Below are 131208 nucleotides of genomic sequence, written 5' to 3' on the forward strand. Positions count from 1 at the left end.
TCTTGATTTCGGCTCCGATCACGATCTCACAGTTTGTGAGTTCAAGCCCTGCACTGTCAGTGCAGAGCCTTCGTGGGATTCTCTCTCTCCCTCTCTCTCTCTGCCCCTCCTCTGCCCACATTCTGTCTCTGTCTCTCTCTCTCTCAAACATAAACATTTAAAAAAGTGTTTCATTGTAGATTAATGAAGGAACTATTTACAGAAGTGTGGGCGGGGGTCATGAGAACCACATTGGCACACACTGGGAAGCTGTTACAGGGAAGCTGTTACTTCTCCTAAGCCCTTAAGGGGCAAGAGGCAATAACTGTGTCACTGTAGTAACAAGAGTTGTAGCCAATTCAGCTGCCTATTCCGCACAGCTACTGCCGAAACTGAGCAGAAAAGGGGAGAGTGAACTTGGACTTCTCCTTCCTCCTGACTTCCAATTTCATTGGCTGAACACCACCAGAAGGACAAGAATAGGGAGTACAGATGACGCAGTCCACATTGGTCACCTTCCCGGGGTACAGAGCAGGGCAGAGGTCCTGTTGGCTATGTCTCACCTGCCCCTCCAGATCTCCTCTCCACCCTTCTCTAGTCTCTTGTGTCCCTGGAGACTAGTCTTTTTATGGATTTCATCAACAGGCTCCCTAGCTCTCTGGCTTCTGATGGGTCTCCAACAACAGGACACCCTGTTAGGAAACTGGAGGGGAGAAAAGGGCAAATGATTTATTGCCTCAGTTTCCTCCCTGTGCTTTCGCCAAGGGCCGGTGGGTCCCTTGACCATGGGTCACAACTGTCCAAGTGGCCCTCTCCATGCAACTGTCTTCTTCTGGGTCTGGGGCGCCACTCTTCACTTGGCTGTGCAGGCTTCTAGGGTTACGATTTAACAGCTTTGGGACATTATTCTGTCACTTGTGGTTTCTCTACACCCTGTCCACATTTTGTAGAAAACCGCTGTATTAAATGTCCCTCCAACCTTACCCCTTGTCTCCTCTTGGAGAAGGCCTGGGTCATGGAAAGCTCAGGGCAACTATGTGAATATGACTCTTAAAATAATTTAATGGACGTATTTTTTCAACGTTCTCTTTGGATAAAAAGTCATGCATATGGATTTCTCACTCATCCAAGGATCAAAAATTGTTTTCTCGTCGTTTGAGCAAATTCTTTTCCCTCTAGTGAAAGCCCTTATGAATTGAGAGCTGGGAGTAGGGAAATCCAGGAGGATGCTGGAATACCAGTGGGGGCTTCAGTCTTTTTGGTTCAAAGGCATCATATCTGCGGGACCTATGTATTTTCCAAGAAAAGAACATTGGAGAGAGTCAAAGTGTACAGAGGTGAATCGGTGTGTAGATTTCTAGAATTCTCAAATTTAAAGAAAGGCTTAGATTCTACTTCCCAATTCCCCCCCCCCCCCAGTAAATGTAAGAGTTTCAAATGCTGAAGCCATATAGTTGTAAAAGCTCCCTGTTCTTCAAGATTAAGTTAGATTTATGAAGGATAATGAAGGAAACGTCTCCTTTAGGTTTCCTTTGAATTCGGTTGATGCACCATCCTTGGAGGGCATTATGGGATACAGGTTGTAAAGTCTCTCAAGACACTGGAGCTCCATTTCAATCGGTTTCAAGAAATTGGTTAGCCCTTCTATGCAAAAGAAGGTAAAGGATTTAAAAAAACACTCTAAGAGGCGCCTGGGTGGCTCAGTCGGTTGAGCACCGACTTCGGCTCAGGTCACAATCTCGCGGTCCATGAGTTCGAGCCCCGTGTCGGGCTCTGTGCTGACAGCTCAGAGCCCAGAGCCTGTTTCAGATTCTGTGTCTCCCTCTCTCTGACCCTCCCCCGTTTATGCTCTGTCTCTCTCTGTCTCAAAAATTAATAAACGTTAAAAAAAAAATTAAAAAAAAAACACTCCAAGAAGTGCTTGCTTCGGCAGCACCTATACTAAAAAACCTCTAAGAAGTAAAAGAAAAAAATAGTTAAGAAAATCTCTCCAGGCTGCGACAAAATTAAAATATATACTTTGTAGTCATTGTATACGAAGAGAGCCAAATAGTGAATTACAATCCATAATTTGTACAAATACGCTAAATATTGTTGTCAGACAACGGAGTCTTATAATGATTTTCTAATTAGAAAAAAAAAACTTCCTAAGTGAAAAACTAAATAATAATAAAGCTGTGGTTTGAAAGTAAAGATTACACTTGGAAACTGTAAAACAATATAATGTACAAATATCGCATGGAATAAAAGTTTAAATAGGATTCAGTTTTTTAAAGCATTAACCCTTCTTTGCCTAAAAAGAACCCACTAATTTTTTTTTAATGTTTGTTTATTTTTGAGAGAGGGAGACGGGGCGCGAGTTGGGGAGGGACAGAGAGAGAGAGAGGGAGACCTAGAATCTGAAGCAGGCGCCAGGCCCCGAGCTGTTAGCACAGAGCCTGACGTGGAGCTGGAATTATGAACCAAGAGCTCATGACCTGAGCTGAAGTTGGACGCTTAACCGACTGAGCCACTGGGGCACCCCCCCATTTAAAAAAAAATTTTTTTTAACATTTATTTATTTTTGAGATAGAGACAGAGCATGAATGGGGGAGGGGCAGAGAGAGAGGGAGACACAGAATCGGAAACAGGCTCCAGGCTCTGAGCCGTCAGCCCAGAGCCCGACGCGGGGCTCGAACTCACAGACCGTGAGATCGTGACCTGAGCCGAAGTCGGACGCTTAACCGACTGAGCCACCCAGGCGCCCCCCCCTTTTGTTTTTTAGTGAGAAAAAGAAACAATCTAGTGCATGAAGACCTCATGTTCTCTGCCTAATTGACAACAGGCTGACACTCTGTACTCATAAAAATAATTATATTTAATTATATATAACTATTCTTATACAGGTGACTGTAGCATATTCTTTTTTTTTAGTTATTGAATATGGTTTTATTGCATGAATTCAATCTCAAATATTGAGATATAAAGCTAAGTCAATTTTTCATGTTCTAGAACACAAGGATGGGTTTTCTCTTGCTCTGTTAATTCCCAAAGATGTGCTTAATTTAGAGTGTTTCCCTTCCCGTAGGTCAATTCCTTCTTCGTATATATGTATAAGAAATGTCGACTATTAGATGCTCCATGGTCTCTGGGGAGTCCAGATGTTCCTGTGGCTTCTAATACCTCAATCTATATTGAAGTCTTCATAAGCAAACATTTCTGGAATGATTCACCCACAGCCAGGAAACAGAGTGTTTGTATTAAGGAGAGGGAAATTACGGCATAACCAATACGACAAACAACCCTTCTTTGAAGGTCAGGGACTGCTCACCAGTACCGTGTATTAAGAACACGTATTAAGAGCACTGTATTAGCAAACAGGCTTAGATGAGACCACAGAAGAGGTGCCTGGGTGGCTGAGTCAGTTGGGTATCTGACTTTGGCTCAGGTCATGATCTCGTGGTTCGTGGGTTCAAGCCCCACGTCGGGTTCTGTGCTGACAGCCCAGAGCCTGGAGCCTGCTTGGTATTCTGTGTTCCCCTCTCTCTCTACCTCTCCCCCACTCGTTTCTCTCTCTCTCTCTCAAAAAAAAAAAAAAAAAAAAGACAAGGCCATAGAAAAGCAAGTATGTAGACAAAACTTATAAAAATAATTCCTAAAAAGGTCAAAAGAATAGCATGGGTTTAGAAGTAAAGTCCTTTATCCACCATGTTATCTTATATGAAATTTTGAGTGATGCATTTGGGAGAAAACCTAGAAAGTCTGGCTCTCTTATTTCACACGTGATGTAACTGACACGCAGAGAAAGGCAGTGACTTGCTTACCAGGACACAACCAGTTAGTGGCAAAACCAGGCTTGTCCTATCTTCCAGCCCAGTGTAAGACCTTCACTGTAATATAAGCTACAAAAAAATTATAATAGGGGCGCCTGGGTGGCTCAGTCGGTTAAGCGTCCGACTTCAGCTCAGGTCATGATCTCGCAGTCTGTGAGTTCGAGCCCCGCGTCGGGCTCTGTGCTGACCGCTCAGAGCCTGGAGCCTATTTCAGATGCTGTGTCTCCCTCTCTCTCTGGCCCTCCCCCGTTCATGCTGTCTCTCTCTGTATCAAAAATAAAAAATAAAAGTTAAAAAAAAATTTTTTTTAAATTATAATAAAATATCTATTTCATCGTATAAAATTTCAAGGCTGAATATATTAGAAGACGTAATAGATGCCTGAACATTTTTATAATCATAAGTTTATATTTAAGAGAGGTAAGTAAATCAGAAGCCATCTGTATAAGAAATGCAAAAAAAACAAACAAACCCAAAAACGAAAAAAACAAAAGGAGCAGAGGTGGGAGCGAAATTATTGCAGTAAGCGATAAAGAACAGAATTAAAAAAAAAAAAAAAAAAAAGAACAGAATTCTTAGTAAGATAGCAGAAAGAAGGATAAATGTTAACCCACGTGGGCAGACCGGGCCGAGGCCAATTTCAGAGTGCTGAAGCTAGCATCCGAGTATGACTGAAAAACAACAGGGAAAAACCCAGATGTGCAACTTCGATATGGGATGTTGAGGAGAGAGTTTTTACCATGTGTTATAAAATATTAAAATATGCATGTAGGGTGATGTATTAGGGTTCTCCAGAAAAATAGAACATATGTATATCTTTCTTTATATTTCAGACATCTATATAAAGAGATTTATTATAAGGTATTGGCTCACATGACTGTGGAGGCCCAGAAGTCCTGTCACCTGCCCTCTGCCAGCTGGAGCCCCAGGGAAGCTGGCGGTGTGGTTTGAAAGCCTCAGAGTCAGAGGCAGATGGTGTAGATGCCAGTCTGAAGGCCTGAGAAAGGCGGAAGTATGATGTCCCAGCTCCATCAGTCAGGCAGAGAGCAAATTCAGTCTTCCTCTGCCTTCTCATTTTATGCAAGCCCTCAGTGGATCGGACGGTGCCCACCCACACCGGTCCGCTTACTCAGTACACCAACTCCAATGCCATTCTCTTCTGGAAACACCCAGCCATGATGCTTAACCAGGTAAACATCATTTGGCATCCTGCCGGCCCCTCGACTGACACACAAAATCAACCACCACAGGTGGCAATAATACGCACCATGTTTAGAGCAGCCACCTGGGTAGCTCAGTTGGTTAAGAGTCAGACTTTGGCTCAGGTCATGATCTCACAGTTTTATGAGTTCGAGCCTCGCGTTGAGCTCTCTGCTCTCAGCACAGAGCCTGCTTCAGATATCTGTCCTCCTGCCTCTTTCTGTGCCCTCCCCACTCCTCAAAAATAAGCATTAAAACGATAATAAAAATCAAATGAGCTCCCTGTATTTCTTGGGTTTTTTTTTTTTCCCCCAAACTTGGTAATTCATTTTACCTTAAAGCTGTCTTAGATCTCTTCTGTTACATGTTTGCATGAGACAGTTACAAATGCAGGCTGATACAGTGTGTTGTACAGGTAACTTACATCCCACGGGTAGCATGACCTTTTCTCCTATTATTTTATGTGGTTAATCCCTCTTGGGGAAGTCCCAAGTGAAAAACAAAGTACACGGGCATCTACCTTCCTGGGAACTTGGATATAGGATAATTCCCGAAAGTTATTAAGTTCTGATCTTAGATAATCATAAATAAGTTCATCTTCCTCATGAATGGCTGGTGGGACATTCAAAGGTCCCAAGAGACAATTCATCATCGTCTGGGACTGTCCTGAGCATTGCAGAAAGTTCTAGCATTCCTGGCTCTCTTTCTCTAAAGGCTTCTATTGGCGGGTCTCCTGCTTTGCTCACCGCGACAAACAAGAACGTGCTCATAATTTCCCCAGAAATCCCACGATGGGGTGGTCCTTCCTTTGCCCGAGAGTTGCTGCGGTGTGCTTTTTCAGGATGAGTGGAAGCACGCCCACGTGCAAGAACTGACATCATGACAGGCCGCGGAGTACTTCTGAAAGACGGTCCTAGGTTTGGGCTAGGTTTGAATAGAGAGCGGGGCACACGTTTTATGGGAAGATGCTAAAGGAAGTTTGTAAAACCACAGACTCATGAATGCCTTTGACTGTGCACATCGTCTGAGATCAATGGGGGCGGTAAAGCATGCAAACGGAGTTAAAAAAAATTAACTAGGCAGAATTTGAGCAGCAGGTGAGCTAAACCGCCTAGAGGCTCTGCCCCCCACTCTCTTAAGAACTTGAGATCTGTGGTCAACACACACTTGAACTCTGGCCGCCTGAAATGTTCATGAGCCTGCCCGTGGGACTGCTGATGCCCCTCTGACAGCTGCCACTGGCAGGAATTCATGTGCTAGCAGATGTTGTGTTAGAGATCACAGAGTATTAGTTACGTGTGCCAGTGGATTCCACGTTTTAGGAATACGTGATCATGGGAGAGAACTCACAAAAGGGCTGACGGTCGTGACCCTGCGGGTAGCGTGTCCGCTCTGGGGGCGCTCAGGTTCCTGCAATGGAACTGACGCTGTTTTCTCCTAGTGAGCGCAGGTGAGTGGATGGTCCTTCCAGTCCTGATGATTGAAACATCCTCGTTTAAGCTCTCAAGGCTCAGAGTTGATGATTTTAGGCCTTCCATTTCACATCTGAGTCCAAGTTTTGCCCCCCGCCCCCTAACAAAGAAGGGTGGGCCGGTCTTTTGGCTCCAGTGGCTTGTAGGATGGTTCGTGGGAGGGCTGGGGACCGCTCCCACCCCCACCTGATTCCTTTACTTGCAATGCGGGCACCCAGGAGATACCTGAGCTGTGACTGCTCGTGGAGAGGCGACCGTCTTCCTCGCTCACTATACATGCCTTATTCCCTGTGCATATAACCCCATGTCAGGATACGGTCCTCTTTCTGTAGATTCTGCCTTCATTCTAGGTGGGTACGTGGAGGCTTCCACTGTCTACAATATCAAGTAGACAGTTCTGAGCAGTTTTTTCAGGTGGCGGTGGCCTCTTTTGTAACCTGGCGTCATCTTCCGGCTGACATCAGCAGCAGCATTTTGCAGAGGTGCCTTGCTGCGTGTTCTATCAAATACGTATCCCCCACGCTGTGGGACGTGGGGGTGTGAGGATCACCCCGTCTATAAACCTAACACTCTCTAAGGAGGGGGGATGCAGTGCTCATTACAGTGAAAAGCCACCTGTGGTAGTTTTCTAGGCTATCGTAACAAAGTATCACAAACAGGGTGGTTTAGAACAATAGAAATTTATTGTCTCACTGTTCCGGAGGCCTGACGTCCAAAATCCAAGATCAGGGTGTTGACAGGGTCATGCCCCCTCTGAAACCTTTAGGAAAAGATCCTTCCTTGCTTCTCCCTCGTTTCTGGTGATTTCCCAGCAATCTGGTGTTTCTTGGCTGGTAGATAGATGTATCCCTCCCATCCTCTGTCTTCATGTTTTCTCTGAGTCTTTACATACTCTTTCGTGTGTGTGTGTGTGTGTGTGTGTGTGTGCGCGCGCCTCTGTGTCCACTTTCCCCTTTCCATGAGGACACCGGTCATTAATATGGGGGCCCACCCTAATGGTCTCATCTTTATTGTAATTACCTCTATAAAGACCCTATTCCCAAAAAAGGTCACATTCTGAGGTACTGGGGGACTGGGACCCCCACATATCTTTTTGGGGGGACACAATTTGACCACAACAGCACCCCCCCCCCGCCCCAGCAAGCTCTCCAGTGGTTTTTATGGACTTAGAATGTTGAGCACATCTGCTTTCAGAGGGGGACTCTGGTCACTAATTCTTGGAAAATAACAATTGCACCTAGCCTCCTATATCCTCGTCCTACAGCTATAATGAGAAGAGCTCATAAATGATAATCACTAATCATTTATTGAGGGATTAGAATAAACCAGAAGCTCTTCTAAGTCCTTTAGTGATGTATTATAATTTAATGTCTGCATCTCCTCCGTGGGCTAGGAACTATGATTTCTGTGTTACAGGTGACGCAATGAAAGCACAGTAAAATCAGAAGTCTTGCCATCGCTACCTTGACATTATGCCTGCCTTCAAAGTCAGAGTACTTCCCGATCTCACATGACGGCGTCCCTTCGCTCAGACCGATCTCCTCCAGCCTAAGATAAAGTAGCTTGACTTTCCTAGAGCCCCTGGACCGGCTGTATCTGTCTATGCTCACTCAGATCGTTTTTAAAAAGGGTAGAGTCGACTTGTGATCAGATTGCATCCTTTATTGAAGAAGTAGGGAGAAGGCGCCCTGGGAAGGACTTCAGTAGCCTGTATTTTCCGCGAGGCCTCTTGAGAACAATCGCGGAGTTCTTCCCCAGTTCACGATTAATCTTACTGGTTCTTGGTGGGTTATGTGGAGACACTGCACTGCGACAGCTATGGACCTGGGGGAATGCGTGATAGCAGATTGATCACTGTGACACCAGAAGATACGAGCTTAGTCCCGAGCCACTGAATCAAAACAAGACAAAAAACAACAAAACAAAACAAAAACAAAACAAAACAAACAAAAACCCCAGCAATGACAAACACACACATAGGCAAACCTAAAATGTGACCAGTTGAAACCACACTGAGAAGATAACACCCACTCCATCCGGGGGGAGAGGTAAAAATGCAACAGACCTGTGGCCCGTCAGAAACCAGAGGTTTCATTGAATTGCAACCATCACATTCAACTAAAATGTAAGTCTTCAGAAAATGACTTGAACCTTCGGCTGGCCTGTGGTGGGTGCTAAGAATCCTCTGGGGTGCTCTACTTCATATTCTAGGTCAGAAGGAGAAACAACCAACGGAGGGGGGGGGTGTCTGGCTTAGACTATAGGATTTGGGGGGGGGGGCGGGATCCCCGCAGAAGGCATTCTGATGGGGAGAGCCCACGAGATGGTGATGGGATGAGCGATGTGGGCTGGTGAGGTAGCCTTAGGCTTCTGACCATCTGTCAGGAGGATCGCCCACTTCTGGCAGTGGTGGACTGAGGGCAATTGAACCCCTGGAAAGTGAAACCACCGATAAGGAGGGACTACTGTATATAACCGCAAAGTTTGATCGAGAAACCCTCCCTGCTGCTAGAAAGGCTTCAATAGCATCCTGGTACTTACAGGCTAAATTCCAAATTCTTTTCTAGGGGTGGCTGGATTCTATTAGGATCTGGCCTCAATTTGCCTCTCCAGCTTCATTTTCTATCACTTTCCTCTATTTATTTATTTATTTATTTATTAAAAAAAATTTTTTTTAACCTTTATTTATTTTTGAGACAGAGAGAGACAGAGCATGAACGGGGGAGGGTCAGAGAGAGGGAGACACAGAATCTGAAACAGGCTCCAGGCTCTGAGCCACCAGCACAGAGCCCCACGCGGGGCTTGAAATCACGAACCGCGAGATCATGACCTGAGCCGAAGTCGGACGCTTAACCGACTGAGCCACCCAGGCACCCCTCACTTTCCTCTAAATACTAGCCTACAGGAATCCCTCGAATGTGCCATGCTGGCTCCAGGCAGAGTTTTAGGCTGATTTACCAATATGTAGGTTTTGGTGGGAGGGATTTAATGACCTATCTTGAAAGAATTTAGACAAACTCTGTAGGTAAGGAGATAAGATTATCAGCCATTACAACCTATTTCCTTCGATCACAATTTAGTGATTGTTTCTATCCTTTATTCTATTAATGGCGTGTATTATATTGACTCTTTCCAATTTAAAATAAATTATGTGTTAAAATACACATAATAGTTATTATCATAACCATTTTTAAATGCACAGTTCAGTGACATTAAATACATATATGATGTTGCTGCAAACATCATCACCATCCGTCTTCATAGTTCTTTACTTCCTGTAAAACTGAAACTCTACATCCATTAAACAGTAATTCCTCACTCCCAGCCCTTGGCAACCCTCATTCTCCTGTCTCTACAATTGTGACCACTCTATCCCCTATGGAGTAGAATCACACAGCATCTGCCTTTTTGTGACTGCTTTATTTCACTCTGCATAATGTCCCCAAGGCTTATCCACGATGTAGCACACGTCAGAATTTTCTTCCTTTTGAAGGCTGAATAGTATTGTTATAGTTGTATACCACATTTTGCTTATCCATTCATCTGTTGATGGAAACTTGGGTTGCCACATTGTAGACATTGTGAATAATGCTTCCCTAAACATGGGTGAACACATAAATACCTCTCTGAGACCCTGCTTTCAATTCTTCGGGGTATATATGCAGAAATGGAATTGCTGGATCCTATGATAATCCTATTTTTAAATTTTTAAGGAACAATCATATTGTTTTCCACAGCAGCTGTACCATTTTATGTTCCCACCACAAGTGCACAAGTGTTCTATTTTTTTCACATTCTAGCCAACACTAGTTATTTTCTGTTTTTTCTCTTTTATTTTTTTGATAATAGCCATCTTTATGGGTATACAGTAATACCTCATTGTGGTTTTGATTTGTATTTCCCTAATGGTCAGTGATGTTGAGCATTTTTCCATGTGCTTATTGGCCATTTGTAGACTTTATCTGAAGACATCTCGATTCGAGTCCTTTGCCCATTTTTGAATTGTTTATTTTTGTTGTTGAGTTTGAGGTGTTCTCTATATATTCTTGATATTAACCCCTCATTATATATGTGATTTGCAAATGTTTATCTTATTCATTGTGTTGCTTTTTTACTCTCTTTTTTTTAAATGTTTATTTTTGAGAGAGTGCATGCGAACGATCAAGCAGGAGAGGAACAGAGAGAGAGGGAGACACAGAATCTGAAGCAGGCTCCAGGCTCTGAGCTGTCAGCACAGAGCCTGATGTGGGGCTCAAACTCATGAACTGCGAGATCATGACCTGAGCGGAAGTCGGTGCTTAACCCAGGAGCCACCCAGGCGCCCCTTTTACTCTGTCTTTTGAGGCACAGCATTTTTAATTTTCATGAAGTCCAATTTATCTGTTTTTTCTTTCATTGCCTATGCTTTTGGTGTCACATCCAAAAACATCACTGCCAAATCAAATGTCATGAAGCTTTGGACTCATGTTTTCTTCTAAGAGTTTTCTTTTTGGTCTTACATTTAAGTCTTTGATCCATTTTGTGTTAATTTTTGTACATGGTGTTAGGTAAGTCCAAATTCATTCTTTTGCAGGTGGGTAACCAGTTTCCCCAGTACTGTTTGTTGAAAAGACTGTGCTTAACGCGGTTTTGGTGATTGTATCTCTGTAGGAAGTTTTGAAATCAGGAAGTGTGAGTCTTTCAGCTTTGTTCTTCTTTTTCAAAGTTGTTTTTGCTATTTGGGATCCCTTGAGATTCCATATAAATTTCAGGATGGGTGTTTCTGTTTCCGCATAAATGGCATTTAGATTTTGATGGGGATTGCATTGAATCTGTAGACTGCTTCCAGTAGTATGGACATCTTAACAACATTGATTCTTCCTATCGTGAACTTGGGATGTGTTTCCGTTAACTTACATCTTCTTTAATTTTTTTCAGTAGGGTTTTGTAGTTTTCATTGTGTAAGTCTTTCAGCTACTTGGTTAATTCCTAAGTATTTTATTATTTTTGATGCTATTATAAATGGAATTGTTTTTGTGATTTCCTTTTCAGATTTATTCAGGATTTATTTCTGGACTCTTGGTTCTACTGCACTAATTTTTACGTGCAGTAAAAATTACGATTTATCCTTATGCCAGTAGCACAATGGGTCTTGGTTATTATAGTTTTGTACTTCCTTTTGAAATTGGGAAGCGTGAGCCCTCCAACTTTGTTTTTCTTTCTTTTTTTTTTAAAAGACTTTATGTATTTATTATCATTAAATAAATATTATTATTAAAGTAAATATTATTAAAGATATTTATTTATTAAATATAATTTTTAAAATTTTAAAGATATAATTTATTGTCAAGTTGGCTAACATACAGTGTGCAAAGTGCGCTCTTGGTTTTTGGGATAGATTCCTGTGGTTCATTGTTTACATACAACACCCAGTGTTCATCCCAATAAGTGCCTTCCTCCATGCCCATCACACATTTTCCCCTCTCCCCCACCTCCCTTTGTTTATTTATTTTTTAGAGCAGTTTTACGTTTGCAACAAAATTGAGAAACAGGCACAGAGAGTTCCCATATATCCCTTGTCCCCACACATACATAGCCTCCTCATCATTGACATCACTCCCCAGAATGGTACATTTGTTACCAAGGATTCACCACCACTGACATACCATAATCACCCGAAGTCCATAGCTTACCTCAGAGTTAACTCTTGGTGTTGTATATTCTGCAGGGCTTGGGAAAATGTATAATGACATCCATCATTATATATGTATACACCCATGTATAATATCCATCATTAGATAATATCATACAGAATATTTTCACTGCGCTAAAAATCTTTGTGCTCTGCCTGTTTATGCCCCACCCCCCCTTGGCAACCACTGATTTTTTACTCCATAAAAAGTAAACGTACCCATAGTTTTGCCTTTTCCAGATGTCATATAGTTGGAATCATACAGTGTGTGTACTTTTCAGATTGGCTTCTTTCAGTTAGTAATACGCATTTGAGGTTTCTCCATGTCTTTTTCCTGGCTTGATAGCTGATTTATTTTTAGCACTGAATGATATTTCATTGGATGGATGGACCACAGTTTATTTGTTCATTCACTCACCGATGGGCATCTAGGCTGCTTCCAAGTTTTGGCAACTATGAATAAAGTTGCTATAAAAACCCGTGTGGTGGTTTCTGTGAGAGCATAAGGTTGCAGCTCCTTTGGGTAAACACCAAGGGACTGATGGCTAGATTGTATGGTAGTATGTTTAGTGTTGCAAGAAATCCTCAAAGCCACTGTTTTCCCAAGTGATTGTACCATTTTGCTTTCCCACCAATGCAATGTTGCTCTCTATTCTCACCAGCATTTGGTGAAATCAGTGTTCAGATTTCGGCCTTTGTAATATGTGTGTAATGGTTTGTTTTCTTTTTTAAAGATCGGTTTGGCTATTTTGGGTCCATTCCATTTTCATATGAATAGTAGGATAAGCTTGTATAAAAATCAGTGGAGATTTTGGTAGGGCTTGGGTTGAATTATAGATTAATTTGGGGACTATTACCATCTTAATATTAAATCTTCTGATCCATGGACATGAATTTTTTCCATTTATTTAAATCTTCTTTCATTTTTTTCAATAATGCTTTCTAATTTGTGGTAGACAAGTCTTACACTAATCTTAATTTTTTTCCTGAATATAAATTACATAAACATTTTATTTTTTGATGTTATTGTAATTGTGTTCTCATGTATAGAAATAACAACTGATTTTTTGAAAAATATGTTGATCTTATACCCTTCCAACTTGTTGAACTTACTTGTACTAGATTTTTGTGTGTGGATTTCTTGGGATTTTATAGCCACAAGATCTTATCAGCTACAAAGAGAGTTCGTGTTACTTCTTCCTTGACCAACCAAACTGAATATTTTTATTTCTTTTTATTGTCTAATTTTCCTGGCTAGAACCTCCAGTCCAATGTGGAAAATAAGTGGCAAAAGCAGACATCCTTGTCTTGTTCCAGATCTTAGAGCAAAAGGATTCAGTATCTCTCCATCAAGTATAATGTTAATTGCAGATTTTTTCCCCACACCTAACTGCTGCTTTTCAGGTTGAGGAAATTCCTTTCTATTCCTAGTTTGTTGAATGTTTTTTTTTTTTTTTTTTTTAAATCATGAAAGGGTGTTAGATTTTGTTAAATTGTTTTTTCTATGTATATTGAGATAGTCATGTATTTTTTGTTTTTATGTTATCAGCATGGTTATTACACTGATTGATTTTAATGTTAAACCAGCTCTGAATTCCTACGATAAATCTTAATTGGTCATGATGTCTGATACTTTTGGTATGTTGCTGGATTGTATTTGAAACATTTTTTCCTTTGAGGTTTAAAAATTTATATTCATAATGGATAATGGTCTATAGTTTCCTTTTGTTTGATATATTTGTCTGGTTTTGGTATCAGGGTAATACTAACTTCATAGAATGAGTCAGGAAGTATTTTCTTCTCTTCATTTTTAGAACAATTTGTTAAAGACTGGTGTTAATTCTTTAAATGTTTAGGAGTATTTGCAGTGTAACCACCTGGGCCTGGGGTTTCTTTACAAAAAATTTTTGATTATTATTTCAGTCTCTTAACATGATGGATCTATTTAGATTTTTATTACTCCTTGACACAGTTTCAATAGTTTGTATATTTCTAAGAATTTGTCCATTTTATGTAGGTGTCCATTTATGTTGGCATATCATTATTCATAGTATCCCCTTTTAGTCTCTCTCTCTCTCTCTCTCTCTCTCTCTTTTTATTTTAGTAGGCTTCATACCCACACGGAGTCCAAAGCAAGGCTTAAACCCTGAGGTCAGTACCTGAGTTGAGATTAAGAGTCAGATGCTTAACTGACTGAGCCACCCAGGTGTCCCCTACTCTTTTATGTCTGTTTTTCTATTCTGTATTTCATTTTTTCCACCGTAGTCTTGATTATCTACATTCTTCTTCTGACTTTGGGTTTAGTTTTCTCTTCTAGTTTATGTTCTTAATATTTATTGTTTTTAACTTTAATTCCAGTAGAGTTAACAGAACATACAGTGTTATAGCAGTTTCAGGTGTGCAATATCGTGATTTGACAATTCAGTACGTTACTCAGTGCTCATCATGATAGGTGTGCTCTTAATCCCCTTCACCTGTTTCTCCCAGCCCCCCCATTCCCATTCTAGTTTCTAAAGGTGGAAAGTTAGGTTTCTGATTTGGGACTTTTTTCTCTTTTTAAAAATATAGTATTTATAGCTATGAATTTCCCTCTAAGCACTACTTTAGCTGCATCAAATAAATCATGGTATGTGGTTTGTTTTATTCATCTCAAAATGTGTTCTATTCTTCTTTTTGATTTCTTCTTTGACTTTTTGGTAATTTAGGAATGTATTGTTTCATTTGCACATGTTGGTGATAGTTTAAAATGTCCTTCTTTTACCAGTTTCTTTTTTTTTTTAATGTTTGTTTATTTTTGAGAGAGAGAGAGAGCAAGCGAGCACACAAGCACGCAAGCAGAGAAGAGGAAGAGAGAGAGGGAGACACGGAATCTGAAGCAGATTCCAGGCTCTGAGCTCTGAGCACAGAGCCTGACGTGGGGCTCGAACTCATGAACTGTGAGATCATGACCTGAGCCAAAGTCAGACACTTAACTGACTGAACCACCCAGGCACCCACTTCTTTTACTGATTTCTAATTTACTTCCATTATAATCAGAGAAAATACTTGGTATGAATTCCATCCTTCTAACTTATTGAAACTTGTTTTATAGCCTAAAATATGGTCTGTCCCAGAGAATATTCTACATGCACCTGAAAAGAACGTGTACTTTGAGTTGTTGGATGGAGTGTCGTATAGATGTCTGTTAGGTCTAGGCAGTTGGTTAATAATGCTGTTCAATTCTCCTATTGCCTTTTCTCTTCTGCAGAGTTTTCCTATACATTGTTGAATATGGGGTATTGAAGTTTCCAACTGTTGTTTTTTAAACTTTGTGTTTTTCCTGCCCAATCTGCCAGTTTTTGTTTCATGTGTTTTCGGGACTCTGTTGTTGGTGCATATATGCTTACAATTGCTTTGAGTTCCTGACAGATTTAACTTAAAAAATAATTATAAATATGTCCTTCTTCATGTCTACTAAATATTTTTTGTCTTAATGTCTATTTTGTCTGACATTATTTTTATAGCTGCTCTAGCTCTCTTTTGGTTTCTGTTTATATGGCATATATTTTCCATACTTATATTGTACATATTTGTGTCTTTTTTTTTTCCTTTGTAGAATTCTTGGCATCCTCCCATCTATTCTGACCATAGAGGTTTAGAAACTAGAGTTCAGTGAAATTGAGCGTCTTGCCCAATGCCAGTATCTCTTTAGGTCAAGGTCGGATAAGTCTTTCTCAACCATATTTCCCAATATGTGTCTTTGAATCTAAGGTGTGTCTCTTGTATATATCATTCAATTGGAGTTCATTTTAAAAATCCATTTTGCCAGTCTCTGCCTTGTGATTAGAGTGTTCAATACATTTACATTTAATGTAGTTACAGATAAGATAGGGTTTATGTCTGCTATTTCATGGTCAGTTTTCTATGTTGTATGTCTTTGTTCTTCTGTCTGTCCTTCTATCTGACTGCTCTCTTTTACATTAAATAAATGTTTTCTTCCATACCATTTTATTTTTTCTTCTATGCCACTTTATTACATTTTTATTTTTATTATTTTTGAATTATTTTTAGTTTGTTATCAATATTATTTTAGTATTAATAATGTAATATTTATTATATCTAATTCTTGATTGACAGTGTTTTTCTTTCAGTGTTCTGAAGATGTCATACCACTCACTGTCTTTTGGCTTCCATAGTTTCTGATGAGGAATTTTATTAAAGATCCCCTTTATAGGATGGATTCTTGTCTTCTGCTGATTTCAAGATTTTCTCTTGGTCTTTGTCTATTAGCATCTTGGTTGTGACATGTCCAGGTTTGGATCTTTTGTAATTTCTCCTTTTTGGAGTTTGTTGAGCTCCTTGGATATGTAATGTTTTTCATCAAATTTTTAAGTTTTCATCCAATATATTTTCAAGACTTCTTTGTGTAGCTTTCTCTTTCACTATCTCCTCCCATTATGCCAACTTCCATTATGCACATTTTGGTATGACTGATGGTGTTTCAAAGGTGTCTGAAGCTCTGTTCATTTTTCTTCGTTTGTTATCATTTTGTTCCACAGAGTAGATGATTTTAATTGACCTTTTAAAATTTTTTTTAAATGTTTATATATTTTTGAGATATAGAGACAGAGACAGAGTGTGAGAGAGGGAGGGGGAGAGAGAGAAGGAGACACAGAATCCAAAGCAGGCTCCAGGCTCTGGGCTCTCAGCACAGAGCCTGTTGCGGGGCTCAAACTCAAAAACTGTGAGATCATGACCTGAGCTGAAGTTGGATGCTCAACCAACTGAGCCATCCAGGTGCCCCTTAATTGATCTATCTTTAAGTTGGTGGATTATTTCTTCTGTCAGATCACATATTCTGTTGAGCCCCTTGAATGATGTTTTCATTTTAGTTACATATTTTTCTGCTCTAGAATTTCTACTTGATTCTTTTCAATAGTTTCTGTCTTTATCGATATTCTTTATCATGAAACATTGCTTTCTTACTTTCCTTTAGACTTTTTAGACATGGTTTTTCAGTTCTTAGAGCATACTTATAATAGCTGATTTAAAGGGTTTTTTTTCCCCTAGTAAGTCCAATATCTAGGCTTCCTCTGGTACAACTTCTATTGCTTTTTCCCCAGTGTTTAGGTCATAGTTTTCTGTTTCTTTGCATATCTTATAATTTCTTTTGTTAAAAATTTCATATTTAAGATAATATAATGTAGCAATGTTGGAAAGCAGATTCTCCCAGGGACTGGTTTTTGTTGTTGTTTTTGTTATTCTAGGGGTGGCTTTCCTGAACTAATTGTGTGCAGTATCCATGTCCTGTATGGGCACTGATGCCTCTGTTAGCTTAGTGTCATTACATGATTGGGCATAGATTTCCTTAACTGCTTTGAACCAAGAAATTTCCCAGGCTTTGTTGAGAAGCTGTGTGTGTGTGTGTGTGTGTGTGTGTGTGTGTGTGTGTTGGGGTAAGACTTTAAGGCTTGGAAGACAGGTTGCAACTCTATATTAGCTATCACTTCCTGTTTGCAGACAGCTTCAGATCAGCCAGAGGTGGGAGGTTAGCATATTGACAGGTCTTTCCTGGGCACACACACATCTCTGCATATGCACAAGGTCTTGATTTCCAAGTATTACCACCGTTTCAAGGTCCCCAGCGGACATCTTGTGCCCTAGTTTTTTTCTATTATCTTTTTTTTGGTAAGCCTCTTGTTTTACCCAACTCTTATCCCTGCTCTAGGCAAACACAGTGTTAAAGGCCACTAATTGTTCTGACAAACATCCTAGAAAACTTTTCACCGTGATTGAGCTCAGAGGTGAATAAAGAGACTTGCCAGTGGGGATTTCCAGGGACCTGCCAGACAAATCAGAAACAATGCTCTGGGAATGTTTTGTTTTTGTTTTTGTTTTTGTTTTTTGTTTTGCTTTGTTTTGATTTTTGGGCAACTCCAATCTCAGTTTTCCTCTGCTTGTGGTTGTTAGGCTGGTGTTTTTTTTACAGGTAGTGTGGTCGCAAGGTTATTTCATTTAAAGGTTACTGTGGAGATGGGACAAGGGGGATGGGCACCGGGCAAATGATAACCACAAAACTCGCTGTTCTTACTAAGGTTTAGCCATGGTTTCTTGCATAAGTGTTCCCTGGATTGTCACAAGTCTTTGATTAATTCCCAGAGGTAAGAAATGTTAATTCTGACAACTTTTCCCAGTGTTCTCATTTATTTTATGGAGGAATCGATTTTTAGAGAGCCTCATTCTTCTATTCCAGAAGCAGTCTCTTCAGCGTCCTCTAAAATCCTCTAAATTTTCTGAAGGGACAGGAAGATCTCAAACTTTGGCAACAAAACTTTATAACTAAATTTGAATTTCACAGTCTAGAACATTCAGTGTCCCCATATTGCTTTTCAGTCTATGTAAAATCTTTTCAGTCTATTTATTTCCTCTAGTAATCTTCTAGGTGATGCAAGTCTAAAAGACCTCAGGGTGCACGTATCCCTTCTAATCAGATTTTTGTATCCTTTGGGTAAATACCCAGTAGTCCAATTGCTGGATGATAGGGTAGTTGTATTTTTAGCTTTTTGAAGAACCTCCTTACTGTTTTCCAGAGTGGGAGCACCAGTTTGCATTCCCACCAACAGCGTAAGGGGGCTCCCCTTTCTTCATATCCTCACCAACACCTGTTGTTTCCTGGGCTATTAATTTCGGCCATTCTGACTGGTGTGATGTGATAACTCACTGTAATTTTGATTTTGATTTCCCTGATGATGAGTGATGTTGAGCATCTTTTCATGTGTCTGTTGGCCAGCTGGATGTCTTCTTTGGAAAAAAAAATGTCTACACACGTCTTCTGCCCATTTCTTAAAAACCGGATCGTTTGTTTTTTTGGGTGCTGAGTTCTTTAGATGTTTTGGATACTAACCCTTAATCAAATACGTCCTTTGTAAACATCTCCCATTCTGACGGTTGCCTCTTAGTTTTGTTGATTGTTCCCTTTGCAGTGCAGAAGCTTTTTATCTTGATGAGGTCCCAATAGTCCATTTTTGTTTTTATTTCCCTTGCCTCCCGAGGCACCTCTGGTAAGAAGTTGCTATGGCTGATGGCAAAGAGGTTACAGCCTGTGTTCTCCCCTAGGATTTGGATGGTTTCCCTGCAGATCCTTAACAGAAGCTGTTTTCTCCTGACTGACCAGCCAGAAACAAAATTACTCACTTATCTCACTGCATTCTACAGGACGCATTGCTGCTTCAATCCACTTGACAGTCACGTATGCACAGATCACTTCCACGATCGTGGTGAAGAGTACATATTGTAAAAGCATACTACCAGCTATCTGAATTAGAAAGAAAAGAAACATTCCTCATATTAATTAGCCATTTAAAAATTATACAAGAACAACACTTCACAAGCAGGGAATAAAGATCATTCATCCTATCAGTCTCTCACAACTATGAGGATTTTTGTGTAGTTTTCCTAAGAACAAAATATGTTTTCAATTAATCAAGGACTCTTATACGCACCTTGCATTATGTCAAGTCCTACTTCTAGTAATGACTGTACAAGTTGGATACTTTTATTTCTCTTCTGCATGTGACCAGACTGGAAAGCAGAGAGATTACCTTAGTACCGTGGGCTGGGTGAAATTCTCCAGGGTTTGGCACTGAGTGCCCATCTTTTCTCTCTTCATAATTTCTCTTTTGGTAAGACTCATTGCATGCTTTGTGTTTCGTGCTTTTCCATTTAATGCACATATAATTTGCATGTTCTATTTTCTCTTAACCTATGTACCATAAACATTATTACATGTAGTGGGTGGAACCATTCTCTCTCTCTTTCCACATTTCCACCACGGCCCATAGTAGGACTTTCTGCTCTAGGAGTGGCTTCTAGTGTTTCTTAACGCTCCTCATTTACAATTCCCCATTTGAGAAGCAGAGATTTATCTAACTCATGATTTCACAAGAAGGAGCCCAGCCCCTTCTGGGTTGTTTCCCTTTTTTTTTTTCAGAATCGTTTTGTCTTTATGACCCCAAGTTCTCCTCAACCTCTGATACCTGCCTGGTCCCAGCACAAGGAGACCTGTCGTCTATCTGTATCTAGGTAGATAAGTTTAATTCATGGAGAGAGGTTGCAGCAAGTTCATTTGGTCAAAGATTTAAAACGTGTTCTCCAACTATAATAATCATCATAAAGCTGATAGTTTTTATTTACGTCTGCTTGATTGTCGTATTTTATCTCAGTTGGTTCAGAATGTGAGAGAAGAAAAGTGGATGGCTATTTACTGGCCTGCTATACTAGTGTCCCAGGGGCCCTGTAATAAAGTATCACAGCTGGGTGGCTTAACACAACTGAAATTTATTGTCTCACCGTTCTGGAGGGTCAAAGTCCAAAAAGCATGTATTGGCAACAGAATGCTCATTCCAAAGTCTTTAGGAGAGGATTCTTCCTTACCTCTTTCAGCTTCTGGTAGCCCCAGAAGGGTTCCTTGGCTTGTATCAATATAACTACAACCTCTGCCTTCATGTATACATGGCCATCTTCTTTCCATGTCTGTGTCCAAATTTCTTTCTTCTTATAAAGACACGAGTTCTATTGGATTAATGGCCCACTCTATTTGCGTATGACCTCATCTCAACTAATTACATCCGCAAGACTTTGTTCTCAACGTCACATTCTGAGGTACTGTGGGTTAGGACACATCTTTTTGGGGGACACATTTCAACCCATAATAGTTTGTCTCTGCTCTGCCTGTCCCTCCCATGTACCAAATCTATTTGCCTGATCCCAATATCTCCAAAAGTTTTGACCCATTTTAACATCAACTCCAAGTCCAAAATCTGACCTAAATATCATTAGATCAGAAAGCCTCAAATCCTATCATCTAAATTATCTAAATCATCTAAATCAGTTATGGATGAGACTCCTAGAATGGTCCATATTGGGGTAAAATTCCTCTCCATCTGTGGACCTGTGCAATCAGAAAACCAGTTATCTAAGACATAATGGTGGGACAGGCATAGGATAGATATTGCCATTCCAAAAGGGAGATATAAGAAAGAAAATAGGGCTGGGGCGCCTGGGTGGCTCAGTTGCTTAGGCATCTGACTTTGGCTCAGGTCATGATCTCGCAGTTTGTGAGTTCAAGCCCCGTGTTGGGCTCTGTGCTGACAGCTTGGAGTCTGGAACCTGCTTCGGATTCTGTGTCTCCTCCTCTCTCTGCCCCTCCCATGCTCATGCTCTGTCTCTCTCTGTCTCTCAATAATAAATAAATGTTAAAACATTTTTAAAAAAGGAGGAAAATGGGGTAATGGGCCCCAAGCAAGCCCAAAACCCAATAGGGCAACTCTTTAGATGTCGAGGCTTGAGAATAATCCTGTGTGGCTCCATGCTCGGTCCACAGGGCCTGCTGAGGAGGTGGCCCTGCTTCTTCAGCTCACCGTGGTGGTGGCCCCACCCCTGCAGCCTACTGGTTGGTGGGGAGTCCCACTCCTTGGGTTATTGCTGTCTCAGCCTGTAGCATATCAAAGACGTAAATATTTGTGACGTGAAATGTGTTTCTTTTCCCCCATTCTTGGTCTTCTCACTTGCTTTTGTAACAGATGTACTAATTCCATACTTTATGCCACTTTCCAATGGCTTTTAGGCTTGTTCATTCATTTCTTTCCTTTATTTCTTTTTCATTGCTCATTCATGAAATTTTATTTCTTTTTCATTGCTCATTCATTGAATCTGTGATTTCTTTTTACACACTGCCAAGTAGAGCCCATTACTATTTTCTTGGAAATGGAGAGCTTATTGATTGAATATTATTTTATTAAACTTCACTTTTTCCATATTGACTGGTAAAGTGATCTCCCATAAAATAATGTTTTTGCCTATATTAGGATTGATTTCTCAACTCTCTGTTCTTTGATTAATTTTTCTTTTTGTGTGTAAATACTATACCATTTTTATTATACTGCATCATCTCTTGATGTAACAAGTTGCCTGGCCCTCCCCAATCATTATGTGGCTTCTAGAATTTCTTGGCCCTTTTCACACAATCTTTTCTTCCATCCATACACATTTTGGAGCAGTTTTATTTCATTCTCCCCAAAACATTTTTGGGATTCTAAATGGAATCACCTCACATCTATGTATTAATTTATGGAATCTTGTAATTCTATGACATTGTGAATTTGCATTCAAGAATGTAGTTTCTCGGGGCACCTGGGTGACTCAGTCGGTTACGTGTCTGACTTTGGCTCGGGTCATGATCTCACAGTTTGTGAGTTCCAGCCCCATGTCTGGCTCTGTGCTGACAGCTCAGAGCCTGAAGTCTGCTTTGGATTCTATGTCTCCCTCTCTCTGCCCCTCCTTCACTCATGCTCTGTCTCTCTCTCAAAAGTTAATAAATGTTAAAATAAAAAAGAATGTAGTTTCTCAAAGTATTCAGTTCTTATATTACAGCCATCATGTTTTTAATATTTTTGTTGTTATTTTGATTGGGTTATTCATTTTTTCTACTTCAATATTTAAGTGGTAATTTCTAGTGTAAAGACAATGTATTGTCTACATTTTTCTTTACTAAATCATTTTTTTTTAGTTGAGTCTTTGGGGTTTTCTAGGGATCCTATCATTTTATCTTCACATAATGACAATTTTGATCTCTCTCTCTTAAGTTTCTAGTGTTTCCTTAGTTGGACTGAAATTGATTTGTTAATATTCCCATGGCAAAAATTTGGAGGAGATACAGTTTGTTTTTATATTTCTACGCCAAAGCATCAAATTTGGTTGTCATTTCCATACTTTACCATTGCAACACACATCATTTACTATAGTTTTTCCATTTATATGTACAATTTTAATCCAGTTGTTATTAAACTTGGTACTTACATGTGACCACAGGTATTCATTGGTGTCTGGATAATACGTTAAACTTGCAATACTTAATATCATTATACCAAGTACAGAAAAACAGGCACTTAGGATGTTCATAACCATGCTAGCAATAAGCTGTAACAGACATACAAAGAAAACTGGTCATGTGCAGCATAAACAGGTTTTGATGAAGCAATCAGTCAGTCTGCTGTCCTTCCTAGAACATTCAAGTTGGAAATTTTTTATCTGACTCTCTGGAATCTTACTGTGGTTGATATCAAGACTCTGCCTCAAATTTGTCTGGAACCCAGCAGGATAAAAAAAATTTTTTTTTCAGAGGAAGTATTTATTTAGTCGACAAATTATTAAACAGGGCCTGCAACATGCTGAACACTGTGTTAGGGATAAACACAGTGTTCTACCTGAAAGTCTTACAAACTAATGGGGGAGGCAAAATTACAAACACTATATTTCATTTGACAAAATTTCATAAACATCATGCTATGAATAAGCCTCAGGTCCAGGATTTGCCAGTGTCATTCGTACCCCAGTAAGGTCACCTTACTACTACTTACTGCCTTTCCATAGTTCCCAGCTTCCCTCAAGAAGCTCTCTTTTTTTAAAATTTTTAAAAAAGTTTATTTATTTTTGAGAGAGAGAGAGAGAGAGAGAGCATGAGCAGGGGAGGAGCAGAGAGAGAGACACACACACACACAGAATCCAAAGCAGGTTCCAGGCTCTAAGCTGTCAGCCCAGCGTGCAATGTGGGGCTCAAACTCACGAACCATGAGATCATGTCCTGGGCTGAAGTCACTGCTTAACCGACTGAGCCACCAGGCGCCCCGGTATCTGCTCTCTTTTGAATGGCACTCTGATCCTGCATGACCTGTGAAGAGAAACTCTGCCCCTTTGAGAAGGGACTCCATGGATTTTTTTTTTTTTAATGTGTAAGGGATTGTTACATTTTAAAGAGGATTTTTTTTTTTTAAATAATGGGAAGAAGGAAGTGATTTGATACTGATCAACCAAAGAAAGAACTTAAGTGGGCATATTAAATTTTGATTGTTCAGCAGGCAACCGCCCTTTCATTTTGGGAGCTCTCACTTGTTAAGTCTTTATGAAAGAAGTTTATCAAACTTTGCTATGACTTCAATCTGTAGGAGGCAGAGCCAGGGCATTGCCAATGCAGTCCTCTTCCCAAGGATTGTGAATCTTGAGCAAGTAACTTAAAGATGAACAGAAGACTGGAATTCATACCTAGAATGGGCAGCTCAGATGTTATACGGTGGGGATGGTGGGGCACTTGGGTGCTAGAGAGAAGCTGTGATCTCTAGTGATGGTAACAACCTGGCCAGATTCTCCTTGCTAAAAGATAGCTTGCACTTCTGGGTTTTCTGTTTCTGGCTTCTGGAACTTTCTCAGATCCTATGTTTTCTTTCTTTCTTTCTTTCTTTCTTTCTTTCTTTCTTTCTTTTTCTTTTAGTGTTTATTTTATTTTTGAGAGAGAGAGAACAAGCAGGGGAGGGGCAGAGAGAGGGGGGACAGAGGATCTGAAACACGTTCCAGGCTCTGCACTGACAGTGGAGAGCCTGATGAGGGGCTTGAACCCATGAACCATAAGATCATGACCTGAGCCGAAGTCAGACACTCAACTGAGACACTCAGGTGCCCCTCAGATCCTGTGTATTTTCTAAGTTTGGTTCTTCACTTCCCAGATGCTAGGACCCTGGCTTCTTCCCAGTAGAGCCTGTCTTTCCTTGCTATAGCCAGGTTTCAGTTCACAGTGGTGGACAAATTGAGTGGTGGACAAAATTGAGAAAATGTCTTACGGAAGAGAGAAGGTGTATACAAAATTTCAGACGTGTGGGAAAGAAGGTCTTCAGGAAAATGAATCGTTGGGTGTGGCTGGAATGTGGGGCATGAAGGGAAGTTGGATACAATGTGGGTGAAGTGGGCAGGGCTGGATTATGAGGAATCTGGCAGGCTGTGCTAAGGATTCCAATTCATCTTTTTGAAATGTAGAGCTATACTCAGGGCGTGTCAGCTAGAAAGACCTTTCCTTAGTACAAAGCCAGGTTGTGGTATGCTCCAGAAAATGCACACTTATAATGCTTCTGCACACTTACCCTGTGTCCACGTATGAGGTCAGAAAGGCTTATGAGCCAGGATCACCTATAGAGAGATATTTATGTTCCAGGGGCGCCTGGGTGGCTCCGTCGGTTAAGCGCCCAACTCTTGATTTCAGCTCAGGTCATGATCTCATGGTTCGTGAGTTCGAGCCCCACAGCACAGATGCCTGCTTGGGATTCTCTCTCTTTCTCCCTCTCTCTCTACCCCTCCCCTGCTCGGGCTATCTCTGTCTCTTTGAAAATAAATAAATTTAATTGAAAAATTAAATATTTATGTTCCCCCAGATCCTGATCAAACATTTGATTTAAATATACAACATTATTATTTTTGAAGCATTCCGCTTCCAGCATGAGAGTGTGAGGAACTCCATGGACCAACTCCTCAGCCAAATTTGTGAAAATTACTAAGAACCCCAACAATTAAAATCTCTGGAGTCCTAAGGGCCTACAACAAATGCCGAAACGGTCAGTCAAGAAAATCTACTAGGGGCGCCTGGGTGGCTCTGTTGGTTAAGCATCCGACTCTTGGTTTCAGCTCAGGTCCCGATCTCACGCTTTCACGAGCTCGAGCCCTGCATCAGGCTCTGCGCTGACAGTGCAGAATCTGCTTGGGATTCTCTTTCTCTCCCTCTCTTTCTGCCCCTTCTCCACTCACACGGTCTCTGTCTCTCTCAAATAAATAAATAAACTTGAAAACATTTTTAAAACACCTACTACAAGTCAAAAAACTGTAGGAGTCTGCGGTATCTGAACCAAGAGCCACGCCCACTCACCCCCTTCCGGGTTCCACAAGAACACTCTGGGTTGGTGCAGGTCCCTTCTCCCCCTACCCTTTTCCCAGAGTGCTAGCTAGAGCTCTCTCCCCCCCCCCCCCCCCCCCCACCCCCAGCAGCAGATCATCTGCTTAACATTTCTAATCATGCTCCCAGCTACTTGCTACTGAGGCTAAGTCCGAGTGCAGTCAAGAGAGGTGGACTCTCTCCTTTTGCCCCTACTTGTGGGATGAGGGCCTTCTCTTGGTGGCAGTGCCAGTGGGTACCAGGTCCCGATCACTCTTGCCTTCACTTACGGGGTAGGGGCTCCACATCATGAGAGGCAAGCTGTGCCCCTCCAGCAAGCCCTCAGTTCTTACAGTGGGGGTGTCACTCAGAGAGAAGCCCTCCATTGTCCCTCTGCAACGCCCCCCCCCCCCCCATCCTAGGAGCAGAGCTTTGGCTCAGAGATTTTGCCTGGGGGAGAAGTGGGTCACAGAATAGAGAACAGCATCCTAGGGCAACTGTGGATATACCTAAAGCTGCACTCACCCCTGAGGAGCAATTTAACACAGAGAGGGAGAAACAGACTGCAGGAAATTATTTCAGCCAGCCCTTAAAACAAAACAAAACAAAACAAAACAAAACAAAACAAAACAAAACACATCAAATAACAATCATAAGCCCTTGGGCTGGGAACTCTGAGTTCTGAGTGCCCAGAGTTGCTACAATGTATTTGCCCAGTTTCCGGAGCATCTGTGGCTCAGTCAGTTGTGTCTGGCTCCTGATTTCGGTTCAGGTCATGATTTTAACGGTTTGTGAGATTGAGCCGTGTATGGGGTTCTGTGCTGACAGCATGGAGCCTGCTTGGGATTCTCCTTCTCTCTCTCTCTGTCCCTCCCTGGTGCTGAAAGGGCGGGCCTACGCCGGCCGACTCCATCTTGTTCTGTGTCCTTCACCTAGACCATGCCTCCTCCCCTTGAGTAACCTCCCGCTCACCCATTCAAACTTCCTGATCAAAACACGCCCAGCGACCTGCGTAACAGGACTCCAACCCTTCCCCAGCCAATCGGCTGAGGCCACAGCCGTTACCTCACCAACTGCCCCTAGACCCCAATAAAACCTTTGTGCTTTTGAAACTCGCTCTCTCTCCCTGGTATCTCACCGCTGCGTCGGTGCAGGTAGGGGACTGAGCTCGAGCTAGCTCGAATAAAGGCTCTTTTGCTTTTGCATCGGACTCGGCTCCCTAGTGGTCTTTGGGGATCACGAATTCTGGGCATAACAGTGCATGCTCTCTCTCAAAATAAATAAATAAACATAAAAAAAATAAAATGCGCAGTTTCCAACAACAAGAAATTTATGAGACAGGCAAAGAAACAGAAGTGTCTATACACCTGTGCACTTTGACCTACACATCAGAAAAAAAGAAAAAAAAGCAGGTAACAGAAACTGTCTGTGAGAGTGGCCAGATGTACTTCATTAGCCAAAGACTTCAAAATAGCCATAAAGACGGCCAGAGAACTAAAGTAAATGATTAAGCAAGTAAAGCAAGATTTGCTGATGACATTGACTATGGACGATTATATGGCAACAAATTATACAACCTACATGAAATGGACAAATTCCTTGCAATGTACAAACTATTGAAACGGACTCAAGAAGAAACAGAAAATCCGAACAAAGCTGTAACAAATCTGAAATAATAATAAAAACCTTCCATGAAGAAAAAGCCAGTTCCAGATGACTTCAATGGTGACTTCTACCAAATATTTAAAGAATTAATACCATTGCTTCACAAACTCTTCCATAAATAGAATAGGAGGGGACACTTCCTAACTCGCTCTAGGAGGCCAGTATTACCCTGATACCATAACCAGACCAAGCCATCACAATAACAAAACTATAAACCAATATCTCTTATGAACGTGAATGCAAAAAAAAACCCCTAAGCCAGCAACATATAAAAAGCATTATATACACCATGAGCAAATGGGATTCATTCCATGAATGCAAGGTCAGTTTAATTTCCAAAAATCAATGTAATACATCAGACCAATAAGATGAAAAACAGCCGTATGACTATCTCAATAGATGCAGAAAAAGCATTTGACAAAAAGCCAAGACCCTTTCGTGATTAAAACACTTACGAAACTAGAGTAGTTGGCATGTTCCTTAATGTGGTAAGGGTATTTAGGAAAAACCCATAGCGAACTTACTTACTGGTTTGCTTACTTCCTGCACACTCACTGGATGCTTTCCTCCTAAGATCAGGAAAAGACAAGAATGTCTGCTTTCACAGCTTCTACTCAGCATTGTATTAGAGGTTCTAGCCAGGGCAGTTAGGCAATAAAAAGAAATAAAAGGCATCCAGATTTGTCAAGGATCTATTCACAGATACCTGTTCCTCTATCCAGAATATCCTAAGGAATACACTAAAAATGATTAGAACTAATAAACAACTTTAGCAAAAAGGACAGGACACAAGATTAATGAATAAAAAATCAATGGTATTTCTATACACTGGAAATGAACCATCTGAAAATAAAATTAAAAAAAAATTCCATTTACAATACCATCAAAAAGAACAAAGTATCTAGGAATAACCTTAACAAAAGAAGTGCAAAATTCTGAAAACGAAAAAACATTTTTGAAAGAGTCATGCAAAAATATCCACGTTCACACGGATGTTAAGATCAATACTCCCCAAATTGACTTGCAGATTCAGTGGGATCCCTATCAGAATTCCAGCTGTTTTTCCTTACAGAAATTGGTAGGCTGATCCTAAAACTTGTATGGCATTGAGAGAGCCTCGGAATGATAAATAAAAACCTTGAAAAAAGAAGAGAAAAATGGAAGAACTCACACTTTCTGATTTTAAAATGAACTACAAAGCTACAGTAATCAAGACTTTGTGGTACTTGCATAAGAAAAGACATGTAGATCAATAAAATAGAATGTGAAGTCCAGAAACAAACCCACAAAGGTGCCAAGACAATTTAATGAAGGAAAAATAGTCTTCTCGACAAATGATCCTGGGACAACTGGACATTCACATGCAAAAAATGAAATAGGGCCCTAAGGTTACATCATCAACAAAAATTAACTCAAAACGGATCAAAGACCTAAATATAAGACCTAAAGCTATAAAATGCCTGGAAGAAAACAGGCATAACTCTTTGGGTCTTTGGTTGTGGCAATGGATTCTTAAACATGACACCAAAAACAAGAACATCAAAAGAAAAATTGATAAGTTAGGGCTTCCACAAAATTAAAACTTCCATGCTTCAAAGGATACTATTCAGAAAGTGAAAATATAATCCACGGAATGGACAATATTTGTAAATCATATATCTGATAAGGGGTTGTATCTAGAGTACATAAAAACTCTTATAACTGAATAATAATAAAAGGCTAATAACTAATTTTATTTTATTTTTATTATTATTTTTTTAAATGTTTATTTATTTTTGAGACAGAGACAGAGAATGAGAGGGGAGGGGCAGAGAAAGAGGGAGACACAGAATCCGAAGCAGGCTCCAGGCTCCGGGCTGTCAGCACAGAGCCCAACGTGGGGCTCGAACTCACGGACCATGAGATCATGACCTGAGCTGAAGTCAGATGCTTAACGGACTGAGCCACCCAGGCCCCTCGCTAATAACTAATTTTAAACGGGCACAGGATTTGAACAGACCTTTCTCCAAAGAAGACAAAGAAGCGGCCAATGGCATATGAAAAGATGCATGACATCAGTAGTCAACAGGGATATGCATAGTGATACCACAGTGAAATGCTACTTCAGACCCACTCGGATGGCTAAAGTCTGAGGTCAGGTAATAATAAGTGTTGGTGAGGATATAGAGAAATGCGAATCCTGCTGGTGGAGTAGAGAATGGTGTCATCACTTAGAAACCATAGACTGTCATTTCCTTCAATGGTTAAACAGAGTTACCATACAACCCAGCAGTTCTATTCGTAGGTATATACTAAAAAGAATTAAAAACACGTTCAAATACAATATTGTACACACGTGTTTACAACAGCACTACTCCTGGTGGAATAAACCCAGATGTTCAGCAACTGATGAATGGATAAATGAAATGTAGCATAGCAGCACCATGGAATATTATTTAGCCATAGAAAGGATGAAGTACTAATTCACATATGCTACAACATGGATGAACCTTGAAAGCATTATGCTAAGTGAAAGAAGCCATTCATGAAAAATTACATATTATATGATTGCTTTTTTTATGATTACTTTTAAAAATTTTTGAAATATTTTTATTGTTAATTTTACTTTTTATTTTTTAAAATTGACATCCAAATTAGTTAGCATATAGTGAAACAAAGATTTCAGATGTAGATTCCTTAATGGCCCTTACCCATTTAGCCCATCCCCCCTCCCACAATCCCTCCAGTAACCCTCAGTTCTCCATATTTATGAGTCTCTTCTGCTTTGTCCCCCTCCCTGTTTTTATATTCTTTTTGTTTCCCTTCCCTTATGTTCATCTGTTTTGTCTCTTAAAGTCCTCATATGAGTGAAGTAATATGATTTTTCTCTTTCTCTGACTAATTTCACTTAGCATAATACCCTCCAGTTCCATCTACGTAGTTGCAAATGGCAAGATTTCATTCTTTTTGATTGCCGAGAATACTCCATTGTATCTATACACCACATCTTCTTTATCCATTCATCCATCGATGGGCATTTGGGCTCTTTCCACACTTTGGCTCTTGTTGATAGTGTTGCTATAAATATGGGGGTGCACGTGTCCCTTCGAAACAGCACATCTATATCCCTTGGATAAATGCCTAGTAGTGCAGTTGCTGGGTTGTAGGGTAGTTCTATTTTTAGTTTTTTGAGGCACCTCCATACTGTTTTCCAGGGTGGCTGCACCAGCTTGTATTCCCATATGATTGCTTTTTTTATGATTGCTTTTTTAATGAATGTTTAGTCACAGCTACAAAGACAGAACACAGATTAGTGGTTTCCTAGGGCTAGGGAAAATGGGGGTTGTGGTATGGGGAACAATAAATAGATAAATGATACAAGGTTAGTTTATGGGGCATTGAAAATGTTCTAAAATTGACTGTGGCGGCAGTCACACACATCTGCGAATACACTAAAAAAAAAAAAAAATCATTGAATTGTACACTTAAAAAAAACCCAGAATTGATTAACATGGTATATGTTTACCTAGGCAGCTAAAGATTTTTCCAGGTTAACATGAAAATAAGTTGGTATGCTTTCAGAAAATAACAGTTGTTGAACTCAAATATCTATACCCAACTAAGGGGCAGCCTAATGGGTTTTATTTTTAAAAAATAATTTTAAAAATTTTAGGGCAGAAGACATATGCCCTACATTCATTTTCAGCTTAAATTTGAAGGGATACACATGAATAAAATATAAGTAACATGTACTCTTTAGGAAATGACAGTAAATTAAGAAACTTTTCAACTAAAAATATTATTTTTCTCCTCTTCTTCCTAGTCGTCATCTTGGAGTGCCCTAGGGCTCAGCCTTCTGTTTTCTTCTTTGCTTTTCCCTTCCACTGGAGGTCTTGGCAAGTCTCATTGCTTTCAATATTATTTCATATCTTGAGATTCCCAATTCATTAATCCTTTCAATTAATTGCTCAAGACAAAAACTTTGCTTTAGTTCCTGGTTTCGCTCTGTTTCTCACACCCTATACCCATCAGGAAATCCTGTTGGCATCACCTTCAAATATATCCAGTAGCCAAACACTTATCATTTCCTCCGCTTCATCTATTCTGTTCAAACCACTGCCATCTTTTCCCTGGCTGACAGTAGCCCTGTAACTGGCCTCCCTGCCTCTAACCTGGCACCTCTTGCATGTAATCATCAAGCGAATTTCTGTCAGAATGATCCTTTTAAGGCACACCCTCATCAAGTCTCTCCTCAGAATACTCCAGTCTCTCCCTATTTTCCTCAGGGCAAGAGCTCATCAAAGAGGCCCTGCAGGATCTGGCTCCCATAACCTAAGCTACTTGGCTGCAGCCACACTGGCCTGCTTGCCAGAAGGTGCCAGATATGCTTTCACTCTGTGGCTCTTCCAATGGCTGATCCCTTTGCTGGGGATGCTATCCTGTCTGCTATCAGTGTGGCTAACTTTCTCCCTCAAGCTCTGCCCCATTGCCACCTACTTAATAAGACTAATTTGGAGATGTGGTACACACACACACACACACACACACACACACACACACAGGAATATTACTTGACAATCAAAAAGAATGAAATCTTGCCATTTGCAACAGCACGGATGGAACTACAGTGTGTTATGCTAAGTGAAATAAGTTAGTTAGAGAAAGACAAATATCATATGATTGCCTTCATATGTGGAATTTAAGAAACAAAACAGATGAACATAGGGGAAGGGAAGGAAAAATGAGATAAAAACAGAGAGGGAGACAAACTGTAAGAGATTTTTAAAGACGGGGAACAAACTGAGGGTTGCTGGAGGGGTGGTGGGTGTAGGGGATGGGCTAAAAGGGTGATGGGCATTAAGGGGGGCACTTGTTGAGATGAGGACTGGATGTTTAATGGAAGTGATGAATCACTAAATTCTACTCCTGAAACCAATACTCCACTGTATGGTAACTAACTTGGATTTAAATAAATAAAAAAAAAAAAAGACTTAACTTGGATAATCTTACTTAAACAGCCCCCAGTGACAGCCCCTATCATGTCTCTTTTTTTTCCATGGCAGCTATCACCTTCTAGCACACTGTATTGTTTCCTTACTTGTCATGTTTATTGTCTTTATTCTGCTATTAGGGTCTCAGCTCCATGGAGGCAATCAATCTTTGTTTGCTCATTGATACATGCTACATACACAGAACAGGCCTGAAACTCAGTAACTATTTTTGATTGAATATTGGAATTTGAGCACACTACAGGTGCATGATGGTACCTAAGTATAACAGAATATTGTGCTGCTATTAGGATAACTTTTTCCACAGCATTTGTTCATGACCTGATAAATCATTATTTGATTTCTTCTTATGAAGTTGAGCCACATTAGTCTGGGAAACTCCTGGGCAAGTGTCCCTGAGGTAGAAGAGTGTCTGCACTTCTGTGAGGAGTGATGTTACGTGTTTCCAGAGAAGGAAATAGAGTTACTCTGCGTGAGTCTCGAAGAAGAGTCTATTTTTGCTTCTTGAGGTGGAGTGAGGAGAGGGAAAGGGAGAGCGGAAAACAGCGAGGCTGGAGGTTGGGGGGAGAGTTACAGGGGGAGCTGGATCATGGCTAGACCTTGGGAAACTAGAGTCATGATCTTCCCCCACCATCCCTCAAGGAAAAAACAAAAACAAAACAAAACAAAAAAAACTTTTTGTGAGTTTTTGTGAAAACTGAGCAAGAGGCCAAGTTTAGCCAAGTTCATTCATGCCTGGGTTTGTTTTTTCTGTGGGTTATTTTGTTTTTTGATGTTGTGAAGCAAAATTGGAGTAGTATACAGGGTGCCTGGGTGGCTCAGTCAGTTAAGCCTCTGACTTCAGCTCAGGTCATGATCTCGCGGCTCGTGAGTTCGAGCCCCACGTCGGGCTCTGTGCCGACAGCTCAAAGCCTGGAGCCTGCTTCAGATTCTATGTCTCTCCTTCTCTCTTTGCCCCTCCCCCGTTTGAACTCTGTCTCAAAAATAAACATTAAAAAATTTAAAAAAAAAATTGGGGCTGTATGCTCAGAGAAACCGGAGCATGAGAGTGTCAGTTTCAGGGATCTGCAAAATCTCATCGGGCCTTCCTGGGCTTTGAGGTCCACTGTACTTATATCCCCGGGGGAAAAGCAATGCCAGGTAACACCCGGGTCACATGTACACTCTGGAAATCCACGGCAAAGCTTAGAAAAAGGGCTACGATAGAAAACTATGTTAATAGTGGTAGAAGTTAAAAAAAGATATAAAAGCTTAATGCCCATGTTATAGCCACTAAGTGGCTGCTGAGCCAAAGAGCCTCCTGAGTCTCTTTGGCCCTATCTTTCTGGGGCAAAACCCGCTGAAAGGACAGGCAGACCTTTCCCTGAATGATGAAACAAGAGTTTTCAGTTTCTTCTTTCACCAGTCCCTGAAAGCACCTTGTTTCCTCAGTAGGTTCTGATTTGCAGAGCTAATAAGCATTGGCTGCACGCCAAGGACTGTTGCTCATTTACTCACTTTTAACCCTCAGAACAATCCTCTGAAGCAGGTGGTATTAGTGGCCATATGTTTTTTCAGACGAGGAGTGTGAGCACAGAGTAACTTGCCCACACAGTCAGTGGTAAGGTAGTCAGAACCTGAATTCAGGCAGGCGACCTCCAGAACTGTGATCCTAACCGCCATGGGGGGAAGAAGTTCTCAAGGTGAATGTGACTCCTTTAAGTATATTTTAATGATGCCTGATCTGTACTCCAATGATAGTGTCTGGACCTGGGTTCGCCAAAGGCAATTCTCTTTTCACACGTTGTTCTGTCTTATGTCCTTCCCTAATGAAACACTGATCTCCTGAGCTTGCCCGACCCACCCTGCCTCCCTTCCCAGGTCAGTTTTGTTTGGTTCTATCTACCCCTTTAGAGAGCTCGAAATGATTTATTCCATCCAAATCCTCACACCAGACGCCTTATAAAACCGGTTCCTCACGCTACACCCTCCTTAACACCCATACTCAAAATACACACTGGAGGGCGTCCTTATAAAAATCAAATGACTTTTTTTCCTATCCAAACGTTTGGAAAAGCCCCCCATCCCCCGCAAAAGCAAAACAAAACAAAACAAAAAAACAAAAACCACAAACAACAACAAAAACAAAAAGCAAACAAACAATCAAAACCAAAAAAACACGTGGCTCAGAAGTTATCGCTTCTCTCCAGTTTGTGCCAGGGGACCTTTTTATCTTTGGCATTGTTCCAAGCATTTCAACATACCTTGGATTTTGTAGGATGCTTCTGTGCTTGTATGCTGATGGAGCCCGAGCTGATGAACTGGGGATAGAAACAGGCATTTGTAAACCCCCACTCCTGTTGACGGTCCCCCAAACTTTCCCAATCCCAGTGACATTCTCGAGATCTAACGTATCACTGAATTCTCAGAAGAAAGCGGTTTTCACTCCTGCAGTCCTGGGATGACCACCAGCGGACGCTCTGAAAAATGAACGTCCCATTCCTCTGTCACAGGTGTCACAGAGACGAAAAGATATTTTAACGTCCCTGGCCATTAAGGGAATTTTGGGTTGGCGACAGGACTTAGCCACCTCACAATGATTTTATGAGGTTGATACTTCATTGGTTTGGAGTGTCATTTATTAAGCTCATGACCTGCATCATTAGGAAGTCATCCCTAGCCGCCAGTGGGGCGCCTCTCACTTGCAAGAACTCTCCCCCCATCACGCTGTGGAAGAAAGATGTCATCAACAGAAATAGCTTCAGAAAACATTTGATCTGAAGAGTGACAGGTTGTCTTCCACAAACCTCACGTCCTGAGTGCTAACGTCACCTGCTGGCACCGGTCGAAAGATTTGTTGTGTCTCGTATATCAAGAATTTAATTATCTTCCCCAACGGTATTATAGCTTATACCCGCCTTCAACCTGCCCAGAGCATTAACAAAAGTTTGGCTCAGGGCTGGGGATCTCACAGTCCCGGAAGATGAGATCCTGTCATGGAGGCCCGGGCATCTTGACCTGATGTTTAAAAAGTCTCTGACACTGTACTGCTGGGTCACTCTGTAGAAGTTTATGTACATTTTTTTCTAAGTCTCGGTTTCCTAATTTGTAAAATGGGGATCAAGAGTAGGGATCACGGAGCTGTTGGGGCAATTATATAAAACAGACCTGAAGCGCTTTTGGATGGTGCCTGATACACGCTAGTATGAAATTGAATAATTACTATTTGTGGCTAATTTCTGCTGGTACAGCTTCTCTTCTGTGGCTTGGGCTTCGGATCCTTTCTACGTGATTCATGGTACTCTCTCAGTTTAAAGCATTTCTCTTTATGACATACAATTCTTTCCAGAAATCTCTGAGTGTTGGTAAATGCCCTCAACTTGGGGACTAGCACTGTAAGAAAGCCTCTAAGGAAATGTCTCCCTTCCAGACCACTTACTACCTGACCCTCCCCGTAGGTGAAATTGTTACAGTTGCATGTGTCAGAGGCCTTTTTGCGAAAAGTCATTACATTCAAATCTTCTCTCCCTTGAAGCCCAGTTTTTGGTTGAGGAGTGCAAAAGGGTGGATAAGGAACTAATAAGACCCTTTCTCCTCTAAGGGGAAATGTGGCCTTTGGTTAACTTTTTGGCTCTGCTCAGTGGGGCTCTTGATACAATTGGAATATCGGTTGTGTTATTAGATCACATTGCTTATGAATCCGATCACCCCGATTGGTCATTTGCTTCTGGATTAGATGTAACTATGAACAAAAAATAACTTGTGCGAAGCCATGGCTTTGGGCTTCCCTGAGATTTGGGCATGTCTCTGGTGGGCACTTTAGCAACCATGGCCTATGGAAATATTACAATAGCCTTACTCGAAATACTCACTGTATTTATTTTATTTTATTTATTTTTTAAAGTTTACTTTAAAAAAGTTTTTAGGGGCGCCCGGGTGGCGCAGTCGGTTAAGCGTCCAACTTCAGCCAGGTCACGATCTCGCGGTCCGTGAGTTCGAGCCCCGCGTCGGGCTCTGGGCTGATGGCTCAGAGCCTGGAGCCTGTTTCCGATTCTGTGTCTCCCTCTCTCTCTGCCCCTCCCCCGTTCATGCTCTGTCTCTCTCTGTCCCCAAAATAAATAAATGTTGAAAAAAAAAATTAAAAAAAAAAAGTTTTAAATCTTTATTTATTTTTGAAAGAGAGAGAGAGAGCGAGCAGGGGAGGAAGAGAGAGAGAGGGAGACCCAGAATCCAAAGCAGGCGCCAGACTCTGAGCTATCAGCATGGAGCCCGAGGCGGGGCTCCAACTCACAAACCGTGAGTTCCTCACTTGAGCCAAAGTCGGATGCTCAACCGACTGAGCCACCGAGGCACCCCTGAAAGACCCACTTTAGAAATCTCTGTTTTCCATAAGAGACTCTTAAATATAGAGAACAAACGGGGCGACTGGAGGGGTTGTGGTGGGGGGACGGGCTACATGGGCAAAGGGCATTGAGGCAGACACCTGTTGGGATGAGCACTGGGTGTTATACGGAGGAGATGAATCACCGGAATCTACTCCTGACATCATTATTACGGTAGATGCTAACTAACTTGGATGTCAATTAAAAACTAAAAATAAAAATGCAAAAATAAATAAATATGTACTTATTGAATTCCTGAAAAAAATGAGGAGGATGAGGAAACAGAAATAGAACGATACTGTGTTGGCCCTGTACATAGATTCTCCTACTGGATCCTCAAAGCAATAATCTAGATGGTGACTATTAGCCTCCTTTAACAGATGAGAGAACTAAGCTTCACAAATTAAGTGGCAGAACTGTCTGACTTGGAGGCTTTGCTTTTGAAAAACAAGATCCGGGGGCGCCTGGGTGGCTCAGTCGGTTGAGCCTCCGACTTCAGCTCAGGTCATGATCTCACGGTCTGTGAGTTAGAGCCCCATGTCGGGCTCTGTGCTGACAGCTCAGAGCCTGGAGCCTGCTTCGGATTCTGTGTCTCCCTCTCTCTCTGCTCCTCCCCTGCTCATGCTCTGTCTCTCTCTGTCTCAAAAATAAATAAAAACATTAAAAAAAAATGAAAACAACAACAACAACAAAATCCGCCTTTCTCACTACAAGTTTCACAGATATTAGTAGATGTTAGTCAACAAAGGGATAGTGAGTCAAATCGCAAGTGTTGTAAACGGCCACTTAAATACCTTTAGACAAGTTCCTCTCCTGCAATACCTCTCCAAGTCTTTAATATCAAAGTGGATACTATGAATCTGCAAACATGGGTGTGATAGACTATATGACCTCAGAGCTCCTTCTGCGCAGACTATCTTGTGGTACTCGTGTTCTGTGGCACACATATTGGGGAATCCCATTCTACGGTATACTACCTTTCTAACTGATAAATAAATAAAAGTATGAATGAAAAACAGAAAAAGAAATCTCTGTTTTCATTTCCCCAAATTCTTGACGGCTCTCTCATGACCCTTTTCTTTCCGTACGTAACCTCCCTAAAAATCACTATAGCCCCAAACATTAAGCTCAGACCTTTGGATTTTCACTCTGCCTCTCCTCCCCCATCCCCCAAAAAGCCTTATAGTCACTCTCTCTATTGTTCTTCAAGCATACTCCTTCAAAATCTTTTCTGCCCGCACACCCTCACCCTCGCAAGGAACTTATCAAAATGCGCAACGAACATAAAAAGACTTTTCCTGAGTATCTACTCTCCATTCCTGCCCACCATTTTGTTTCCATAGTAAAATGAGCTCCTTAGAGTCAGACATTGACTGAGTCTTTAGCTCATTGCTTGATCTCTTGAGTAATTCCCTGGATACGTTAGAAAAAAGAAATAAGTTAAAATCAATAACACCACGTTTTACTCACAAATGTTGATGAACAAAATACGTAAGTTAGTGTAACAATGACAGGGATATAACCAGTAGCTTCTCTGTTCTCTTCTTCGACAAATAATGCAAAACAGAGAAAGCCCAACGCGCAGTAAAACAGGCCATTCATGATTTGCACGGCCTGTGAGAAGAGAGAGCCATTGTTATTACTCGAGTCAAATCTACCACAGATGATTACAATACGATGACTGAAAGGTCATGGCAATATCCAGCTTATCCCGGTATTTCTGAAGTTGCAATGAAAGAATTATGTGTCAGAGAAGAAAAGGGCAGCCACGAATGGAGGGGGAGGTCTCCACATTTATTTAAACCGAGAGTATTTGTTTTGGTTTCATAGAAATCTTCAGAGATATTTAATTTTCTAGCTGGTTCCTGTTAAATAAAGAGCAGAAGTCTATTTGTCTGTTTGGTTCAGGAGGACACGTGACCAAAGGGAGGGCTGTTGGCCCTGGGGATCTCTCAGGCTCTGCCTCGACACCCCTCTCCTTCCTACCATTGGATCTGTGAGATCAACTCTAGCTCGCAGATGAGTTCTCATCCTCCACCACGAACCCAAAAAGGTACTTTTTGACCTTGCCCTCATTCTTTCATCCTCGCTTGTTGCGGAATTAAGCTTCAGTTACCTGTTGCTCTGCTCACTTTCATACTCTGTGCTGACTTTTGTAATTACGCCCTGGACCACAGCCCTTGGCTCTGTTCAGAAAAGCATGAAGGAAGCCTCTCCTGTGACCTCTGATTTTCTATAACTCTTAAGTATTCTCAGGGGCCATGTGTGGAGCCAGGCCTTATTCTCCAGATGGAGCAGGGCCACGTACACACACAGCAGTGACAAGGGCGCCTGCAACCCCTGAAGCAGGCAGGGAAGGTCAGCCTCTCATTCTAGCCAGGCCTTCCCCTGATTGGATGAGGCCCACCAACAGTATGGAAGGCAATCTGCCTGACTCAAAGTTCATTGATTTAAATGTTAATCTCCTCTAAAAAAGCCACCTTTGCAGGAGGTGGTGGGGCTGGGCAAAATGGGTAAGAGGGTGGGGGAGACACAGGCTTCCAGTTATGGAATGAATAAGTCACAGGAATAAAAGGGACAGCACAGGGAATATAGTCAATGGTATTATAATGTTGCATGGTGAAAGATGCCGGCTACGTTTGCAGCAAGCAGAGCATTAGGTATAGACTTGTCCAATCACCATGTGGTACACCTGAGACTCATGTGACACTGTGCATCAACTATACTTGAAAATAATAGATAAATAAATAAATAAATAAATAAATAAATAATAAAAACACAGTCACAAAAACACCCAAAATAATGTGACCAAATACCTGGGCACCCTGTGACGCAGGTAAGTTGACACATAAAATTAACTGTCACAGAAAGACAAGAAGTGGCTATTGGGTGATGATCCTCCTCTCCCTTGAAGTTTACTTTGAGACAACACAAAACCACGCATTTACTGGTGACCCTTGCCTGGATCTGGCACATGGGGGGTGGCAGTTTGGGACGGGATCCCATGGACTTGCCCACTATTGCCACACTCTTCTGAATCAACTCCTTTCTGGGCCATGAATCCACTGACTTACTCTTGAGTTCAGTGGGAGGCTCAGGAGGGTTTAGTAGGAGGCACCCAGTAGAAGATCCTAACCCCTTTATCTTCTCTCAGGTGGTGGATCTTACTGGTAGGTCAGTGGATGGCCAGTGACAGGCCTATACCTTCTCCCACATATTGCCATGACTGCCGTCCAGGCCAGATACAGAGACAAGGAGCAAGCAATCCAGCGGTAAAACACCATGGCAAGGGGGGATGAGGTAGAGAGAACACCAGCAGCCCCTCCTTCCTGTCCCCCCATACACGAGGCTCTGCTACATTCAATTGTACCCTGCGTTCTGGCAGTGGGCCAAATCGCTTCCAGCCAGCTGGAGATAATCATAGACTTGTTATGTTGGGAATTTTCCTAGGCCATGCTTTAATTTTGCTGGCTTATCCTGAAATGTTTCGAGCCCCCACAGATATTAGCGCGTGATACAAAAGGGTATAGCATTCTAAGCTTTAGGAGAAGTGAGAGGGAGAACACATACGCAATATGACCTCAGAGCTAAATATAAGGGGAGCATGTTTTGAGCCCAATGTTATCAAATGGCCACTGGCCGCAGAGCTCCAGTGTCTCCAGCCCCTTCTGGTTTGGGGTCCATTGCCTGAGTCCAACCACCTCATTTATGATCTATAAGTTTGTTTTGACCTGTTTACAAACAAAGGCAGAAAATGGACCTTCTCATTGCTTATGAGATTCATAACCCATCTCAGAGCGTATTTGCTAAAATAGGTCGTGGCGTGGTTGACCTATTCAGAAATGGTTTGTGGATCCGTAATTTGTGTCCCATTAGCTATAGCCTCAGAACACTTTAATCAACTTTCCTTCCTTTGGGGAGTTCATGGTGGATGTGGCCAATGTCTCTTCCCTTTTATGTTAGGAAGATGGAACACTCACCATTTATTAACCTAAGTAGCACTTAGTCCTTACCCCCAGTGCTCTGGTCTCCAATTTTAGGGTGTATCCTTCTGACATTTTAATGAAGATACGGTATAGAAATTGTAGAGGGTGAATGGACTCTTTTTCTGTAGAGAAATATAGAGAAAAAACAAACTAATTATTTTTGAGAAAAGGCACTTCATAGTGCAGACTCTACTTTTACACTACGTTCCTTGAAAGAAGATTTGAATCAACCCACTTATATCACTCTTTGTTACGTACCTAGTAACTTCCTGTCAAAGACCAAGAGCTACTTCTCAGGTGTTACGCTTCCTTCCTGGTCTTTAAATGAGACTGAGTTGTTACCTTTTGGTGTCAGTGCCCCACTCCCATTATTTTCACCTTTTCTAGGAATTACCTCCTCCTACAAATCCCTAGGGTCACCCAAGTTAGGGTTTCTGGCTGCCATGTTTGGTCTTCACAAGAATGTCTCTCAATCTAGCCATAGTTGCTTGGATAAGATGTGGGCATCTTGGGGCGCCTGGATGGCTCGGTCAGTTAAGCATCCAACTTTGGCTCAGGTCGTGATCTCGCAGTCTGTGAGTTCGAGCCCTGTGTCGGGCTCTGTGCTGACAGCTCAGAGCCTGGAGCCTGCTTCCGATTCTGTGTCTCCCTCTCTCTCTCACCCTCCCCCATTCATGCTCTGTCTCTCTCTGTCTCAAAAATAAATAAACATTAAAAAAAAAAAAAAGATGTGGGCATCTTATTCTGATTGAGCCAATCAGAGTTCCCTTCCCAGGAAGTTATGTTTAGCACCAAGGTGATATAGTCCCGTTCTGGGCTCGGAAAGAAGAGTAGAGAACACCCAGAGTAAAGACATGGAGTGAGAGGACTCCCTAAAAATCTCTAATGGTTCGCACCTCCCTGATTCTAGTAGCTTTCCTAGACCTATCTACGAAACACACCTGCATCTTTAAGACAAATTCCTCTTTATTTTAGTTAAAACAAGTGTAAGAGGATGAACATCCAGTGAGAATTTTCATAGTGTTCCAGAATAATGGCTAGGTATTAAAGCTTACAACAAAAGGCAGTATTTTGCATCTTAAATCGACAAAATTGCCAGAGGCTCTGTCCCGTAGCCTTCTCCAAGGGCTTTTGGTGGGAAAGGTTGGCAGCTATGGTCAACTGAATTATTGTCTCCAATTGGCGTTTTCCCTTTGTTACAGAGTTATACACCTTCACATGTTGCCGTATGCCTTGCAGTGTCCACGGTCCACTCCATGGAAAGAATATATCTCTCTACCTCGCTGATATTGGATGTGACCTTGGAACGTGTTTTGACCGGTCCAAGGTGAAGGCCAGGACACAAGCCAAGCCTGAGCCCAAACCTACCGAGGTCTTGGAAGTTCCTATCATTTCCCTCTGTTGTGAGGACATCATCTCCCAGGATTGGCTGTACGTGAGTGCGGATTCCAGAAGGAAGTCATACAGAGGCAGGCCCATAACTGACCTGCAGCATTGGACAAAACTCCCACAAGTGAAAAATAAATATTTGTCCTTACAAGCCTGAAATGTTGTGGCTACTGTATCTGATACCCTGGCACCAACCAATACCGCTGGGCGATATAAGAGGAGGGGGAGGGGAGAGAAGACAGAATTTTGGGAAATGACATGGTGGTAAAGCTATGGGAAGATACAGTAATCACACTCGGAGTATGAGTGTGCTTGTGAGACTAGCTTTAACGCACCTCCTGGTGTCTGTTTTCCAGCAGATGTAGTGGCTTGCCCTTGTGTTGGTTAAACAAAGGAAGAGAGAACTGGAGAGAAATTACATGGAGGAAATGGCTGTTTAAAAAGACAAGGCTGGGGGCGCCTGGGTGGCGCAGTCGGTTAAGCGTCCGACTTCAGCCAGGTCACGATCTCGCGGTCTGTGAGTTCGAGCCCCGCGTCGGGCTCTGGGCTGATGGCTCAGAGCCTGGAGCCTGTTTCCGATTCTGTGTCTCCCTCTCTCTCTGCCCCTCCCCCATTCATGCTCTGTCTCTTTCTGTCCCAAAAATAAATAAACGTTGAAAAAAAAAAATAAAAAATAAAAAAAAATAAAAAGACAAGGCTGGGACCGAGCCAACCCTCTATGCTGCAGCTGCAGGCATAAAGTTTTGGGAGAAAGATCTGTCTGGTGGCCCTGGGCTGACCGACGTGACTGGGGCTACAGTTTTGCAGAGAATACTGTTAGTATGAGGGGGAAGGGTGGATGGCAAAGACAGCAAAAGAGGGACTCACTTCCGGGAAATATGGCTGGATTCCACAAATTCAGATGTAATCGATAGAGTAGAGAGTTTTGATAGTCAATAAAGTCTCAAACAAAAAGAATCAGTGTGAACCCAGACCGCTTCCAAAATAAATATCATTTCTAGCGTGGTTCCCAAAATGTGTCCAACAGAAATAGAGCTTTTGGTCACTGTGTACTCTCACGTGTAACCCTAGTGCTCGTGCTTGGTTCTCCAGTTGTCTTTTCTTGCACAAGGAATCAGGAAGGTTGTTGCTGTAGAAAAACATCATGTGTCCGGACATCTTCTTCTTGAAAGAAAGCAAGGATGCTGTTGAGAATGTTAGAAACAGTGCCCAAAAGACAAAGAAACCAGGTTCATGGGCTCTCACGGGCTAAGTTGAGGCCATTTGAATACCGCCCCCCCAAAAAGAATAAAAATCATCATCATTTCAAAGGACCTGTCTACAAAAGGCCACAAATTCATCATGATACACAAAAGAGAAAACTTAAAGTGTTACTAAAGATGATTAGGACACCTACAAGATGTGGACATGTTAGGATGCATTTCAATTTTCACTGATTTGAAGTGGTAGGAAAGTGAAAATGTGCATATATGTATTTCCTTTCTCCTTTTTAGTGGATATCCATTTTTAAAGCACAAATTAGTGTATAGAGACATAGATGACATATAAAGACATACACGAATACATATGAAAGATGTACTCGAATATAACGTGTCAGCTCTACGGTCCACTGGTGGTTATTTTCAGTGTCAGGGGCATCAAACAGTTGTTTGTCACTACAGGTTTCATTCATTTCCCAGGTAAAAAAAAAAGAAGGGCAGAAATTAGCACCGAATGTTATTTCCAAACAATCGCGAGTTCAAGGATAGGTCCACGCTGCATTTCAAGACAATCAATTAGCCAAATGTCCCACAGAAGAGAATTAACGCTCAGACTCAGCCTGCCATCACTTATTCAGTGTAAACCCTAGATGATTGTGCATATTACAATGAAAGTTTAAGAGGGCATTCATACATTTCCAATTATTACAGTCGGCCAGGTCAGTGACCTGTAATGGTGGGATAAAGTAGGGGTAGGAGGTGACGGCTAAGCAAAACTGAAAGCTTTTCTTATTCATGTGAGAGCCACGGAACTAAATGTCCTGTGCTGTAACAGAGACTCACTTTCCGAAGAGACTCAGTTTGATGACGGGTGCTCAAATATAAGTAACTTTGGGCTGCTGAACCAGATCCTATAACTCCACCAGCGATCCAGGATCTGACAACCCATATACTGTAACCTTGCTTGGACTGAGACACTTTATTTTTCTTTTGGGTCTGCTAAGATTATTTGCAACCCCCAGTATGTTTAGAAACTATCGGGGGGCACCAGGCTGGCTCAGTCAGTAGAGCACGTGACTCTCGATCCCGGTTGTAAGCTTGAGCCCCATGTTGGACGATGGGATTGCTTAAAATTAAATCTTAAAAAATAAAAACAGTATCTGTTAAAACTGCTGGTACCCCAGGAAATATAAAGAAAAAAGGAAGTTAAAAATGACTGAGTGCTCACCCTGCCGGGTACTTTTCTAAGTTCTATACATGTATTAACATATAGACTACTCAGTAACCCTGTGCATTAAGCACAGTAGAGGGCACATTTTAGGAGCTCAATGATTGCTGAATAACTGTATCATACAAACAAATGTCCGCGTGTTCTGCAAACATAACTGAACTGACTTTCATTTCACGGTATTTTAGGTGACAATTCTTAGTATATGGTATGTGGGCTTATACCATTCATGAAGTCAATATTAAAGGGAAAGAGGGGCGCCTGGGAGGCTCAGTCCATTAAGCATCCAACTTCGGCTCAGGTCATGATCTCATGGTTGGTGAGTTTGAGTCCCGCGACAGGCTCTGTGCTGACAGTTCAGAACCTGGAGCCTGCTTCAGGTTCTGTGTCTCCCCATCTCTCTCTGCCCCTCCCCTGCTCCTGCTCTGTCTGTCCCTCTCAAAAATAAATAAGCGTTAAAAAAAACTTTTTTTAAAGAGAAGGAAATTAGAAAGGCGTTTGGCACGTAGTAAGTATAGAATATAGCCATGATTGTATTATTATTATTACTGCCCTAAAAAGCAAGCTCAAACTCGACATAGCCTTTCATCACATCTGGACGGCATGTCTGCCGCTGGGTGACTTCCATCTAAGCTATGGGGACATACACAATTCCCTTGGGGGACCCTGCAGACACCCCTCAAGGTGATAAAACACTGACCACACAAAACAGCTGAAGCCGAGACTCAAGAATCTCTCATTATGAAGATGTGGAGCATTAGGATAAAAAGAGAAAGCAAACGGTTTCAAACAGGAACCCGAACTGGGTGGAGCCTGAGAACTGCAGGAGTCACAAGGTCAACTTTCCCTCCGGCCATTACTTACTTCTAGGGACCGAAGATTCTCCCAGGCAGAGCGTGGTAAGTCCCCCAGCCGTCCGAATGGGGGCGTAGGGAGAGCATGGATCTTCTCCGCTCAAGTAGTGTTACCCGTCCAACATTCCCAGCGACGCGAGAACCCAGGACGAGGCAGTCCAGGGCCTGGCGACCTCCGTCCGGTTCAGCGTGACGGAGAGGCAACCCGGCCAAGGCTGCCTACACCGACGGCATGCCTTGAGCACAGGGCCAGAGGTGCGTGATCCTGCAGGTGGAACCCTCAATTCGGGGCCTCCCAGCCCGGGGAGCCGGGTGGGGCGCTGCTTCCTCGGTTGTGCCCCTCATCCCCCACCTCGCGCGGTTCTAACGCTGCGGTTGCGGTCAAGAGCGCGGCGTCGGGACGGGGCGTGCTGCGCGAGGAGCCCCGCGCGAGGAGCCCCGCGCGAGGAGCCCCGCGAGGAGCCCCGCGCGGACCCCTGCTGCGTGGTGAGACCCGGCAGCTCCCCGGGTGACCTTGGGGTAGTGGGCGGACAGCGATGCCACCCTTCACTGACCGTGTTTGTACCATGCTGTGTCCTTGGACCTGTGCACACCCAGGGGAGGAAGCCCAGCTTGACTCTACCCTCCCGCTGATAACTCTGCAGAGACATCCCTCTGGAGAAGGGACGTCATGGAAGTTCCCTGCCGCCGAGAATCTTACACAGTCCTTCCTCCCTCGCCACTGGAATAGCAATCAGCTATTCCCAGGGTGTAGCACTATGTCCGGCACAGAGTAAGAATGAATGAACGAGGAGGGGTGCCTGGGTGACTCGGTCGGTTAAGGACTTCGGCTCAGGTCATGGTCTCACAGTTCAGGAGTTCCAGCCCTGCATGGGGCTCTGGGCTGACAGCTCAGAGCCCGGAGCCTGCTTCAGATCACAGCTGTGTCTCCCCCTTTCTCTCTGCCCCTCCCCTGCTTGCACTCTTTCTCTCTCTCAAAAATAAATAAACATTAAAAAAATTTAAAATATTACCCCATCAACATTATGCTTCCTCCCTGCCTCCATCTTGTTATGACCAAGCCTCCTTTGGAGATCTGGTCCCTATTCCCTTCCTGCCTCCCATCCTTCCCTCCTCCCTCCCTCCCTCCCTCCCTCCCTAGAGCCCATGTTCATATTCAGACAAGCCTCATTGCAATAATTCCTCCGTCTGAGCTGTAAGAACTGTGTTCCCTTACAGCTTATTTCTGGAAAACAATACAGGGCTGCTAGCCCTAAGTTTTCATTCTGATGTGGTGTTTATAGCAACCACTGTGTGTGAGCCATGAGAACACTGATGTTGCCACCTTCTTTCCAGACTGGAGAAAGTCTTCTCAAGAGGATGCGGCTACATCAGGGCTTTTCCGCCCAGTCCATCTGGTCATGGGTGGGTGCTACAACTGGGACCGCCAGTGGGACTGTGAATCCTGAACACTCAGTAAAACAGATTCTGGAGTCTTCATCTGGGCAGCACAGCCCACATGAAGGAAATGTTTCTTTGGCCTCCCAGTTTGGAGAGAACTCATTGTTTCCTGTACTGATTTTCAAAACTATAAGCAAGATAATTACTACTCTTAAGATTCTCTTCCTATTTGGAGGTCAATGTGGCTTTACACTTTTTTCCCAAATGTTTATTTTTGAGAGCACAAGTGGGGGAGGGGCGGGAGGGGGGGGAGAGAGAGAGAGAGAGAGAGAGAGAGAGAGAGAGAGAATCCGAAGCAGGCTCCAGGCTCTGATTTGATAGCACAGAGCCCAACGTGGGGCTCAAACCCACAAACTGTGAGATCATGACCCGAGCCAAAGTCAGATGCTTAACCACCTGAGCTACCCATGCATTCCCAGTAAAAGAAGTTCCAAAGCTTAAAGGTAGGGCCTCCTGGGTGGCTCAGTTGGTTAAGCATTGACTCTTGGTTTCCTTTCAGGTCATGATCTCATGGTTCATGGGTTTGAGCCCCCTGTTGGGCTCTGTGCTCACTGATAGCTCTGCTTGGGATTCTCTCTCTCTTTCTCTCTCTGCCCCTTCCCTGCTCGAGCTCCTCTCTCTCTCTCTCTCTCTCTCTCTCTCAAAATAAATAAATAAACTTAAAAAAAAATACTGTACTGGAGGAATGACTCCAATTAGAAGTTTTTGTTCTTCCAAATGTTTATTTTCCTCCAAATTTATTGTGTTTCCTGTAATGTTGTGAAAAGTCTCCATTTCGTTTTTCCCAAGTGTTGACATTCAAAAAGCCAGCTCTCGACTATAGACCCGTCTTCGTTTCTTCAATGTCTTCTACGTCGATTTAGTTTCCTATGTATTTATATGAGTGTTCCTCAGATATACACTTTTTTTATCCTCATCTTACCACTTGACAATACAGCTGTACGTACGTTTTACGCAGCTGTGCCTTGATCAAGGTTATCTCTTGGAGCAAGTGGATTTCTGAAGAGATCTTGTCTGGAGGGTGAAGGATCCATTGAAGGTTTCTCATCAGTTTTATAACCTGTATTCTGACCCATTAAACCTCAATCTGGGAATGGGAAATCTGTGATGTCACCACCCGCCACAAGGACCACATGAATCTTCATTGGTTGCATTCCCATTTTTCTTAAAAAAAATTTTTTTTAAATGTTTATTTATTTTTGAGAGAGAGAGATAGAGCACAAATAGGGGAGGGGCAGGGAGAGAGAGGGAGACACAGAATCCGAGGCAGGCTCCAGGCTCCGAGCTGTCAGCACAGAGCCCAACGTGGGGCTCGAACCCCCGAACTGTGAGATCATGACCTGAGCTCAAGTCAGATGCTTAACTGACTGAGCCACCCAGGCACCCCATTCCCCGTTTTTCTTTTAAAGAGCTTTTTTAAGGAGCTGAGAAATCCCCCTTTCTGGTCTTATCTGGGGTTTTGATCGCTGGAAGATGTTTGTTTACTTTCTCTTTCTCCCTTTGGACAGAATCTGGTGGTGTCTTCTAAACACATCTCTTCCAAATAGGTCTGCTTCTTGCTTTGGGACTCTTGTTGGGGGAAGGACCCTTGTTGGGGGAAGGACCCTTGTTGGGGGAAGGTACACCTTGGACAGTGGCCCTGGGGTTTTCTTGAGTAAAATAATTCTGTAACTCAAGACCACTGGATCCAAACTGGGAGAACTTCGCACTCAACATCCCCCATACAGAAAATAGAACCAGAATCGTTCATTTTATTTTATTTATTTAATTTATTTTTTTTATTTATATATGAAATTTATTGTCAAATTGGTTTCCATACAACACCCAGTGCTCATCCCAAAAGGTGCCCTCCTCAATACCCATCACCCGCCCTCTCCTCCCTCCCACCCCCCATCAACCCTCAGTTTGGTCTCAGTTCTCAACTTTTTTTTTTTTTTTTTTTTTTTTTTTTTTTTTTTTTTTTTTTTTTTCCTTCCCCTCCCCCATGGGTTCCTGTTAAGTTTCTCAGGATCCACATAAGAGTGAAACCATATGGTATCTGTCTCTCTCTGTATGGCTTATTTCACTTAGCATCACACTCTCCAGTTCCATCCACGTTGCTACAAAAGGCCATATTTCATTTTTTCTCATTACCACGTAGTATTCCATAGTGTATATAAACCACAATTTCTTTATCCATTCATCAGTTGATGGACATTTAGGCTCTTTCCATAATTTGGCTATTGTTGACAGTGCTGCTATGAACATTGGGGTACAAGTGCCCCTATGCATCAGTACTCCTGTGTCCCTTGGATAAATTCCTAGCAGTGCTATTGCTGGGTCATAGGGTAGGTCTATTTTTAATTTTCTGAGGAACCTCCACACTGCTTTCCAGAGCGGCTGCACCAATTTGCATTCCCACCAACAGTGCAAGAGGGTTCCCGTTTCTCCACATCCTCTCCAGCATCTATAGTCTCCTGATTTGTTCATTTTGGCCACTCTGACTGGCGTGAGGTGATATCTGAGTGTGGTTTTGATTTGTATTTCCCTGATGAGGAGCGACGCTGAACATCTTTTCATGTGCCTGTTGGCCATCCGGATGTCTTCTTTAGAGAAGTGTCTATTCATGTTTTCTGCCCATTTCTTCACTGGGTTATTTGCTTTTCGGGTGTGGAGTTTGGTGAGCTCTTTATAGATTTTGGATACTAGCCCTTTGTCCGATATGTCATTTGCAAATATCTTTTCCCATTCCGTTGGTTGCCTTTTAGTTTTGTTGGTTGTTTCCTTTGCTGTGCAGAAGCTTTTTATCTTCATAAGGTCCCAGTCATTCACTTTTGCTTTTAATTCCCTTGCCTTTGGGGATGTGTCGAGTAAGAGATTGCTACGGCTGAGGTCAGAGAGGTCTTTTCCTGCTTTCTCCTCTAGGGTTTTGATGGTTTCCTGTCTCACATTCAGGTCCTTTATCCATTTTGAGTTTATTTTTGTGAATGGTGTGAGAAAGTGGTCTAGTTTCAGCCTTCTGCATGTTGCTGTCCAGTTCTCCCAGCACCATTTGTTAAAGAGACTGTCTTTTTTCCATTGGATGTTCTTTCCTGCTTTGTCAAAGATGAGTTGGCCATACGTTTGTGGGTCTAGTTCTGGGGTTTCTATTCTATTCCATTGGTCTATGTGTCTGTTTTTGTGCCACAGAATCGTTCATTTTAATTTTCATTTACAGAACCGGGAAAAAGACACATTGGGACAAACTTTACTAAAATGTGTTTCTAGAAAGCTGCTTGAACAAAATGGTGATATTCTTCCTTCATTCACCATTAAACTTTTTTATTCTGGCCTGAGGCCATGATGGTTCTTTTGTTCCTTAATGTGTAATAAAAGGACTCTCTTGTATCATGAACCTGAGATAAGTAGAGTGTTAAATTGATAATTAGTGCATTTTGAAAAGTGTCATTGAATTTTTCTACTAAATGACTTTCCAAATTCATCCCAATTAAAGACCTACTCTGATTCGGTAGTTTGATTCAGAGACACAGCATGCAGGGACTCAGAGAAAGGACACAATCAGGTTGAAATAAACATTACTCATTTTGGCATATTCTCTGCTTTTCTCAGGTTATTCTTGAATAAGAATATTAATTCTTGGACTCTGAGAGACACCTCTTCGTGAGTCATCTCTTCTCTGGGCAGACAAGACATATCTGAAAAACTGATCAGAGAGGACCGTCTATGTCAGACCACAGGATTTTGAGTGGACATTTTGGAAGGGATGTTAATGGGAATATTCTCACCATTCAGGACCCTCCCCTCCCTCGCTCCCTCCCCCCAGGAATCAACAACCCATTTGCTCTTGGTGTTTTTCTTTTCCTTTTTTCCCCTTTAGGTTGGAAACTAATGACCACGCTTCATAAACACTAAACGCCTAGAATAAACATACATGAATGTTTAGTTTTCTAGTGAAACTAATAAAATTTAAACTAATCAAATTTGATGCTATGCTTAATGGTTACTACATGATGAAAGAATCCAGAAAACATGTGAAATATAACTTCATTATAGTTAACATCAAGTTGTATTTTATCCAGTGCCATTTGCTTATGTAACTGTAACTGATAACACAAAACATAATTTCACATTCAAAGTTGTCTTGGTGCGTCTCTTCTCCCTTGTTTCCTACATTCCATTCTCGGTTGGTCCTCTCCATCCCCAAGGCCAACCCTCAAGCAGAGGGTCAAGACTTTGGAACCCACGGGCTAAAATTAGCTGGCATTCATTGTTGCTGTGTATATGTTGTTTCTTTGTTCCATTTTTGGCTAGGAGTGTGATTTCTGCCTTTGACTGTTGGAGTGATGATCGTAGAGACCAGATCTTTGTGATGCCAGCCATGAAAAAGAAATGATAATTATGTGATAGGATAGAGGCACTAACCATCACTCCCATGGCAATCATATTCCAGTATATAAATGTATTAAGCCAACATGTTGTACACCTAAATTTACAAAATGTTGTATGTCAAGTATATTTCTATTAAAAACAATAAAAAAGGGCACCATCACCCATCACTTGATTTCTCTGGCCAGGTTGCTGAAAGCTACTTTCAAATCGAAACGACTGGAGAATCCTTTTGATGCGACATCCTAAACATTTTTCAATTCTGTCTTCCTTTGAGACGTTTTCTTTTATTTCAGGTTATTTTCATATGAATCGCTCACACCCCAGAAGCCTGGATGGGGTTCGGTAAATGGTGAGAACCTGGGTTTACGCCTTCTGTTCCAACTGCCCATACACACCTCCGACCTGAGTTTCCCTGAACTTCTCTCATTTCCTCGCCTGATTTTGGTTTTTATTTCTATTCCTTCTCTCCTATCAAAGGTTGACACACTTTCAGTTAGTGGTGAATGAGTTTGCATGTCAAAGCATGCTTGGAGTGGAGAAATAAAGAATTGAAGTATTACTGGTTTCTTCCAGGACTAGTGGTATTTTTTTTTTTAATTTTTTATGTTTGTTTATTTATTTTTATAATTTAACTTTATTTTTTATTTTTTAAAATTTACATCCAAATTAGTTAGTATATAGTGAAGCAATGATTTCAGGAGTAGATCCCTTAATGCCCCCTACCCATTTAGCCCATCCCCCCTCCCACAACCCCTCCAGCAACCCTCAGTTTGTTCTCCATATTTATGAGTCTCTTTGGTTTTGTCCCCCTCTCTGTTTTCATATTATTTTTGTTTCCCTTCCCTTATGTTCATCTGTTTTGTCTCTTAAAGTCCTCATATGAGTGAAGTCATATGATTTTTCTCTTTCTCTGACTGACTAATTTCACTTAGCATAATACCCTCCAGTTCCATCCACATAGTTGCAAATGGCAAGATTTCATTCTTTTTGATTGCCGAGTAATACTCCATTGTATAGATATACCACATCTTTATCCATTCATCCATAGATGGACATTTGGGCTCTTTCCATACTTTGGTTATTGTTGATAGTGCTGCTATAAACATGGGGGTGCTTGTGTCCCTTCAAAACAGCACACCTGTATCCCTTGGATAAATGCCTAGTAGTGCAATTGCTGGGTTATAGGGCAGTTTTATTTTTAGTTTTTTGAGGCACCTCCATACTGCTTTCCAGAGTGGCTGCACCAGTTTGCATTCCCACCAGCAATGCAAAAGAGATCCTCTTTCTCCACATCCTCGCCAACATCTGTTGTTTGAGTTGTTAATGTTAGCCATTCTGACAGGTGTGAGGTGGTATCTCATTGTGGTTTTGATTTGTATTTCCCTGATGATGAGTGATGTTGAGCATTTTTTCATGTGTCAGTTGACCATCTGGATGTCTTCTTTGGAGAAGTGTCTATTCGTGTCTTTTGCCCATTTCTTCACAGGATTATTTGTTTTTTGGGTGTTGAGTTTGATAAGTTCTTTGTAGATTTTGGATACTAACCCTTTATCTGATATGTCATTTGCAAATATCTTCTCCCATTCTGTCGGTTGCCTTTTAGTTTTGCTGATTGTTTCCTGTGCTATGCAGAAGCTTTTTATTTTGATGAAGTCCCAGTAGTTCATTTCTGCTTTGTTTCTCTTGCCTCCGGAGACATGTTGAGTAAGAAATTGCTGCAGGCAAGATCAAAGAGGTTTTTGCCTGCTTTCTCCTCAAGGATTTTGATGGCTTCCTGTCTTACATTGAGGTCTTTCATCCACTTTGAGTTTATTTTTGTGTATGGTTTAATAAAGTGTTCCAGGTTCATTCTTCTGCATGTCGCTGTCCAGTTTTCCCAGCACCACTCGCTGAATAGACTGTCTTCATTCCATTGGATATTCTTTCCTGCTTTGTCAAAGATTAGTTGCCCATACGTTTGTGGGTCCATTTCTGGGTTCTCTATTCTATTCCACTGATCTGAGTGTCTGTTCTTGTGCCAGTACCATACTATCTTGATGATTACAGGTTTGTAGTGTAGCTTGAAGTCTGGGATTGTGATGCCTCCTGCTTTGGTTTTCTTTTTCAAGATTGATTTGGCTATTTGGGGTCTTTTCTGGTTCCATACAAATTTTAGGATTGTTTGTTCTAGCTCTGTGAAGAATGCTGGTGTTACTTTGATAGGGATTGCATTGAATATGTAGATTGCTTTGGGTAGTATTGACATTTTAACAATATTTGTTCTTCCTATCCAGGAGCATGGAATCTTTTTCCATTTTTTTGTGTCTTCTTCAATTTCTTTCATAAGCTTTCTATAGTTTTCAGTGTATAGATTTTTCACCTCTTTGGTTATATTTATTCCCATGTATTTTATGGTTTTTGGTGCAACTGTAGTGGGATTGATTCCTTGATTTCTCTTTCTGTCGCTTCATTGTTGGTGTATAGGAATGCAACCTATTTCTGTGTGTTGATTTTATATACTGCAACTTTGCTGAATTCACAAATCAGTTCTAGCAGTTTTTTGGTGGAATATTTGGTTTTCCATATAGAGTATCATGTCATCTGTAAAGAGTAAAAGTTTGACCTCCTCCTGGCTGATTTGGATGCCTTTTATTTCTTTGTGTTGTCTGATTGCAGAGGTTAAGACTTCCAATACTATGTTGAATAACAGTGGCGAGAGTGGACATCCCTGTCTGATTCCTGACCTTAGGGGGAAAGCTCTCAGTTTTTCCCCATTGAGGATGATATTAGTGTTGGGTCGCTTGTATATGGCTTTTATCATCTCCAGGTATGATCCTTCTATCCCTACTTTCTTGAGGGTTTTTATCAAGAAAGGATGCTGTATTTTGTCAAATGCTTTCTCTGCATCTATTGAGAGGATCATATAGTTCTTGTCCTTTCTTTTACTGATGTGATGAACCATGTTAATTGCTTTGTGGATATTGAACCAGCCCTGCATCCCAGGTATAAATCCCACTTGGTCGTGGTGAATAATTTTTTTAATGTATTGTTGGATCCAGTTGGCTAATATCTTGTTGAGGATTTTTGCATCCATGTTCATCAGGGATATTGGTCTATAGTTCTCCTTTTTAGTGGGGTCTCTGTCTGGTTTTGGAATCAGGGTAATGCTGGCTTCATAGAAAGAGTTTGGAAGTTTTCCTTCCATTTCTATTTTTTGGAACAGTTTCAGGAGAATAGGTGTTAACTCTTCCTTAAATGTTTGGTAGAATTCCCCTGGAAAGCCATCTGGCCCTGGACTCTTGTTTTTGATTGCTAATTCGATTTCCTTACTGGTTGTGGGTCTGTTCAAAATTTCTATTTCTTCCTGTTTCAGTTTCGGTAGTGTATATGTTTCTAGGAATTTGTCCATTTCTTCCAGATTGCCCATTTTATTGGCATATAATTGCTTATAATATTCTCTTATTATTGCTTTTATTTCTGTTGTGTTGGTTGTGATTTCTCCTCTTTCATTCTTGATTTTACTTATTTGGGTCCTTTCCTTTTTCTTCTTGATCAAACTGGCTAGTGGTTTATCAGTTTTGTTAATTCTTTCAAAGAACCAGCTTCTGGTTTCATTGATCTGTTCTGTTTTTTTTGGTTTTGATAGCATTAATTTCTGCTTTAATCTTTATTATTTCCTGTCTTCTGCTGGTTTTGGGTTTTATTTGCTGTTCTTTTTCCAGCTCCTTAAAGTGTAAGGTTAGGTTGTATATCTGAGGTCTTTCTCCCTTCTTTAGGAAGGCCTGGATTGCTATATACTTTCCTCTTATGACCACCTTTGCTGCATCCCAGGGGTTTTGGGTTGTGGTGCTATCATTTTCATTTCATTCCATATACTTTTTAATTTCTTCTTTAGCTGCCTGGTTAGTCCATTCATTCTTTAGTAGGATGTTCTTCAGTCTCCAAGTATTTGTTACCTTTCCAAATTATTTCTTGTGGTTGATTTTGAGTTTCATAGCATTGTGGTCTGAAAATATGCATGGTATGATCTCGATCTTTTTGTACTTACTTAGAGCTGATTTGTGTCCCAGTATGTGGTCTATTGTGGAGAACGTTCCATGTGCACTGGAGAAGAATGTATATTCTGCTGCTTTAGGATGAAATGTTCTGAATATATCTGTTAAGTCCATCTGGTTCAGTGTGTCATTCAAAGTCATTGTTTCCTTGTTCGTTTTTTGATTAGATGATCTGTCCATTGCTGAGTGGGGTGTTGAAGTCTCCTACTATTATGGTATTACTATGGATGAGTTTCTTTATGTTTGTGATTAATCGATTTATATATTTGGGTGCTGCCACATTTGGCGCATAAATGTTTACAATTGTTAGGTCTTCTTGGTCTATAGACCCCTTGATTATGATATAATGCCCTTCTGCATCTCTTGATACAGTCTTTATTTTAAAGTCTAGATTGTCTGATATAAGTATGGCTACTCCGGCTTTCTTTTGTTGACCATTAGCATGATAGATGGTTCTCCATCCCCTTATTTTCAATCTGTAGGTGTCTTTAGGATTAAAGTGGGTCTCTTGTAAACAGCATATTGATGGGTCTTGTTTTCTTATACATTCTGTTACCCTATGTCTTTTGATTGGAGCATTGAGTCCATTGACGTTTAGAGTGAGTACTGAAAGATATGAATTTATTGCCATTATGATGCTTGTAGAGTTGGAGTTTCTGATGGTGTTCTCTGGTCCTTTCTAATCTTTGTTGCTTTTAGTATTTATGTACTTATACGTATATATTTTCATCTTTTCTCCCCTCAGAGAGTCCCCCTTAAAATGTCTTGCAGGGCTGGTTTAGTGGTCACAAACTCCTTTAATTTTTGTTTGTCTGGGAAACTTTTTATCTCTCCTTCTATTTTGAATGACAGCCTTGCTGGATAAAGAATTCTTGGCTGCATATTTTTCTGATTCAGCACACTGAATATATCCTGCCACTCCTTGCTGGCCTGTCAAGTTTCTGTGGATAGGTCTGCTGCAAACCTGATCTGTCTTCCCTTGTAGGTTAGGGACTTGTTTTCCCTTGCTGCTTTCATGATTCTCTCCTTGCTTGAGTATTTTGTGAATTTGACTATGACATGCCTTGTTGATGGACGGTTTTTGTTGAATCTAATGGGAGTCCTCTGTGCTTCCTGGATTTTGAGGTCTGTGTCTTTCCCCAGGTTAGGAAAGTTTTCCACTATGATTTGCTCACATAACCCTTCTACCCCTATTTCTCTTCCTCTTTTGGGACCCTTATGATTCTGATGTTGTTCCTTTTTAATGAGTCGCTGATTTCTCTAATTCTTAAATCGTGCTCTTTTGCCTTCATCTCCCTCCTTATGGCATATCCATAAAACGAAGCTTTATTTGACAGTGAAACAGAAGAAATTACTGATTCATTGTATAACATGGACAAGCCTTGATAACATTACACTAAGTGAAAGAAGTCAGTCACAAAAGACATTCTTATGAAATACCCCAAAGAGGCAAACCCATAGAGACAGAAAGTAGATTAGTATTATTCAGAGGCAGGGTGAGTAGTTCAGGAGATGTCCAAATGACTGCTAATAGGTTTGGGGTTCCTCTTTTGAATGACAAAAATGGTACAATGCTAGGTAGGTGGTAGTATTTGCACAACTTTGTGAATATATTAAAAAACTACTGAAGTTTATACTTTAAATAAGTGAATTTATGATATGTGAGTGATATTTATGATATGTGAGTGGAAAAAAAATGTAAAGCAGGATGTGTGCTTGATTTTGTCTCTTTAGTTACGAAGTTTTGGAATAATGAGTCACTCTCAGGGACTCTTTCTTCTTTTGTGGAGGCCCCCAGGGTGGGCAGGAGTGGCTGTTTAAATTTTTGTATGTTTGATTTGCTGACCAGAGTGTGATCCAAATAGTGCTGCTGTCTTCCTTTCCCTAGTAAGGAAAGAGGATGGGGTCTTGACTCGTGTTTACATCTGTGTTCCCAGAAGCAAGAATTATGTCTGATGCACAGTAGGTAGTCAATAACTAGTGTTGGATAAATGAATGAATGAGTGCCTCCAATAGTTCATCGCTTGGAACTAATTCTCTCTGGTTTCCTAATTCTAATATCTTGCTCTGTGATCACAAACAACCATTCTCTAGTTTCCATATATTATGACTCTGCCTAGAGCTACTCTTCGTGTTATTCTAGACCAGACTGTACAGCAGGGTGCATGTCAATGAGGGCAAAAATTGAGGTTGAAATCCCACCTGGGCTCCAGTTGCAGAGTTGGCTCCCCTTGCGCTGAAGTTGGTCATCCAGGGAAAGGGGGCCTCAATTCCTAATTTTACTGTCCAAAGGGGGACCCATCTTCTAATTCAACCCAGAAGGCCTACTGTTGCACAATCTCTCCTCTTGGACTGGGTGCTTTTTTCTAATTCTCACAAAGGCATCTTACGTGTTGGTAGCCATGTTTTCAAATCATTGGCCCCATGAACCCTATGTTTCTTCCAAAATTATTGGCCTTTTCCTGGCATCATATCCTTTTTCTTTCAGGCTGGATCCCATAGATCCAACTATTTTACCTTCTTATTAGAACTCACAAATGCAAGTTTCCCACATTGTAATTTCACCTTCTCTGTATGGAGTGTTGTAGGGAAACCCTCACAATCACATGGATAAGCAGCACAACAAATACATGGTTTCAAATCTCATTGGCTTTATCTGTGTTTTTCATCTGCCCTTTGACTATGATTTGATCATTTCTGTGTCTGATTCATATAACTCTTAACCCAAACAAGTCCTTTACCAACTACTACCTTTCACTCTTAGATGACTGCCTAGCCATTTATTTCAAAGGAAAAATTAAGGCTGTCATGCCCTTCCCTTATGTTTCCCAATATATGTATTTACATGACAATTATTTCCTATTTGTTTACTTGCTGAGAACCGGGTATCCTTCCTCTGTTCCTAAAGTGTATATCTCCATGTCCCTGTGCTATTAACCTCATTTCCTTTCATGGGCTCATGATCCTTATTCCATCAGTTACCTCTTTGTCTGCAGTATATTCAAATCTTACTCCCTATTCTACATTTCCTCTTAAACTATGTATGTACTCAAATCTCTCTCCCTCTTTTTTTTTTTAAGTTTATTTATTTATCTTTGAGAGAGAAAGAGAGAGAGACAGAGAGCATGAGCTGGAGAGGGGCAGAGAGAGAGAGGGAGACACAGAATCCAAAGCAGGCTTCAGGCTCTGTGCTGACAGCTCAGCTGGGGCTCAAACCCACGAACCATGAGATCATGACCTGAGCCAAAGTCGGGTGCTCAACCAACTGAGCTACCCAGGCGCCCCTCGAGTCTCTCTTATAGTTGTAGTTTCTAGTTGATGGTTGACTGAACAGATGCTACTTCTTTCTCATGTCAACTCCAATGCCAAGAAATTAAAAAAAAAAAAAAAAACAAAACCTTGCTACACTGAAAAACAGGAAGTGACATTATTGTTGAACCAGAATCTGTGAATTCCTAGGGAACAAAAAGTATACAGACTGTACTGAAGAAAGAGTGCATAACCTAAAGACACTGCAACAGAAGACGGTTCTAAATGGTGGAAGTTCCTGCATTTCATGAGCAAACGACATACACATATAGCACACAGGTATTCCACTCCTGAATTCATTTCTTAAAGAAATTATTCAAGGGGCAAAGAACTGTAGGCAACCTAGATGTTTATCTCTAGTAGAGCGAATGTGTAAAATGTTCTGGATGCGTGCCGCAGAGTGTTGGGCAGTATTTAAAAATCAATTTGATAGATGTACTGATAGCAGTGTGGATAGATCTTAAAAACGTACCGCTGAGAGAAAAAAAAGTACGTTGTGTATGTATGTTGTGTGTTTGATCTACACGAATTACAAACACATGCCTACCGTACAATGCCATGCATTGTCTGGAAACACTTAAAAATATGCATATTGTATACAATGGAACAGTTGCTCATGGAGGGAGGGAAGTGTGAGTGGGGTATGGGGGATGGGACATGGTGTTTTTTAAAAATAGAGGAGGCTTACAGACATATAAAATTTCTAACAAGGTAATGTACCTAAAATGTTTATAAAATTCAAAGTGTGATAAAGCGTAAAGTAAACTTGGGGGCAAAGAGATGTAACATTTTGGGAGCTAGACTTTCTAGAAAAATGAAAATCCGAGAGACATTCATTCATTTAGTCTCAATAATATAGGGAGATATTAAATTATAATACACTTGACTCTAGGCAAGCAATGCAAATGTTAGCAACATCTAGGAAGTGGGAAATATTAGAATTTGTATTTCAAGCTAATCTATTAAGAGACACTCACAGGTAATGGGATCTTTTATAATTTATACTGACTTTATTTTCCACAATGAGATGATTTCCTTGAGTCAGAATTTAGCACATCATCATATAATATTAGATCTAAATCCCACTCCAGAAACATTATACCCATTTTTAGAATTTCTATTGTATGGGAAAATCTATGACCAGATTCAACTTGAGATAAATTTATGCTCACCTCCCCACAGAAGAAAAACCATATTTATCAATTAAAATTTTTGTTAATGAAATGCGGGAAAGGAAATACTACGATGGACTTCATTAAAATGCATTTTCCAAGAAGCCTCTTGAACAAAATGAAGTTCTTCATTCACCACTACACTTTCCTCCTTGACTCAGGTCATTACGGTTCTTCAATATGTAGGAAAAGGATCCCCTTCTGCCGTGTACCTGAGGTAAGTTGGATGTTAGTAAACTGAATCATTAATACACTCCCAAATAAATAACTGCAGGATTTGGGGTAGAATTTTGGAAAGAATGCTAATCGGAAAGTTCTCATCCTTGAGATTTAAAAATTAAACCATGGGCTTTTGGTGCTTTTAAAAAATTTTCCTTCCTCCTTCTTCCTCCTTTGCTGCCTTTTCCCCTTTTTTCCTTCTCTTTATTTTCTTTCTCCCATCCTTCCTTTTTGTTTCCTTAGGTTGACAGCCAAAAATGATGTTATAGGAATAGATACATCCCTTAAAAATATTGATCACGTAAGAACATATAGTTTTCTACTCAAACTAAATTGCGTTATTCAGTATAGCGTTGAATACCTATCAGTTTAAATTCTAATTGGGTCGAGAGCTATAAACATTCTCATAGGTTCAATTCATGATTTTTCTCTTTCAATTTATTCATAGGGAATTATGAAGTTGAGGTGTGTGTATGTGTGTTTGGTGCGTGTGATCTAAATATACGTGTCCTCTTTTTCTCCATCTCCCAGTATTAAAATTTATGGCCGCCAACACTGACAGCATGAGAGTTTGATATTATAGCACGACATTCATTTCTGTAATAGTTTAGATCCAACCTACTTTCTTGAATCCCATTTCCCACCACTCACCTCCACAAAGACTATACTCCATGCTCATTAATTTATTTACCATTTCATAAATATGCCTTGTTTGGGTTACCATCTTAATCTGCAGAATTGCTTTGCTTAAATACTCTCTATTTTGAATGAATCTGATAAAACTATTTGGAATAGAGATGGGATTATCAGAAAAATTTTCCCTTTGGATTTTCCACTTTCTCTTGATACTCAGAAGCTACATCTCCATTTCTACTGCAAAAGGCATTTCCTTTTGAAAATACGTGAGATGTCATTCCATAGAAATTACAAGGGTGTTGAAAGCCTGATATCTGGAACACTGATTGCCTTTTAATACATTTTCTATAAAGTTTCCCTCTCCATTGCTAGTTTCTGAGATCCCAAGAAACATATCATTTGAGGACGTTTTCCCATATTCTGGTGTTCCATAATTTCCATAATCATACATTCCACACATGACACTTCTGATAGGAATGAAACCTAATAGTCTTGGGTATAGCTTTCAAAGCTGAGATTTACCCATATCATTCTTACCTCATCTCATAGCTTAGATGAAAGATTTCCTTGGGCTCCTTCATTTTTTTCACATTATTTGGCAATTTGCATTTCCATTCTCCTATCAGAGCAATGGTTGATTTGATCTCAGTGATTTGTACTTTAGTATGCATGTTTCAATGCCTATCCTTACTTAGCAGATGCTTGAGGTGGAAGAAAATATGATCTGGGTATCAATGGCTTCATCCAAGTACATATGAAGGCTTAGAACCAGAAATATTTGAAAACAAGATCTGTAAGTATCTCCCTTCCCCTTTTCTCTCAAATCTTTTTTCCTACTTCTGCTCCAAGACCCCGGGGTTCTAGGCATTCTGATTCTTTTTTTTTTTTTAGTGTTTATTTATTTTTGAGAGAGGCAGAGCATGAGCAGGGGAGGGACAGAGAGAGAGAGAGAGAGAGAGAGAGAGACAGAATATGAAGCAGGCTCCAGGCTCTGAGCTGCCAGCATAGAGCCTGATGTGGGGCTTGAACTCATGAACCGCAAGATCATGACCTGAGCCGAAATCTGTCGCTTAACCGACTGAGCCACCCAGGCGCCCCTAGGCATTCTGATTCTTAATGATCATTTCCTAAATCTCCTTATGTATCTGGTCTAGAATACATAGATAAACCACTCTTTCCTCCACATTAACGTTGCACTCCTTCTGAGTTGTTCTTATGATTCAGTGATCCTTAAACCTGGGCCTCTGATAGGGAAACTGGGGAGGAAAGGGCAGATGTATCTTTTACCAAAGTCCTCTGATTCTGTGATGTTGAGGTCAGTTGGAGATAAAGTTTGTCTTTAGACATGAAGTAGTAGATGTGGAGGAAGTAGGAAAATGGATTTTACCATCTTTTCCAACTTCTCAGTTACTGTAAAATTGTGGTTTCTGAAAATGCCAAAGAGTCTACACTTTGCTATTCAACACATTTTCTCAAACTTTGAAAATTAAAGGTATAAGACTTCAGCATTCCCATATCCCTGGACTTGCTTATAACCTCCAAAAATTTCTTTTTGTTTGTTTCTAGTGAAATATGTATTGACTTAAGCAGACTCAAGCCAGAAAATCATCTATCTTCTATCCTGTTCTCTTACGAGGTGTGAACATAAAAAAATTATGTAATACAAAACATCTTTGTCTAGGGCAAATTATTGTCCCTCAGTTGTGTAGAAACCTGTTCAGTGCACATTAGTACAGTGTGTTTTCAGCTACCTTTAACACATCTTAGAGACGACACTAAAATCTTATTAAAACTTTAGTTCAGTTCTTCAAACAGGTTCATAATGGAAGCCAGTATCTTCTAATTCACCAAGGGACAAAGGGGATACTTACCACATCTTTATTATCTGAGATGTTTAGCTTTGTATATCCAATGGGCCACTGTGCACGCTGTAAACAACTCCAAGATGGTGAATAAAAACAGATATTCTGAAAGGATTTTACCACTTCTCTGTTTCCAAAAATAAAATGTACATTCCTTACAGATATTTATACGTTAACACTTTAAAAATAATCAAAGCATTGTACAATTAATTGCAAGAAGATAAAAAACTAAGAGAATAACTACTCAATATATCCTCAGCCCCCCAAACTGTGGTTATTTATATGTATTTTCTTGATCATGGTGATAACTCATAATTATTGAGGATGAGCATAAGCTGACAGTTTTCTGCCAAATGGATAAAGAGAATCATCGATTACGTTTTCCTGTGTGTGGTTTTGGGTAAGGTCAGCAAATTTTCACTGAAGCCAGTGGACCTCTAGAGAAGATGGACTCGGAACACTCTTGAAGTTCGGTGTTACAGAACTTATTTAATGGAGAGACGTTTAGAATTAGGCCCGTTTTAGGAAAGGGCCCTAAAGAGGAACTTACAGTGGAGGGAAAAAAAAGGTTTGGGTTTATGACTAGACTCAACAGAAGGGCTTTTGTGTCCTATGGGTAGGTGGTTTCCTCCTGGGATTGTGCCTCTGACTATAAACCCCAGTAGACCCATATCCTTGTAGGACACTTGGATAGTTGCAGGCCAGAAGGGCCCAAAGCACTTTGTGACAAGGCCACCATGGGCTATTGAGACCAGTTTTCAATACTGACACCATTTGATAGCAACTGAATCCATGACATGTGAAATTCTGGGCATGTTGGTAGATCACTGAGGTAGTCTACTACTACTCAACTAGAGGTTTGGAGTCCATATTGAATCTTTGGCTGTCAATGTTCTTGAATAATTTGAGATGGTCAACGGGGAAGAAGACCTTGGATTTCTTGCTTATATAAGCATTGGTGGTTCGAGAGATAAGTTGGAAAAATGAAAGAATCAAGATTATAATTGCACTCCAACCCAGTAAAAAGAGACATTCCTATTGTGTAAATATAATCTGAAGCAATACCTGGAGGCTTATGTTTATTCAAGGTTTTACTTTAAGGTATCCTTCAGGGTATGTGTCATAAAATATTAGCATTCCCTGCAGCCAGAAGATGTTTCTCTGATGTGTCATTTAACTGATTTCTGTTAGGGCTCAATTTTGTGTAGTGAAATAACTTGGAATTTAGACCATTTTTTATTAGAATGAATGTTCTGCAAGTAAAGAGCTCTGACCATGAGTAAGTAGATTAACATTTCTTTTCTTTTCTTTTTTTAATGTTTATTTTCAAGAGAGAGAGAGCAAGAGTTGGGTAGAGGCAGAGAGAGAGGGAGACAGAGAATCCCAAGCAGGCTTTGCATTGACACAGGGCTCAAACCTACAAACCATGAGATCATGACCTGAGCCAAAATCAAGAGTCAGTCGCTTAACTGATTGGGCCACCCAGACGCCCCAACATTTCTTAGCTTATTTCTGTAATTGAGTCAGAGACATAAATCATTCCCTGAGGAAGTTTACAATCCCACTTGCTGTAAAATCACTTTCAAAGCTATGTAGAAATAAGAAAAATTCAGCAAAATGCAAACCAATGTATGTGCTTTGGAGCTAGCTAATTAACTAAGAGTTTGAGATTTTGAAGTAAAGAGAGCTTGATGTATTAGGCTAAAAATTTAGAAACAGGCAACATCTGGTAGGCTCAAATCAGAGAAGCTGGTTTCTAGGTCTTGGTCAAAAGCCCATCTCTTTTGACCTCTGTCAAGCTCTGGGCAGATAGGATAGAACAGAAAGACAGGAATCCACAGAGAAGGTTTTAGAACTTATGACTTTAACTCCCACCCAACTTGCTTAGCACTGGTTCCTATCTCCTTGCCATCATAGCTTCTTCTCCCCCCCACATGAACAAACATATATGGTTAAATGCACAAATGTCCACAGTCCCACGTGGATAGAAACACAGCTATACACACATAGTGAGACACAAACATGGACACACTTAAAACAGACTCAGACCTGCTGACAGGAAGATTGACAGACAGGAAGCAGGAAGTTCAGAAAGATCCATATAGTCGTGTGTATACAGAACTGATTACACATAACATTCCAAATCACATCCATTTATAGTGTTCGACTTTATTCTGTCTGAAGATCACATCCCTGGCGAGCATAAATCCCTGGGTCCCTGGGTGTCACAAGTACATAAGGATGTTATTTCCTTCTTTGAAGATCAAATCTTGCTAGAATACACTTGATCATTTAAGGCCTGGGAAAACTGGCTTCCGAGATGAGGTACCTAGGAAGAACTGAGCTGCCCATTATGAAAATACTAGGTGGGCCTATTGTATGCCAGAATTGGTATATAATACCAGTTTTGAATACAATACTAATTCAATACCAGAATTGAATATAATGCCAAACCACTCAAAACACATCTATTAATATTTAGAATACATTCCATTTGCTTACTTGAGGTTTGGGGTGATCCTAGGTTTAGAAAGGTAACCTGTAGTTTGAACCACATTTGTAGCAGAAGGCACACATCAGAGTAACTAATGATAAAGGTCACTGCCATATCCTGCCTAATACTTAACTACTTCGATCGCGCACCAAAGAATTTAAATGTAACTCTAAATCTGAGACTAAATTCTCGTAGAAACCTGGTATTTACCTCGGGCCAAATAGGAGCTTGTGTAGTCAAACTGTATATTATAAACTCAAATGACAGTATAAGCAGACCAATCACGGCAGCGCAGGCACTTACGATGTTCACTGCCATAGTATAGGACATCTGGAACAGAAAGAAGAGAGTCACCAGTCACCGGAAGTTATCCATATACATCACTGCCAGGTACATTCAAGTAGAAGATTTATACAAATCCTGATCTTTCCAGAATAGTAAAGGCCATCAAAAGGACTGTCAGAACTGCAGATTTGTCCCAATAACTGAACAATTCGGGAGAAAATAAAACTTTTGATGTAGCGTGCATATATTCATTCCTTCTCTGACAACTAATTGTTGAATGCCAATTCTGTATCATGCAAACTGTCCTCTATGTTGTTAGATAAAGAGGCAGAAAACAAGTGGCCCTGCTCTCAAGGAAGACTGGTGAGGAAGATGAACAAGTGCCTATCAAATGTGAATAAGATGGAAAAAATGTTAACAATAGAGCCAAATTTTCAGTGCCACACAGGGTCAGATTACCAGAGAGCTAATATTCCAGGAGTTCGCCATGGTTCATTTAACAGTGCTAGAAGGGGAGTCAGGGGGAATTTTGCTGGAGAGACAGGTGTCATCTAGATAGATAGGATTTTATCTTGAAGATAGTGGGGAATTAATTACATCCCTCAAAGTGCCATTGTTTTCAGGCCACATCTTGTTAGGCTATGTACTAAGGACAATGCATATGTAAATGTTGCTGCATAATCACACTTTGTCCATAGATGAGGTCAGAGGAGTGATAAGCCCCATGATACTTTTGGAGGATATCCTTGTCTTATACTTATTTCCTTGTAATCATTTGTATCAGTGGAATTCTATCTTTTTTTTTTTTTTAACGTTTATTTATTCTCGAGACAGAGAGAGACAGAGCATGAACGGGGGAGGGGCAGAGAGAGAGGGAGACACAGAATCTGAAACAGGCTCCAGGCTCTGAGCTGTCAGCACACGCGGGCCTCGAGCTCACGGACTGCGAGATCATGACCTGAGCTGAAGTCGGATGCTTAACCGCCTGAGCCACCCAGGCGCCCCAAATCATATGTTTATCTATATGCTGTTCACTGTTGTACACTGATCTTAATTTATTCTTTTGGAATAAATTCCCCTTAGAGATAATTACATTAAAAAAATGTTCATTAACTCTTAAAATCAAGTATTATTAGTTTTACACTTTCTTTCTTTTTGATTATTTCCACATAAATTTTCAAATCAACTTATCAACACTGAGAAAAATCCTTTTAGGACTTTGATTGGGATTGTATTGGATCTATAAAATCATTTGAAGGAAAACTGACATCTTAAAAGTGTTTGTTTTTCCATCCATGAACATACCCATTTATTTAGATACTGTTCAGTTTCTCTGTGATGTTTTGTAGTGGTCTATGCAAAGGTTTTGGAAATATTTCATTGACACTTAGGGATAAATTCTTGTTTTTTAAGTTTATTTATTTTGGGGGGGGGGATGTGTGTGGGGAAGGGACAGAGAGAGAGGATCCCAAGCAGGCTCCATGTTGTCGGCTCAGAGCCCGATATGGGACTCACACCCATGAACCATGAGATCATGAACCGAAATCAAGAGTTGGATGCTTAACCGTTTGAGCCACTCAGGTGCCCCTAGGGAAAATAATTTCTAAGTGTTTTATTTTTGAGTGCAATTGTAAAGGTGTTTTTACAAATTTCATCTCCAATACACAGAAATACAGTGGACTTCTTAATGTGAATTTGTATTCCTCAATGTTGATAAATTCTAATTAGTTGACTATTTTTTTTGTAGACTTCTTAGGATGTATAGGAATGTCTATGAATAAAGCAGGTATTACCATTAACTTTTTAAACTTGATGTTTTTTATTCCTTCTTCCTGACTTAACTGCACTAGACAAGAACTCCTGTACCATATTATATAAATTTGGTGAAACAGTAATTACTTGCAACATTCAGATCCAAGGGAAAAACAGGTTTTTACCATTAAGTATAATATTAGCTATAGAATGTTTTGTAGGTGCCCGTTAGTGGGTTGAGGACATTCACTTTTACTATTTTGATAAGATCCTTGTAAAAAAAAATTTCAAATGCTTTTTCTTCATTTCTTTAATACCCTAATATATTGAATCACACTGATTGTTTTTCGAACGTTGAACCAAGCTTGCATTCCTGGAATAAATTCTACCGCATTATGATTTTAAAAATATATCACTGAATATGATTTATGATATTTTAAGTATTTTGACATCAGCATTCATTATGGGCAGTGATCTTCTATTTTTCTTTTTCTTTTAAGGTCCTTGCTAATTTTTGGTGTCAGGATTATGTTGGATTCCAAAAATTCCGTTGGAAAATGTTCCTTCTCCTTTGTTTTCTGAAATATTTTGTGTACCATGTGATATCATTTGTTCATTAAATCTTTGATAGATTTATTACTTAACATGTGTGCCTAGAATTTTCTTCATGGAAAGATCTTTAATGATTAATGCAATTCCTTTAACAAATACAGGGATATTTAATTTTCTATTTCTTCTTGTCCTTTTGGTAAGTTGTGTTTTTCACAGTTTATTAGTATAATGTCGTTTATAGCATTTCCATATTATTTCTTTACTGTCTCTAGTATCTGTACTGATATTTCATCTTTAATTCTTGATATAGTAATTTGTGTTTTATCTTATTGTTTCTTGATCAATCTTACCAGAGGTTTATCAATTTTATTAATCTTTTCAAAGAACAAATTTTCAGCTTTGCTAGTTTCTTGTTTATCTATCTTCTATTTTATTGGCACCTGCTCTTATCTTTATTGCTTCATGCCCTCCACTTACTTTGTATTAAATATTCTCTTTCTTTTCTAGTTTTTAAGTTGGAAATTCAGATAATTGGACTTTAAACCCTTCATTTCTTCTACTATACACTTTTGAAAGCTGTAAATTTCCTTCAAGCATTGTTTTATCTCAAAAATATTGATATGTAGTGTTTCTGTCATTCAGCTCAAAATATTTTCTGTTTTTTTTGTGATTTTTTTATTCATGTGTTATTTCTTTTTAAAAAAATTTTTTTTTCAACGTTTATTTATTTTTGGGACAGAGAGAGACAGAGCATGAACGGGCGAGGGGCAGAGAGAGAGGGAGACACAGAATCAGAAACAGGCTCCAGGCTCTGAGCCATCAGCCCAGAGCCCGACGCGGGGCTCGAACTCATGGACCGTGAGATCGTGACCTGGTTGAAGTCGGACGCTTAACCGACTGCGCCACCCAGGCGCCCACATGTGTTATTTCTTAACTGTATTGTGTAATTTCCAAATATTTGGATTATTTCTTGGATATACAATGATTAATTTTTAATTTAATTTGCTTTCATTTTAATTTAATTCTATTTAAGTTATTTCTGTTCCATCAGTAGGTTGCCTATAGTAAGAATAATAAACCTATTCTATAATATTTCGTGCAGTCTTGTGAAATTTGTTATTATTTTCTGTTCCAATGTATGCTGTATCTTGGTGAACATTCTATGTGCAGTTTAAAAGAGTATGTGTTCTAGAGTCTTTCTCTGTGTAGTGTTTTACAAAGATTAACTAAGTCAAATGTTTCAATTTTCTACTCCTGGTTTTTGTTCACCTGTTCTATCAATTACTTAGACAGACATGTCAAAATCTATTATGATTGTGGATTTTTCTACTTCTCCTTTTATTTCTTTCGTTTTTGCTTCATTTATCTTAAACTTCTAATATTAGATACCTACACATTTGTGGTAGTTATGTATTCCTGATGAATTAACACTTTATTACACTGAAATGTCTCTATTGGTAGTCACATGGTATGTCTTCATATTTATTGGTTCTTAATGATTATAACACATGAGCTTCCTTATGCTTACGCATGTCCATCTTTTCATGTATATTTTTTGATATCCTATTACTTCTAGTGGGCATTACTTGTTTGGCTAGTCTGAGGATATTGGACTTTTAACTGGAGTGTTTGTCTATTTACATGTGATATGATTATTGATATATTTGGGTTGTTCTATTTTTTTTTGTTTTTCTTTCTCTGCTTTGAGCTAAAATATTGTTTTTAAGGTTTTTATTTTACTCGTTTGAGAGAGACAGAGATAGTGCAAGTGGGGTAGGGACAGAGAGAGGGAGAGAGTGAATCCCAAGCAGGCTCTATGACACGAGCGCAGAGCCCAATGCAGGGCTCGAGCTTACGAAACCACAAGACCATGACCTGAGCCGAAATCAAGAGTCAGATGCTTAACCGACTGAGCCACCCAGCACCCCTGGGTTAAAATATTTTTTAAGCTTTTGTTTCCTTAATGGGAAATTTCTTTATTTTTATTAATTTTTTTAATCTTTATTTATTTTTGAGAGGGGGGAAGCCGGAGTGGGGGAGGGGCAGAGAGAGGGAGACACACAGAATCCAAAGCAGGCTCCAGGCTCTGAGCTGTAGCACAGAGCCTGATGCAGGGTGCCAACCCATGAGCTGTGATCATGATCTGAGCCAAAGTCCAACACTCAACCAACTGAGCCACCCAGGCGCCCCTCCTTAATGGGCTTTTTAACTGCATAGTTTTGTATTATTGTATAGTCTAGGTTCTACTATATGTATCCTTAATATATCACATTCTACTCAGAATTAATATTGTCCCCACTCCTTGTAAAACATAACACATTTATGGTATTTTAATTCTATTTACTTTTGTGTTACTTTTGTAAAATATTTTACTCACACATGTTATAAAATTGAAAATATAATGTTAATTTTTAAAGTGAGGTATATAATTGACATGCATGATTATATTGCTTTCAGGTATACAACTTAATGATTTGATATTTGTATATATTACAAAATGATCACCACAATAAGTCTAGTTAACATCCATCATCATACATAGTTAAAAACATTTTCATCTTGGGGCGCCTGGGTGGTGCAGTCGGTTAAGCGTCCGACTTCAGCCAGGTCACGATCTCGCGGTCCGTGAGTTCAAGCCCCGCGTCGGGCTCTGGGCTGATGGCTCAGAGCCTGGAGCCTGTTTCTGATTCTGTGTCTCCCTCTCTCTCTGCCCCTCCCCCATTCATGCTCTGTCTCTCTCTGTCCCAAAAATAAATAAACGTTGAAAAAAAAACAAAAACAAAAACAAAAAAAACCATTTTCATCCTAGTGATGAGAACTTTTAAGATTTATTCTTTGGGGCACTTGGGTGGTGCAGTTGGTTAAGCATCGGACTTTGGCTCAGGTCATGATCTCATGGTTCATGAGTTCAAGCCCCACATCGAGCTCTTTGCTGTGTGCACAGAGCCTGCTTCAGATCGTCTGTCCCCCTCTCTCTGACCCTCTCCTGCTTGTGCGTGCTCTCTCTCTCCTCTCTCTCTCTCTTTCTTTCTCTCAAAAATAAATAAATAAAAACTTAAAAAAAGATTTAGTCTTTTAGCAGCTTTTTCATATGCAATGCAGTATTATTAACTATATCAGTTGCCATGTTGTGTCTTACATCCCTATGATTATTTATTTTATAATTGGAAGTAGACACATTTTGACTCCCTTCACTCATTTTGCCCACCCCCACCCTCCACTTCTGGCAACCACCAATCTGTTCTCTAGTTGTATAAAGGTTTGTTTTTTTTTTTTTTTTTTTTTAGATTTTTAGAAATTCTAGACTTTTTGTAGAATATTCATATATATATGTAAATTTAGATTTTTCTAGGCTGAGATTGCACTGTATTTGTCTTTCTCCATATGACTTAGCTCATTTAGCATAATGCCCTCAAAGTCCGTCCATGTTGTTGGAAAAGGCAAAAATTCATACTTTTTTATGAGTGAGTCATATTCCATTGTGTATGTGTGTGTGTGTTGTTCTTGTATCTTGGCTATTGTAAATAATGCTGCAATGAACATAGGGATGCATATATCTTTCCAAGTTAGTATTTTTTTTTTCCTTCAGATAAATCCCTGGAAATGGAATTGGTGGATCACATGGTAGTTCTAGTCTTAACTTTTTCAGAATCCGTCATATTGTTTCCCATAGTGACTGCACCAATTCATCCCCACCAACACTGCACGAGGGTTCTCTTTTCTCCACATCCTCTCCAAAACTTATTTCCTTTTTTTTTATTATAGCCATTCTAACAGGTGTGATATTATGGTTTTGATAGGCACTCCCCTGGTGTTTAGTGATGTTGAGCATCTTTTTGTGTACCTGTTGGCCTTCTGTATGTTTTCTTTGAAAACAACAGGTGCTAGTGAGAATGTGGGGAAAGCAGAACCCTTTTGCACTGTTGGTGAGAATGCAAACTGGTACAGCCACCCTGAAAAACAGTATGGAGTTTCCTTAAAAAGTTAAAAATAGAACTACTCTATGATCCAACAATTGTACTACTAGGTATTTACCCAAAGGATACAAAAATACTAATACAAAGGGATACATGTACCCCTGATGTTTATACCAGCATTATCTATAATAGCCAAATTATGGAAATAGCCCAAGTGTCCAAAGAAGATGTGGTATATATATGCAATGAAATATTACTCAGCCATAAAAAGGAATGAAATCTTGCCATTTGCAAGGGTGTGGATGGAGCTAGAGAGTATTATGCTAAGTGAAAGAAGTAATCAGTAAAAGACAAATACCATATGATTTCACTCATATGTGGAACTTAAGAAACAAAACAAATGAGCAAAGGGGAAAAAAAAGACAGAGGCAAACCAAGAAACAGACTCCTAACTATAGAGAACAAAGTGATGGTCACCAGAGGGGAGGTGGGTAGGGGGGATGGGTAAAATAGGTGATGAGGATTAAGGAGTATGCTTGCTGTGATGAGCACTGGGTGTTTATGGAAGCATCGAATCACTATATTGTACACTGGAAACTAATATTACACTATATGTTAACTAACTGGAATTTAAATAAAAACTTTTTAAAAATGTCTATTTCAATTCTCTACCCAACTTTAAACTGGTTTGGCTTTTTTGCTATTGCTTTGTGCTTGATCTTTATATATTTTGGATATTAACTCCTTATCTGATATATGATTTGTAACTATTTTCTCCCATTCAGTATGTTGGCTTTTCACTTTGTTGATGGTTTCCTTTGCTGTGCAGAAGTTCCTAATGTGATGTAGTCCCATTTGCTTATTTTTGCTTTTGTTGCCTTTGTCTTTGGTGTCAAGTCCAAAAAAAAAATCATTGTCAAGACCAATGTCAAGGAGCTATGGCCTATGTTTTCTTCTAGGAATTTTGTCTTCAGGTCTTGCATTCAAGTCTTTAATCCATTTGAATTAATTTTTTTGTATGGTGTGAGATAGTGGTCTAGTTCCATTCCTTTGCATTGTGGCTGTCCAGTTTTCTTTAAAAAAATTTTTAAAGTTTATTTATTTTGTGTGTGTGTGTGTGTGTGTGTGTGTGTGTGTGAGAGAGAGAGAGAGCACACAGGAGGGGCAGAGAGAGAGAGGGAGAGAGAGAGAATCCAAAGCAGGCTCCGCACTGTCAGCACACAGCCCGATGTGGGGTTCAAACTAATGAACCGTGGGATCATGACCTGAGCTGAAACCAAAAGTCAATGCTCAACTGATTGAGCCACCCAGGTGCCCCGGCTGTCTAGTTTTCTTCACACCATTTATTGAAGAGACTGCCCTTTCCCATTTTATATTCTTGGCTCCTTTGTCATAAATTAGGCGACCATATATGCATGGGTTTATTTCTGGGATTTCTGTTCTCTTCCATTGATTTATGAGTCTGTTTTTATGCCATTATCATACTGTTTTGATTACTATAACTTTGTAATATAGTTTGAAATTAGAGACCACGATGCCTCCAGCTTTGTTCTTCTTTCTCAAGATTGCTTTTGGCTATTTAGGGGTGCATTTTTTGTTTTTAGTAGTCAGTAAAGATATTAAGAAATAAAAAACACAATATTTTATCTTTACCTATATGTGGTAGGCTAAATAATAGCTCTATAATAGATGTCATAATCCCCAGAAACTGTGACTATGTAAATATGAGGCAAAGGGGAATGTATAGATGTGATTAAGTTAAAGATCTTGAGATAAGGTTATCCTCAAATATCTGGTTTGGCCTAATGTAGTAACAAGGGTCCTTGTAAGAGGGAGGAAAGAGGACAACAAAGAAAAGACAATGTGTTTATGAGACAGAGGATAAGAGATTACAATGGTGTGGCTCCAGTCGAGGAATGTGGCAGCCTCTAGAAGCTAAAAAAAGGCAAGGTACAAAATCTTCCCAATAGCCTCCAGAAGGAAAACAGTTCTGTCAACATTCTGATTTTGAGACTTTTGACCTCCAAAACTCTAAGATAATAAATTTATGTTGTTTTAAGTCAATAAGGTTGTGGTAATTTATTACAGCAGCAATAGTGCACTAACATACTATATGTTTATCATTTCTGGTATTCTTTATTTCATCTTGTGTGCCCAAGTTTCCATCTGCCACCACTTCCCTTCAGCCTGAAGAACATTAATTTCCTTTGGTATTGTAGATCTGATAATAGAAAGATTTCTCAGCTTTTGCTTATATGAAAATGAATTGATTTCACCATTGATACTAAGGGGATATTTTCAGTAGGTATGGAATTCTAGTCGACAGTTTTTTTCCCCCAGTGCTTTAAAGATGCCATTACATTGTTTTCTTGTGTCTTTTTTAGAGTAGAAATCTTGCACATATGTTGATATATTTGTTTCTACGAGTCTTAACAATTTTAATATTAATGTAAATGGTATTTTAACATTTGTTTATCCACTGGTTTCTGCAAGCATATAGAAAGATAACTTATTTGGTTTTCATATATTTAAGATATAAAATTCATTTATTTCTTAAAGTTTGTCATCCAGAAATATTTTTTTCTTCTTTCCAATATCATATACTTCCTTTTTCTTTGCCTTATAGCAATGGATAGGACACCTGAAATAAAATACTGAAGATATATGATGATAGCTTATATGCTTCTCTTGTTAAAAGATAAAGCATTAGGGGAAGTGTTAAAATTTTCAGTTTTCACTATTAAGCATGATATTATTTCTCCCTCTCTCTTTTGACAGATATCTTTTGTTTTTTTTTTTTTTCATTCATTGAGTTGATCACTTGATTTTTATGTTTTTAATGTGGTAGATCACATTGATTTATTTTCAAATGTTAATCTAACCTTGCATTTTTGGAATTACTCATGATGTATGATCCTTTCTATTTGCATTTTTCACTATATTATCCTTTCTATTTGTATTTTTCTATATTCTATATTTTATTTGCTAATATATATTTTTAGGATTTTTACATCTATGGTCATGAGGGATTTTAGTCTGTAATTTTCTTTTCTTATAAGATAGAGAGTTTTAGAATCAGGTAGGGTTTTAGAATCAATGATATATTGTCTTCATAATGGGTTGGGAGGTATTTTTCTTCTTTTTCTATTCTCTGGTAGAAAATTGCATAGCTTCTCCAAATATGATTGTAGATTTCTCTTTCTCTCTTATTTTGTCAAATTTTTTTGCTTATTTTAAAGTTACCTTAATAGGTAAATATTTATGGGGCACCTGGGTGGCTCAGTCAGTTGAGCATCCAACTTCGGCTCAGGTCATGATCTCATGGTTTGTGAGTTCGAGCTCCACATCAGGCTCTGTGCTGACAGCCTAGGGCCTGGAGCCTGTTTTGGATTCTGTGTCTCCCTCTCTCTCTGCTCCTCCCCTGCTCACACTCTCTCTCTCAAAAATAAATAAAGATTAAAAAATTTTTTTTAAAGGTAAATATTTAGGATTATTATACATTATGTTGAACTAAACCTTTTACGATTATGCAGTGTCCCTTTCTAATAAAAATCTGATAACTTTTGCTTTAAAGCCTACTTTGTATAATATTAATACAGCTTTCTTTTGGTTGGTGTTCACAACAAATATTATTATTCCAACTTCTACTTAAACCTGTCTATATGTAAAGTATGTTTTTTTTAAACTTATTTTTTTATTTTTTTTATTTTTTTTTATACAAATGTAAAACTTTAATAAATTTTGCAAATCTGCCTTCAATATACATTATACTAAGGTATATATTCACCAAGAAGGGTATTCCCACCATATTCCTGAGGTATTGAAAATGCTAATGAAAAACATTTTATACCATAGTGTAGAAAAAGCTCTACAATCTTGAAAAAGTTTTTTTTTTAACAGAAATTAAAGTAAAATTAGGAAGGACTCACATTAAAATGCCTTGATTTACTTCAAATGTTTTTCTATTTGTGCTTGTAATATAATAACTTTGGGGAAAAACACGGTAAAGTAGGTTTACAGATTTGTCTTCGTTTTTTTTACATGTTTCTGAAAATAATAAAACAAACCCAAGAAAGTCTCACATATGTTCAGGCTCATATCTATCTGTATTATTCAGCATATCCCCTACATTTACAGATTTGGAAATTTGTAAATTATTTTCTTGCACAAGCGTTACTAATTTATTCTCTATCCAGTAGCACGGATGAAATGTGCATGTAAGTACTTTTCTTTTTTTTTTTTTTTTTATTATTATTTAAACTTAAAAAAAATTTTTTTTTAACGTTTTATTTATTTTTGAGACAGGGAGAGACAGAGCATGAACAGGGGAGAGTCAGAGAGAGGGAGACACAGAATCCAAAACAGGCTCCAGGCTCTGAGCTGTCAGCACAGAGCCTGACTCGGGGCTCTACTCACGGACTGAGAGATCATAACCTGAGCCGAAGTTGGCTGCTTAACTGACTGAGCCACCCAGGCGCCCCTAAAGTATGTTTTTAAAATAAATAACAGCTGTGTAAGATGAGGATCCAATTTTATCATTTTGCATATTGTTTACTTGGTTTTCCAGTACCATTTGTTGAAAAGACTATCCTTTCCCCATTGGGTATTCTTGACTTCCTTGTTGAATATTGGTTGACTATAAACGCAGGGATTCAATTCCAGGCTCTGGATTCTGTTTTGTTGGTCTGTGCTATTTTATGCCAGTGCCATACAGTTTTTATTACTATAGTTTTGTAGCATAGTCTGATATCAGGAGGTGTGATGTCTCCAGCTTTGTTCCTTCTCAAGTGACTCAGAGACAATGCTACCTGCTTACTGACTCTCCTTCTTCTGGCAAATAAAACTGTTATCTCTATAGTTGCTACAAGTATTCTGACTTACCAAGAACGTTGAACGCATCCTCTCTGTTAATACTGCAAAGACTCCCGAGAAGAGAAACTGGAAACAAAAATCACATTTATTAATATACCTAGTCATTATTTTTATATATAAACTTAAAGAGTAAAAGAATTCTGGAATGCTGTAACATGAGGAATATCATATTAATTCTTTGGTGGGGCCATTGAGAAAATCATTCCAAAAATAATTCACTTTTCTGTATTACAGAGATGGGAAAGGCAAGAAGTCTGTTCAGTAAAACAACACATGCATTGGAAATGGAACCATGTGGATCTCAAGTTGACTTCATAGGGCAAAAGGAGTGTCAAATTTTACTTAGATTTTTTCAATCATAATCTAGTGATCCCATAAGGTGAATTATGAGAAAATATATCCCATTAATGAATTTACTACTAGACAATGATATATACTGGTGATTTCACATGGAAGTACTTTTATTACAATGTTAAAAATATTTTAGTAATGGAAAATATAATTCAGAAAATACTTAAGTTTCATTTTACATGTTTAAATATAAGAATTATATAATGTCTTCCATGAGTAGCTTGTGCTGAAACCTTCTATCACTTCCTAAAACTTGTTAGAAAGATGACAGAGTGTACCAGAAATTTATTCATTTCATTGGTACAACTTTACGCATGCATGGAAACTTCCCACAGCATTAAAACATTAACTATTCCATTAGTGGCAAAGGGAAGGAATGTTCTTTCCCCAGAAAAATGGGGCCACTAACATGTCAATACTAAGTAGCATTTTGGGGTCAGAAGGCTCTGAATTTGAATTCCTTGCACTTTGCTTTCTATGTGACTCAATAGAGTCACATAGACTCTATCATTAGTTTTGCTTTTTTCATTGGTAAAATGGGGATTCATATTTTCTGTCTTTCTGTTTTACTGTGTTGTTGTTGTAATAGTTACATAGAGAGCAATTTGCTGAATTATTTATACCCAACTTGGTCCTGCTAGCTTCCACCTAAGGCTCAGAACTACATTTTCCAGAATTCCTTTCCTCTGATGGTCTCTGCTTACAAGTGGCCAAAAGAAAATCTGGAGCAGTATTTGGAAGAGAGAAGGGAAGGAGAAAGTATCACTCTCACAAGATCATGGTGATCAGATATGGCAGCCATGGCCTTATTTTTTTTTTTCTCCTATTCCTCTGTTATGTTTTCATTTTTGTCTTCCACAGGCAGTTTCCAGACTTCTCCATAACCTTCCCTCGGCAACCCCACTCTGGTGGCCAGGAACCCACGGCTTCTTAGATTTAATTACAACTTCAACCTTTCCACTCTTGCTGGTGCCTCAGGCAGAAGCAGTTAGAGACTCTCCTTACGATTCTCCAACTCTCCTTTCCACGTCTTCTCATCTCCAGGAACTCCCACATTTGTGAAGGCTCCGATTCTCATACTAGTTTCTGTATTTCCATAAATCTTGTGGTGGTCCTGTTTTCTTAAAAAAAAAAAAAAAAAACAACAAACAAACCCTGCAGTGAAATAAGCACTTTACCAAGTGCTTTACGAAGTACTAAGCACTGGACCAAGAAGACTCTGTTCTTCCTTAGCATCTTGGACTTTCTCCACTTGAGGTTCTCATTCTGGAAAAGCCTCCCAGAAATCCAAAACATAAAACAAAGTCATCAGAAAGAAGACCACCACCAGGATGTTTTCTTTTTTAATGTCAGACAGAATGATGGTCATAAAGAAAATTACTGTAGTTATTTATTGTATATTGCAGGCCTCATCCCAAAGTGCAGAGCCTGAACACATACGTTCATTCACTTATGCAGCTCCATTTCTGGATGATGGTCCATTAAAAACATCAAAGGAGTATATGAGCAACAGTAAATTCCAAATGATGTATAGTTAGATCATCAACTGTTTCAAAGATGTCAATTCCCCTGAAGAAGGGCTTAGGACATAGAGACCAGCTAATGGGATGTGGTATGGCAAACAAACAAAACAGAAACAAAAAACCCTTGATTTTATGGGCTATAACTGATTTATAAAATTCCCATTTTCTCTATTCATACATTTATATTTGTCAGACTCAGGCTGGTGGTATATAAGAGACTATTTGGGGGCCACTTTAAATAGGTGAATCGGGCACCTGGGTGGCTCAGTTGGTTAAGCATCTGACTTGAGCTCAGGTCATGATCTCACAGTTCGTGGGTTCGAGCCCCGCATCGGGCTCTGCTGACAGCTCAGAGCTTGGAGCCTGCTTTGGATTCTGTGTCTCCCCCTCTCTCTCTGCCCATTTTGTAATAATATTGATTTTTTTTTTTTTTTTTTGGTGTTGAGTTGCGTAAGTTCTTTACGTATTTTGGATAGTAACCTCTATTGGATATATCATTTGCAAATGTCTCCTCCCATTCGGTAGGTTGTCTTTTAGTTTTGTTGATGGTTTCCCTTGCTGTGAAAAAGTTTCTTATTTTGATGTAGTCTCAATAGTTTATCTTTGCTTTTGTTTCCCTTGCCTTGGGAATTATAAAAATGTTGCTACTGCTGATATCAGAGAAATTACTGCCTGTGCTCTCTTCTAGGATTTTTATGGTTTCAGGTCTCCCTCCATAGGTCCTAAGACCTATGGTTTTAGGTCTTTCATCCATTTTGAGTTTGTTTTTGTGTATGGTGTTAAAAGGTGGTCCAGTTTCATTATTTGCATGTAGCTGTCCAGTTTTTCCAGCCCCATTTGTTGAACAGACTGTCTTTACCCCATTGTGTATTCTTGCCTCCTTTGTCAAAGATTAATTGACTATATAAGCGTGGGTTTATTTCTGGGCTCTCTATTCTGTTCCATTGATCTATGTGTCTATTTTTGCACCAGTACCATAGTGTTTTGTAGTATATCTTGAAATCTGGGATTGTGATATATCCAGCTTTGTTTTCTTTCTCAAGATTGCTTTTTCAAGATTTGGGGTCTTTACGGTTTCTGCAAATTTTAGTATCATTTGTTTTTAGTTTTGTAAAAAATGCTATTGGTATTTTGATAGGAATTGAATTGATTCTGTAGATTGCATTGAATCTGTAGACATTTTAACAGTATTAATTTTTCCAATCCATGAGCACAGTATATCTTTCCATGGATTTGTGTTGTCTTGAATTTCTTTCATCAATTTTTTAAAAAAAATTTTAATGCTTAGTTTTTGGAAAGACAGAGAGAGAGAGAGAGGGAGAGAGAGAGAGAGAGAGAGAGAAAGGAGCAGGGGAGGGGCAGAGAGAAAGGGAGACACAGAATCTGAAGCAGGCTCCAGGCTCTGAGTTCTGAGCTGTCAGTGTATGGACCTACGCAGGGCCTGAACCCATGAACTGTGAGATCATGACCTGAGCTGAAGTTAGATGCTTAACCGACTGAGCCACCCAGGTGCTCCTCTTTCATCAATGTTTTATAGTTTTCAGAGTACAGGTCTTTCACCTCTTTGGTTAAGTTTGTTCCTAATTTTTTTTTTTTTTTTTTTTGGTGTAATTGTAAATGGTGTTGTTTTCTTAATTTCTCGTTCTGCTGCTTTGTTATTAGTATATAGAAATGCTATTGATTTCTGGGTATTAATATTGTATCCTGCAAGTATACTGAATTGACTTATTAGTGGAGTCTTTAAAATTTTCTATATATAGTATCATGTCACCTGCAAATAGTGACAGTTTAACTACTTATTTACCCATATGGATATGGATGCCTTTTATTTCTTTCTCTTGTATAATTGCTGTGGCCAGGACTTCTGGTACTATGTTGATTAACATACACAGATTTTCAACTGTACAGGGGTCAGTGTCCCTAACCTCCACATCACTCAAGGGTCAACTGTACTTTTGTTTGTATGCCACTCGGTTTTGTCATGGTTTGTTATATAACAATAGGTTACTAATAGTAACTTTTTCAATGAGAACTACTTTGACCATTCAATTTAAAACAATAACCTATATCCTTTCACTACTTCCCCAGAATCTTCATTCCCCCTTACTCTACTTTTTCTTTTTGACTTCCATAGCCCTTGTAACATACTACCCCTGCTAGAATAAAGCTCCCTAAAGTCTAGGATCTGTTTTGTTTGCTGACGCATTTCGGGCACCAAGAACAGGACCCGACATATAGTAGGTACTCTATAAGTACTGGTTGAATGACCAAATTTCAAATTTCTTCTCCTTCTCTCCTTCTTCTTCTTCTTAATATTATGGTTATTATTATCATTATTAAGATTTTCACTCAGGATTTTGTGGGGACAACGTGGCATTATCCACCATACTCGCAGACATAGTGAATTTTTCTTTAGAGATTTCTTTTCAATTCCACCAAATTCTTCTCAGATCAACAGAACAAAAAGACTTCAGTTTTCTTTCCCTATGTAAATTCTGTATGTCCCACTATTTCCTTAGCAATTGTGCTCGCTCATATTGCTTCCTCCACTGGCAAAATAAATGGCCTATGGGTAGCGAAATAGTCACCAACCATTTTCTATTTTACAAAAATGCGCCTTAGGCACCTTACCATTACTATTGTTCCCATTATCCAAAGAGCATGTAAAAAGTATCCTGTTAACAAAGACGTACTCTTATTATGAAGGAATGTTACTGGTAAGGATCTAGGTTCTTTTCCTATTGATAGATTCCTTTTCAACTAGATATAAGAGTGCATTCATTGAGAATAGAGATTGTGAATTTTTTTTTGTGTTCTATCTCTGACACACTGCTTGGTTCGGAAACAGTGACTAAATGTGATGAATAAATGAATAACAATGAAGGAATAGATTGTTCACTTACACACACAGATGACCAATATGCGTATCTTGTTATTACTACAAGAGGAAGGTACGCTTTTCCAAATGCAATAACTTGTGTGGTAAACAAATACGTCCAGAGCTGTCCCACGAAGTGAACAATCAGACCAGTCATTATTTGTATGGCCTGGGAGGAAAGAATGCCATTAATTAATTACTACTATTCTAGTTCAATCTTTGAAAGGAACAAACATCAAGAAAATGTCAAGATGGAGAAAAAGGCGACTACCTAACAGAATTTTAGGATTCTCAACATTTAATTTAAATGAGGAGGCTAGGTTATTATTTCAGAGCAGTTTTCAGATACAATGACTAATCACATGCCCAATAAAATTGTACTAGGAGCTTGTTTATCTACTTGGTTAGCTAAGAGATCATATGGCATGATTCTTGGAGCCCTGAAAGAATTGATCTCCCTCAATGTTCATCAGTGCCTATGTGGCCAACAATCTACACCTGCAGATACAGCTCCCAGACTTGGCATTTCTGACCTTACTTGTCCTTCTCTCATCCTCCTAAAATTGAGATTTTCTTTTACCACCCCCATGCCCATCTGGACATAGAGTAGAGTCCTCTGTCCTTTATAAACAGGAGTCAAAAAAAGAGATAGTGAATCCTTGGGATTTTTTGTTTCTTTTTTTTTAATGCTTATTTATTTTAGAGAGAGAGAGGGATAGAGAGAGTACAAGCGAGGGGCAGAGAGAGAGGGAGACACAGAATTTGTTTTTTTTTTTTCAATATATGAAGTGTATTGTCAAATTGGTTTCCATACAACACCCAGTGCTCATCCCAAAAGGTGCCCTCCTCAATACCCATCACCCACCCTCCCCTCCCTTAACCCCCCATCAACCCTCAGTTTGTTCTCAGTTTTTAAGAGGAGAGACACAGAATTTGAAGCAGGCTTCAGTCTCTGAGCTGTCAGCACAGAGCCCAACGTGGGGCTTGAACTCACGAACCATGAGATCATGGCCTGAGCTGAAGTCGGATGCTCAACCTACTGAGCCCCCGGGTGCCCCAAGGGATTTCTGGTTTCTTATAACTCTTCCTAGGAAACATTATCAGGTGTGGAGATTGAGGAGGATTTCTGCCTACTAAAGCCAGACCAGCTACGATCGTTTCCAAGTCAAAGGAGGAGGAAATTTTTAAGCTTGCCATGTAGAGCCACAACTCTCTGTAGGGACTTTCCACTGGTTTTCAGATAGATGTTTCTCAGGTGTGCCTCCTTCTGCCACAGCTGAATCAACGACCCCTCCTTGCACCTCCCTACCACTGAAACACAGGAGTTAAGCCTGAAAAATCTGAAGGAGTTATATCGGAGTTCAGATCCTAGTACCTCTTGCTTTACTCGTGTTTCTACAGTGCCTGGGGACACTGACATCTTTTTTTCCTCACTTTGTTTATGAGAGATCCTCATAAACAGGATAACTAACTTGAAATTTGCAACAGGCTTCTGTTCTGATATATGATTATAAGGAGAGCCAAAAAGTGGCTAGTTGGTGGGGATATCTCTCTCATTTGGAGAATACTTTGCCATCCATGCAACACAATACCATGCATCATGTGGCACTTCTGACAGGTTGTGGCAGGGGAAGGAAGCAAGGGGTCTTTGGGGTAGATAGGGCTTTTCCCACATGGCAGTGGTGTAGTTTCATAGGATACAATAAATTTGTCTGAAGTCTGAGTTTAGTGAAGGATATAGGATCTTTAAAAACTTATTTTTGTGCCTTGAGTTTGATACACTTTTTTATAGATTTTGGATACTATCCCTTTATCTGATATGTCATTTGCAAATATCTTCTCCCATTCCGTTGGTTGCCTTTTAGTTTTGTTGTTTCCTTCGCTGTGCAGAAGAGTTTTATCTTGATGAGGTTCTAATAGTTCATTTTTGCTTTTGTTTCCCTTGCCTCTAGAGACATGTCTATTAAGAAGTTGCTGCTGCTGAGGTAAAAGAGGTTGCTGCCTGTTTTCTCCTCTAGGATTTTGATGGTTTTCTGTCTTTCATCTATTTTGAATTTATTTTTGTGTATGGTTAATAAAGTCATCCTGTTTCATTCTTCTGTATGTCACTGTTCAGTTTTCTCAACAACATTTGCTAAAAAGACTGTCTCTTTTCCACTGGATATTTTTTCCTGCTTTGTCAAAGATAAGTTGGCCATACATTTGTGGCTCCATTTCTGGGTTCTCTATTCTATTCCATTGATCTATGTGTCTGTTTTTGTACCTGTACCATGCTGTCTTGATGGCTACAGCTTAGTAATACAACTTAAAGTCTGGAATTGTGATGCCTCCAGCTTTGATTTTCTTTTTCAACATTGCTTTGGCTATTCAGGGTCTTTTCTGGTTCCATACACATTTTAGAATCATTTGTTTTAGTTCTGTGAAAAAATGGTGTTATTTTAATAGGGATTACATCATGGAAGCTCCTCAAAAAATTAAAATTAGAACTGCCCTATGACCAGGCAATTGCACTACTAGGTATTTATGCAAAAGGATACAAATATGCCTGTTTGAAGGGGCACATGTGCCCCAATTTTATAGCAGCACTATCAATAATAGCCCAACTATGGAAAGAGCCCAAATGACCATCAACTGACGAATGGATAAAGAAGATGTGGTATATAGATACAATGGAATTCTACTCATCGATCAAAAAGAATGAAATCTTGCCATTGCAACAATGTGGATGGAACTAGAGTGTATTATGCTAAGTAAAATAAGTCAGTCAGAGAAAGACAAGTGTCATGTGATTTCACTCATATGTGAAATGTAAGAAACACAACAGGTGAACATAAGGGAAGGGAAGAAAAAATAAGGTAAAAATAGAGAGGGAGGCAGATCGTAAGAGACTCTTAAATACAGAGAACAAACTGAGGGTTGCTAGTGGGGAGATGGGTGGAGGGATGGGCTAAATGGGTGATGGGCATTAAGGAGGGCACTTGTTGGGATGAGAACTGAGCATTATATTTAAGTGATGAATCACTGAATTCTACTCCTGAAATCAGTACTACACTACATGTTAACTACCTTGAATTTAAATAATAAGAAAAAAACCCCTTTTTATTTTTAAATGATTATAAATTCACAGTAATTTGCAAAAATAGTACAGGTCCTGTGCACCCTGAACCTGGATTCTCCCAGTGGTTACATCTTATGTAATTTATAGTATAATATCAGAATGAGGAACTAGACCTTGGTATAATATGTGCCTTAGGCCAAAACATGTTTCTTATCCCCCCCAAATCACTATCAATAGGCTGGGATGACACAACAAAAACTTAGTAGAAAATATAGGAGACAAGCTTCATGACACTGGATTTGGCAATAATTTTTGGAAAAATAGATTGAATTATGTCAAAATTTAAAACTTCTGTGCACCAAAGAACACAATCAACAGAGTGAAAAGGCAACTCAAAAAATGGTAGACAGATTTGTGAATCATATATCTGGGAAGGAGTAAATATCCAGAATATATAAATAACTCCTACCACTCAACAACAGTAACAAAAATAGACAATCCAACTAAGAAATGGGCAAAGGACTTGACCTTTCTCTAGAGATATGGAAATGGCCAATAAGCACATGAAAAGGTGCTCAGCAGCCTAACTAACCGTTAGGGAATTGTTAATCAAAACTACAAAGCCACACCACTTTATACCTATTAGGATGGCTATCATCAAAAAAGAATACAAATGTTGAAGACCATGTGGAGAAATTGGACCCTTTGTGTACTGTTGGTGGGATGTAAAATGTTACTGCTGCTAGGGAAAGAGTTTGGCAGTTTCTCAAAGGTTAAACATAGAACTACTCTATGACCCAGCATTTCCATTCCTAGGTATATATATAAAAGAGTTGAGAGCAGGGACTTGAAGAGCTACTTTACAGCTATGTTCTTAGCTGCATTATTCACAATAGTCAAAAGGTAGAAGCAACCCACGTGTCTATTGGCGGATGAATGGATAAACAAAGTGTAGTTATGCATACAACGGAGTATTATTCAGCCTTGAAAACAAAGGAGATTCCACATCAACTACATCATGGATGAACCTGGGACCCATTATGCTGAGTGAAAGAATCTCATCACAAAAGAACACGTGCTACATGATTCCAAGTATCTGAGGTATTACAGCAGTCAAATTCATAGAGACAGAAAGTAAAATTGTTATCGCTAAGGGCCGTGGGCAGGGAGAGGGAGTGGGGGAATTATTGTTTAATAGGTACAGAGTTTTAATTTTGCAAGATGAAAAGAGTTCTGTGGAGAAACTGTCAGTGGTGATGGTTGCCCAACAGTGTGGATGTACTTAACGTCCCTGCACTGTACATTTAAAAATGGGTTTGATGGTAAATTTTATGCTTCTGTATTTTAGTACAGTTTAAATCTTCTGTTTCAGCAAATCTTCGTGTGTATTGTGTTGGCAAGGACATGGGGGTATGGCCTTGTTACTGCTAGGAGTCTTCTTATATCTGTCAAAAGTTTTAGCTGTAATTAGTGATAGGAATAGGGAGAAGTGTGTCTATTCCATCTTGTCCTGGACGCTGGAAACTGGAACTGGAGGCTAGAATGTTTTATTAAAATTTTTTTTCCCAACGTTTATTTATTTTTGGGACAGAGAGAGACAGAGCATGAACGGGTGAGGGGCAGAGAGAGAGGGAGACACAGAATCGGAAACAGGCTCCAGGCTCTGAGCCATCAGCCCAGAGCCCGACGCGGGGCTCGAACTCACAGACCGTGAGATCGTGACCTGGTTGAAGTCGGACGCTTAACCGACTGCGCCACCCAGGCGCCCCTAGAATGTTTTATTAAATGAAATGAGACCTGAACTCTTGGGTAATGGTAGATCTCATTAGAAGGGCAGTAATGTAGCCAGCAACCGTCCTATTTATTCTCAGACACACTTTAACTATTCCTTCTCAATATCCTTGCCCAGATAAGTGGGCAAGAAGGTCAGAAATAAAAACCTTTAATATCATATTATTGGGAAAGAGGAGAGGAAATTTTGGGTTCATTGCGTGCTTTAACGTAGAGTCCTCGTCCAATTCTGTCAGAAGATGAGGTAGATCTTAAATAAGGCAATAATACACTTGAGATGTTGGGAATATTCCTGGACCAAGCTTTAATCCTGTTGGTTTGATTCCTAATCTGACTCGATCACCCAGCAAAATGGGGAGATCATGCAAAAGGATAGCTTGCTACACTTGCTGGGAGCTGATTGGGAAAACAGTGGCATGTCCTGGGGATGAAGTCAAGAACATATCACCACTATGATCACTGGCCACAAAGCTTTATGTCGGCAGCTTCTCCTGAATACAGTTTCTACAATCTGACCGTCTCATTTGGGGCCGTGTTATCATTAGCTTAACATGAAATAATTTCTAGATGCCCAAAAGGGATTTTCTACCCATAACTCAGAGTATATTTTTCTTGGAGTGTGACTAAGTTGTAATGGTTTGGAATTATTTAAATGTAGTATTTAAAGTTATGTAGCTTTAGCCTGATGTACAGTTTAGATGATCGGCTTGCATGTGGAAAATGCAGGCATGATGTAACCATTAACCCTCTTCCGTTTGGAAAGTTCACAATAGAGGTGGTTAAAGTCTCCTCAGTTTTGCATTTAGAAATTGCGACACTACAGTCATTTAGTTGTTCAAGAAGCATTTTGCTCTTACCCCCAACAACCTTGTTTCTTCTCTTATCCACAGACGACGTCTTGGCATTTTTCACTAAGATACAATAGAGAAATGGGGGGATGAAATGTGTTTCTTTTCTGCAGAAAAATTTAAGGACAAGTTAATTTTAATTATTTTCTTGGGTTAAAATTAAGAGGAACATCTACCCCTAGAGTTGCCAATTTTTCACTGTTTTGTAGTCCCCTGAGAGAACGTTTTTCCTCAAACCATCAAGATTGCAATCTTGAAAAAAAAATCCAATAATTGTTTCTCAAATAGTCTTACTCATTTTCCAACCTTAAACTGGACTGTAGCAAATTGTTGTGCGGTGGCTTCCCTGATCCATCGATCCCTCTAGCAATTACCCATATCCCCACCCTCATGATGTCAGGGAGATTGGACTTTTGTTTGCTGAGCTTTGTTCCCTCACTCCACGCTATTTCTCTCCAAATTAGAACCTGGTGCAGGGGTACCCGCAGAATCTATCCATGTGCCTATATTGGCTGCAAGGGAAGTTGAAAAATAAAATGTCATATATTCTACTTTGGAAAGGTGAGCTTCACGAGTTAGGGATCTACAAAAATGCAGGGGAGGTGTTCAATAGATAAGACAATTAAAAATAACAGACAGCTACCATTCAATTGTGGATAACCTTTGAGATTTCTATATAACTCCTATCAGTCCCCCCTAGACTGCATATTTAACACCCATGAGGATTTTTCCTTGATCCTAGCTGATTGGGCCAAAGGTGAGCATCTAACTTGAACTGGGTCCATAGTATAAGTATACTCTTTCCTGGATTGTTTGGGCTGGTCTCCTGATGAGAAGATAGACCTTGGGAGATGTGATTTGTCACGCCCCACCGTAAGGGACAAAGTGGGAGAGAAGGTGAGTTTTGGGAGGGAGGTGAATGGAAAGGACACCCAGAGAAATGAAGAGACGGACAAGGAACAGAATTTCCTGAGTTTCTGATGGCTTTCAATCTTCCCCTTCCGGAAAACTGGTTGACTTCTTGCCCTTAGATTATGTAAACATAGCTATTCTCATATTATGATAAATATATCTTCGTTGTGCTAAAGCTAGTAACAGAGCGTTTCTGTTTCTTGCAGTGAAAGTCTTTTTATTTTTTTAATGGCCTTGTCTTCTAACTTTTCTCACACGGCTTTGAGAACCTGCCCTCCAGAATCTCCAATGGCTGATGGCTCTTCTGTTTTTCCCCAGCCTCTTATCTATAACCATACCTTAAGTCTAGGACGGGTCTTCAGATTCCTCGCTTACAAACTTTCCCTTCCATTTACACAAACCAGGAAATCTTATGGCTTTGAGTTGCCCCTGACATGGCCTGTCAGCGCTTGCAACTGAGAAAAGGTAGAAAGGCATAGTGGAAAGAGTCAAACTGAAGTTCAAATTTTGTCCTTACCAGTTACTACGTGGTCTTGCCCATATCACTTATTCTTTCAAAGGCTGTTTCCTCAGCAGCAACCCGCCCCCCCCAACAAAAAACAACAAAAACAAAAACAAAAAAACAATCCTGTAGGATTGTGTTGGGGGAGGGGGAGCAAATAAGAGAATTGGCACAGAACTGAAACCTGAACAAGAGCCAGCACTGGGAACACCTGCCCTCAGAGTGGTGCGCACGGACCATGGATCCCTGCGGTCACTTGATTGCAGGGCTAGAGGGGCTCGATCTCACAGGTGGTGCCCTTAGTTCGGTGCCGTCCAGCTCCGGGAGTCTCGGGGGCGGCACTTGCCCAGTGAGCGCCACTTCTTCAGCGGCGCCCCTCACTTCCCCTCGCGGGGCCCTAACGCTGCGGTTGGAGCCAAGAGCGTGGCTTGTGGGCGCAGCGCGAGGGGCCCCGCGCGGACCCCTGCACGGCGGGGGCCTCCAAGTTCTGCTGAGCGCAGGCTCCCAGGACACTGTCAGGGCGTGAGATGAGAGCTGACTCAGGCCAAGCTCTTCCTGCCTGGTGCTCTGACCACGGATCTGGGCCTTTCCCTGATTCCCTGGCCGCCTCCACAGAGACCTCCCCATCAAACAGATGTCCTCATCTCCCCTTTTCTGCTAGGTCGGGGTCAGCGAAAGTCTTTCCACCTTTAATCTCGACGCAGTGTAGAGGAAACAGTACTGGTCCGTAAACCTGGGCCTTGGTCCTTAACTCTCCGATTAGATACATGAATGCTTGCGGCAAACTATTTATCTTCCCTGTTCCTTAGATTGTTTTTCTGCACCCTGAAATAATCTATGTTCTGTGTACCTCCCACATGTATGAAATCGTGCAATACAAGCTTCAAATTTGTTGTCATCAGCTCCCAACGGCTAATATATTGGAATCCTAACTTGAGCGCCAACTCCTTGAGGCCAGGTGCCATTTATAACTTTATTTATTTATTTATTTATTTATTTATTTATTTATTTATTTATTATTTTACTTATACTTCTATTTTTTGAGGAGATCACACATGCTAGCACAGGGGAAGGGCAGAGGGAAGGAGAGTATCCAACAGGCTCCACACTCAGCCTGGAGCCTGATGTGGGGCTTGATCCCAGGACCCTGGGATCCTGACCTGAGCTGAAATCAAGAGTCCCACTCCCAACCAACTGAGCCACCCAGGCGTCCCAGGAATATTTAATTTTTTAGTCAAAATAATACAAATGTGGCTTAGAAGTACTAGAAATTATGTTTAAGTGTTAATTGTAGGGGCTAGAAATACATAATTGTTATTTTAAGCTATTATGGTTAAAAGAACTGTATTTTTGTTTGTTTGTACCACTTGTCAATGTCTTTCTTTACTTTCCCACATTTGATTTGCTCCTTGTTCTCTTTGGGCTCCTGTGGACTCCCTTCCATGGCCTTATGTTTTGGTCTTAAATGATATTCTTCCCTAGGGTCCCTTCTATTTTCAATCTCTTCAGAAACTACAATTAGAAAGATCCTTGAACTAAACTTACCAATTTAGCTTACGAACTTTAAGGGGTTTTGTTTGTTTGACTAATTCTGTGATTTGGTTTCTTAATTCTGATTTTAAGGGCCTTTATAGAAGGCTTGGGATCTCTAAGATATCATCTGGCTACTACTTTATAAAGCTTTATACCTGGTTTCTTGTGGACATTTGGATTGCTGGGCCTGGGTTTCTCAATGGGACATGACATTTGCACATATAGAGTGGACCACAATCTTGCCTCAAGATCATGAAGATATTCACCTATATTAAAATCTAAAAGCTTATTGTATTATCTTTTTTAAAAATTGTGGTACAATATATGTAACATTTATCATTTAAAGCATTTGTAAGTGTACAATTCAGTGACATTAAATATGTTCCCAATGCTATATACCCATCACCATTACCTGTAGCCAAAACTTTTTCATCATACCCAACATAAATTCCATATCCATTAAAATATAACTTCCCCTCTTCTTTCCTAGTGCCTGGTAACATCTATTCTGCTTTCTGCCTTTATGATTTTGACTATTCTAGGTACCTCTTACAATTGGAATCATACAATATTTACCCCTCTATGTCTAAATACTTAACTATGCACAATGTTCTCAAGGTTCGTTCATGCTGTAGCATGCATCAGAATTTCACTCCTTTGTAAAACTAAATTGTTACTTCATTGGATGTACAGACCACATGTTGTTTACCCATTCATCTGTTGATGAATATTTAGGTTGTTTCCATGTTTTGCCTACTGCGAATCATGTTGCTTTGAACATTAGTTTGTATGTATCTGTTTGAGTCCCTGCTTTCAATTTCTTGGGATATACACCTAAAAGTGGTGTTGCTGGAATGTATGGTAATGCTATGTTTAATTTTTTTTGTTTAATTCCACTGCTTTCCAGAGACTACATTTTATATTCCCACCAGCACAGCACAAGTGTTCCAACTCTCTACATACTCACCAACATTTGTTATTTTATTTTAAATAATAGCCATTCTAGTGTGTGTGAAGCAGTATATCACTGTAGTTTTGATTTGTATTTTACTAATGGCTGGTGATGTTAAACATATTTGCATATGCTTATTGGCCATCTGTACCTTTTTGGGAGGAGTTTTTTTTTAATCCGTTGCCCATTTTTGAATGTTTTGTTGTTGAGTCATAGGAATTTTTATATATCCTGAATAGTAATCTCTTGTCATATATATGATTAGCAAATATTTTCTCCCATTCTGTAAGTTGTTTTTTTCCCCCACTTTTTGGTAGTGTCCTTTGATGCACAATAAGATTTTAATTTTGATGTAGTTCAATTTATCTATTTTTTCTTCTGTTGTCTGTGCTTTTGGTGTCATACCCATAAAATTGTTGAAAAATCTGTCATGAAAATTTTCCACAATATTTTTTCCTAAGAATTTTATAGGTTTAGCTCTTAAGCTTAAGTCTTATTCTACCTTGAGTTAATTTTTGTATATAAGGGTCCAACTTCATTATTTTGCATGTGAATATCCAGTTTTCCCAGTACCATTTGTTAAAGAAATCCTGTCCTTTCCCCATTGGATGGTCTTGGCAACCTTGTCAAAAATCAATTGGCTGAATATGTGAGGATTTATTTCCGTCGGTCTATTCTATTCCATCGGTCTATGTCTATCTTAATGCTGGTACCACACTATTTTAATTCCTAAGCCAAAATGGCATAAATCAAAAAAACAGTTACCACTCACTCATATGGAAGACATTTTGAATGTTCCAGACCCCCAAAATAACCTCTTAGGCTTTTCTGACAACACTTAGGATACATCTTGCTAATGGATACACAAAATAAATCAAGATAAAGCACAGATGCTCACAGACACAATTCAAAGGGACGGTGGCTTGATGCTGAGATGCTAAGTATAGTTCTCTGGGGAAGGAACATGGCAGAACTTCTGTTGCTACTCAGGATGCACAATGTCTCTATAATGGCTCACTGCAAAACAAATGCTAAACATTATTTTCACTTTTTGTCCTTTTTTGTTAAAGTATAAACCAAACTAAAACCTTTGGATTTCTTTGTTAGTGAAAACAGGCACTAATGTAGATCGCTTATAAAAGCAAACTGACAAAACATGGATTTTTGAAAAGTAGGGGATACAAGTATAATTTAAATTAACTTATAATCAGGAAGTGTGATGCCTTCACTTTGTTTTTCTTTCTCAAGATGGCTTTAGCTATTTGTGGTCTTTTGTGATTCCATATGAATTTTAGGATAGTTTTTTCTATTTCTTAGAAAAATACCATTGGAATTTTTATGGATTGCATTGAATCTGTAGATCTCTTTAGGTAGTATGGAAAAAAATATATTTTCAGTTTTATTTGAGAGAGAGCATGCACAAACCGGGGAGACGGGCCGAGGGAGAGAGAGAATCTTAAGCAGGCTCCACGCTCAGCACAGAGCTCAAGACAGGGGCTTGATTCCACGACCTTGGGATCATGACCTGAGCTAAAATCAAGAGTCTGACGTTCAATGGACTGAGCCACCCAGGCACCCCAATAGTATGGATATTTATAAACACTATTAATTCTTCTCTTCCAAGAACACAGGGTATCTTTTCATTTATTTGTGTCTTCTTCAATATTAATGTTTTCAGTGTACAAATCTTTCAGCACCTTGGTTAAATTTATTCCTAAGTATTTTGTTTTTAATGCTATTGTGAATGGAATTCTCATTTCTCTTTCAGTTAGTTCATTGTTAATGTAAAAATGCAATGATTTTTTTAAATTCCCCTAGAGACTTCTTGTTTGACCTGTGGCTTAGTTAGAAGTGTGATGTTTAATATCCGTTCTTTCCTCTGCAAAGTTACTATACTGACTTCCAAAAGGTCTTTTACTTGCTTTGATCTTTAAGCAAATTGAATCCTGAAGTATATAATACTTGGTGCTTGGTATTTTTGTTCAATATTAATCGATTCTATTATTGATGAGTATTTGGATTTGGAATTTTAGATTTTTTTCAGTTGGGCTTTGGAATTCTGATTCTATGACTATTCTATGAATCTCTTGTCTTTTGTTGAACATATGTACTAATTTTCAGGCTATAAACCTAGGAATGGAGTTTCTAGTATTAGATATTCTTAAACTGTTATCACAAGTGGTTGTAACAATTTATGTGTTTCTAAAAGTTGGGTATATAAGTTACAGGTTCTCTACATGGTCCGAAAGAGTTGATTCTATCATTCTTTTTAAATATGTTTTTGCCATCCAGGTGGGTGGATACTATCATGTTTTATTCAGTCCTATACTCTGATTTTTTGTCTGCTTGTTCCATCAATTATTGAGAAAAGTTATGAAAATTTTCCCAGTATAATCATAGATGGTCCATTCATTATTTTAGTTCAACATTTGCTTTATGTATTTTAATGATGTGTCATTATTCACATACAAATGTAGAATTATGTCTTCCTGATGGATTGACACTTTTGATGAAATTTCCTTTTCATCCTAAGAATTTTTTTGCTTTAATATATACCCTAATACTGGTTTGTCTTCCTTTGTTCTATTTCTTTCCTTTCTTGCCTTCTTTTGGATTTCTCACATTTTTATTTGTTTTATAAACTATTAGGTTGCTATACAGTCTTTTATTATTCTTTTTTTTTAATGTTTTTATTTATTTTTGAGACAGAGAGAGACAGAGCATGAGCCGGGGAGGGGCAGAGAGAGAGACACAGAATCTGAAGCAGGCTCCAGGCTCTGAGCGGTCAGCACAGAGCCTGATGCGGGGCTCGAACTCATGGACTGTGAGATCATGACCTGAGCTGAAGTCGGACACTTAACCGACTGAGCCACCCAGGCGCCCCTTATTATTCTTTAAGTGATTACAATATCCACTCTCCCTCAACTTATTAAGGACTGTTATAAATCAGTTCTTTACTGTTTTCCAGACAAGGCAAAGACCCTAGAACATATTAACTCATTCATCACCTGTATTGTGCTATTTACGTTCTCTTTTAAATATATTTTAGTATGCCTAGAAATTATTTATATGGTCACGTTCATTAATCTTTACTCAGATATTTATGCTATTTCATATTTACTTTTTCCCTTCCTACTTCTTTAAGTTTCCATGTGGGAGCCTTTCCCTTTTGTCTTAAGAACACTTACTGAATTTCCAAATCAATGCTGATGACTTTTGGCATTTGTTAACAAATCGGTTACTATTCTCTTTTGTTGCTGTTCTTTAAAGGTAAAATGTCTTTTAGCCTTGTTTAAGACTGCTCTCTCTGTGCAGTACAGAAGCTTTTTGTCTTGATGAGGTCCCAATAGTTCATTTTTGCTTTATATTGCGTTGCCTTTGGAGATGTGTCGAGTAAGAAATTGCTGTGGCTGAGGTCAAAGAGGTTTTTTCCTGCTTTCTCCTCTAGGGTTTTGATGGTTTCCTGTCTCACCTATTTCAGGTCCTTCATCCATTTTGAGTTTGGTGTAAGAGTGGAACGGGAAAAGATATTTGCAAATATCATATCGGATATAGGGCTCGTATCTAAAATCTATAAAGAACTCACCAAACTCCACACCCAAAAAAAACAAATAATCCAGTGAAGAAATGGGCAGAAGACATGAATAGATACTTTTCCAAAGAAGACATCCAGATGGCCAACAGACACATGGAAAGAAGCTCAACATCACTCAGCATCAGGGAAATACAGATCAAAACCACACTAAGATACCCGCCTGTCAGAGTGGCTAAAATGAACAAATCAGGAGACTATAGATGCTGGTGAGGATGTGGAGAAACGGGAACCCTCTTGCACTGTTGGTGGGAATGCAAACTGGTGCAGCTGCTCTGGAAAACAGTGGGGAGGTTCCTCAAAAAAATTAAAAATAGATCCACCCTATGACCCAGCAATAGCATTGCTAGGAATCTACCCACGGGATACAGGAGTGCTGATGCATAAGGGCACATATACCCCAATGTTTAACAGCGCTCTCAACAATAGCCAAATTATGGAAAGAGCCTAAATGTCCATCAACTGATGAATGGATAAAGAAGATGTGGTTTATATATACAATGGAATACTACTTGGCAATGAGAAAGAATGAAGTATGGCCATTTGCTGCAACGTGGATGGAACTGGAGAGTGTTATGCTAAGTGAAATAAGTCAGGCAGAGAAAGACAGATACCATATGTTTTCACTCATATGTGGATCTTGAGAAACTTAACACAAGACCATGAAGGAGGGGAAGGGGAAAAAATAGTTACAGAGAGGGGGGGATGCAAACCATAAGAGACCTTATCTTAAGGACTGAGAACAAACTAAGCATTGATGCGGTATGGGGGAGGGGGGAAGGTGGGTGATAGGCATGGAGGAGGGCACTTGTGAGGAGCACTGGGTGTTGTATGGAAACCAGTTTGACAATAAATTATGTTTAAAAAAAAGACTGTTCTCTCTGTGGCTGTTTTTATGCAGTTTTACTATGATGTGTTCTTAGATGTACGTTTCTTTGTATTTACTAAGTTTAGGATTATAACCCTTCTTGAACCTATGATTTGATATTTTTTACATTATTAATTTTTTAATGTTTATTTTTCAGAGAGAGAGAGAGAGAGAGACAGAGCATGAGTGGGGGACTGGCAAAGAGGGAGGGAGACACAGAATCTGAAGCAGGCTCCAGGCTCTGAGCTATCAGCACAGAGCCCGATGTGAGGCTTGAACCCATGGACCATGACTTATTTGCTTTTATCTCTATTCTCCTGAAATTCTAAATACATGGTATTAGAATTTTTCATCAGTGTCATAGGTCTCTTACTCTTCCCACTCCCCACATTGCATTTTCGATCATTTTATCAATGCTTTAGTCTGATTTTTCCTTCTACTTTTTCTTTTATCTCACTGATTTCCTTATCAGCTATGTTTAAAAAAAATTTTTTTTAATGTTTATTTATTTTTGAGAGATTGCTAGCTGGGTGGGGGGGGGGGGTAGTGGGGGAGACAGAGAGGGAGACACAGAATCCAAAGCAGCCTCCAGGCTCTATCAGCACAGAGCCCGACGTGGGGCTTGGACTCACGAACTGCAAGATCATGACCTGAGCTGAAGTCAGACGCTTAACCGACTTCCAGGTGCCCCTCCTTATCAGTTATGTTTAATAGCTGTTACGTTCATATATTTAGATCTTAATTTGTTATGTCATTTCTCATTTCTATTTCATTTTTATAATTTTAATTTCTGCTGAAATCTTACTTAAGATTTTATAATTCTGTTATTTGGATCTATTGTGGGCCTGTGGTTTCTCTTGGATTTCAGTTAATTTTTTAAATTGTTTAAAAAAAATTTTTTTTAATGTTTATTTTTGAGAAAGAGAGAGAGAGAGAGATAGAGCATGAGCAGGGGAGGGGCAGAGAGTGAGGGAGACACAGAATCTGAAGCAGACTCCAGGCTGTGAGCTGTCAGCACAGAGCCCAACATGGGGCTTGAACTCACGGACTGTGAGATCATGACCTGAGCTGAAGTCGGACGCTGAACCAACTGAGCCACCCAGATGCCCCTTTAAATTCTGGCTTTGATTGAACCCCCATTGTGTATGCAAAACCTTAGTGATAACTTGATGCTCAGGATAATGCTATTTTCCTCTTGAAATTTTTGCTTTGGTAGAGTGTTAGATTTAGAGAAGCTCGCTTTAGTACAATCTGTAACTGAGCTGGTTGGGTCTCAGCATCGGTCTGTGAGAGGGATGGCCCGCCTTTGCTCACTTTCACTGTTAGGATATAACCCTTGTAGGGAACACGACAGAGAATTCTGGATGTTTATGAGTTTCTCACTTTTCAGTGAGCCTGAGCTCCAAGTACTTGTCTCCACAACCCAAAAGAACACTGGGAACTCCTCTCAGCTTCTTAACCTCTCATCTGCTGTTTGTGATTCAGAAAATGCATCTGGCAGAAAAGCTATGCCAAAAGCTTATATTGTGCCTTGTTTTCAACTCTGGAATCTTAGCTCCTTAAATCCAATCTCCCTAAATCCTAGATCTCAGGTTATCTTCGAACAGATGGTGTGTAAAAATTGTGGCTTGCCTTTGTTGCGTTCTTTGTAGGAAGTTTGGGCTGCAAGAACCTAGTCCTTGATTGCTGAAAATGGAAACTCTCATTTTCATATTTTTAGCTACTACCAAAATCAATCTCTATAGTGAGCTTTCATTCAGCTCCTAGGTATGTATTTTCAACTGCCTAATAGATCTCTCTACTTTAATGTCTCATAGTTATCTTAAATTCAATTTATCCAAAAATAGAATTTATCATATTATTGAAGCCTACTGTGTCTTTTACATTTTGTATCACTCAATCCAGAAACTGGCGGGGGGGGGGGGGGTTGTTTTAGATTCTTTTTTTCCTTCATCACCTATGTTTAATCAGTCATTATAGCTAAGACTTACCCTCTTTTTCATTAGTTTTCTGAATCATTGCAATAGTTATCCATTACTCCCTCCCACACTCTAGCCGTTCTTATCAAATTTAATCTTTCTAATGCATTTCTCCCTATTCAATACTTTTTCCTCAAAAATAAATCCAAGCCTGTCATTCCCTACTTAAAAACTCTTCAATGGCTTCCCACTATCTTCAAGATACACTTCAATACAATACAGCCATCAATCTTTGATGATTTGACTTAGTATCTGGCCTTTTCTTCCCTCTCCAACTTTCACTCGAACTGCTCCTTCTTGTCATTGTGTTTTAATTATATTTTAGTTATTAGAATATACTATGATCGTTTTCACATTTTGGTTTTTGCACTAGCTACTCTCATTTGAAATGTCTCCCCACCTTCCAATCTGCTTCATCAACTACAATTAACCCCCCTGCTCAGAGGCCATATCCTTCATAAAGCTTTATTTCCTCTTATATCCCAACAGAAGGATCATTGTCTCTTCTGTGCCACTTCATTTGTTTCATACTTCTGTTTATATACATATATCACACTGCATAGTCTTGATTTGTTACCGGTTTGTTTCTTCCCCTAAAACAAAAAAACAAAAAACTCTTCGTGGTGAGGTCCCTTATTCGTCTTTGATACTCCTGAGTTTAATATAATCATTAGCACACGGAAGACACTCAATGTGTGTTGAACTGAAATTCTTAGACCCATGAAATCTTTTTATAGCAACTGATGAAACCTTTTGAGAGACAAGGCTGAAAACCAACAAAAAACGGCAGCACATTTAAAAGACAGCTACATGAACTCACTGGCATGATTGATTCTGCTGAGCAAGGCTTTCTGAAGTGCTGTTCCCTATTAGAAGACAGGGGGAATCTGAATTCAGAACAGATTCTTGGGAGATTCTCCTGATTATGAAAAAGCAGCCTGTTCACTTTGAAAAGCAATTGAACAGATGATCAAAGCAATGATGAGAAATAAGAAGCAACGGAAATGAAAGGGAAGAAAGACAGCCGAGACTTTCAGGGCAGGAAGGAACTTTAATGAGAGAAACAGTCAAAGAGGAACAATGAAGGGACTATGAGTCGGATGACTTTGGATTCATCCTTTGTTCAAGTAGAAGCTAGTTCTGGTAGAAGAAGTCATACTGAAATGTACTCTTTACTTGTATTTTAAAGTTTTCCTGAGAATTACATAGTATCACTCACCAAGTCTTAATAGCCTGCCCTCTAGAGACAATCACAGATCTTTTTTATGGTCTCTTACAAAAGCTCTCTTAGGGAGAGGTGACAGGTTCAGAGTACTAGAAGATAATTTTTCCCTCATAATAACGTATTTAAATAGGGAAAAGCTTTCTACTTGGGGCCTACAAAAATATGTGCGGAGAAATTTCTTGAATACCGAGAAGAAAAAATCCAACTTGTTTTGTATTTTCTTTTGCACAACACCTGTGGGCTTTGTAGCAGCTTTGTTATACAGAGATATCATTAGGGCCCACAGCAGGTATGAGCACCAGGAAAAATCTCACATTTTTAAGGTTCTTAAAAAGTACTCTCAAATTCCTCTGGGACAGCTGTGAGACTATCTTCATTATGACGACTCTGAAAAAAAAATTAACCTCATGTAAATCATATCATGCTTCCTAATATCATACATCTAATAAAGTTAAAAAAAAAACATAAGCAGTACTGATGTTTATAGAGTAAAATGTCAAAGTTCCATTTGTCCTCTTTCTGTCCCATCTCTACTTCAACCCACTCTCTTAATTCCTACTAGACACTGGTAGATTTGGCAGACTTCCAGACTTTAACAACAACAAAATATTCTTCTTGAACATGAACAGATGCCAGCACCCCACAAGTTACCTTGTCATGATATTTCCCAATTTCTACCCATTCCTTCCTTCCCAAAGTCACTGTCATTTTGACTTTTAGGTAATTAATCATTTCTTCCTAGTTTTACTAGCTTGCATCCCTCCATAAACATTACAGTTCAGGTTTAGTTTTGCCTGGTTTCAAACATCATACGAATGGAATCATAAAGCATGCATTCTTTGAGTCTGACTTTCCATACTTAACATTGTATAAATGAGAGTCATCATGTTGTTAAGGGTAGGTACAGTTCATTTTAATTACTATGTCGAATTTTGTTAGAGTAACATTCCTCAAATTATTCACCACTCACCCATTTGCACTGTTTCCACGTTGGGACTATTATGAATTAATATTGGTATTTCCCTGAGAGTATACCTTAGTACATTGCCACACACATTTCTGTTGGGTACATACTAAGAACTAAAATTACTGATAGGGTATGTACACCTTAACTTTCCATAATAATGCCCCCAAAGTTTTCAAAGTCGTTGTAATATTTTATATTCTAAGTAGGAGTGAAAGATTTCTTTTACCCATAGTCATTATCATTAGTTAGAATTGTATTTTGAAATGTAATCATTCTGTTAGGAAATTAATAGCTCAGTGCAGTTTTAGTTTAATTTTATTATTGAAACGGTTGGATTTATGTCTAATACCTTGCTATTTCTTTTCTACAGGTCTTGTGTCTTTTATGTTCCTCCCTTACCTATTAATACTTTCTATATATTATCTTCATTTTTTGTTGATATTATTTTCTTATAATTTTTCAGTGTTCTTACTCATTAGTCTAGGACTTCCAATGTGCATCTTAATTTACCACAGTGTTTCAGATGAATGCTAATTTAATTCCAGTAAAATACAGAAACTTTGTTCTCGTATAGCTCTATTCCTTCCAACCTCCTTTGTGTTATTATTGTCATATTACACCTACATGTCATAGTCAACAATACAGTGTTATAATTATTGATTTTGTAAACTTATTTCTTAAAATTTCAGGAAAAAAGGAGAAAATATGTATCTATAGAACAGGGACTGGCAAATTATGGCATATGGACCAAATTTGGCCCACTGGCTGTTTTGGAAAGTTTTACTGGAATAAAGCCATATCCATTCATTCATATATTGCCTATGGCTGCTTTAATGCTACAAGTTAGAGCTGAGTCATTGTGACAGATGGAATTAAGGTTGATAATCACATGACTTGAAAAAAAGATTATTTTCAATTGTCTGGGTGAGTTCAATGCAATTTACGCAATTGTCTTTTAAATCAGTTAAGAGAAGCACAAAAGATATATTTATATTGTTTTTAAAAATTTTTTTTTCAACGTTTATTTATTTTTGGGACAGAGAGAGACAGAGCATGAATGGGGGAGGGGCAGAGAGAGAGGGAGACACAGAATTGGAAACAGGCTCCAGGCTCTGAGTCATCAGCCCAGAGCCTGATGCGGGGCTCGAACTCCCGGACCGCGAGATCGTGACCTGGCTGAAGTCGGATGCTTAACCGACTGCGCCACCCAGGCGCCCCGATATATTGTTTTTATAGTCATCTGTGTAATTACCTTTACCTGATGCTCTTTATTTCTTCAGGTGTTGAGTTCCATCTGATATTACCTTCTTTTAGACCAAAGAATTTCCTATAGTGTCTAAGGCAGTTCTCCTAGCCACACATTCTCTTTGTTCATCTGTGTATGTCTTTATTTCACCTTCATTTCTGAATGGATAGTTAAAGGATATAGAGTTCATGCTTGACTGTTTTTTCCTCCAAAACTTTAATATGCCATCTCACTACCTTCAGGCCTCCATTGTTTCTTTTTTTTTTTTTTTAATTTTTAATGTTTATTTTTGACAGAGAGAGAGAGAGAGAGAGAGAGAGAGATGGAGTGTGAGTGGGGGAGGGGCAGAGAGAGGAGACACAGAATCAGAAGCAGGCTTCAGGCTCTGAGCTGTCAGCACAGAGCCCCATGGGGGGCTCGAACTCACAAACTGTGAAATCATGACCTGAGCTGAAAAGTCAGAAGCTTAACCGACTGAGCCACCCCAGTGCCCCAGGCCTCCATTGTTTCTGATGAGAAGTCAGCTGTTAATCTTATAGTGGTTCTATTATATATGAAATCAATTTTTCTCTTGCTGCTTTTAAGATTTTCTCTCCTTTTAAAATAAGTTTGGTTCTCAGGTGTCTAGCAGTGAATCTCTTTGTGATTATTCTAAGTGGATATTATTAAGCTTCTTACATATATAGAATAATACTTTTCATCAAATTTAGGAAAATTTTGGCCATTATTTCTTCAAGATTTTTTCCTGTTCCTCCACTTTCTGGGATTCTCATTATGCATATGTTGGTGTACTAGATGGTGTCCCATAGATCTCTGGGGCTCTATTAAATTTTCTTATTATTTCCTTTTCTTCAGATTGGATGATCTATGTTGTTCTATCATGTTTGCTGATTTTGTCTTCTGTCAGAGATCTGCTCTTCAGTCCCTCTAGTGAGTTTTTCATTTCAGTAACAGTGTATTTCTAAACTCCAGAATTTCCATTTGGTTCTTTTTAAAAATTAGTATCTCTTTCATTTATATCATTGTTTATTAAAAATTAATAGCTTTATATAAAGAACTGTACATACTTGATGCAATTATATGAATTTAGGTGCAATTAGATGAATTTAGACATACACAAACACCATGATACCATATGACCACAATCAAGGTAATAGACATTAAGACTCTTATTTGATGAGTCATCATTTTTAATATTAATATGTTAATTAACATATTAGTCAACCTGTTTTTCTTTAGTTCTTTAAAGTCTTTCTTTGTGAAGCCCATCATTTGTCATTCTCCTCCTCCCTAAGACTGTAACTATTGACTGCTTTTTTTTAAGGGTGTCAGTATTTCCTGTTTTTTGCATGTCATATTTTTTTTCTTTTTGTTGAAAAGTGAATGTTTTACATAATATATTGTAGCTACTCTGGATTCTGATTCCCCAAGAGTGGTTGTTATTGCTGCCCTTTGTGACCTGCCTGTATCAATTTTGTGGAGTCTGTGTCCCTTGCAGTATATGGCTTCTGATATATCAATCTACTTACTTTTTTCATTTATGTTTTTAATCTTAAGACTCGTTTAATGGGGTTCTTCCTTGGTCAGCATACGTGGTCAGCCAATCAGTGGTCAGAGGTGTGCTTAAACACCTTGTGATGTGCTGTACTGTGTCTCCCTAAAGTTTATATATTAAAGTCCTAACTCCTAGTGCCCCAGAATGTGACTTCATTTGAAGACAGAGTCTTTAAAGTAGTAATAAAGTTATAATAAAGTCATTAAGGTGGGCTTTACTCCAAATGACTGATGTCCTTATAAGAGGAGGGAAGACCATGTGAAGACCTAGGGAGAAGACAGACATTTAAAGCCAAAGAGAGAGGCCTCTGAAGAAACAAAACCCTGCCAACACCTCGATTTTGGAATTCCAGCTTCCAGAAATGTGAAAAATGAAATTCTAGTTGTTTTAGTCATCTAGTCTGTAATAGTTTGTTATGGTAGCCCTAGCGAAGTAATACATATTTTGAGCCAGTAACATTTCCAGCCTTTGTCAATGAATCAATGTAGCTTAGGGGATGTATTCAAAGTTTAGGCTGTTTGTAAATCTGCCCCAGCTTTTAATCTGTGTTTGCAAGGTGTCTTATTCAGCCAGGGGTGAGCAGTTTACTAGGACCCTCTCCAGTGTCCTAATGCATGCATAGCCTAGCCCATGCACATTTATTATGTTCCAGGAAACAAGGATAAGTAGGATATTATCAAGGCCCACTTTGGCTCTCTTGCTCTCAGGATCTCCCCGTTAAGTTTCTGGCTGGTTGCCAGTCAATTCCTACCCGAACAAACATCATGAGCTCAGTTAGGTTGAGTGTTATATTGGCTTTCCTACATTTTTGGCCACTGAGATGACTACTGTTTTAATAACACCCCTGGTCATTAAACTTTCTGTACTCTAACAGAGTAAAACTAAATAAAAACCAATCCTATGTAAACTTCTGCAAAAGGGAACCTGGGAGTGGAGGCTGGGAGGAATTGGAGCAGCCCCAAACTAAAATGTTTAAACTATTCTTAGTGAGATTTAGTGAATTTTCTTCAGTAAATGCTTCTCAATACTTTGTATACTTTGGCAAATTTCCAGAATCTTTAAAAGATTGTTTATTGACAGTTTGTCCAGTTTTAGCATTTATTTTCAGGGAGCATTAGTATATCCTCACTCAACCATTCTGGAAGCCCCACCCATCCCCTATGTTCAGAAAACTCTTTTTTCCATGTAGTCTCAGTTACTTCTGCACTTCAGTTAGTCCCTGCATGGAGGCCTTTTCTTACTATCCTATGTAAAAATAATCTTTGCTTTGTCTTTTTACTCATTTCCTTTTACTCCATAAGTTTTCCACTTCCTTAAATTATATATATATATATATATATGTATACATACATATATGTATTATATATAAACACTCAAAAATATAGTACTATAATATATATTATATATAAAATATGTAATATATAAAAGTATAGTATTAATCTAACATATATAGTACTATAAATTAATATAATATAAATATGTATATAAAGATATGTATGTGTGTGTATATATATACATATATGTACATATGTTTGTGGGTGTATATATGTGTGTGTGTGTATGTTATTTGTTAATTGTCTTTCTCTTCCACTGAAATGGAAAGCTTTCTGATGGTAGGGATGTTGTCTTGTTAATCACTGCATTCTTTTTTTTTAATGTTTATTTATTTTTTGAGAGAGAGAGAGACAGAGTGTGAGTGGGGGAGGGGCAGAGAGAAAGAGGGAGACACAGAATCCGAAGCAGGCTCCAGGCTTCAAGCTGTCAGCATAGAGCCCCACGTGGGGCTCAAAGTCACAAGCCACTTGAGCCAACGTCAGCTTAACTGACTGAGCCACCCAAGTGCCCCTTAATCATTGCATTCTTAGTGCCTATTACAATGCCTAGTAAAGAGTAAGCCCTCCATAAATATGAATGAATGTAGGTACTTAGCTTTTTTAAGCTTGTGACAAAATAGTCATTCTCATAAACTTTTGTAGTACTGTGGATTCTGACAGCATTTTGGGATGTTATCAAACTTGTCACTACACTTCTAGAAATCAGCTACCTACAGAAATACTAGTCTTATATGCAAAGATCATTGTTTATAATTTTTAAAAAACTGGAAAAAAGATAAATATGCAGCCAAAAAAAATGTTGAAATAGATACTAAGGAAAAGTATGATGCTACTAAAAGGCATTGTTTTGTTTTATCATGGAAAGATGTTTATGATAGTTGAGAAAAAAATGCATGTGAGAAAGCAATATGAATAGGATCACACAGTAAAAAAGAAAACCGTATGTGTGGGTCTGCGTGTGTGTTTGCGTCTTTTTTGTGTGGATTTGGATGTGTGGGTATGATGAGGACAACAACAATTTACTCTAATTTTACTTGATAGTTTCAGGTATTACTTTGGTAACTTTATAAACAATAAGGAAAAACGTTAAAGGAAATAGTCACATATTCAATTTTCATGAGTTCTAAGACATCGTATCATCTCTTTATAGAATGTGTGCTAGAAATCAACATCTCTTGACTTGCCGGAGACTACACGTACACTTACCAAACCAATACAGCCAAAGATTGTGTATGTTAACGCAACAGAAATCTCAAAGGAGTAAGAGAGCAGTAAAATACGTGAAACTTCCCTTCCAAGTTTCTGAAAACAGAAAATAGGGAGAAATCTTGCATTATTATCTTTAGTAAATGAAAGTACATTCACAGAAAGAGCTCCTACCGTGACAGTCAAAGAAAACGGGAATAATAAGTAAGATGCTTTCACCATCTGACTTCCCTAGTCATTTTCTACTCCTTTGCCTTTGGCTCCACTTTTCCTAGCCTTAATTCCCCCAGTTCACCATCTACAGCTTCCGTTTTTGATCTTCATCACTCAGCCTTCTAGTCTTGCTTCTTAGAACTCTTCATTCTTGTTGTTCTCTTCATGACAAGGGGCTCTATCCAAACACTTCAGTCAATAAGATTTGATTCTTCTGTCTCCAATGGTAAGATGCCTACTAAAAGATTTTATCAAGCAATCTTCATGTATTAAAACAACTATTGTTAATTACAGACCTACTTAAATGTATCTGTGTGGTGATAAAAATCTCACATAGAAATTGTTGGAACATGATGTGGAAGGATGGGTAAACACTCAAACACCAGCATCTCACTTGGAAGTATAAGGTGATTATGATTTTGCTGGGATAATAAAGCAGATCCCTTCTGTTGTTGTCAGAAAGATATTTTCTTTTTTTTAAAATATAAAATTTATTGTCAAATTGGTTTCCATACAACACCCAGTGCTCATCCCAACAGGTGCCCTCCTCAATACTCATCACCCACCCTCCCCTCCCTCCTACTTCCCATCAACTGTCAGTTTATTCTCAGTTTTTAAGAGTCTCTTATGGTTTGCCTCCTTCCCTCTCTGTAAAGAAAGATATTTTCAACTACATATCAGGATGAATGATACTGGCCTTAATCCTGAAAATAAATGTAGTTTTTGTGCTGGCTGTAGAAAGACAAGAATGATATGCAGATGTGGAAAGAATAACATTACAATTTTCTCTCCTTCAGTTCTTTCTCTTCCTCCTTCTCCATTTTCATTCAGTTTATTTGATATCTTTTATGCAAGAAACTATTAGGTGGTAGGGAATAGACGGTAAGAATGAAATGACCAAAAATTCTAGCTTTCTTAAGGTTTATATTCAAGTAGAAAAGACAGATAGTATAAGGTAACATATGATAAGGTTAAATATATCAAAAGGGATAAAAAACTTGCTCGGTAATTTTAGGGGACCAGAGGTTTACCCTAAGCCATTCATACCTAGGAAGGCTTCATAAAGAGGTAAGACATTGGAAATAAGAGTAGGACTGAGAAAAATGAAGGAGGGATGCAACATTCTAGGCATCTTTAAATTTTCATTTACTAGTTTCAGTGTAACCTATCTTGTTCTGGAAAAATGTAATAGCACACATTACAAGTGTGACAAAATAATTAAGAAATGGAGACATAAAATAGTAACGATAATAAAGCCAAAATACATACCACACGACCTATGGTTTGATAATGTGAACAAAAAACTGAATGCAAGAATGACCGTGTTTCGGGGCGCCTGGGTGGCTCAGTCAGTTAAGCATCCAACTTCGGCTCAGGTCATGATCTCACGGTTTGTGAGTTCAAGCCTTGCATCGGGCTATGTGCTGACAGCTCAGAGCCTGGAGCCTGCTTTGGATTCTGTCTCCTTCTCTCTCTGCCCCTCCCAACTTGTGCTCTGTCTCTGTATGTCTCTCAAAAAGTAAATAAAAGTAAAAAAAAAAAAAAAAAAGTAAAAAAAAAGAGTGACTTGTGTTTTAAGAAAACGATAAAGGGAATTTAACTCGGGTGTAGGGAGTGCATGATGTTAACAGGAGGATAAAGAAGAGACTATAGAGGGTTTGAAATGGCAAGTTACCTTATCAGAATTCTGATCTAATTTTGTTGGCAGAAACACAATTGTAGCATCTTAGCTGGGAAGTTCTGGTGACCTCTTAGCTGTCAAGATTGTAAAAAGTCATTTTGTCCACGCTCCTTAATTTACACATGTGAAGTGTTACTCTCAGACAAATTCTCCCTGCTTTTTGCCAGAAAAGTTCAAACAGGCAAACAGCAGAGAGTGACTGAATTTTTGACACGTGATTTAAGCCTTTGAATCCCACATAAATCAGTGAGTGCCCTTTTCTTGCTTAAGTCAATTTGCATTGTATTTCCTGGCACTTACAACCAAGAGAGCCCTAATTAATAAAAATTAGAGTAAATAATAAATAGTACTTGGTAATTGGGAAGACAGTGGAGAGACAAGGGTACAGGATTACATCAAGGTTTTGAGCTCTGGAGGCTGAAATAAGGGAGTCTTGCAGTGCAGTACTTTTGAGGAGGCAAATATTTTCCATTTTATATCTGTTGAAATTCCGTTTGACACCAGAAGCATATCCATATGAGATATACAGGCATATTTGGAATTACAGGCCTGGAGTCTGGGAGACAAAGCAGTTTAACTAACAGGTATATGTTATCATTTGCTCCATTGACACACAAAAAAACTAAGGAACAGGGAAGTTAGGAAACTTGTCCATAGGGTCACATACAACGAGTATTAAAGACAGTGTTTGAATAAAGTCAGTTTGGTTCTGGATTTATACTAGCAACCATTTTCCTATCTGAGAAGTATGTTTCAGGGGCATGCACTTTTTGGGATAGCTGAACCTACCTGGAAACACTGGTAACTTGATGAATTTGTGGGGTTAGCCAAGCAACTTGCTTATGTTAGAAAAGCTGGCATATGGAAAATATTGTAAAATGTTGGCTGCCTTAGTAAATGCAGGAGTAGAATTCTATAATGCCTCCAGGAAAAGATTGGGGGTCTAATATATAAGTTCATTTCATGTAATTAATCACAGCAAACAAAACTGAAACGTGTGCATTTGGGAGACTGAAATTGATCAATACTGAGTTCAGGTCAGCACTGATGGTCCCTTTATAATACAGTGCAGGTAGAGAGCGCGATGGGGGGAGTAGGAAGTTCATCCCTCATCTACAATGACTCTTTTCATTAGAATTATTTTTGGACTAAAACTTTCAAATTGTTATTTTTTGTTCTGTTGTTTGGAAATAAAGAGGAGGGGCATCTGGGTGGCTCAGTCAGTTAAGCGTCTGACTTTGGCTCAGGTTAAGATCTCACGGTCCTTGAGTTGGAGCCCTGTGTTGGGCTCTGTGCTGACAGCTCAGAGCCTGGAGCCTGCTTCAGATTGTGTGTCTCCCTCTCTCTCTGCCCCTCCTCTCCTTGTGCTCGGTCTCTCTCTTTCAAAAACAAACAAACATTGAAAACAAAATTGAAGAAAAAGAAAGTAAGGAGGAGCCCCACTCTAGTATGTTCTCATTTGAAATGGAAGATTTTTATTTATAAGTATTGCTGAAGTCTTTTGCAGCACTAATATTCTGGGATTCTGAATTTAAAGCCAACACAATTGAAACAGATTGTGATATCAGTGAAGATACTCATATTTAATGGAAGATGTTACTATCTTACAAAGAAATGCAGTTATTTCTCTAGTACAAGGTATACGATTGGTTATTCGATTAAATGGAAGCAAGACAGATTCATGTACATTTAGCATTTGAGGACACAAGGCAAATTGATGCGAGACACAAAAATAGGCTGCACATGAAAAGCTCTGTGTTAAACCAGAAATTACTAGGTGTCAACAATTCCAACTATAAGCATTGGTAAGCAGAATTCTTTTGTTGATTTTGGGAATCGTTTTAAGGTCTAGGATTATACTTTTCTTTCATTAAGAGAATCATCAGTGACCCTACGTCTAATGCATATACACTTATCACTGAAGCCTTCACATTATTTACTTGATTTGTTTTAATTAGGCATGTCAGGAATTCAAACACTCTGGTAATATTTACCAAAAAATCATGTCAGAATTATTTTTGAATTAAAATTTTCAATCAAGGGGTGCCCGGTGGCTTGGTCAGTTAAGCACCCGATTCTTGATTTTGCCTCAGGTCATGATCTCATGGTTCATGAGACTGAGCCCTGCGTTGGCCTCTGCGCTGACAGTGTGGAACCTGCTTGATATTGTCCCCCCTGCCATTCCGTCCCTCCCTTGCTCATGCGGGTGCACATGTACTCTCTCTCTCTCAAAGTAAATAAACATAAAAAAACCCAAAATAACTTTCAATCGAGACCTTATTACTTAAATAAAAGAATTTCCTGAAGACTAGTAAAAGCTTTGTTTTACCTCCAAAGGCTTTAAAACCTTGGAAGAGAACTGTTTTAAATTAAGACGTTCCTAAGGAATTGGCCACTTACCGCTTGTCCATAATTCCTGTATGACACCGAATTAAAAGAAGACAACTCAATTATTGTTAGAACTGATGCAATAACTGAAGTAATTATGCATGAGATGTTCATGATCAAAGCAAATGTAATCTGTAAAGAAGATACATGGAAAGTTTGTTATATTCAAAATAAACACTTTGGTTGTTTGTACTGCTGAAAAAAATCATCTAGTCAAAATGCTGATCTAGTTTCTGAAGTTTCAGAGGTGTTAGTATGCTTGCCATTAGAGTAAAATATTTTTCTGGTTTACATGATACCCAGTTAATCTGGAGGGAACAGTGAAATATCACACCAATAAGCATCAGTCTTCCATTTGGGCTTAAAAATGTATTTTACAATATTCTGGGTCATATGAAAGAAAGATTAAGATAGGGTTTGAACAAAAGGAGTTCCACTGCAAAGAGGGAAAAGAAAAAAAAAGATGGAAAATGACTGCTTATAGAAATAAGTCAAATAAGAGTCAATGATTTTAACCCAGGATTTTCATTCTCTAGGGAGATCCATCAGTATCTTTGGATGTAAGATTTTATCTGTAAAACTGTGAGATCAGACTCATTGATTTCTAAGGTATCTTTGAGCTCTAAGATTCTGAGAATTTTTTTCTTTCCAATATCTTACCTGTACCATAGATGGATCCTCTGGGTAGATCCTTTATCTTATTACAAGATCCAATACTATCCCCAAACTAGATAGACAGTTTGGAAAATAAAGTTTTACAGTAGTATTATGTCTATACATAAAGGCATTATTAGGTCCTATTAAATTTTTTCTACTAGTAAAGTTCATACAACGTTAAAATAAGATAGAATACTAAACCAAAAGCGCCCTATCTTTAAATTTAGAAACCTTTGCATAATGATACTGACCACTATAGAATGTCTACATTAAATTATGTGTTCCTAGATTTTCACTTGATTCTTTATTTTACAAGCACGGCAGATTCCTTCATTGTTTAGATACTCACTAAAACCTTTTAGTTTTGTGACAAGTGATTTCTAGGATACCCTAAGCATCTCCACTTACCACGCCTGGAGTTGGATGCTTTGCTACTCTTATTATGGAGACTCCTGCAATGATAAACTGGATATAAAAACATATTTGTAAATACTCATTGATGATGTTCATCAACTTAAAACATATTTTTAACAACTCCTCTTCTAAGTCAATGATTTTTAGACTACCAAGAATTATAAAATATAAAGAGGTTTCAGTAGAAGGGATGAGGACAAGTTTCCATCATATAGTCATGAACTGAAACGTTATAGCAGGGTCACTAACCACAGAAACTTATGGGGAACAGTGGGCAGAATTCAGGTTGTGGGTTATGCCAAAGATGACTTCAAGAGTCCCGAGTCAGGGACCAAGTTTGCTTATATCTGCACAGACTTTCTGAACTCACTTGATTATTATTTCAAATGCTATCCTTCCTAATAAATTGAAGCCACTGATTGTAATTACTGTGCATATATCCAGATGTGGAAAAAGTGGTTCATGAGTCTATTCCAAATTGTTTGTACAAAACATACCTCTTGAGACTGTAGTCATTATTAAGGTAACAACTACATTTCATGTTTTTGCCTTTTTTTTTTTTTAAGAGTTTCCATTATTTCATACCAGGTTACTTTGTCTATTTCCCAGAAGTGCAAAGCTATGCCACATTGTTTGAAGGTGAGCTGTACAATTCCCTTGATATATTCCTTTTGTCTTATCTGTTTTAGGCATTTTCACAAAGATCTAAGTCAAAGAATAATTTGTGGAAACACAGCATTCATGCTATCCCGTTTACAGGAAGGCCAAACCTTGAAGCTTACTAACTCCTAATTATCTTTAAGGATAACTTAAATCTGCACACTCAGCACTTCATTATGTAATATTCTGTAAGCTGAGATTTCTAAGAAGTACACAGTGAAAGGAAGAACTAATATAAAGGTGAATTTTAAACTAGAGTGCTCTCTAGCTAATTACCAAACCATGTGCTTCACAAAATACCTTTCAAAGTTTATGACCTGTGAGAAGTTTTGCATTTAATTAAATTTGATTGAAGTTTTAGATAATTTATTCTAGGAGCTACACATGCTATTTTTGTAACATGTATGATTAAATGCTGAGGGCCATGAATCATTTATCTGGATTTTGACTGCAAATTCACTATTCTGTTCTGTAAAGCAATGCATTGACACTTGTGAACCAACATATAAAGGCAGGGGATCTCCTAGAGGCCACAACTTTCTCTAGAGCCCTCTCAAGTGGTGGTCATTTTCTCTTACAGCCCTGATACCATTGGTTCTAGGCATAAGATAAGTGGTCTCCTTGCTTCTCATTATTACTTTCAACTCTCTCTCTCGTCAAATATTGTCAGATTCTACCACCCACTATCTGTCCTGGTTGAAGTCATCTATTGATGACTTGGTCACTCCTCTTGGTGATTTAATTTTTTTTTTCAACGTTTATTTATTTTTGGGACAGAGAGAGACAGAGCATGAACGGGGGAGGGGCAGAGAGAGAGGGAGACACAGAATCGGAAACAGGCTCCAGGCTCTGAGCCTTCAGCCCAGAGCCCGACGCGGGGCTCGAACTCACGGACCGCGAGATCGTGACCTGGCTGAAGTCAGACGCTTAACCGACTGCGCCACCCAGGCGCCCCTCCTCTTGGTGATTTTAATTCTTGTCTCACTCTCTCACACCTCTTACATCTTGGTAATTATCCTTCTAACACCCTGGGTTTGTGGTTCTTTGACTTTCTCTTCTCCAGACCTCCGACCCCATCCTATCTCAGTCACTCACTCCCATATTCATTCTCTTGTGCTTGTTTCTACCAATAAGTGCAACATCTTTCAAATCTCAATTTAAAGTATCCCACTAGGACCACCAGCTTCTATCTCTATACCTCATGCCTGTAGTATCACAACTCTAACAGTCCTTTGGATTGGATTTATAATCGAGACCTTCACCTCTCTGTTATATTCTCTCCTTTGCCAGTTTAAACTCCATGGTCAACACTACATTCACTTACATACACCTTCAACTCCTTTTCACAGTTCTTGTTTGATCACAGATCATGGTTAAATCCAAATCATGATTAAATGCAGTTTTCCTTCCTACTGAATGCCTGCACCCATGTGGCCAAACATGATCTAAGACACACAAATCATGTTCCTAAAGCTTAAGTGAGCTCTTAATGCTTAGCGAAAGGCAAACTACTTTTCCACAATGCATGCACTCTCTTTTTCTGGATGACTATTTCATATCCTTTCTTCAAACAACCAGTCCATTATCCCATTCTCATTCTCAGCTCATGATCTGACTTCCTAATTCACTGAGATATCTGAAGCCATTGGAAGAAAAGTTCCATAAGCTCCCAATGTCCCATCTACTTGCAAATCAAAATTTGTCCTTTCTGTTCCTCTACCTTTCCATCCCATTACCCACCTTGGCTCTGTTTACATTATAGATGGACAGTCCTTTGTTGTGGGAGCCATCCTATATGTTTGTGAGGTATTTAGTCATATCCTTGTCTTCTGCCTGCTAGAAGCTCACCCCAGGTGTGAAAACCAAAAATGTCTCTAGACATCACCAAATATTCTCTGAGGGGCAAAACCAGCTCTCATTGAGAACCACTGCTAGAGATGAACTGCCCATGGACCTAGCTATTTTATGTATTAAAATTCATCATCTCTTGCCTACACCAGTACATGATTCTAATAATCCCAACCTGCTTCCATTTATTTCATATCCATTTTCTCTCTTATGGTTCAGTCCCCTCGATAAAAGACATGATACTTCCAACTTACTGAAGCAAATAAGCAAACCCTCTCTTGACCCAAAGTTCCCCGGCTACTACCTCATTTCTCTACATATACTACATTACACCGAACTCCTTAAAGGAGTTGTATCTGCTGTCTCTAGTTCTCCTCCCGTTATTTCTTAAACCAACTCCAGTCAGGTTTTTGCCCCACCATTCAACTGAACCTACATGTCAAGTTTATTGCTGGCTTCCATATTGCTAAATCCAATGGTCAATTCTCAGCCCTATTTGGCAAAATAACAGATTTCAATATAGTTTATCTTTCCTTAATTGTTTACTTGGCTTTGAGGATGCTGTACTCTCCAAATTTTTTATTACTTTATGGCTGTCTAGAAACCACAGAGTACACACATTAGAAAATGTGAGTGTAGACTCCCTGTGTGAAGAAGGACCCTAAATATGAAAACTAACCAGGCTAATGGCAATTAGAATTCAGATTCTTTGTCTTCCACATATCTAAGGACAATCCAACCTGTGGTTGTCACAGTCTATTCCCTCCTGTATCCACATCTCTTATAACAGCACTGGTAAATTAAAGGGTCTCAAAAAATATCTGGTGAAAAAAGGAATTTGATTTTGAATAAGTTACCAACATGGGATTTACTTACATAATTCTGAAAACTCTGTTTAGAAATTGTTCCCTATCTTCCACTAGTGGCACGAATAGTATTTACAGCATGATGAAATCATATAAATATATTCTACTCACGATGACTCCCCATAAAGGACATCCTGCTTTGTAAGTTATAGGTTCGTATGTGCCAAAGACTCCTCTAATTTGTCCCATATACAAAATCAGTAGGAAGTACCACATGAAAACATGAAATATGCCAATCATAATCTGGACAGCCTGTGAGAAGAGAATGGTATTAGTACTGAGACCATGCAATTTACAACATAATTCCAGTAAGTGTTAACTAGAAGACACGTTCAAGGTTTTTATGAAAGATAAAAGTAAAATAGCAATGCACTTACCATGTATTTTCTGGATTGGTTAGCTTCAAAAGAGAGCCCTAACTAGAAAGTACTGAGGTTTACCAAATAAAGTAAGCCATACTTGGAGCAGCAGAATGTTCAATGATAATTCTGGTCAATTCTCTCATAAAAAAGTTGACAGTCTGACTCTACTACTGGCTGTCTTCCCTACCTATCAAGTAATGGCAGGAGAGGAGAAAACTGAAGGTATTTGAGGAAAACTGTGGTTCTAATTGATTTGCATGCAGGAAGCCATGTGGCCAATATTTGCTTGTACATTAGTAATTTATTAAGGTTGAGTCACTTTTTGCATCTTTTATTTATCTTTTCCTTCAATGCATACTTGTTGTGTATCTTGTTCACAAGCATGCTGGGGTGAGGCATGGTCCAACACAGAAATACAAAGAGGGGCATCTGGGTAGCCCAGTCGGTTGAGTGTCCGACTCTTGATTTCGGCTCAGGTCATGATCCCAGGGTCGTGGGATGGAGCCCTGTGTCAGGCACTATGCTAAGTGTGGTGCCTGCTTAAGATTCTCTCTCTCTCCCTCTGCCCTCTCCCCTCCCCATGCTCTCTCCCTCTCTCTAAAACTAGGGATAAAAGAAAAAGAAAACAAGAAATACAAAGAATTTCCAATGTAGACTTGCTTGTACGAGGTCTTCCTATTGGATAGGGGAGGGGTTGTGTAGGGGAGAATTATTACTCAACTTTAATTTGTAAGAAGATAATTATAATCCAAGTAAATAGGTGCCAGTAAATTTATTTCTCAATTTATATGTGGACTGGTATTTCATATATTGGATCACATTTTTAACTACTCTTTAAAAATTTCAGAGGGCACATTATTTTCACTTTAACATAAATTGTAATAGGACACTGCTTAGTGTTTTAATAGTTCCAGCTCTTGGTAAAGCAAGTAGTCTAAAAACACATAAATGCAATTGGCTAATATTAGAGATACACTTTAGAGACTTTTCTTTTATAGAAAGACCACTTTTGGGTAACAACCTTATGCACTTTTTACAGATTTAGAATTTAGGATTTCCTCTGCATCAAATTTGGAAGAATGGCATTATCTTCAGAGATTCTTTGGATTTGATTGGGAGAAAATCACAAAATCCTTGAGGGCCCGGACTTCAGTTATCTCCCCGTTGTCACCAGCCTCTAATACGGTGCCCGGCATAGAGCAGGCATCCAGTGAATACCTCTTGTAGAAGCACATCAGTATGAAGAACATTAATTCCACATGGCTTTCCAACTGTTAAGTGAGTGGGCTTGAAAAAGTGTCTCCTTGACAGTTTTCCTGTATAATACTATGAAACATCCAAGTAGCCAAAGCTTGAAAAGGACTCTACAAGAAAGCAAGGTTGCTAGTGTGTGAAGGACAAGATGGGTTTTCTTATTTAAAAGTGGTTCTTAACCTAGAGTCAACAGATGGGATTCTAGGAGGTCACAGTCCTCTTCCCCCAACACAAAAATATGAGGGCCAAAGATTATTATATACACATGAATCTGGGGAGAAGATTCAGAACCTTCTTCCTATGTACAAAGGGGTCTGCGACTACAAAGAGATTAATAACCTCTGCTGAACAGTCAGGTGGGAGACTTAGACAAGTGATCTACACAGCAGCCAAGTTCAAAGGAAAAGTTCACATCCAGTGGAGAAGTTCTTTCTCCTTCAGATATGAAAGGGCATGATCTTCCTAATTCCTTGGTGTTTGTTAAGAGCCAGCTAAGCTCTCTGTTTATAACTTAAGAGACGAATTAGTAGCCATCCTCGTGCATAGACATCAATACAGTAATTGAAAGAGATCAGCAATGGATCTCTCTCTTAGTTAAAAAAAATACCATGTCTTTGATTTCTTTTGGGATTTATTTATTACCCTGTGTATATTGGTTTAGTCAGTATGCTTATATCTAAGCACGTATTTCTTTATGAAGAGACAGAAGATCAGTCAAACTTTGTAGAAGGCAATTAGCATTAAAAAACATTTTTTGGGTGAAGGGGAGTGGGAGATACAGGCTTCCAGTTTTGGAATGAATAAGTCACAGGAATAAAAGGTACAGCACAAGGAATATAGTCTATATCGTAATAGCATTGTATGGGGACAGATGGTAGCTATACTTGTGTTGAACATAGCATAACATAGTCATGTTGAGTCACTACGTTTTATACCTGAAACTGATGTAACATTGTGTGTCAACTAAAAAAAAAAAAAAAACCCAAAAATCTTAAAAGCCCATTTTTTACTTTTTTATCTTAACCAAATATGCCCCTCTTCAGATGGAAGAACCATCCTCGCTCAACTGAAATAGTGCATGTTCCTGAATTTAATCAAGAGCGAAGTCTTACTTACCCCTAAAACAAGACCGTCTGCTGTAGAGAGTTTTGAACATACACATACAGCCATACTACCAGCATTTCCTCTAGATGATTATGCTTCGAATCTTTGGTGATATCTTTATTAGCAAACTTCTACAAAACAACACAAAACACATATACACGCTTTGCTTAGAAGAAAGTTTGATTCTTTCCCTACTGTTTCACAACCACCTCCCCAAACTCTGAAGCAATTACTTTCTTCTTTCCCTGCCTTACTTTGTAAAGGTATCAGTTTGCATCTGCCTGTTCTGAACAACAGCCTCCATAAGTGAAAGGTCTCTCTCTATGACTAAAAAGTTTAGGTATATTACAGTTATTTTTCCTGAGTGGGCAACAGTGGCTCTGGATGATAAGGTATAAAGAACACCCAGGGAACAGAGCTAGAGAATTCTCAGTAAAGCTTTTACAATTCATTTGCAATGTGTAATCGATTCAATGCAATTCATAATGCCATGTTTGCATTTCAAACCCAAGTTCTTGTACTTAAATTCATCATGGGCTCATGATTTTTTTCTTTTTTTTCCCATACACATTTGTTACCTAGTTCTTCTTTCTGTGTGAAAGAACTTTTTCTGCCATCAGACAACTTACCAGAGTTGCTTCTACAATCCTAAAGGCTTCTCCTGTTCTTTTGTTATTGTTTTGTTTTTTCCTGTTATTCCTGCATTTCTCCCTCGTGTTCAGAAAACCTGGCTAATAATTGTATCCTTTATAGATCTGATGTTACATCGTCCTACGTCTTCTAACACGTCATACTTAGGTCAATAACATGAATCATGCTACTTAGCCCGGTGATCATCTAAGGTATGATCTTAAACCTTGAGTCTTGGTCCTTTCAGAAAGGAGGGTTTGAGTAAATGATCTCTCATTCCCTATACCCTTAAAATCTCATGATTTGATTATTTTAATGAGTCGTTAGTTTCAAATATCGGTTTTCTGAGTGTCTCTTAAATCTCTTAAAGTATAGAGACAGAAAAAAGCTAGGCAAGAATTTAAGAGCTACTGACAGCAGAGAAAACAATGTTAATAACCTAAGTATAAGTAGTAAGTTTTGTATATTAAAATGCCACCTCTGAGAAATACCAAAGAAAGGGTATAGGCCTAGACAGCAACCAAGATTGATCATTTTGTCATGCTTAAATAAAAGACATAGAATTTCAGAATTCATATATAAAGTAATGAGGAAGTCATATCTAGATTGCTAGGAAAATAATAAAAAATAATTAGCCCTTTGGCGTACACAGAAAAAATTCTTTTCACAAAGCTGATAGTGGAAGCACCACGAGTGACTTGGGGAGAATATTTAGCACCTTTAGCGTCTCCATCAGGCCCCCACCAAAACCACCAAAACTTTAATGAAGTACTCATTAAAGTACCAAGAAAAAAACAGGTTGTGTGTGTTTACAATTCTTTAGCTTAACTGCTGGAAGGAAGAAACTAAGAAATTCGACAATATATTGCTGGAATAAAGGATAGTTAGCACTTTTTCAAATGACATTCTATCTACATTCAGTTACCCTACAACCCAGTTAAGCATCTCATTTTTGTAAAATTAGATGAATAAAAAAGAAATAATAAATAATTTATTTGTATTTATTTTCTGGTGGTCCCATCCCTAATCCCAAAAGCCAGCTGCAGAACAAGCCCCTAGCCCTTATTCCCAGCCCTATCTTCATCCCCTACACTTGCCTTATTACATAGTAATTCTGGAACAGTCACAGAGAGCTCATGTCTAGAAACCGCTTGTCCATCTTTTTAGCACGCAACGCCTCACTGTCTTCAGAATAAAGTTCAAACTCTTTGGCAGGGCAGATAAAGCCCTTCATCAAATGTTCTCTGCCCACCTTCTCAGCCTCATCCCTGTCACCCTGGGGTTCAGCCCCAACAGCTCCAGAACAACCTTCCTTGGGAAGCCTCTGCCCCACCAGTCCGTTAATACTCCTCTCCTTGCTCCCCTAAACTACATCACGGTGTCCGCCTCACTTTGAATGATCAGGAGTGGCTCCCGAGGCAGGGTGAGCTCCCGTTAAGTGGAGGGATTCATTTCTGCACTTCCAGGGCCAGACCTGGGCTGTGACCCTGGGACTCACACTTGATGAAACGGACTGGCCGAGGCCATCTGCACAAAGATGAGCGGCGGGGCAGAATAGGGGAGGTGGGGGACACCCAATCCTGTCTCCATGCCCCCTGAGGGCTTTTAACACCGAAGAAATCGCGGAAGCAAAGCGACATCATTACCCCTCATTTTACTTGGTCAAGGTCCTAAGGATCGAGTTTTGCCCTCTCAGGTCCAAGCCGAGGCTAAGAGGGGGATCCCCGCAGGGGCTGGTCTCCCTGCCCAGCAGCGCTCCTCCAGCACCCCGTCCGGGTCGTCCTGCCAGTACCCAGGCCTAGCTCAAGAGGCAGATTTCAGCTGGCGGCGCCCTCAGGGCCAGGCCCCCAGACTCCACCGGGAGAGCATCACTGAGCTTGCCAGGAGCCCAGGACCCAGGAGGCCCGCAGGCTCTTCAGGCCACGCGGGCCTCCAACGGCAGCAGCAGCAGCTGCACCTTCCTCTTGTGCCTGCGCCTGCGCCTGCGCCTGCGCCTGCGCAGGGACTCCTGGTACCGGACGGCAAAGAGGGCGGGGACGGTGGGGAGAGGGGCCTTGTGCGCAGACTCACTAGGGCTCTGCGGGCCACGTGGTCGGACCCGCTTGGTGTCTGGAGAAATGGCCCTTCCAAACTTCGCCTTCTGTTACTGACCCTTCCGGTGCATGTTCTATATAATGAGTGGCCAGGATCACTGATGCAAAGTCAGTCCCTCACTTTCTCTGTCCTCAAAGGAAAATTGTAGCACAAGTGGCGCAAATGCATTTTAGGAGGTGTACCTGTTGAAAACGGCAGGTAGTTGGGTCGATGACTACCCTCCACCGTTTTTTTGTGTTTGTTTTTGTTTTTTGTGTTAAACGGAAGAAGCCAAGGAAGGAAATTAATGAAGAGACTATTTAGCGAGACACCGGCATGACTTTTTGATCCTCTTGCTGAGGTGAGTTTACCTTTCACGTTACACCGGTATCAGTTTTCTGTTTGATGTGGAGAGTCGTGAAAACAATCTTTAGGAAAAGATGTGTAGAGAAGTAGAGGTAGCAGCCGGAGGATATAGAAGAGTCTGGTGTGGGAAGGTAGATGAGGAAGTCAGAGGTTGAGGGGAACCTTAAGCAAAAAATGTAATCTTAAATTAACTGACAAGTGCAGGTACTCCTATTATGCAATTAGCATGACTTACTGAGGCAGTAAAGTCACTGCAGAGTGGACATTTCTGCAGCCACAGAATGGCTTAATGTCATAAAGTCTCTTTTGTTTTAGGAAAATTTACATTGGTACTTGGGAAAATTAAAATTCAAGCTTGGGATGTAAATATCTAGTGAGTGATAATGAGCAAAGCATTCAGAAACAGATTTTTCTTTTATAAGGAAATTACCTAAAGGCCGCTAAAAAACCCCTTTTTGCCAAAGGCAAATTACCAGTATATGTTAAAGCCACCAAGATCTTTTAGGATCATGCATGGCCTGAAAATCAGTTATAAACTCAGTAACTTTATTGTTAGCCCCACAGGTAGGTTCCTTGCATTCTGACTCTACAGTCCCCTCAACTGAAAGAAAAGAAAGTATGTCCAGGCTGTTCTAATGCCTTTACGTCTTGTATTGGTCAGTGTATCACCGAGGGTATTTGTTTTAGTGCTGTAATAAAACACTTCAGTTTCTAACATTAGGATTGTTGTTTTGTGCTTTACCTGTCTGAGCAGAGAGCGATCGGACAATATTAAGCATTCTATGCGCTATAGAAAGAGGAACTCGCTTGAATGTGTTATCGATATCAGGATTATGGATTTTGTAGAAATGAAAGTCAGTTTTGATGAGATGGTTCCCTATTGGAATTGGCTGCCATGATTGACTGATTGTTAAGAGAAGTGATTATCTTTTCTTTTCATTTAAGAAAGGAAGTTACCTTGGATTTGAGGATTTTCTTGGGGGGGGGGGGCCAAATATGTACTCGTCTTTATTCAGCGAATACAATACATACTCATATGTACTCGGTGTGAACATAGGCAAGAATAGACGAGTAGGTCAAACTGTGGGATGGGCAAAGTTCCTTGGTACTTCTTAATTCTTCTGATAATATCACAGATCAGTAAACCAAGTTTGCTTTTCTCAGTCGCCATAAACTGGGTTTAGAAATTGAGAATTAGGGGCGCCTGGATGGCGCAGTCGGTTAGGCGTCCGACTTCAGCCAGGTCACGATCTCGCGGTCCGTGAGTTTGAGCCCCGCGTCAGGCTCTGGGCTGATGGCTCAGAGCCTGGAGCCTGTTTCTGATTCTGTGTTTCCCTCTCTCTCTGCCCCTCCCCCGTTCATGCTCTGTCTCTCTCTGTCCCAAAAATAAATAAACGTTGAAAATACAAATTTTAGATGGTTGAAACCCGTATCTGTTAGCATCTTTTGAGTATCCAGCCAAAAGAAGAATCAGAGGGGGCAAATCAATTGACACGCTAGATATTGAGTTAAGAGACTCTTAGGTGTGATTAAAAGGTACCAGGGCAACTTTCAGGAAGCAAGTGATGACCGTACTTATTATATTACTAAACTTCTCTCCCATCGGAGTCAGGTGGTTCCTTCAACATGGACTAGAAGTTTACTATAGAGAAACATTGTTTGTTTGTTTTGGAGCTACAAATCTCTCATTTTACCCCAGACCATAAGAAGAGTGGGAATAGGGGTTAGGAACACTGTGTGGACTTGGGAGCCAGACTGCCTGGGTTCAGGTTCATGCTCCCGTCTTGCCAACTGCATGTCTTAATGGCAAGTTTTTAATCTCTCTGCTGTGGTTTTCTCATTTGAAAATGATACTTATTTAAAAAAAATTTTTTTTAAATATTTATTTCTTTTTTAGAGAGAGAGAGAGACAGAGTGTGAGCAGGGGAGGGACAGAGAGAGAGGGAGGCATAGAATCCAAAGCAGGCTCCAGGCTCTGAGCTGTCATCACAGAGCCTGATATGGGGCTCGAACTCATTGAGCCATGTGATCATGACCTGAACCAAAGTCGGATGCTTAACTGACTGAGCCACCCAGGCCCCCCCAGAAAATGATGCTGATTATAGTACCTATTTCACAGGGGTGTTGTGAGCATTAAATGTGTTAATTTTTCCTAAGTGTTTGGGATGTGCCTGGCACATAGAGTGGTCTAAATATTTGTTATTATCATTATTACTGCTACTAAAGTGAAGTGAGAAAAAGAATATGGAAATTTATTTGATGGAAATTTCAAAAATCAGCTTTGCTAGACATGCTTCTCTTTGCTAAAGCAAGTCTTACTTTTTAAGTTGTTTATCTAGATTTACAGTATGCTACCCCTCCAGGCATTTTGGGTGCTATTTAGTGCCCTCCGACCATGGGGTGTGTGTCTTTATTTTCATTTAGCTGCTGAGCTTCATGGTGAAGGGCACAGCATTCCTGATTACCCAAAATGCTAAATAGTGGGGACCCAGGCAGACCAGGAAATTTGGAACTGTGTATTAGTCACCTGACATAATACATCTGCTTTCCCAGATGCAAAAATTCCATTCTTCTCATCTGCCTCTTCCTTGATTTCAATTTCTCTGCCTACTCTTTCCCTATATATTTTGTCCCATTTGGCTTTTAATTTTTTTTCTTTTTCATTTTATTTATTTTTAGAGAGAGAGAGAGAGAGAGAGAGAGAGCACAAGCAGGAGAGAGGGGCAGTGTGAGGGAGAAAGAATCTCAGCCAGGCTCCATGCTGAGCATGAAACCTGACTTGGGGCTCGATCCCACAATGCTGGGATCATGACCTGAGCCGAAATCGAGTCGGCTGACTGACTGAGCCACCCAGGTGCCCCTGTCCCACTTGGCTTTTAAAAATAATTCAGAAACTTCAAAAATGGGTAATACTTTGCTGTTTCCAAACTGCTTTCACATAATGTTATCTTATTTGATCTTTACAACATCTCTACTAGAGAAAGGCAGATAACAATTTTTGATCAATCTATCTGTCCTTTTTTTTTTTCTTCCCCTCTTAACCTAGTTTAGATTTCATAATCCATCATTTCAGTAATACTTTTGGCAGTGTCTCATGCTTTTCTGCCCCTTTGGTATTTTGTCATCCTGTCTTGCAAAACCCTAATCCTGGATGAAACCAAATAGGCACTTTATCTAGATTCGCATCTGAGCAGCCCAAGCCGTGCTGAAGCAGTCAGTTTGTGTTATAAATTTGTGAGCGTTGCTTCAAACGTGCCTTCAGTGTAGCCTGGCAGTCCTCTTCTGTTTCTCTGATCAGTTTATTCTCTATTTCCATGACTTTTCCAACATTACCCTTTCTGTTCAATATTCTGATTCTACACATGGCCCCGACCTTGGGTGTCACCTCACTTCCGCTTAGTTTTTAAAAATTTTTTTAAATTTACTTTTGAGGGAGAGAAAGAGAGAAAGACCACGAGCAGGGGAGGGGCAGAGAGAGAGAGAGAGAGAGGGAGACACAGAATCCAAAGCAGGCTCCAGGCTCTGAGCTGTCAGCACAGAGCCTGATGCAGGGCTTGAACCCGTGAACTGCGAGATCATGACCTGAGCCGAAGTCAAGATCTTGGAAGCTTAACCAACTGAGCCACCCAGGCTCCCCCTCACTTCTGCTTTGACAGGGATGACACAAGGCATCGTAATGGGGTTTCCTACATCCTGGATACTATTCCTGCAAACCTGTTGATATCTGCAACAATGACATCTTCTTTTCTTTGTGTTATGTGACTAAACCACCCTTCTGCATCACTTGGGCCATGCCTTCCATATACACTTTGGTTTCTTGATGCTTATACCACAGTGATCCCTTTTCTCTAATATATTAAACAGCTCTCTATCTTAGCCGGATTGTTCCCCTTGGCTTTTAAACATGCCCAGGGTTTTCCCATTTCAGAGACAAAATAGCCATAACCCCAGTAAAACTCCCTCAGTGTTTCATCCTTGGCCTGCTGTTACCCCACTGCACATGAGTCTGATGTACGTGAAAATACTCTGTAAATAGCAAAGCTTTGTCATTATCCAGGACGCAGGGTTTGATGATATGAATGTACAAAATACCGTGAGCCATATTCAGTCTTCCGGTCCTTCGCCTTTGCCAGTGTGGTAGTGGTATGTGGGAAGAAACTGTGTCAGGGAAATACATGCGGTTATCGTTAGTGACAAAGTAAGAAGAATCTCAAACACAGTCTTCAAAGATTAGCGATCATCGTGGACTGTGGAGGACAGTTTCTTCAGAAGTTCCTGCAGAGCAGTTTAACCCCATGAGATTTTCTGGTGCTCTTTTTTGTTTTAAATGGCATAAGCGAGGTGGCCATCGTCTCTGGGAGGAGCTGAGGAAGACTCTGGTGCCAAGGTACTGGTTGCATACACATTTGGAATAACCAGGACAGGCTGCAAAGAAAGAATAAAAGAAGCACTATCGTTACTACAGTCCTACTCAGTCCTGTTCCCAGCCCTTTCTCCCTCCCCCGACTCACGGTGAGCTCTTGTGAACCTGCCGTGGGACTCGACTGCTGCTCTTCTTCCTCCAGCACATACTCAATTATTTTACAGAGAAGAGGCCCAGCTCACCCTGCCGGTCTTGGTGATTGCTTCGTTGGCAGAATGGGCTACAGTACAATTTGCGCAGAACTCCAAGACCGAGAACATGATCAGCAGGGCTGAGATTCCTTTCCCAGCAAGCTGAGATCAAGAAAAAAACGCGCTGAAATTTTGACTCATCAGGAGGGCTCCCCGCAGGCTTCAAAAAGTTATTGGCTCATCAAAGGTGCCACTGTTCATGCTCAGCTTACTCCATGATTGTTTCTCTGTTATCACCAAATGCCTATTTCAGGGAAATGTGAATTAATTTTGAATTTTCTTTAAAATGCCACAAGACTTTCCTTTTCTCCAGCAGACTATTTAGAAACATTGGAAAAGAAGTGCACTGTTTTTCTTTGCAATGGATTTCTTGTTTTTATAAAAATGTTACCTGCTTATTAAAAAAAAAATTAAGCCATATAGAAAACAATCAATCATCCCTAATGTCACTGCCCAGAAATAAGCAAAATTAATATTTTCTGCCTATTTTTCTAGAACTCTATGTAGAGGCCAAAAGGCAGATAGAAAAATGGATGCGTCGTGAGACAGCAAGAACTCTTCAAGAATGGAATTGTTTTGTACTTACTGTTTTGAAGTTTGTAAATACCATTTGATTTTAAAAGAATAGAAATAAGTAAATGAAGTCTGCTAAAATTACAACTAAAAGTGTATGAAATCCATGAAGAAGTTGAAGTAATTTTTAAACCTACCCGTTTCAATTTTAGTGTGAAATGATTGCTTACGAATAAGGCGATTGGGCACTCTTATTTGACATCTGTCTCGTCTCACCTCTCTTCACCTTTCGGATTTTGGTGATTATGTCACTTTTCACTTATTTTAGTGGGGGGGGGAGTGGGTGAACATGAAAAGCTTTATATTCACTCCTGTAGCTGTCATTTCCCTTGCTGTTCAGTCTTCCAGTCCCAGATGATCATTTCATTGGTTTAGCGCTCCTTGCTAATCTTTTTATACAACTTCTCCCTGCCTTTCTGAGTTCTTGATTTAATTTACATCATGTGCGGTTGAATAAGCCTTGTTCAAGAATTTTATTGGATGTGTTATTCTTGACTCACTGTTTCTTGTCACCAAAAACTTGATGACATTGCTCCATTGTCTTTCCTCCCTGCATGTTGCTGTGGTGGACACTGAGCCACGCTGACTTTTCTTCCAGCTTATAGGCGATTGGATTTCTCTGCCTAAAACCTTAACGGATCTGTTGTTATACTTTATACCTTAACAAGGGTCTATATCTATGCATCTTTCTCAATGAGTGTACGTGTCTTTCTCCCAGGTAGGTTATTCTCTTTCAGTGTAAAAATTCAGTGATTCTCTTCGTTCAGGATTTTTTACTCAGTATCCCTGGATACTTTTTTTCTGTACCATTTGTTGGATTCTCTACTCAGGGAAACCAAGTATTATTATGTTGGATGAAACTTGCCTGTCTGCCATGTTTATCATCTTCTTTCTATTTAATATATTTCTCATTGCTTTCTGTGAAGACTGTGATAGCACGTTTTCTCTCTACCATATTTTTTGAGTCCCTTGTGTTTCTTGCTGTGTGTGATTTCTTTATTAGATCTGTAATGGTCTGGGCTACTCGGTTTCTCTAGTGCCACAGTTATTTTTATTTCATCCTGTCATTTTCTCTCTCTTTTAGAGAGAGAGAGAAGAGAGAGAAAGAAAGCGTGTACAAGTGGGAAGAGGGGCAGAGGGAGAGAGAAAGAATCTTAAGCAGGCTTCGCATTCAAAGCAGAGCCCGATGCAGGGCTTGATCCCATGACCCTGGGATCATGTCCTGAGGCGAAATCAAGATCGGATGCTCCGCCAACTGAGTCACCCAGGCCCCCCCATTTTATTTTCTTATTAATTAATGATTTTCAGTAGTATAAAAATGCTCATGAGAAATCTTCTATTGATAATTGGGTAATGTTTTCTCCCGTATTGTTTTTTGTTGGTGGTATTGTTTTGTTTGTTATGTGTGCCACTGCTGCGACATGGTATAACATGGCTTGACCTGCTATTGGAAATTTCTTTTGTTGTCTCTGTGTTAAATGGAAAAACCTATACCTGGGATTGAATACCAATACCTGAAACCAAATTGCTGGTTCATGTGTTAATCACAGAGCAGAGTCATTCTGTCAGAGAACAGGAATTTGAGCTAAAATTTAAGGAAGTGGTTGCCCAGACTAGTAAGGAATCTAACCATGAGAACGAGGACACTCAGTGGATTCCTCATTGGTGTGACTCACATCTCCATCAAACCAGGGCACATCTTGTGAGGAAGAGGGAAGACACGTGTGTTTGCATCCGTTTTATCATCTGATACGTCTTTTGTTCTAATCAGTTGAGTTGTGTATCTTTTATTCAAAGTTAGTAAAAGGCATCTGAGTGTTTCTGGTGACCCATTAACCCGCGGGAATCTTAAGTTTTCTTTCCTCCTTTCTTCCTTTTTTTCCTTCCATTTCTTCCTTTAATCACTCTGATGTATTTAGTTTCCTACCACTTTTTTCAGTTTTCTCATTCTTCAAGTGAACAACTGTATATAGGCCTTATGTTTGTTCAGATATAGTACAGGTGAGTTTTCCCCAATTATATTTCTCCTTAACTTTGTCCACTTTGTCTTCCTTGTTTCCAGCTTCAACTTAAGGGCTAGATACAGTTTTGTGTACATTTTGCTCAGTGCTAACTATGCCGCTGTAGCAGTGAGAAAAATAGCTTAGCTGGCACTGAGCACAGTTCTTGCTGGTGAATGTGGGCTCTGCTCTCTCTCTCTCTCTCTCTCTTTTGAGAAACGCCTATAGTAACACTTGCTCCAAGGTCAGAGGTATATCCTGTTCCTGTGGATTTCTGCTCACTCCTCCATGTTTTCAAGGTGCACTGGAAGAAGTTAACTCTGGTGACCTTTCCTACTTCTCTTGAGGTCCTGGGATACCATGGGCTTTTAGCATTCAGGATTTGCTATATACCTTCTTAGAATTGACTGCTCTCCACCTAAGTCTCCTTAGCCCTCGATCGGAGAGCATTAGCGAGACTTCTCTGTATATTGTCATTTCCTGCATTTCCTGGTTTTGTTTCTGGGGAGTAAGAAACCAGGTCAGGAGCTGTGCTCTGCCACCTTGAGACACAGCAGAATCATTTGGTTTTTCACTTGGATGCCTATTTAAACGGCGATTTTTGAGTAATTTGTGTTCTTTGGTTTGGTATTATAGAGGATATATATTGTGTTCTTGCTTCACTCCGTGGTACTTACCAAGAAGTCCCCTCATATTCTTGCCTTCTTATAAGCACTTCTGTGCACTTGGCTCTTGGGGAAATGGTCAGAGTCCATGCTTTGCCTGACTGTGGTAATGAGTGGATGATTCTGTTTGGAGAACATTGAGAGGCACGTGCTTCATTTTCAAGTTGCTTCATTTTTCAAATTTCTCTAATACAAGTTGAACATCCTTCTTGTGGCCAGTTTCCCTTCATCCTGCTCTCAGTCTAAAATGAAACTACTCCATAACTTGACTGTCTTTGTTACGCAGAATTTCAGACCTCTAGAAAATACTGTCTGGGCTTCTTTAAGTCTCTTTAGCTGTCTTCCCCATCGTTCATGTGATCAACAGTGAGAGCGATAGAGGGTGTGCTTTCTGCCCCAATCCGTCTGCAGAAGTGGCTCTTCCACTTTATTCTACAGTCCTAGCGATCCTGTGACGTAGTAGTGGGGCTGCTATACAGTCATGAGAGATACGTGTGAGAGTGGCCAGAGAGGAGACGTGTGGTGGATGATGGGATACTTACGATTGCCCAGCAGTCTTGGCTGAGGATCCCATTCATACCAGCATCCAGCAGCAGCAGAGTCACTCCAGTGGAGACAAAGATCGCACTGACCGTTTTCATGCCTAGGCTGCCTCTAATCTAATGGAGGTGACAGGAAAAAGAAACCACACGTAGGAGAAAAACCGAAGCAAAATGAAATAAGAATCGGTTAAATATAATGGCTCTCAATCCTTGAAATCTTCAAACAAATTTTGAAGTCGAAATGACTTGTTTTTCCTGCCTCTCTGAGTTTTCTTAAAAACTGTGCTGTATGCAGAGTGAAGGTAGCGTACTTCTAGTATCTGTAGAGAAAGGTACATAATACAGAACAGAAGCTCATCCATCGCGTTTGGCTAAAGCCTCACACACAACAAGTGTGTTCCTGGTTTAAAATACTAAAACGACAAATAAAGCTTCAATGAGCATTTTTCTGTGGCACGCATTGTGTGAAATTATTTACGTACATTGTCTCATGGAACTCCTAAAACCACCATACAAGGTAGTACAACAAAGCATCCAGTGTTACATAGATGGAAAAGCGTGTCTGCAAAGACATGTTTGCTGATAAATTTAGAAATTGACGAAAACCCTGAAGTCATTCTAGGGACTCGATAAAAAAAAACCCCAGGTTTAGAATGAGGAAGTCATTAGGCTTTTGTGGGTAGAGATGTATGGGTAGAGTACAAGATTTTCTTCAGTTTCTACAAGAAGATTTCGACACGCAGCAGGATAATTGGGAAGCCAAGTCTTCAGCCATCTTGCTAGCAGTGGCTGAGTTAGTTCTTTAGAATTCACAAGAGCTTTGGCATGCCTTAGGGTCTCCCCACGGGCCTCTAAAATGCTGCTGGAAAAATTGCTTCAGGTACCATTTTAGTAGCTGTCTTCTCCAAATGGACAGATTCTGTGCCTGGACAACCTCAGTTAGAGGGAAGGATCCATAAATGATGCAGAGAAAGGGTGCTTTATTTTGTTTTTTAGATGACGACAGGAGTGGTTAATCGAGGTTAGACATATTTTAGTTTCGTTTAGTCTAGCCTAGTCCCTAGTCCAGTCTCTAGTCTAGTGTTTAGTGTCTAGTTTAGTGTCTGGTCTAGGAGAACTTGAGCAGCAGGACTCTGTGTTCCCATTTTTCCATTCTTTCCTCCTGCGCCGGATTAAATACAACCCTGAAACCACCTCTGCTCTGGTTGTCACCATGTCTCGGCAAATCACGTTCCTGCTCCTGTTTCAAAAGTAGACCCGGAAATTGCCAAAGGTGGGGAGCTGTGGCCAAGAGAGTTGAAAGACCTGTCTCAGTGATTGGTTTCATAAACTTTTTCTGTACCCAATTGGTGCTTTCAGTGATGACTTAACAAACTGTAAAACAAAAGTCACATCTGAGTAAAAATAGGCTGTGTGCAAATAAAAAATAAAAATACAAGGCAAGGCAGAACTGAGAAGTGGCAAATGAATAAGAGAGTCTTTGATACCAAAGTGGCGGGTGGGTATTTCCTGGCTCCTATATTCTGCTTTGGAGTTCCCCTAATGCAGTGTGACCCGGTGGAACCAGGGAGCCCTAGGATAAAACTAAAAACCTTACGTATACCAGTTTCCGCTCTTGGGAGTTAGACAGTCAGGACATGGGGCTCTGCCGTTTCTGAGTGGCAAATTGTGTGGATTGTGCTGGGGCACACATACCATGGAGGCAACCGGTAGAAATATTTTTGGGGGAAAGAGTGCTCCCCTTTGCATTTTCTGAATCCACTTTCTCAATTTTCCTCTCCAGATCAATTAAGTGAATCTTTCAAAGAGTTTAAAAAGTAGAAACATTCTGACTTACCAGACTAGGGGAAAACTGCTTGGATGCCAGTATATAGAGAGCACTGGTAGCAATGAACTGTCGAAACAGACACATTTATTTGTGAAACATGGGTTCTTTGGTCGTGGGAGCTTCTCTTTTAGTAGGAAAGATTGGTCTCTTTATGTTCATCTCGTTTCCCTGTCGAAAGTTCCTCTCATACTTCTCCATTTTCTGGAGTAACTTTCCGAGATTGTTTCCTTTGGACTTCTCCCTTTTTTTCTCTCCTTAGTTTCTCACATGTAAAGAACTCATGCTCGGGGTGCCTGGGTGGCGCAGTCGGTTAAGCGTCCGACTTCAGCCAGGTCACGATCTCGCGGTCCGGGAGTTCGAGCCCCGCGTCGGGCTCTGGGCTGATGGCTCAGAGCCTGGAGCCTGTTTCCGATTCTGTGTCTCCCTCTCTCTCTGCCCCTCGCCCGTTCATGCTCTGTCTCTCTCTGTCCCAAAAATAAATAAACGTTGAAAAAAAAATTTAAAAAAAAAATAAAAAAAGAACTCATGCTCTTGTGAACTTACCATGTGTGATGACTTCTGAGCTCACAGCTCCGTCTCTTGTCTCCGTCTCTTGTCTCTTGTCATGGTCGTGTTTTAATCATGTTCCCGATCACCTCCTTTTGCCTCTCTCCACCCAGTACATACATTTCCATCTAAAACATAATCAGGAACTAAAACTTTGGCTTGTTGGTTACTTGATCAGTGTAAACTTGAGGGTATGAGTTTAAACTGCAGGTTAAAATGGAGAAGAAAAGCTCTTCTTTTTTAAATACTCAACCAGAGCTGCTATATCTCACTTTTACAGTGGATCAGATGTGGGGCTTTTATAAAAAAAATGGGCTATGCATAGGCTCGGGACAGCGGTATCTGATAGACTGAGAAGGAGAGGTGTTCTAGCAGTCTACTCACAGAGATGCCACCCCGGATCGCATATCCGCTAATAAAAGCAAAGGAAAGAAATGCAAAAACTAGTCCATAAATGGCGTCCATTAAACCTAAAATAATTCTGAAACCAATGTGCATCAATCCAATCAGGATCTGGATTGCCTGAAAAAAGAAAACGGGCATTTTAAGGTTGCTTCTTCATTTTCAGGTATGAATGAGGCATCGCTGTCATTGCTGCTGCTGCTTTTTTGTTGTCAGCTCCGTCAAGATGCATGGCTGTCCTTTATGCATATATATCTGTACCGCAGGAGGTGGGTCACAGAGATTTTGGCAAACGCTGGAGCCAGGCCCTCAGCAGAGGCCTTGTTTGAGGTATTTGGGGAGGCTTGTAAGGATGGCCCAAGGAGAGTTCTTCAGGTGCTACTGGTTAAGCATGCAATGGTGTCCCCTGAGAGCCTCTAAAAGACTCTTAGGAAAAAATGCTTAAAAAAAAGTTTATTTATTTTGAGAGAGGCAGAAAGAGCACACATGCATGAGGGAGGGACACAGAGAGAATCCCAAGCAGGCTCCACACTGTCAGCGCAGAGCCCAACGTGGGGTTTGAGCCCACAAACTCGTGAGATCATGACCTGAGCCAAAATCAAGTGTCAGATGCTTAACCAACTGAGCCACCCAGGTGCCCCTGGGAAAAAATGCTGTAACTTTTTTTTTTTTAATTTTTTTTTCAACGTTTATTTATTTTTGGGACAGAGAGAGACAGAGCATGAACGGGGGAGGGGCAGAGAGAGAGGGAGACACA

General features: G+C 39.7%; 3 protein-coding genes across 27 annotated transcripts in view; all 3 read right to left on the reverse strand.

Moving 5' to 3' along the window:
- Window positions 1-8104: 8104 nt before the first annotated feature.
- LOC121043351 (B-lymphocyte antigen CD20-like) lies at window positions 8105-45890 on the reverse strand. 2 transcript variants are annotated; one of them, XM_040495010.1, is made up of 7 exons: window positions 45544-45890; window positions 40891-40985; window positions 38348-38491; window positions 34760-34816; window positions 22971-23090; window positions 19308-19428; window positions 8105-8287 (listed from the first exon to the last, which is right to left on the reverse strand). In XM_040495010.1, exons 2-7 carry the CDS (start codon window positions 40933-40935, stop codon window positions 8280-8282), a joined length of 495 nt encoding a protein of 164 aa, XP_040350944.1. In that variant the 5' UTR covers window positions 40936-40985; window positions 45544-45890; the 3' UTR covers window positions 8105-8279. The 2 variants fall into 2 exon arrangements, with proteins under 2 accessions (XP_040350944.1, XP_040350943.1); XM_040495009.1 differs by lacking the exon at window positions 19308-19428.
- Window positions 45891-52402: 6512 nt separating this feature from the next.
- On the reverse strand, window positions 52403-118790 carry MS4A13 (membrane spanning 4-domains A13). Of its 24 annotated transcripts, XR_005796801.1 has the most exons (15): window positions 118489-118790; window positions 116225-116343; window positions 113604-113744; window positions 110113-110169; window positions 109060-109179; window positions 104766-104861; window positions 98772-98844; window positions 86904-86957; window positions 81223-81366; window positions 76455-76511; window positions 65278-65397; window positions 62583-62700; window positions 61249-61330; window positions 59993-60068; window positions 52403-52413 (listed from the first exon to the last, which is right to left on the reverse strand). XR_005796801.1 is itself a non-coding variant. In XM_040495015.1 (8 exons), exons 2-7 carry the CDS (start codon window positions 86949-86951, stop codon window positions 61298-61300), a joined length of 459 nt encoding a protein of 152 aa, XP_040350949.1. In that variant the 5' UTR covers window positions 86952-86957; window positions 88324-88729; the 3' UTR covers window positions 59880-60068; window positions 61249-61297. The 24 variants fall into 24 exon arrangements, 6 of the variants coding, with proteins under 6 accessions (XP_040350949.1, XP_040350947.1, XP_040350950.1 ...); XR_005796794.1 differs by lacking the exon at window positions 61249-61330; XR_005796796.1 differs by lacking the exons at window positions 52403-52413; window positions 61249-61330 and adding an exon at window positions 116842-116943 and having other exon boundaries at window positions 59880-60068; window positions 118501-118790.
- Window positions 118791-123604: 4814 nt separating this feature from the next.
- LOC121043903 (membrane-spanning 4-domains subfamily A member 12) overlaps window positions 123605-131208 on the reverse strand; it is a 10818-nt gene continuing 3214 nt past the window's right edge. The window contains exons 2-5 of the mRNA XM_040495889.1: window positions 130434-130571; window positions 127676-127792; window positions 123887-123997; window positions 123605-123706 (exon numbers count right to left, since the gene is read on the reverse strand). Coding sequence (XP_040351823.1) covers window positions 123605-123706; window positions 123887-123997; window positions 127676-127792; window positions 130434-130571 — 468 coding nt within the window. The remainder of the gene's footprint in view (window positions 123707-123886; window positions 123998-127675; window positions 127793-130433; window positions 130572-131208) is intronic.

Source organism: Herpailurus yagouaroundi, unplaced genomic scaffold (assembly GCF_014898765.1).
Source record: "Herpailurus yagouaroundi ecotype Mexico unplaced genomic scaffold, PumYag 187, whole genome shotgun sequence".
Taxonomy (NCBI): domain Eukaryota; kingdom Metazoa; phylum Chordata; class Mammalia; order Carnivora; family Felidae; genus Herpailurus; species Herpailurus yagouaroundi.

Excerpts from the sequence above, each read along its gene's own strand:
- MS4A13 (XM_040495011.1), bottom strand. The coding sequence starts at position 116,278 with ATGGCTGTATGTGTATGTTCAAAACTCTCTACAGCAGACGGTCTTGTT. Across the intron at positions 109,180-110,112 it reads AGCATCCAACTCCAGGCGTG|ATTACATTTGCTTTGATCAT; the intron begins GTAAGTGGAGAT and ends TCTTCTTTACAG. Across the intron at positions 104,862-109,059 it reads ACAGGAATTATGGACAAGCG|AAACTTGGAAGGGAAGTTTC; the intron begins GTAAGTGGCCAA and ends TTCTGTTTTCAG.
- LOC121043351 (XM_040495009.1), bottom strand. The coding sequence starts at position 40,935 with ATGTCAGAAGGATACACCCTAAAATTGGAGACCAGAGCACTGGGG. Across the intron at positions 23,091-34,759 it reads AGCATCCTACAAAATCCAAG|CTTATTGCTAGCATGGTTAT; the intron begins GTATGTTGAAAT and ends TGTCTGTTACAG. Across the intron at positions 8,288-22,970 it reads ATGAATACCTGTGGTCACAT|GTCCATAGCTGTCGCAGTGC; the intron begins GTAAGTACCAAG and ends GCATTCCCCCAG.